Source organism: Panicum virgatum, chromosome 5K (genome assembly GCF_016808335.1).
Source record: "Panicum virgatum strain AP13 chromosome 5K, P.virgatum_v5, whole genome shotgun sequence".
Classification (NCBI taxonomy): Eukaryota; Viridiplantae; Streptophyta; class Magnoliopsida; order Poales; family Poaceae; genus Panicum; species Panicum virgatum.
This window is the reverse complement of record NC_053140.1, coordinates 58003318-58139769: the sequence shown is the minus strand read 5'-3', so window position 1 is coordinate 58139769 and position 136452 is coordinate 58003318. Positions and strand designations below refer to the sequence as shown.

At 47.0% G+C, this 136452-nt stretch overlaps 13 protein-coding genes, 1 non-coding gene and 2 pseudogenes across 73 annotated transcripts in view; 10 read left to right on the top strand and 6 right to left on the bottom strand.

The window, feature by feature from the left end:
* Positions 1–1245, top strand: part of LOC120708964 (probable histone acetyltransferase HAC-like 3) — an 11635-nt gene extending 10390 nt beyond the window's left edge. For 6 of the 11 annotated variants that reach the window (XM_039994428.1, XM_039994432.1, XM_039994431.1 and 3 more), the window contains 2 exons: positions 312–535; positions 653–1245. In XM_039994428.1, the coding sequence (XP_039850362.1) occupies positions 312–535; positions 653–707 (279 nt within the window). In that variant the 3' untranslated portion in view covers positions 708–1245. The remainder of the gene's footprint in view (positions 1–311; positions 536–652) is intronic. The other 5 variants (XM_039994435.1, XM_039994438.1, XM_039994436.1 and 2 more) reach the window with 1 other exon arrangement.
* A 4987-nt stretch (positions 1246–6232) lies between these two features.
* LOC120708962 lies at positions 6233–10167 on the top strand. 3 transcript variants are annotated; one of them, XR_005689530.1, is made up of 4 exons: positions 6233–6864; positions 6964–7282; positions 8504–8718; positions 9442–10167. XR_005689530.1 is itself a non-coding variant. In XM_039994426.1 (3 exons), the coding sequence occupies exons 2-3, from the start codon at positions 8518–8520 to the stop codon at positions 9838–9840; spliced, it is 600 nt and encodes a 199-aa protein (XP_039850360.1). In that variant the 5' UTR covers positions 6895–7282; positions 8504–8517; the 3' UTR covers positions 9841–10167. The 3 variants fall into 3 exon arrangements, 2 of the variants coding, with proteins under 2 accessions (XP_039850360.1, XP_039850361.1); XM_039994426.1 differs by lacking the exon at positions 6233–6864 and having other exon boundaries at positions 6895–7282; XM_039994427.1 differs by lacking the exons at positions 6233–6864; positions 6964–7282 and having other exon boundaries at positions 7289–8718.
* A 15800-nt stretch (positions 10168–25967) lies between these two features.
* Positions 25968–28609, top strand: LOC120708961 (protein CLMP1-like). The gene has a single exon (XM_039994425.1). It carries the CDS (start codon positions 26029–26031, stop codon positions 28372–28374), a length of 2346 nt encoding a protein of 781 aa, XP_039850359.1. The 5' UTR covers positions 25968–26028; the 3' UTR covers positions 28375–28609.
* Positions 28610–31580: 2971 nt separating this feature from the next.
* LOC120710803 lies at positions 31581–33269 on the top strand (annotated as a pseudogene).
* Positions 33270–34433: 1164 nt separating this feature from the next.
* On the top strand, positions 34434–37478 carry LOC120708959 (probable carboxylesterase 16). Its single transcript, XM_039994423.1, has 2 exons — positions 34434–35463; positions 36511–37478. Exons 1-2 carry the CDS (start codon positions 34763–34765, stop codon positions 37049–37051), a joined length of 1242 nt encoding a protein of 413 aa, XP_039850357.1. The 5' UTR covers positions 34434–34762; the 3' UTR covers positions 37052–37478.
* A 283-nt stretch (positions 37479–37761) lies between these two features.
* LOC120708956 (probable thimet oligopeptidase) lies at positions 37762–44435 on the bottom strand. Of its 2 annotated transcripts, XR_005689523.1 has the most exons (21): positions 44146–44417; positions 43708–43829; positions 43341–43504; positions 42868–42958; positions 42219–42398; positions 41984–42061; positions 41705–41785; positions 41450–41542; positions 41172–41252; positions 40913–41075; positions 40691–40811; positions 40285–40357; positions 39897–40004; positions 39520–39617; positions 39377–39422; positions 39180–39253; positions 38961–39057; positions 38476–38549; positions 38301–38405; positions 38137–38217; positions 37762–38021 (listed from the first exon to the last, which is right to left on the bottom strand). XR_005689523.1 is itself a non-coding variant. In XM_039994420.1 (20 exons), exons 1-20 carry the CDS (start codon positions 44264–44266, stop codon positions 37911–37913), a joined length of 2088 nt encoding a protein of 695 aa, XP_039850354.1. In that variant the 5' UTR covers positions 44267–44435; the 3' UTR covers positions 37762–37910. The 2 variants fall into 2 exon arrangements, 1 of the variants encoding a protein (XP_039850354.1); XM_039994420.1 differs by lacking the exon at positions 39180–39253 and having other exon boundaries at positions 44146–44435.
* Positions 44436–44599: 164 nt separating this feature from the next.
* Positions 44600–52227, top strand: LOC120708957 (protein PLASTID TRANSCRIPTIONALLY ACTIVE 10-like). Of its 2 annotated transcripts, XR_005689525.1 has the most exons (16): positions 44600–45375; positions 45512–45571; positions 45659–45688; positions 45782–45855; positions 46438–46519; positions 46762–46835; positions 46983–47049; positions 47142–47234; positions 47370–47546; positions 47662–47712; positions 47794–47945; positions 48015–48408; positions 50981–51137; positions 51367–51417; positions 51577–51669; positions 51927–52227. XR_005689525.1 is itself a non-coding variant. In XM_039994421.1 (12 exons), the coding sequence occupies exons 1-12, from the start codon at positions 44656–44658 to the stop codon at positions 48403–48405; spliced, it is 1971 nt and encodes a 656-aa protein (XP_039850355.1). In that variant the 5' UTR covers positions 44600–44655; the 3' UTR covers positions 48406–48670. The 2 variants fall into 2 exon arrangements, 1 of the variants encoding a protein (XP_039850355.1); XM_039994421.1 differs by lacking the exons at positions 50981–51137; positions 51367–51417; positions 51577–51669; positions 51927–52227 and having other exon boundaries at positions 48015–48670.
* Positions 49410–52254, top strand: LOC120708960 (uncharacterized membrane protein YuiD-like). The gene is made up of 5 exons (XM_039994424.1): positions 49410–49945; positions 50981–51137; positions 51367–51417; positions 51577–51669; positions 51927–52254. The coding sequence occupies exons 1-5, from the start codon at positions 49800–49802 to the stop codon at positions 51984–51986; spliced, it is 507 nt and encodes a 168-aa protein (XP_039850358.1). The 5' UTR covers positions 49410–49799; the 3' UTR covers positions 51987–52254.
* A 4071-nt stretch (positions 52255–56325) lies between these two features.
* On the bottom strand, positions 56326–66817 carry LOC120708958. 4 transcript variants are annotated; one of them, XR_005689527.1, is made up of 5 exons: positions 66409–66817; positions 66099–66326; positions 60970–61364; positions 57953–58793; positions 56326–57076 (listed from the first exon to the last, which is right to left on the bottom strand). XR_005689527.1 is itself a non-coding variant. In XM_039994422.1 (3 exons), the coding sequence occupies exons 2-3, from the start codon at positions 64612–64614 to the stop codon at positions 63154–63156; spliced, it is 1377 nt and encodes a 458-aa protein (XP_039850356.1). In that variant the 5' UTR covers positions 64615–66326; positions 66409–66817; the 3' UTR covers positions 62903–63153. The 4 variants fall into 4 exon arrangements, 1 of the variants encoding a protein (XP_039850356.1); XR_005689526.1 differs by having other exon boundaries at positions 57953–58800; positions 60970–61029; XR_005689528.1 differs by having other exon boundaries at positions 60970–61029.
* Positions 66818–81424: 14607 nt separating this feature from the next.
* Positions 81425–87649, top strand: LOC120708954 (2,4-dichlorophenol 6-monooxygenase-like). 12 transcript variants are annotated; one of them, XM_039994415.1, is made up of 14 exons: positions 82110–82196; positions 82312–82368; positions 83608–83645; positions 83760–84160; positions 84427–84509; positions 84603–84738; positions 84815–85308; positions 85405–85452; positions 85684–85858; positions 85969–86081; positions 86174–86270; positions 86415–86634; positions 86790–86952; positions 87055–87649. In XM_039994415.1, exons 4-14 carry the CDS (start codon positions 83959–83961, stop codon positions 87466–87468), a joined length of 2145 nt encoding a protein of 714 aa, XP_039850349.1. In that variant the 5' UTR covers positions 82110–82196; positions 82312–82368; positions 83608–83645; positions 83760–83958; the 3' UTR covers positions 87469–87649. The 12 variants fall into 12 exon arrangements, with proteins under 12 accessions (XP_039850343.1, XP_039850342.1, XP_039850352.1 ...); XM_039994413.1 differs by having other exon boundaries at positions 83608–83667; XM_039994414.1 differs by having other exon boundaries at positions 82113–82196; positions 83732–84160.
* A 1638-nt stretch (positions 87650–89287) lies between these two features.
* LOC120710393 (2,4-dichlorophenol 6-monooxygenase-like) lies at positions 89288–95498 on the top strand. 12 transcript variants are annotated; one of them, XM_039996058.1, is made up of 15 exons: positions 89334–89838; positions 89962–90045; positions 90161–90217; positions 91457–91494; positions 91609–92009; positions 92276–92358; positions 92452–92587; positions 92664–93157; positions 93254–93301; positions 93533–93707; positions 93818–93930; positions 94023–94119; positions 94264–94483; positions 94639–94801; positions 94904–95498. In XM_039996058.1, the coding sequence occupies exons 5-15, from the start codon at positions 91808–91810 to the stop codon at positions 95315–95317; spliced, it is 2145 nt and encodes a 714-aa protein (XP_039851992.1). In that variant the 5' UTR covers positions 89334–89838; positions 89962–90045; positions 90161–90217; positions 91457–91494; positions 91609–91807; the 3' UTR covers positions 95318–95498. The 12 variants fall into 12 exon arrangements, with proteins under 12 accessions (XP_039851990.1, XP_039851989.1, XP_039851992.1 ...); XM_039996057.1 differs by having other exon boundaries at positions 89337–89838; positions 91457–92009; XM_039996061.1 differs by lacking the exon at positions 89334–89838 and having other exon boundaries at positions 89959–90045; positions 91457–91516.
* Positions 95499–97099: 1601 nt separating this feature from the next.
* LOC120710394 (putative polyketide hydroxylase) lies at positions 97100–103167 on the top strand. Of its 21 annotated transcripts, none has more exons than XM_039996074.1 (15): positions 97121–97499; positions 97623–97706; positions 97822–97878; positions 99128–99165; positions 99280–99670; positions 99937–100019; positions 100113–100248; positions 100325–100818; positions 100915–100962; positions 101194–101368; positions 101479–101591; positions 101684–101780; positions 101923–102142; positions 102298–102460; positions 102563–103135. In XM_039996074.1, exons 5-15 carry the CDS (start codon positions 99469–99471, stop codon positions 102974–102976), a joined length of 2145 nt encoding a protein of 714 aa, XP_039852008.1. In that variant the 5' UTR covers positions 97121–97499; positions 97623–97706; positions 97822–97878; positions 99128–99165; positions 99280–99468; the 3' UTR covers positions 102977–103135. The 21 variants fall into 21 exon arrangements, with proteins under 21 accessions (XP_039852019.1, XP_039852008.1, XP_039852007.1 ...); XM_039996073.1 differs by having other exon boundaries at positions 99252–99670; XM_039996072.1 differs by having other exon boundaries at positions 99128–99184.
* A 659-nt stretch (positions 103168–103826) lies between these two features.
* Positions 103827–109277, bottom strand: LOC120710392 (2,4-dichlorophenol 6-monooxygenase-like). The gene is made up of 4 exons (XM_039996053.1): positions 108730–109277; positions 108381–108463; positions 107830–108287; positions 103827–104190 (listed from the first exon to the last, which is right to left on the bottom strand). Exons 1-3 carry the CDS (start codon positions 108926–108928, stop codon positions 108093–108095), a joined length of 477 nt encoding a protein of 158 aa, XP_039851987.1. The 5' UTR covers positions 108929–109277; the 3' UTR covers positions 103827–104190; positions 107830–108092.
* A 239-nt stretch (positions 109278–109516) lies between these two features.
* LOC120710391 (4-coumarate--CoA ligase-like 5) lies at positions 109517–113653 on the bottom strand. Its single transcript, XM_039996052.1, has 6 exons — positions 112480–113653; positions 112215–112404; positions 110828–110973; positions 110648–110715; positions 110424–110526; positions 109517–109986 (listed from the first exon to the last, which is right to left on the bottom strand). The coding sequence occupies exons 1-6, from the start codon at positions 113512–113514 to the stop codon at positions 109861–109863; spliced, it is 1668 nt and encodes a 555-aa protein (XP_039851986.1). The 5' UTR covers positions 113515–113653; the 3' UTR covers positions 109517–109860.
* Positions 113654–116570: 2917 nt separating this feature from the next.
* TRNAI-AAU lies at positions 116571–116644 on the bottom strand. The gene has a single exon. It is a non-coding gene; the product is annotated as a tRNA-Ile (tRNA).
* A 612-nt stretch (positions 116645–117256) lies between these two features.
* LOC120710390 lies at positions 117257–120116 on the bottom strand (annotated as a pseudogene).
* Positions 120117–136452: the final 16336 nt, after the last annotated feature.

Here is a 136452-nt window from a genome sequence, read left to right as displayed (position 1 = left end):
ATGTTGTGTTCCTGAGTCAACAAAGTTTAAACCTTTGCAAGCTTATCTGGTGTTCTTTTCTTTTGTCGTTGTTTTTACAAGATGATCTTGGGCATATGTGGCAAATCTCATGTGGATTAGTCCCTTATTTCGTAGACTATAACTTCAAAGTTTTCATGTGAAATTTGCTGCCGCATATTTTAGAATGTTAAGGTGTTAATCTGCATCCATTAATTTCGTTAATTGCTATCAGTTCCATAGTTGCTTGGCTTTCAGATTTGTACATGATAGTTGGTCTTGTGTTTTTAAGAACCTTGTGCACATTTCCAAAGCAGGACTACATCGAATGCCTTGTGCATGCATCCAGATGCTTCGATCCTTGTAACTGCACTCTTCAAGTTTGTTTAACCTTGAAGAAATTGTTCTTCCATGGTATACGATGTGATATCCGTGCCCGCAATCAGGGAGGTTGCAATAAGTGTGTCTTCATGTGGAAACTTCTGCTATACCACTCCAAACATTGCAACGGCGCAGACTGTAAGGTTCCCAGATGCAGGTAAAGCCATGGGTCGTCTGAATTATTCAGCTCGTCTCTCTTGAAATGCATCTGCGTTGCTTGATAGACCCTACCTCTTCCATTAGCTTACCCTCAAATGTTTTGTAATCCTTGTAGGGATATAAAAGCATATGTGGCTGAGAAGGTGAAGCTTGCTGGTCCTGTGTTGTAGCAGGCCAGTGGATCAGAAGCTGGCTTCTTGTATAAATTTTGTAAAATTTTGTTGATGAAAATGCAATAAACTGCGGTTGGCCGTCGCTGATGGATGGAACTGCAAGGTAAATAAAGCGGTGACCTGGTGCTGCTGGTGAGGCGTCTTCATCGGAATTATTTGTTCCGCTGGTTTTCCTGGCATTGGCAGAAGAAAGACAAGGCCAGTATGCTGAGCTTCTGCAATTTGTCGCGGCCTATGAGCATGGCATCAGTATGCCTAATTTACTGTCATTGAGGGAATTACCGACGGGAGCTTACATAGGCAACCTGACATTTGTTTTAGTGCCCGTACATACCATGTACATATAGTTACTAGTTAGTCTGCCCCCTTGCAACTTAACTCATAGGTGGGTCAACATGATAGATGGTTCCGTTTTCTTCATTGCCTTTCAGTTTTATTCCAGATTGTATTGAACAAGGCCACATTTTTGTTCGGTGTTGCTGTGCTGTGGCATCCAATCCAAATTCATTGAATGAATGTGTATATTTACATCTCACACTGGCTTGTGATTAGATTTCATATGTTCATTGGTAAGATATATATTTGTTTCATCGCAGATCTCCTTCGACTCTGATTGAATTTCTACCCTCCGTCGTCAATGGCGGCGAGTGATGGTGGACGACGGGGTCTGCTGTCGCCTGAATTTTATATATGGGAAATGCAGCTGCCTACGTGCTCATCAGTCGTCGGCTCATCTCCATGTGGTGCACTGGTCCATGTAGTAGAGGACTACCACCAGGACGGCACGACTTCTACTTGAGTGTTTAACATGTTCCACGAGCTCGGTGCCAGTCGCGTCGTCGGCTTCGGCTGCCACTACCGCCTCGTCGCCGGCCGGCCGGGTGGGCGGGTGGCGGACCTGTCACTGCCGCCGTACTCGCAGCCCATGGCATTCCCGTGGTGCTCCGTGCGCTCGGCTCACCGGCAGCTCTGCGGGGTTCAATAGACGGGTACGGGAGTCGTCTCATTACGAAGGCGGCGACTGCCGGCCAACGAGTGGTCGAGGGGTGGCCGTGCCCGTGCCCGTGCTGTAGACTGTAGTGCGTTGGGGTCACGGAATTTCAGGGGTCGCAGGAATCTAGTGTCGAGGGTGTCTAGTCAACTGTTGCTGCTAGCACGCATGGCTTATTTCGGAACCAACGACTGGACTGGATTTTTTGCAGCGCTCCCTTCTATATCAATTCGAAATGTTTGCGTTTTTCAAATATTTTTTTTGGATGTTTGCATCACACGATATGATTCAACAATGCTGAAAGGGAAAAAAATTATTAATTGCCCAAACCATATGCAAAGTTGAAAAGGTTTAAACCTTGATATTGTTTGCAACCGATGCATCCTATAAATTCCCATCTGCATTTCTTAAAGAATTTCTTAAAGAAACTTAAAAAACCAAAACCGAAATACACATTTTTTTTAAAAAAAAAGGAAAAAAAAACTCAACACACCGTCCTTGTTTTTTTGAGGGGTAGAAAACAACTCACTGATGAACAGAAATAGTCTGAATACAAACGCCCTCAGGCGGATTACAGAACCACACATGGCGGCCAACCGAATTGTAGATGGCACTCCTTGCCAGCTTTAGTGCTTCTTGATTGAATTCTCTCCGCTCGTGGACAAAATCAATCTTCAGGAAACTTGTCATTGACTCCTTGATTTCTCGGGTGATGTGGCCATACTAACCCATCCCATCTTCCTGAAGACTTCTTACTGCGTTCAAGCAGTCGCTAGCAACTCTGACCTTCTGGAAAAGGAGGCCGCTCGCCAAAGCCAAGCCTTCCCAAGATCTCCAAAGTTTCTGGATCAAATACGCCAGAAAACACTAGTGTTGATGCACCAAGAAAGGAGCCTGATCTATCACAGGCAACAGCCGCAACAGATGCTTGGTTGGCATTCTTTGATGTTGCAGCATCCACGTTAATCTTAACAAAGTCCAGTGGAGGGGGAATCCATCTGGCACCCTGGTACTGCACTTGCTTATTTTCCCTTGGCATGGGTTTCGTCAGCTCCAAGTCAGCAATATAATGGCTGATGAAGCTGTGCGTCGACAGCGGGGATTGGAAAATAGCTTCATGGATTGCCTTTCTCCTTCCATACCAGATAGCCCACATCGTGACTACTACCCGTACTAGATCATCGCTGGCCAGTTCGGAGAATACATGTGCCAGCCACGCCCTCGCGCCCTGCTCCTGCAATTCTCCAATGAGGTCGGTGATCTCATCCTTCTCTAGAGCCCACACGCATTTCGCCATGTTGCACTCCAGAAGTGAGTGCTTCCAAGAATCCTCCAGCCCACAGATCGCACAGGAGCTGCTTGCAGCCATATTTCGAAGATGAAGAACATCGCCAAAAGGAATAGACTATCGCGCCAAGCGCCACAGAAACAATCTGATGTTGGAAGGAACAGACTTATAGTTAGACTTTCCTGGCCGGCCATCTAACCATGCCGTCATCTTTTCTCTATTCATCACCAGCATACGATAGGCTGATCTCACCGAGAACACCCCTTTTCTTTCATAATGCCATGCCCAGAAATCATTCTGGCGTCTCATGCTGAGAGGAATTCCACTGATCACCTCGACATCCATTGGGTTGAAGTAGTGCTCCAACTTGTGCTGATCCCATCGTGCTTCAGATTGGTCAATCAGCTCGCTTACCATGATCGGAGGATCTGGCTTATCTGTCGGCACAGGCCGGAGAAGGCCATCCCTGGGTAGCCAATTCATGGACCAGATTTTGGTTGAGTCACCACTGCCTATCCTCCGTATGATTCCCTGCGACAAAACTTCTTTGCCCTCCATAATTGCCCTCCAGATTCGCGAAGGACGCACTCCCAGACCTGCTCCCAAGAAATCCCCATGAGGATAGTACACAACCCTCAGAACACGTGCACTTAGCGAGTCAGGACCCTGCAGAATTCTCCATGCTTGTCTAGCCAACAGGGCAAGATTAAATAACTCTATGTCACGAAAGCCTAATCCTCCACAGAATTTCGGCTTTGTCATATCATCCCAGGCAACCCAACAAGTCTTTCTTTTTCCTTCTTTGCTTCCCCACCAGAATTTGCGAAGAACACTGTTAATATGTTCACACAATCCCCGTGGTAATTTAAAGTAGGACATGGAATATGTAGGAATCGCTTGAGCCACAGCTTAGATCAAAATTTCCTTACCTCCTGCTGACAGCGACGGCTCCATCCACCCCTGAACCCGCTTCCAAACTCTGTCTTTCAAGTACTTGAAAGCGCCACTTACCGAGACCCCCACATCTGATGGATTGCCAAGGTATTTGTCGCTCAAGGACATATTGTGAACTTCCAGCAGATTCATTATTTCTCCCTTAGTGCTCTGAGGAACACCTTTGGCAAAATGAATAGATGATTTGTCCATATTCACCTGCTGGCCCGACGCCTTACAATATATTTGCAATATCTCCTTAATCTCCTGTGCACTCGCCACATTAGCTCTGAAAAACAGCAGGCTATCATCTGCGAAGAGTAGGTGACTGACCACCGGAGCCGGCGGGCGCCACCATGATACCACTTAAGTGCGATGACTGAATTCTTGATTTTATCAGGCACGAGAGGCCCTCTGCTGCTAACAGAAATAAATATGGAGAGATAGGATCCCCCTGGCGGATTCCTCTCGACAGTCTAAACTTGTTAAGGCATTCACCATTAAATAGAACCGAGAAAGAGACCGAGGAAACCAATCGCATTACCATCTGTACCCAAAGTTGATGGAAGCCGAGTCGAAGCATAATCGCCTGAAGATAGCACCATTCAACCCGGTCATATGCCTTCCGCATGTCAAGCTTCAGCGCACAACAGCGTAAGTCCCGAGCTTTTTTCTGTTTCATAGAATGCATACACTCGTAAGCAGTAATTATGTTATCAGTAATAAGACGGCCAGGAACAAAAGCAGATTGCTCTTCAGCAATGATCTGGGGAAGGATACGCTTGAGGCGATTAGCAACCACCTTCGACGCAATTTTATAGATTACATTGCATAGACTTATGGGTCTATATTGGCCCAGATCATCAGCCTTTTCCACCTTCGGAATCAGAACCAACAAGGTCTCGTTAATGCTTGCCACATCATCTTCACCTCGTAAAATTTGTAGCACCACCGAAGTAAGTTCTTCCCCACACAGTTCCCAGTGGCGCTAGAAGAAGTGCGCCGGGAATCCGTCGGGCCCAGGAGCTTTTGTTGGAAACATCTGAAAAAGGGCTTCTTTCACCTTCTTACTGTTAAAAGGTGTAAGGAGCATGTCGTTCATCTCTGGTGTGACTTTTATTGGGACATTTTGTAGCACTCTCTCCATGTCACTAACCCCCTCTGAACTGAACAAACTTTTGTAAAAGTTTGTCGCTAAACTGCCCATCTCCTGGGCATCCTCAGTTACTTGACCATCAGGCCGCTTCAGGCTCGTGATTTTGTTCTTTTTCCTACGTTCGCTGGCTCGTAGGTGGAAAAAGCGGGTATTTTTGTCCCTCGCTGTCAACCACCTTATTCTCGAACGCTGTTGCCACATGACCTCCTCTCTATGTTGCAGCTCCACGATCCTATCCGTGATCTTGATTTCGACATGGGATGGCCCCGAGTGGTGAGGATCTGCCTGCAGTTTCTCCAACTCCTTGAGCTTTTTCAACTCCAGGCGAACCTACCCAAAGGTATGTAGCCCCCAGCCTTGCATTCTCCCAGCCGCATCAGAGAGCTTGCGAGTTAAATCATCCAGGGTCAGTGCCTTGTCCCCTTGCCATACATTTGACAGCCAAGGTGAGAACTCCTCATGCGACTCCCACATGATCTCATAATGAAATCTTTTCTTCCCCTTTGATCGTCGGTCCTCCGGTTCCTGCCTCCATTGCAGCAGTATGGGTCCATGGTCTGATGCCGCCGCTGCCCTGTGTAGCACAGTCGCTAGGGGAAAGAGAGCATTCCAGTTTGGTGTAGCTAGAGCCCTATCCAGCCGAACTCGGCAATAAGAGCCGCCTGCAACCTTCTTCTCATATGTCTAGCTTCTGCCCTCATAGCTTAGATCACATAGACCACACATGTCCACCATCTCACGGAACCGGCTATTTGACTGTAGCTTCGCTCCTGCACACCATCATGTTCCGTTCGATGTAACACCTCATTAAAGTCACCAATGCACAACCATGCAGAGATGACGATGACTTGATATGCTTCAGCATGTCCCATGTTTTAAACCTTTCACCAGTCTGCGCTTCTCCATAAACACAGGTAAAGCCTCCAAGGTTCACACCCCGCCTCAGTAATAATAGTATCAATATGATGATGTGAGTAAGGTAAAATCTCAATCTTTATTCCATTGTTTCAAAAGATCCCTAAACCCCGCTACGGCCTGAACTGCTCACAGCAAAAGCATTGTCATAACCGAGCGTACTCTTAAGATCTTCTACACGTGACTTGTGAACTTGAGTTTCTAGTACACAAAGCACGGACGGAGCATACTTCTTCGCCATCTCACGAAGCTCTTTCACCGTTGCGGGGTTGCCAAGCCCCCGACAGTTCCAACGAAGACAACTCATTGCGCCGGGCAGTACTCCACCTGGGAGGCCGCCTTGTTCTTCGTAGGGGACGAGCTCGCGCTTCTCGATGCGGCGCATCTATATGTCGGCGTTGAGAACAGCTTCCTGAGCAGAACATCCAGCTCGGTCTCTCCCTCTTGCCCATCCTCGCGTTGGAAGATGCTGCCACCACCGCAGGTCAGTCTTCGCGTCTGCGAACCCTAAACACCCTCTGCTAGGGCCGGTAACTGAGCGCCTCAGTCCCTTGGTCAGCCCGACCAACGGTGTCAGGGGAAAAATCGCGGCCCTCGTCGGTGGAGCGCCGGCGAGGTCTCCAAACCCTAGGTCGCCGCCTAGTCCGTCGCCTCCGACTAGCTGTCTAACACACCGTCCTTGTGCAATGATGGGCCTCGCGCGTCAAGCATTTCCTTCTTCTATGGGCCGTGGCTATTTGAGGCCTAGTCCTGGGCGTGGGCGATTAGGCTGATCCGGTCCGGCCGCGTGTAGTAGTGGTAGCGCCCGACGCTCCCACCCTCGCCGTCGAACCCCTAAACCGTACGGGCGGCGGCGGCGGCTACAGGTGAGGTTAGTGCTTCTTTCTCCTCAATCACTCGTGGTCTGGCGGGTGATTCGTTTCACGTTTCCTTAGTACTCGTCTTCCCTTGCAATTGTTTCATGGTCCAGGGTTTGGAGCCCGCGACGGCTTTCGCGCTTTCGCCCTCCCATTCAGGACCCATGGAGGCTGAAGACTGCGATGGGCTGCCCATGTACATCGAGGATGACGAGGAGGAGGCAGCTGCGGAGAAGCAGAAGCGCCGGCAGCAGAGTCAGAAACCGCGCGCGAAGCTGCCGTGGGAGGACGAGACGCCGGAGGGGAAGGCGAGGCGAGAGCTGCGTTGGGCCATGATGAAAAAGCTTTACGAGTACGACCCCAAGACGAGATCGGGCTACTACACTTGAGTTTGGTTTGTCGACTTCACCACCTTTGACATTGATGAAGAGAGTAATCCCTCTATTCCTCAACTTCATTCATATACGAAAAGCCAAATCTCAAATACGATCGGATCGCTACGTTAGCACTTGGTTATTTTGTGGGTAAATTCAGATACTCTTGGTAAAAGTTGGACTAGGGGGCGTGAAAATTTGAGGTGGGAAACTGTCACTAGCTGTTCCTTTAGGGCTCTTATTGAGTCTCCAATCACTTACCTGCACATGCTGGGTTGGAGCTAGTGATATCATAATACTCGAAACTATCATACTCAAGTACGCACATACAGTTTAAAAACATGTTATTGTTACTTCGTACTACAGTATATGTAATCTGGTTCCTGATCTGTGGAAATTGGCGTATTCTTTGAGAAGAAGAAAAAAATGGAATCAAATTGTTTGGTTACCGGATAAAAAAATGTTCGAAACTCTGAAACAAACAAGTTACCACAAGAAGCAACTTTCACTAGACATATATTGCTCTGCATGTAAATAATCCTATTGTATGTGTGGTGTTCTTTCACTAAGAAGCATTATGTGATTGTATTTCTTGTGCCACCGTACCACTGAACACAAGATGGTGCTTAAAAATGACATGCATACCAAAACCTACTATACTTTTCTATCCATGCGTGTTTTGTGTTAATTAGAAGTAGGACTCTGCTGTAAAGAAGAAACTTAAATCCCAAAGACGCATGGGTGCTCGACTTCTTGGAGAGGTCATGATGTGGATTGTTAAATTATATCTTATTCGTGAGATGCGCATATTTGTTTTCATTCCTGTTATCGCGAACTTCCTCTTTAAATGCAGTATGTATGGTTTAGTAGGAAGACCTGAGACTGTCTAGCTCCTAGGTTGAATAATTGTGTGCCTAGAGTCTACATACTACTTCCGGTATCCAAAATAGTTGATTTCCTGCATATGCTCTAGTGTGTCATCCGTTTCTCATATCTCTGATTTGCCCTTTTCCAATAATTTTCTCATTTTAACTACCAGGGATATGAATGCTTTATGCTGCCATGTGTAGCATCTTGACTCTTATTCCTATTATTACTGCCTTTCCTTTATAATAGTTGACTTCCATCATTTCACTGACTGGTCCTACCTAGTGTAAATGCTAATCTTGCTGTTCGAACAGAATTCTGACATGAGGCTATGAAAACAGAAGACTATGCCTTTGAGACTTTCGATACTTACTTTGGGTACCATAAAATGACCTTATTTCCTTTTCCGCAGCTGAATATGGTCCGATGCGCTTTACGGATTCACATATCCAAGATGATCACAAGCTGACTGATTCATTAAACGTACTTGCTCTGAAGATAATGTCCTCAGATGTTGGCTACCCTATCAATGTGTATGGGACTGTGATAGTCAGAGATCGTTTGGATATGAAATGCATCTACATCTTCCGCCGCAACAGGGACAATTGCCAACTTGTCCAATCAGAGGTATTTGAAGAATGTAGGCTTGAAGTCATGTTTTCTTCCATTTTTTGCGGTTTATTTTGCAAGTAATTGCTGTATCAGTAGTTAATATAGAAACTCGCATTGTAGCATTTTAATGCAAACCAATGCTATGTTACTGGTGCACTTCCTATCCTATATATTATAATTGTACTTGATCCCTTTGGCATATAATGCTGAAGATTACATTGGCATGGTTGTCGCACTTGTGATCCCATTGCTTGCTACTACTGCACGTGCTCGACTGCACATTTTGACTTAGGTTGTGAATAACACTAATGTATTCTGTGAAATGTTGTCACTTAATAAATCCGTCATTAAAGTGAAACAGTATGATCTTGTTGCTGTTAAAATAAATCTGTCATTAAAGTGACGTAGTATGATCCTGTTGCTGTGGTTGAAGTGCCATTGTATGTAAGTGGGCATTGTAACTGTCATGAAAATCATTTTCAATGTATCTTGAAAGTAGATCATGATGAATAGTTGTCATGAAACATGTTATCAAAGCATCACACTGTTCCATCAGGATCTTGGCTGGCCAGGTGCAGTTCCATTTTCCTCAGTCCAAATATTAGTATGCTAATTTGTGGTGATGCTGTGTTATTTCTAAGTTCAAACACATGTGACCTATATAAGCCAAGTTAATAATGAATGACTTGCCACAACTAACAGATATGTTGATGGCATTTTCTTTGATCGTTTTTGTAGGGTGCACCTTTGATTCTGACTGGCCCAAGTAGAGGAATTGTTTTTAGCAATGATGCCTATTTTGAGATAAATCTGAAGATCAAGGAAGACAGAGAGAGCAATGACAGACAATTTAGCAAAGTATTGATTGATGTGGATATTGGACGAATGTACTCCACGATTAAGAGGACACGTTCTATTAGCAGGCTTAGCGAGGTGGATCTAATAATCGCGTCTGTTAAGAAAGCATTGGAGGGCACCATTGAGATAAGAGTTTTGTCAGGGCCTGATGCTTTTTATGGAAACATATCTGTTTGCACGACCAAGGTCAAAGTCATATACTGTTGTATAACAGTGATGTTCATGGCGCAAATACTTTGGGTAAGGACAGAGTTATCCAACTATTGCGTCGTGTGGTAGCAGTCTCAGTAGATCAGATGTTGATATTCCATATCTATGCCCGCAACAGTGACCAGGCAGCTAATATCAACCATTACATCTGTGACTTCACTCCATTAATGAAAGGCTCAGACAAGCTGGAGATCACTTGTGGTGTCTACAAGCTGCAAATCAAAGTTACTTGGTCGACCTTGTTATTGAAATGAGGATGATTGTACAAATTCACATATTTATATGCTTCATATCAGAATATCCATGGTCTTTCCTATGTATTTTCTGTGCTGCCGTTAGCACCAAACATTGTGATAGTATGTTTGTTCAGATATCTGCATTCTAAGTTGATAACTATGTTATCGTTCCAACCCCATTTTCAATTGAGATGCAAATTAAGTTGCATCTGTGAATATGCATAGGCCTAGAATTGGCTGATCATTTCTGTTCTTGTAAATTAGATCCAAACCTACTTAGGATCTATTAGACGCTTGCGCACAGGGATGGCAACTTAGGATCTATTAGACGCTTGCGCTTGCCCCTGATGTAATATAAGTTCGTGCAGGTTTGATTCTGTTCTAAGAGGGTGTTTGGATGGGCGCCTGTGTCTGCCCGGCCAAAATTTGGAGGTTGACTGGATGAACGTCGTATGGACGCTGGCCACGATTTGGCAAGGCCCCAACCCCATACTTCATTTTTTTTCGCACCTTGTATTTCCATTGTAGAAAACTTGCAATCCTCTATTCATAAAGTATGTTCATGTGGTCTAATTGTTATTCTTATACTAAGAACCCATTACAATACCATCACAGTTATCAAATGTATGCAAATCACACCGAGGTTGGTAGCAGAAAGTGATTTTTGTCACGTTGGATCATCATTGTCCAGGCACGTGACAATGTTTTGGCAATAGTTTGCCAGCATTAAAGCCTGTTCTTGATGAAGAGGTACAAATGCGAGCAACATATAGAGTACAGTAGTATGGCATGAGAGCAATGGTTTCTAGCTTAGTATTATCATCTTGATTTTGTCATGAAAGCTAGGGCTGTAAATTGGTGACTCTTAGGTGCACCTCCTCCTTTAGTTCAAATGTTTGTACTACTTCTTCAAAATGAGATCCTATTTTGAAGTAGTAGTACAAATATTTAAAAGGAGTTGGAGATATACCTAAGTGTCACCAATTTGCACATGTAGCTAAAGCTCTATTTCGCGTTAATGGGCAGCAACTTAGATTTGCTGCTTATGAAACTTTGATCAAATTCATCTTTCGCTAGTGGAATAAACGTTTTGTGAGCAACCTTGAGAGTTGAAGCATGGATTTTAACTGAATTTAAGCATGGGAAATTAAACTTCATGAAAAGTTAGACAATCATGGTAAAATTCCATTAGCCGCCGCCGCCACCCCCTAAAAATATGGCTAAGAGTGTAGGTTTTAATTCTATGCAACTTTTAGAATAAACTTATATCACTTTTAGAATGAACACTTATCTGCTAGGTGTTGTGTGCAACATTGTTCTTATGTAAAGGTGAAAACCAAACCAAAGAAAGCATATGACGGAAACAGAACAATGGAGACATAATAATGATGATGATGATGATATACAAACCCGAGGGTTTTAGTGGAAACCATCCAAGGAACACGACAAAACCCTCCCACTGGCCACGGCCATCCCTTTCTTTCTGGGTGTTCTCGCCAGACTGGAGCAAAAACACGCTGCGGGCACCTCCATCCCCGACGTCGGCGTCCAGATGATTCCGATCTGAGGACACCGCCGCTCTGGTGGTATGCCGTTACCGACGAGGTAGGTGCACTTCTGCTTTCCCTCTCTCATCAATCTGGCGATCACGATTTGGAACGAAACAATGCATGCTTGCTTCCCCATCCAAACCTCTTCGATCCGCATCTGCTCTCTCGAGGCGGCGGTGCCCATGCGCGCCGGCGTGCCGGTCGTGCTTTATTTGCCCTCTCGCCACCGCCGGCTTGTCGTCGCTATGCCTATGCATACAAGTAACCGGACCAGCTTCCCGTGTCGTCCACCATGTGCTCGAGGTCGATCGAGCCTGCCTGATGCAACGGGCAGAGACCATGAACGCCGCCAGGAAAACGGGGCTCGGGTTCTCGTGGAGCCAGGCGCCGCCTCTCGGCGGACACACGCGGGCAATGGCGCCGCAGCCAGGCCCTCGAGGGCACGCCACTGCGTTCGCGTCGTTTGCCATGCGCTGGCCGGCCGGGTAGCGGGTACCGGACTAGCCAGTAGCCACGAGGCACCTGCGCTTCCGTGGAGCAGGAGGACAAAGGAAACACAGGAGCAGGCGAGCAGCACAAGGGGTGCGCGCGGGGTGCCATCGAAAAAATGGAAGCGGAATCCGCCGTCCGCCGAGATCTTCGTTCTGCAATGTAGTCTTCTTCCTCCGTCGGGATCACAACATTACGGCAGCTCGTCGCCGACCCATGAGGCCAGCACACCGTGCTGTAGCTCCACCAGACCACCACCCACCAACGCACCGGCACAGAGCATGGCGCTTCAACTATTCGATCAAATGGCTCCAAGCGCCCTAGCCCCATATTCCGTAATCCGTAATGTCTGCCCCCTGTTGCACGGCCAACCCATTTTGAGGTTACCAATTTTGTTAAAGAAGTGTATGTGAAAGATTCTGACTGGTTTCCAAGATCTCTGGAGGCTAAGAGTAATTCCTATGCGATTTGTCTACAGTATGTTTTGTTTGCTGCTGCCACGGAAGCAAGGACAAGACGAATATACTATTTGTGGACCTGCTTTAATTGAAATATTCGAGGAAGAGACAAATGGACTACACCTGGACAGTCAGGAGGCCGTTAGTGCATACTGTCTTTCCAGTTCTGAGGCTGAAGATAGAAGTGACTGTCATTCCCATAAAAAAAAGTGATTGTCATTGGTATATGTGATAGATTAGAATAATTGGGAGAGAATTACTTGATTCATTTGATTGGTATGCGTGTGATATCCTATGTATCTAGATTGTAGACAGATACAAGTCCTAGTACATGATGACATACATATAGTATATATCATCCAACAGTATGATTATGTTGTTTAGTATCCATCCAACAGTATGGTTATGTTGTTCCAGATGATGTTCATATACTGCTGCGTAAACATATTGGATGAAGACAGAATGTGGATATTCTGGAAATAGACTTGATGCCAGTTCATTCAAACCTACAGTGGCTGATAAATGTGGCTAGGGCAATAATGGTTCTGAAATTTTCTTTTTCTTTTTGTATCTATGGAGGTAGCATCAACCTGTAATTGCATTTAATCCAAATTTGCAACGCTTTTTAACAGCTAAGCTCTTTTTTCTTAAAGCAAAGGTTGCCTGATCATTAAGCAGGAAAAAAGGTTTACAGCAAATCACAAATTAGGAAGGTGGACTGAGTTACAGAGAGCTAAAGCTCTTTAGAAGAAATTTTTTGTGCAATGTTATTGAGATGTGTGTTCAAGAAGATGCCCTATTTGCTATGCACCTTTTCGTTTAGCTATGTGTCTATTTTTTCTCGCTTATACTGTGTTCCATTTACGGACACTTGGATTACCATAAAAATACCTAAAATTATTTATTGATGCAGCTGTACTTTCTGGAAAATCACCCTCGGCCTGGATTACCTGAAGGCAGTGAGGATTGGATTGTGAGGGTTGCAACTTCATTCGTTCCTTGCGATTCATTTGAAGCGAACAACTAATCTGATCGGTAAGGATTACTATTTAAAAAAAATCATCGCTGTTTACCAATTGCACCTTTCAGTTTGTGCTGCCGACTAGCCTGTCTTTGCATCTGCTGTGACGCGGATCTTTATTTTCATTGGTAGTTTAATCTTCCTGATATCATTCCTTGGGCTGCTGCAGAACTCTCTAGCAGTTATTAACCTTGTACAATTGGTGCATTCCAGTTTTTGTGAATTCCCATTTCATTGAGTTGTGATATGATGCTCCAACAGTGAAGTTTTTAGATTAAGCTCTGCATCACTGTTGTGATGCTCCAACACTGAAATGATGGCATGGAGTATCTCAGTTTTGAGTTTCCCGTTCAAAGCTTCATATGGGAAAAATGATCTTCTAAGCCTCGCATTATGAACTTATTCTGAATGACAATCATGAATGAATTGACGAAACTAATGTCTAAAGGATTGTTATCTGGATGCCCTTGAGCTCAGTGTCTTTAATTTTTGTTTTCCTTGCAGAAGATGGACCGGTTTAACTTTCCAATCGCTATCTCAGATCGGGGAAGGATTACCCACACCTATGCTAGCTTCTGTTACCGGTAGCATCCTGAAGACTATCAGAGAAGATGGAACGGTGAGTTCTATGGCAAGCTGGTTTGCTCAAGCGTCTCCTCGTAAGAGAAGATTTAAAAGTGATACAATATCAGTCCCAGGAGACTGATAATACTTTTATTACATCAGATGGTACATCACCGTACAACTCTACGCGAAAGTGGGCAGTGAAGCGCCACTATCGCGAGGATAACAACTAACACCCACACAATGATATTAACTACGAAGAGGGGGTCATCAGAGTCTTGCGCCATGCGAAACTTTCTGCGGGTGACCCTATCCACAGGCAAAGTTGGGTGCAGGACGGGACCTCTACTCAACGTCTTCGGGAACGAAGTCTGGATCTTCCTCTGTAAAAATTAAGAATGGGGTGAGTACAAACGTACTCAACAAGTCCAACCACACCCACGGAGGGGTATAAACAGAATATAATGCACATGATAATTCAAGGATAAGGCTAGGTTTAATTTGTGGAAAGCAAATTTTTATGCAGGGGTTCATTTGAAAGAAAGGATTTTCAAAGCAAGTTTTACTTGTACCGGGTAACATGTAGTGTTGACCCACACAGGATCCAATTTTTAAGCTGCTACCGAACTCCTCATCCGCCGTAGCACACGACACAACTGCCGGACACTTTTCCAAAACAACTCACGCCAACCCATTCAATCCCAGAAGAAATACTAGTTATGTGACCACACTGTAACTCGCCCAGTATCGTGGGCACGACTATTCGAATAGATTCTTAACTCTGCAGAGGTGTGCAACTTTACCCACAAGCGGGGTACCACAGCGCGATCACCTTAGTGTCGGCGCAGATCCCAACAAAGCCATTATCCACCTTAGATAGACCTGACTAGCCATCACGGGATCCACCAAGGGGTCATTGACCTATCACAGAGGTTTTAACCGGGGCATAAGTCATACAGAGCAAATCCCTTCTCCTTGGTCACCCGTTGCTCTCAGCTCTCCTGATGGCTATCAAAACTAACTAGTGGGGTTTATGCTAAGCCGTTACCCATACAACGGTCGAGTGGTTTGCACGATAGTGGAGTTAGGTGAGATGTCACACCAACTCGGTCCTTAATTATGACAAGATGGATATCTCCCTTCCTTGCTCAACCACACAGGTACGAGCACACCATTTGGCAATTCACACAGAAGTGCCATCCATCCTGTCTAAACTCATCTTTCGAAATTCCATATTTTTCCTTCCCACACGCACTCACGCATTTTCTTTATAAAACAAGTTGTACTGTGTATAAGGTCCTAACCGTTCTAGCAGCTATTAATGTCCAAACAAATCACATTCAGACATTAATCTAGGTGGTTAAGGAATGGTTATAACAAATCAAGGGGTGGCTATCCAACCATGTTTTCAGCAGGCAAAACATATGCAGTTTTATAAAACAGGCCAATAGGTTGTGTTTATAAAAACTAGGACAAAATATGCATCAAAGGGCGGGATTGGACTTGCTGTCTTCAAAGCCTTCCGGGAAGTCCTGATCGAGGTGCTGTCCTTCGGGTTCGGGATCGTGGAACTGGTCCTCGTTCACTTGCTCGCAGTACTGCTCGTCGATGGGTTCTCCCTCATTCACACCGTGATCTACGACGTAAACAAACAAACACACAATCAAGAAAAAAAATAAAGGTTTTATCGTTGAGCTCGAATCGGAAACAATTAAGATATGGAGATAGGAGTAATATTTTTGGGTGGTTTCCTAATGGCATGGACAAAACTATGTTAGGAATGGCGTGGTAAAGTTTTAGATCGATCGGAGATTGTTTGGCGCATGAAATGATAAGTTAACGAGGCATTTAGGGTCTAAACAAGGGTCCAGGGACTTGTTTGTAATTAGTGAAAGGACCTGATTAGAGTTCTAGGGAATGTTTGGGTTATTTTGGAAAAAGGTAGGGGTTTATTTAGAATTAATCTTATATGGTGGGAGGGTTTATTTTGAAATATAATAAAAGAGAGGGTTTATTTTGCAAAAAGGTTAAAGAGTGGGAGGGCTCTTTAAGAAATAATGAGAAAGGGAGGGGCTTTTGGGCAAAATTGTCCTTTCTTCTCCCCTCTCTCCCCGCAGAACAGGGGAGGAGGCCGGCGCGCCGGCGACGGCCATCGCCGGCGGCCCAGGGCACGGCGGCGCCCGGGTTCAGGGGGAAAAGGGCCAGGGGAACGCGAGGGTTCGATCCCCTTCCTCAATTTCGGGAAAGAGGGCCTGCGGGGAGGGGTGCGACGGCCATGGCCGTGGCGGCGGGCGGCGGCCATGGGCAGCACGAGCAGGGGTGGCCAGGGGCGAGTGCTCGTGGGGAAAAGGGAGATGGAGGGCCCGGGCACCTACCTCGGCCCTTGGCTCGAGCAGGGAGGCGGCGGAGCGGGCCGGCCACGGGAAGCAGGCGCGGCGGCGGAGCAGGCTTGTGGCGGTGGCACTGCTGCGCAGAGAAGGAGGGCGCGCGGCGGTGGAGGTGGTTGTGGAGCTGTGGAAGCGGCGCGGGGGCCTCTTTATAGGCCGAGTAAGGCGGTGGGGAGAGCCGTGGGCGATGGGCGTGGTGTGGTCGGCCGGCGAGCTTCGCGGGCACCATTAATGGCGTTTGGCCGCTTGCGAGTGTCGTGGAGCGGCACGCGGCCGGCGAGGCCGGCTCAGGACGACAAGACGGCTTGGGCAGGCGCACGTGGGGAAGGGCCGGCCGCTGTGCGCGAGCAGTGCGGCTCGGCAGCGAGGTGGGGTGCCGTACTCAGCTCTGTCCTCGGCAGCGCGAGCGGCGAGGCGGCACAGGAAGGCGGTGGCGGTGCACCGGTCGACAGGAGGCACGGCGAGCAGCGCGGCCGCGTGGAACGCGTGCTGCGCTCGGGCTCGCGCGCGTGCGTTGCGTGATGCGACGGGAGGAGTCGGCAGCGAGCGGGCTACGCGGCGAGCGGCGGGCGCGTTCAGCGCATCGCGCGTGTGCAGGGGCGCGCACATGGGCAGCAGGTGCGTGCCGCGCGTGGAGGGGAAGGGCGGTGCTGGGCAAGCGCGAGCGCGCGTGGTCGGGAGGGCGGCAGCAAGCTGCTCGGCAGCGTGCGGCGCGCAGCAGAGAAGAGAGGGAGGAATGGGGGAGAAGGAGGGAAAAGAAAATGGAAAAGGAAAAAGAAAAGAAAAAGAAAAGGAGAGAAATAGAGAAAGAGAGAAAGAGCGAGAAAGAGCGAGCGCACGCCGGCGAGATTCGCGGTCGGCGGTCGCGCGTGGGCGACAGGTAGCCGAGCGGTGCGGGATGGGACGGTGGCGAGAAAAAAGAGGGAGGGGTATGGTCAGCGGAAAGAGGAGAAGAAAAGATGGAACGACAATTGACATTGGGTGTTGGGATGGCGGAAGTTTCTGGGAAGGAATTAGAGTTTATGGTTAATTGAGCTCAACGATGAAAAAGTTTTGAAAATTATTTTTAGCGCGTGTTTTATTTTGGTAGTTTTTTTCGGGATGTCACATTTGCCCACCAAATGGGCAGTTCCATATCGTCCTCTATCCTGGAAGTGACAGTGGCCTATGTGCAGAATACCAGTATGGCAAGGTCAGTTTGTTGTTTTCCTACCCCAACCTGTACCTGGAGGCCTTCTGGTCCAGGGGAGTTTGGCACAGGTTTAAAGACACGCCTGCCCACGTTGTTCCGGGTGGCGTAAGTCAGCGGCTGCCATTTGAGTGTGGATACCACAACGGTGGGATGCAAACCGATTTGGCGACCCTCCGGTTCGGCAAAAGCACCATCCCAGAAATCTACAAGGTGTTGGGCGCGTACCCAGATAACCCTGGCGGCGTTGGTGAACTCCAGGAGGCGCTATCCAAGGTATGCGTGGTGTTTCCAGAAGCCATCCGGTTCCCAGAGTTACGGTGCTTCTTGGTGTTCGTGATGAAATGGATAAATACAGAGATCGTGCCGCAGTTCTCAAAAAGGTTCCACAACTGGGAACCATAAGAGGTGGTCCAGAAGCCTTCGAGTTTGGCTATGTTTAGTTCCAAAATTTCTCTCTCCAAATTTCACTATTCATCTATCATATCAAATTTTTTGTCTCATGCATGGAGCATTAAATATAGGTAAATAAAAAAACTAATTGCATAGTTTTGATGTACACGACGAGACAAATCTTTTGAGCCTAGTTAGGTCATGGTAGGACAATAATTACCACAAATAAACGAAAAGTACTACAGTGTGTGATGTGACTTTTTTTACCACCATTTTACGAATCTAAACACAGCTCCTATCACAGGCACTGACGACGTGACTACCTTTGCCCGGCTGCTGTCTCTGGTTGCTGTTCTCCTGCACGTTGCTTGACCGAAAGGGTTCGGGTGCATGGTACATGACATGATGAGAAAGTTCACTTTGACGATGGATCACGCTTCTGGTATAGCAGTACATTCACTGAAAGGACTTGGGTACTTGTTGGCCTATGTTACTGTGCCTGTGCATATACTTACATTGCCAGGATGGTTGTTGATCTCGCATACAATGCTTGTACATACTTATCCCTAGATGCCTGCTGAGTGCTGACCTCTCATAATACGCTGTGGATACTTACATTGCTTGGGCCTTTGTTAACCCCCCATACTATGACCGCCAGAGATGTCCCGATGCACGGCTTGTGGACAGGTACTGTGTAATCTGGGAACGAAAGAAATGTTTCTGTGGCAGCATTGGAGTGTTTCGTCAGGCCAAGCTTGGCAGTTGTGTCTTGTGTCTGACAGTCGTAAAGTATATAATAATACTAAGAGTGTGTTTAGTTCGCGAAAAGTTTGCGAAAAAGTTGTTGTAGCACGTTTCGGTTTTATTTGACAACTATTGTCCAACTATGGAGTAATTAGTCTCAAAAAATTCGTCTCGTCATTTACAATCAAACTGTGCAATTAATTATATTTTTTTAATACTCCATACATGTATCGTAAGATTCGATGTGATGTGCGTTAGTGAAAAATTTTGAGAACTTTTCGCGAAACTAAACACAGCCTGAACCTCCTTTTCCATTGGCCTGGGTTTCATCTGGGTTTGCTCGTCCCGGTCTATAGACGTATTCGCGATCTCTGCACGCTGTTCAAATTTGTTTTCGAACAAGCTTTTCACGGTTCAACAAATTAATGAAAATTAATTTGTACAATGTGGTCGATCAGTATCACTGGTACTTTGTGCCACCAATGCCCTTTTCCGTGGATGGTCTTGCATGCATAGTTGATTCAATTGGAAAATGTCATTGGATTGAATGCCCCTTCCACTATGCCCCTTCCACTCTCTTATCTTATGATGTAAAGATGATGACGCATGGCGGATTGACACCATCGGGAGACCGCCCTTCTGCGGGAGCTTCTGTGACAGACCCGCCAAATTAAACGCTTTAATTAAGCATAACTGCCATCATTTGAACATATCAGACGCATTAGCTTAATTAAGTGTAATTTGATAGGATGTTTTCAACTCACAGGCCGATCGAAACACACCAGAAGTCTCGCACGAAGGCGAGCGCAGAAGGTACCAGCACGATATAAACTTACAAAAATAGTAAACTAAGTTAAGACTTTTTACAAAACAGCTTTAAATTTAAAATTTACAAACGAAAAGATAGCAGCGGAAAAGAATCTAACTTACATAGCATTTTTACTAGAGAATAAATAAAACAAACTAAATAAATCGAAAACTACCGAGACGTGAAGACAAGGCGCCACATCGAGCCCACCGATATGACACCTAGTTAGCTCCTAAACCTGAAATAGGGTAAACAACAAACCCTGAGCAACTAATACTCATCAAGACTTATCCGACCAGTGGGTATAACTTAGCCCACATATCTAGACATGCAAGGCCTTTGGCTGGTGGTTATTTTGCAGAAAACAACGACTAAAGTGAGTTCTTAATTTCTATATTTTAGCTCCAGATTCTATACAAATTAACCCTAATCCAATATTTGCATAAACAAACTATAGCAAACATGGTGGTGCAATCAAGAATAATTCAATATGTTCAACATTATATATATATAACTCACATTCTAACATTTTGCTACGATGCAGCAAAGAGATCAAGGCCCTCGTAACCGCGAGACACGGCGAATCGATTCGATTTAACCTTGCAAGGTGGACCTAACCAACACGGCACGCAAAAGCCCCGTCGGACGCCACGCACCGACCTTTCCCCTCCCTGCCTCGAACTACAGGACCGCCCCACCATCATATGGTCAGCCGAGCTCAACGTGAGACCACCAAAAGTAATATATGCATCCCTGTTTCTCCGCGACTACTCGACCACCCCAGGAGGTGAGATGGAGTCATGTAATTTCGAAGCAAGGCAGTACTCGGCTTACCGGTTTCAACTACCTCTTACTCCTGGCATGCGGTTAGTACAATTCAATCCCTGATCAGCACTGCCGACAACGACCGGTCCTTAATCGACACAGACGGAACTAAGACACCCAGGAACCCTGTCCTGCTGCCATTCCTATGTATCCTCATCATTTCCCGTCCGGTCTCAATTCTCCATTTATTCCATATCAAATTCGGCATCTCATGTACTGTAATATAATTATATCTCATATCTCGCGAGTAATCGGAAATTACTCGACTTCTAAACATCCTATATCTCGCGAGTGCAAGAGATCACTCGTCTTCTACCGGAAAACCATTAAGCATAGCACTTGTATCGTCCTATACATACTAGTATAACTCAGGGAATCCTAGAGATCATGCAACTAGGGTTCCAAATAATTCCTAAACCTAATGTACAATTAATAGTTACATATATAAGTGTCATAATTTAAAATAATAGGATGTGCACCGGGGCTTGCCTGGGGGTAACACTAAGTCAGTGTTAATGTTATCAAGGCCTTGAGTCCTTCCGACCTTGGGCCGGGTCTTCGGTTGCCGCTTAGGGTCCTTCCATCTTCTGGAGATGTCCACCGAACACCGTCTTGTGGTTCGGCTCCAACATCGCGTGCTTCACGTTCATGCATTGTACATCTAGCGTATCTACACGAGATGCATATGACATGAGAATGCAAATATGATATACAACAACAACTTAACAAGTACCGAGTATAAACACTACTAGTTTGCACAATTTACACTTAACAATCCTAATGTAACCCGGAATATCCGGATTCCTATCAGGAATCTCCGGATTACCCGGAGTATCCGGGTTTCACAACATTTTCGCCCCTAAAACTGAAATTCTTGTTACGACAAAACTAACCCACGAAAATCGAAACTCTTCTAAACCCTAGTAGAGTGACTCGTATGGAGATGATTGACCAAAAAGAAATCGCTTAAAACACACTAGAACAACCAATCCATTTAGCCCTAACTTTTGGTACCTTGAGTAAGCTTCCCTTGCAAGAAAACTCGAAAATGAAACCACCCCAAGGTGGAATACTTGGAGGAGAGGATCCCCCACGCCGATTGGAGCTCCCTTAGGCCTTGGAATGGATTTGGAAGGAAGGATTTAGGGTTTAGGGCCAAAGGAAAAAGGAGAGCTCGTGAGGGAGAGAGGAAAGGAGAGAAAACGGTGTAATAACGTTTGGGAATAGTCACAAGACCAAAAACACGTGATATATAATTTTAGGTCCGGACTATCCGGGTGAAAATCCGGAGTATCCGGATACATCCAGAGTTTCCGGGTTCAAACCCGGAGTATCCGGGTAAACCTAACAAAAGGGCAAACTACTGTGTATGCCACGGGGTGCAGCAGCGCGCGCGGCGCACGGAGCAGCGGAGAAAGGGTCGGGGAAAGGGGCGGGGAAGGTGGAGGAGCTCACTAGGAATCCATTCCCATGATCGATTTGGGTGGAGGAGAACCGGAGAAGCGGATCGACACGAAGGGGCGGAGCTCGGGCGGCACTCCCATGGCGGTCGGCGACAGGGCCGTCGATTCCTACCGGGGGAAGCTCGAGCGAGGCTATGGAGGTGAGGCGGAGGTGCGGGACGTGGTTGGGAAGGTCCACGTATAAGGGATCGACGAACGGCGACCGGAGATAGCCGGGGCGCCGTCGGAGGCGTGCACAGCTCGGCTCGGCACGTCCCGAGCTGGAGGAGGAAAAAGAAAATGAGAGAGAAAAGAGTACAGGGCCGGGTATTTATAGACGCCCAACCACCTGGTCCGGAGTATCCGGACGTAATTCCGGAGTGTCCGGGCAGGTCCGGACTATCTGGACATATTTCCGGACTATCCGGGCCCAACTAGTTCCAAGGCGATAAAATCTAGATTGAGTCGATTCTGATTTTTGAAAATTCAAACCCTTTATTACAAATCGTTTTAAACAAAATTTCCTCATCACCTTGGTTAAATTACTAGCAAAATTTTATTTAGTGGTTTTGTTCATACAGGTTTAATGCTAATGATCATGTTAACCCCTTGACTAACCTTAATTACAGGTGATTAACACCCGGGTTGTTACAGCTTCGCTGCGTGCAATTCCGAGCCGGCTCCGCTGCAGATCTACGTGTGCGCCCTGCCGGGAGAGCCTAGCGCTCGAGCGGCTTGCTGTCCTCCGATCAAGCCGGTTCCGTCCGACGTTCCGCAGCTCCGTCAAAAACAGATCGGGCTATCTAGCTCCTAGAAGGTTCGCTAGGAAGAACTAGGTAAATTGCGCGCTGCGCTACACTGCGCCTACTTGAAAATATAGAGTAAAATGGTTGATGCGTTGATGGTTAGTATGCGTATAGAACAGGAACAGAAGTACACTGGAGGGCGTGGGAATTGGTTGATTGTTGCGTATGGGCCAAATTCATATCCCGCGTTGGGCTTCCTCTCTCAGGACACGAATGAGCTTATTGCTGCGTATGAGCCAAATCCATGCTTCTCGTCGGGCTTCCTCTCTCTCTCTCTCCAGGACACGTGTCACGCCCACAACGTCCGGGCGCTCCTAGCCCTCCCTTTCCATGGTGTATTGGTTGATTGTTGCGTATGGGCCAAATTCATATCCCGCGTTGGGCTTCCTCCCTCAGGACACGAATGAGCTTATTGCTGTGTATGAGCCAAATCCATACTCCTCGTCGGGCTTCCTCTCTCTCTCCAGGACACGTGTCACGCCCACAACATCCGGGCGCTCCTAGCCCTCCCTTTTCCATGGTGTATAAGAGTAAGAGTATTCCGCCGGCGCCGGCCCTAATTTTGTTTTGGCTGTCATCGATAGAGAATTGTGTCGCTGGGCAGGTCCTGGGAACATGGTCCGTGCCCTGTTTGAGTCATTCTGAACTTTTTCAGACTTAACGCAGCTAGTGTTCTTGCATTTGTGATCCATGCTCTTCAATGATATAAACACAATCATTATCCACTGAAACTTGAGAGCACCGAATGACCGAATACAGTCTACATAGCTGTTTCTTTTGCCTGTCCAACTTACAAGATCGCTGGCTTCCTGAAGACTTGCAGATGAGCGATGTTCAATCTACAGACGTAGTATTAAATAGTTAGATTTGCAGATGAGCGATGAAGAACAGCCTAGCGGCGGGTGACGTCTCCAGCCTTGGGGCTTCCATTCAGTCCACGAGGACAAGGGAGCGGCTCGATCGCAAAGGCCTGATTGATCTGTAAACCGGCTCGATCGAAGGACAGCAAGCCGCTCGAGCGCTCGGCTCTCCTGGCTGTACGCGCGTACGTCTGCAGCGGAGCCGGCTCTGAATTGCACGCCACGAAGCTCCCGTGGAAGGGCAGTCTCCCGATGGTGTCTATCCGCCACACGTCATCATCATGGGCGGTGTCGCATGAGGAGCGCCCTGCGGCAGAATTTTCTCCCGAGGGGGAGGGGAGAGTGTCAACATTACTGCTCATCGCATGAGGCTAATCCCAGTGTAAGTTTCATATAAGTTCCATGCACATTAAATATAATGATACATCAACATTTTTGATGACATGGCAAAATAATTATGAAGAAATGATGAAACTGTATATACATTGTTTTCAAGACTATGAAACTCGTTGAAACTTGCATCGGGGGCTATAGAGTTTCATTTTGTAGAATTGCACCCAATCACATGCCTCACAATTAAATGTTATAACAGTCTATGAAATCGTGAAATGAAATTTTGCATTGGGAGATCATGTTTCATTGACAAACTCAAATGTGCTTAGGCCCTGTTTAGTTCCCACCCCGTAAACGCAAAAAAGCCGTAAACGCAAAAAAGTGAAAAAGAATCTTGCTAATTTGAAGTACTAAATGAAGTCTATTTACAAAACTTTTTGCATGGTTGAGCTGTAAATCGCGAGACGAATCTAATGAGCCTACTTAATCCATGATTTGCAACAGCGATGCTACAGTAACCATCCGCTAATTATTGATTAATCATGAATTAATTAGCATCATTAGATTCATCTCGCGATTTATAACCCGTCTGTGAAAAAAATTTGTAAATAAACTTCATTTAGTACTTCAAATTGGCAAGATTCCCACGCAAAAAAATTTTGGGTTTACATGTAAAACGAACTAAACAGGGCCTTAGATGACATGACACTCTCTGAAATCGTGCAATAAAATCCCGCACTGGGAATATAGCCTAATGGAGCTTTTGCATGACAAGGGAGGTCATGGCCCACTCTGGTCTACACTAGCTCTGCCAGTTCATTTTAATATGTTCATGAGCATTTATAGTCATGGCATGACATTGACAAGATATGCGATTTATTATAACTTACCCCTATCTGAAATGTGTCTATAGCTTCAGTATATTGTCCTGGTTATGTACCAAGTAAAACATCTTTTATATATGTCATCTTTTGAGAAAATATAAATAACAATACCCGAATACTCTATGATTGAAATGCAACTATGGTATAACCGTGCGCCTGCGAATCCTTGTGTAAACGTTAAGATATACCACACAATATTTCCTAGCGCATTGCCGGAGGAATAACAAACCCTGGTGATGACGATAACAAATGTCAACAGTGCACTCCTCGAGCACGGTGGTGGAGTTGAAGATCGCCATTGAGTTTACCAAGGGATCGTTGACGAACTTCCCTACCTGTCGTGCCAGCTGCTGATATTTTACCGGCTAGAGTAGAGATTGTAGGCAAGGAGTCATCGAGATCAGGAACATGTGATGCAAGCAATACAAGGTTTAGATGGTTCGGACCGCCGCGAGTTGTGTGACACTATAGTCCTGTTTGGTGGTTTGTATTGAATAAACCGAGGCAATTCCGCTCGCTATCTCCCCGAACCTCCTCCCGATGCATGGCCCGCTCGCGTCTGCAGCATGGCTGGCGCTCGGCGGCAGGGCCGCGCGCGCCCGTGCCCGCCTGCTAGCGGCGGCCAGCGATGGGGGTTGCGCGCGCCCACGGTGGCTGGGCCAAATCCGGCAGCGGCCGGCGGTGCCGTTCCCGCCCGCGAGAACACCGACGAGGTCCCCCATCTCCGCAGGCACGAGCTCGCCGACCCGCCATGGCCGCCGCCGCCAAGACCACCATCCCGGCCTCGATCCGCCCTAGTTGACCCCAAAAACCGGTTGCCCTCGTCTCTCTGGTGCTCCTCCCCACTTTCTCCCCCACTGCTGGCGGGCTCCCTCACTGGATTTTGGCCCCAACCATGGCAGCTCTGACCAAGGACCCAATTGCGAGTCCCTAATTCTTTCTAAGGTTATTAGTGCAAGAACTTAGGGACCCTGTTGTAAATAACAATTTTGACTTTCAAATCCAGATAGCTAGTCTGTTGGAAGAAGAAGAGAAATGGAGAAGTAATCTTAACTATTTGACTAGCTAAATAGAAATATAGATTTAACTAATCTGATCTGTTGGAGTTGCTGGTCTTCCGATCCCGATCCAGCGGCCATCCCCATCCGGGATCGAACGTTCTGGACGGCGGCGCTAAGTTCTTTAGGGTTTGCTGGAATTGCGGCTAGCCTGCACATCGTCCCTCGGCTCGGTCTCCCCAAACTTCCGCTCCTCCTTGATCTATCCCTATGGGCAAGTCCGGCGCCAAAAAGAAGAAGCCGGCCGCCGCCGCCGCCGCGAAGCCGGCGCCCGCATCGGCCGAGCCAAAGGCGACGGCGCCTCCGACCACGCCCCCCGCGGTGAACGGCGCGGGGCCACATCAGGTGGTGGACGCCGGCGTCCTCCTGCGGCGCGCGCACGTGCTCAAGGAGGAGGGCAACCGCCTGTTCCAGTCGCGCGACTACGCTGGGGCGCTGCGACAGTACGAGCTCGCGCTCCGCCTCGCCCCGCGCGGCCACCCCGACCGCGCCGTCTTCCATAGCAACCGCGCCGCCTGTCTCCTCCAGCTCCGCCCCGTCGACCACGAGGCTGTCGCCCAGGAGTGCTCCCTTGCGCTCCAGGCCGAGCCGCGCTTCCCGCGCGCGCTCCTCCGCCGCGCCCGCGCGCTCGAGGCGCTCGGCCGATACGAGCTCGCCCTCGCCGACGCGCTCGCGCTCCTCGCGCTCGACCCCGACCACCGCGACGCCATCGACCTCTCGCACCGACTCCGCGCCCGGGTCAACGCGTCGACAGCCGCCTCCGCTTCGTCCGCGCCCGAGCCCACCAGCCGCCCCTCCCCTGCTGCCCTTGGTGCCTCTGCCGTTGTCGCCGGACTTGGCCCTTCCCTCCCCGCCCGCCCATTCCCCAAGAAACAATCAGCCCTGGCCCCACTCACTCCTTCGCAGTCAAATCCCAATTTGACCTCGAAATCTAACCAAGCATCATCGCCTAAGCTGGTACCGTTCTCTAATTCTCCACCATCATCAGCCAAGGCTTCAGCTGCTAATAGCTCCCAGAAGGCCACACTGACACCACCAGTGAACTCTTCGCTACTGGCAACAGCGGCACCCCTTATAGACAGAAAGGTTGTGACGAGATGGAGGCCTCTCAAGCTGGTGTATGGCCACGACATTAGGCTCGGGCAGATCCCAGAGAAATGCAGCGCTGTGATGCTCCGGGAATTCGTGGCGAAGAGGTTCCCGTCATCTAAGGCAGTGTTGATTAAGTATAAGGATGCTGAAGGTGATCTAGTTACCATCACATCGACGGAGGAGCTCCGGTTAGCTGAATCGTTTGTTGATAAAGTTGGTCACATGGTTATAGAAAATGGGAAGGAGGATGGGAACAATAAGCTCCCAATGCTGAGGCTGCACCTTGTTGAAGTGAGCCCAGAGCAGGAGCCGCCTTTGTCATCAGAAGAGGAGAAGTTGGAGGAGGATGAGGAGCTGTTGATCAAGGGTGAAGATAGTACTTCACACACTCCTTTAGAGGTAGCCGACACTGAGGACACAGAGCAAAACGTGGAGAACAGAGTTGCTGAACAGAGGATGGAGACTGTCAAGGACTGTGGCCATGCTGAGTGCAAGGAAGCTGAGATTGATGATTGGTTGCTTCAGTTTGCAGAGTTGTTCCGGAACCAGGTTGGGATTGATGCAGATGCACATCTGGACTTGCATGAGCTGGGAATGGAGCTGTGTTCAGAGGCTCTTGAGGAAACGGTGACAAGTGAGGAGGCTCAGGTCCTTTTTGAGATGGCTGCTTCTAAATTTCAGGAGGTTGCAGCCTTGGCCTTATTCAATTGGGGAAATGTGCACATGTGTGCAGCAAGGAAGCGCATCCCTCTTGACGAATCTTCTCCAAAGGAAGTCATGGCTGCTCAGCTCCACATAGCTTATGATTGGGTGAGAGAGAGGTATGCTCTTGCAGGGCATAAGTATGAGGAGGCCCTAAAAATCAAGCCAGACTTCTATGAAGGGCTTCTTGCTTTAGGCCAGCAACACTTTGAGACTGCAAAGCTTCATTGGTCATTTGCTTTGACAGATAAGGTAGACCTATCTACCTGGGATTCTTCAGAGACATTCAAGCTTTTTGATAGTGCTGAGCAGAATATGAGGGCTGCAACAGAGATGTGGGAAAAGGTGGAAGAACAGAGAATGACAGAGTTAAGAGAGCCAGGTGCAGGCGAAAAGGATGAGGTATTGAGGAAAAAGAGGAAACAACACGGTGCAGATGGTCAACCGGAGTTGACACCAGAAGAGGCTGCTGAGCAAGCAGCAGTAATGAGGCAACAAATTCACCTCTTCTGGGGTAATATGCTTTTTGAGCGCTCTCAAGTGGAGTTTAAGCTCAGTGTCGGTGATTGGAAGAAAAATCTTGATGCGTCTGTTGAAAGGTTTAAATTGGCTGGAGCTTCAAAATCAGATATTTCGACGGTTTTGAAGAATCACTTTTCTAATGCAGTCTCTGAGTGTGAAGAGAAGAAAGTCATGACTTCAGGCACAGAGATTTCCCAAGCAAATGACAATATTGAGGATAAGTGTGTGGTTGAGACTTGAGAGCTAAGTGCTCATGTTTTGAAGCTGAATGGCGTCAATGTGTATTGTATTCAATTTCTTGATAGACATCATTTGTTCTTGGTAATATGGTCATCTGTTAGTGACATCTAGGTTAGCTTCAAGCACACTGAATTTTGTGAATGCTTCTGGTGCAAAATCTGCATGCTTCATAAAATCTTGATAATTTGCTAAACTGGTCTTACGTTGTTTAATAAATTATTCTTCAGATACTTTAGAGGTATGTGATGCGGATTAGTTGTTTGCCCTGATTGAAATCAGGTCTCCACATTGTTTCTTATTCTCTTGTTGCTTTCGTATTTCACAATACACATGCCCATGATTCATTTATTTTAGGAAGTCACTGATACAGAATATGACATGCTAGGTATATTTGTAATTTTGTATTTTAGTTTGCGGGGTGCATTTATTTTGCCGCTTTTGCATCCAGCAACCTAAGGTCATTCTCTCTCAGATGTGGCTTCCTGTACCGACTTCAGTGCATCATGATATTTCACAATACACATGCCCATGATTCATTTATTTTAGGAAGTCACTGATACAGAATATGACATGCTAGGTATATTTGTAATTTTGTATTTTAGTTTGCGGGGTGCATTTATTTTGCCGCTTTTGCATCCAGCAACCTAAGGTCATTCTCCCTCAGATGTGGCTTCCTGTACCGACTTCAGTGCATCATGATATTGAAAGTCAATACTTCCAGTATGAAAGCTATAACGTGGTGTTCTTTAGGCAGTATGCATGCACTGAACTCTGCTGTGCAGACAAATTCCAAACAAGTTCCTAGCTCTGTCCAGCCACCATTTAACTATTGTTTTACTTTGTTCAAGTTAATGGATATTGAAGGCAGCAGAAGAAACAACAGCTAGATTGTGCTGCAAGACAGTGGAAACTATGATGAATCTATCTATCCTTCCTGCAAAGAGAATCTTTTGATACATTTCTCACCAAGAGTTAACACCCCTTACCCCTCATAGATTGTAGTGCAGGCGAGGATGGGACTAATTGAAAACCTGCGATTGTAAAATGTTTCCACTAGAAACCTACGACTTCTTTCACCAGGTTTCCCCCATACCCGATGGGCCCACCCAGGGGTGGTAAAGGGCCTCAAAAATTAGCCGTGTGAATTCTCTCAGGTCTCAATGACTTCTGTTTCTTCTTCTGTTTGTTGATCTGCTTGTGCGTGTGGAGATCTTGTGAAGGCACACATTGATGAGTTTGACTGTTTGAGTACAATGAACCAGTGAGGACCAAGTGGGAAGGGTAAGACATGATGAACCAGTGTTGTTTTTAAATGTATTATCAGGTCGGCTGCCATTTTTTGTTCATTCATTTCATCTTGTGCTCTTCGTTTAGTTTTGGTGAAATTTTAATTAGAAGAACTGTACAGAACAGTGTTTCAACTGGTAATAATTATCTCATAGTCACTCTACATTGTTTCTTATGGAATTTAGTTACAAGAACTGTACAGAACGATGTTTCAACTGGTAATTATTATATCTCAGTCACTCTACATTGTTTCTTATGGCATATTATAGTCTTAGGTGCTCTGCAATTTTAGTCTTTCAGTTCCCTCCATTGGTTATGAGGGTATATTTATGCATCCGTATCTTAGGTGCAGTGCAACTGGTAATATTGTTTGGTGCTCCAATTGCTGTCCTCGTATGATTGTGGTGATTTCCTTGTGGGTTTTTGTTGATACGGGTGGGTTGTTTGGCTCCCAATTGAGCCAAGCAATTCAGGCTCTTGTTCTGAACCTGTACAAGTGCATTTAGGCAGTCAGCAAGAAATGGATGCCCAGTGAGGGATTGGCAATAGCATCAGAAATTGATCAGAGACATTACTGAAGCTCTCTCAATGCAAGCCATGTATGAACTTCTCCAGCTCTGGTGTGTACCTGCGTATCAAATGTTTTTCAATAGTATTCTGATTAGAGTAAAATGCATCGGAGGTACATAAACTTGTTAGGATGTGTCATATAGTTCCATCAACTCCGAAAGTGCATTTCTGGGTCCCTAAACTTTTTAAGTCGTTCACCGGAGGTCCATACGCGTCCATGTGGGCAGCTAGCGCTGATGTGGCACGCTGACTAGGCGTCACTCTTTCTTCTTCCTCCAGACATGGATGCCAAGCGGCTCCGCTCGTCCGGCGAGCTCCGCGGCCCCGCTCGGCAGGCGAGCTCCGCGGCGAGGGGGCACCTCCGCTCGAGGGAGGGAGGGCGGCCCCGCGGCTCCGCTCGGCCGACGAGCTCCGCGGCGAGGGGGCGCCTCTGCTCCGCGTCTCCTCCACCGCCGGGGTAGCCCCTGGCCCACGGAACTCGCTGGAGCCGCCATCCCGCCCGGCGCCGCCCACGTTGGTAGGAGGTGCGCGAGGAGGCTCGCCGCCGCACCGAGAGAACCGGATCTGGAGGGAGCACCGGCGCGGGGAGGCCGCCGCCGTGCCATGGACCCGCGCGGGCATACGCCATGGCCGCTGCCGCCATGGACCGGAGGGAGGAGTGCCGACGGGAGCTCGAGCCGCGCCATGGCCCCACGGCAGAGCTCGGCCGCGCGCGGAGCTCGATGGGGCCCGGCAGCCCGGTCTCCACACGCGGCGAAGGAGCTCGAGGGAGAGGGACGAGCACGGCGCGGGATTGGGAGGAGGGGCGAGCTCGGCCGGCGCCACCACATGCGTGCTCGCGGGTGCTCGCCGGTGGCCACCTCGTAGGGCTCCGGTGCGGCGCGGGCCTCCGGCCGCCACCGCCTTGGCCCCGCGTGGGTCCGGCCGGGACGGAGCTCCGGGGCCGCGTCCAGGCGCCCTCGAGGCCGACGGGGCACGCTCGCCGGCTGCCTCCGCCCCGCCGCGCTCTCGCTGGCGGTGGATGGAGGGAGGGAGGAGGCGGCGCCGCGGCTCGCCTCGCCACGCCTGGAGCATGGCGAGGGGCGGCACGCCTGGGGAGAGGGAGTGGGAGAGTGAGAGAGGGAGGAAGGGAGCGAGGGAGCGAGCCGTGGCCAGCCGTCCTCCTGCTGGTCGCCGTGCCACGGTGGCGGGGCGCGGCGGCGAGTCCGAAGGCGGAGCGCAGCGGCAGCGAGGGCGAAGGCGGAGCACAGCGGCGAGCTGGTGGCGGGGCGCGGGACGAGCGGCGCCAGCGCAGGGAGAGAGGGAGGGTGGGAGCCGTCGGCGCAAGGAGAGAGGATGGGTGGGAGAGGAAGGGGTGGAGAGAGGAAGGAGAGATGCATGAAAGATAAAGATGCCCAGTCAGCACGCCATGTCATCGATACTTGCTCACGTGGAGGGGTATGGACCTGCGGTGAACGACTTAAAAAATTTAGGGACCCAAAAATGCACTTTCGAAGTTGATGGACGACACATTCTTACAAGTTTATGGACCTCCCATGCATATAACTCTTCTGATTATGTGGGTATCATATACTATTCTTATCTGGTTGTAAAATGACCTTATTTTTCTTTTCCCCATCTGAATATGGTCCGATGCGCTTTACGGATTCACATATCCAAGATGATCACGTGCTGACTGATTCATTAAACGTACTTGCCCTGAAGATAATGCCCTCAGATGTTGGCTACCCTATCAATGTGTATGGGACTGTTATAGTCAGAGATTGTTTGGATATGAGATGCATCTACATCTTCCGCTGCAACAGGGACAATTGCCAGCTTGTCCAATCAGAGGTATTTGAAGAATGTAGGCTTGAAGTCATGTTTTCCTCTTTTTATATGTGGTTTATTTTGCAAGTAATTGCTTTATCAGTAGGTAATATAGAAACTCATACTATTTTTTTCGTTGTAGCATGTAGCATTTTAATGCAAATCCTTGCTATGTTACCGGCACAGTTCCAATATTTATAAGGGTCTAGTACTTGATCCCTTTGGCATATCATTTACTGTTATGAAAATAAAATCATTTTCAATATATCTTGAAAGTAAGTCATGATGAATAGGTGCCATGAAATATGTCATCAATGCATTACACTGTTCCATTAAGATCTTGGCCAGCCACGTGCGGTTCCATTTTCCTCAGTCCAAATTATTAGTATGCTAACTTGTGATGCTGTGTTATTTCTGAGGTACAACACATGTGTGACCTATATTCTTTAAGCCAAGTTAATAATGAATGATTTGCCATGCACTAACATATATATATATATATATATATATATATATATATATATATATATATATATATTGATGGCATTTTCTGTGATCATTTTTGTAGGGCGCATCTTTGATTCTGAGTGGCCCAAGTAGCGGAATTGTTTTTAGCAGTGATGCCTACTTTGAGATAAATCTGAAGATCAAGGAAGACAGAGAGCAATGACAGACAATTTAGCAAAGTATTGATTGATGTGGGGATTGGATTAATGTACTCTGCGATTAAGATGATATTCTGTTAGCTGCCTTAGTGAGGTGGATCTGATGTTTTCTTATATGTTAAGAAAGCTGGAGGGCACCATTAAGACCAGAGTTTTGTCGGGAGCCTGATGAAGCGTTTGATGGGAAAATAACTGTTCGCACCACCAATGTTCCACATCATATGCTGTTGTACGACAGTGACGTTGATGAGGCAATTACTGTTGGCGATGACAGAGCCTTGCAATTGCTGCGCCATGTGGTCGCGGTCTCTAAAGGCGAGTTGCTGATGATCGGTATCTGTTGTCGAAGTGATGATCAGAGTGATGGAACCGACCATTGCGTCTGCGAGTTCGCTCCACGGATGGAAGGAGCAGTCGAGCAGACCGCTGCCTGGGGTCCTTATGAGCGTCAAAGTTGTTTGGTCCACGTTGTTAATAAAGTAGCCATACTTCTACACATGGTGATTCACTAGTAGTACTTAGACGAGGATTCCATGTGAGACTTTTCATTGCGGTTGTACAAAGCTTTTTTCTAAGGTGTTGGGAAGGTAATTTTGTCAAAGGTAGACAGCATAGCAGCTCCTGTCTAGCTGCAGAGGAATGATGGATTGATGGTTTCTGTTCCTAGTCATATCCTGGAGGTAAAACAATGTTTGTGCGGAGTGTTTCGTCAGGCCTGCTGACTGCCAGCAGGTCCGCGTGGCATGCATGCCATTTCCGTGGGTAGCCTGCTTCTTGCGCCACTGGTTGAAACACATCACCGGATCGATGCTTTTCAGGTGCTCTCCGTGCAGCTACAGTCATGTCCTGATCCAGCAAATGTCCGGCGCCAAATACAAGTTCGAGAAAGAAATCGTCTCGGTCAAATTCGGCGCGTCCTGGGGCGGAACCGCGGTCGTTCAACGCGGCGCGCGCGTCTGCAGGCTAGGAAAGCGACGCTCCGGCAATCGGCAGCTGGATGCCTGGATCACACGGCCGTGCCGACGAAGCCCTGGCGGCCTCTTCCCGGCAGGAGTCGCTGCAGAGAAACGCTTGTTGAGCTGGAATGGAAACCGGCGACCGAGCCCAACAGCTCGCACATGAGGCGACCGTTCTGCCCACTCAGCCACGTTGTTGCTCCCGAGCTGCGAAGCTAGTTTTCTGTTTCTAGAGAAAGGATAACAGTCAGGAAATTCGGTCGCACCGCTGGAATCTTGTCTTCGCCATCGCTCTCGGCGGCGGAGCGTTCAACCTTTTCCGAATATCTAATATCCGGAAACTCTCCCCCGCAGCCTCCTTTTCTTCTCGGTTGAATTTACCGGTTATGATAGTTCATCCCCGTTTCATTTTTTTTCCCTTTCGTTTGGAAACTTTTGAAATAGAAAATACGTACTAGGGTATCCACGAGATTCCCACAGGGCCTCAAATACATCCATTTATTTTGAATCACGAGACCCGCAAAAAATGCCGTGTTTTTTTTTTGAAAATCAGTAAGCGGAGGCGGAGCGGGGGTTTGAATTGAATCGAGGGCGCACCCGGCGGCGGCGGCGGCAGCGGCAGCGGCAGCGGCAGCGGCACGTTGTGAGGGACGCGGCCGACGCTTCCATCCAGCCATCCAGGCTCTCCATCCAAAGCCAACATCAACCACCTTTCTTTCCCCGTGCTTTCCTTCCTTCCATCCTCCTCCCCTCCTCACCCACCCCCACCCCCACCCCCACCCCCGCCTCCTTCCTCTCGATTGTTCGTTAGTTCCTTGCTTGCCTCGCCAGCCTCTTTCCTCCTCCCGCTCCGCCCCCACGCTGCCGCCCGCCACCGTCATTCGGGGCGGCTACCCCGCCAATCCCCATTCCGCTTCGCCTGCTTTGCTTCTCCACCCCCAACCACTCCCCCGGCCCCGCGTCACCTGACCCAGCCAATCCGATCCTATCCCCCGCGAGCCGACGGAATCGGGCGCCGCCGCCGGGGGGCACGGAGGGCTCGCCCCGGATCCCACCCGAGGATCGCCCCGTGTGATGCGCGGATCCGGCTGACGGCGAGCCATGCCGAGCGTCGGCGTGAAGATCTACAGCGTCTTCTTCAAGCTCTGGCTCCGCCACCGCCTCCAGTCGCTCGCCGCCGCCGGGGGCGGCCCCGACCCCGCCGCGGCCGCCTTCGGGGTCTCCTGCCGCCCCGACGAGGCCACCGCGCCCGCCAACCCGGCCTTCTCCGCCGCCGACGGGGTCGCCTCCAAGGACCTCCACATCGACCCCAACACCTCGCTCTCCGTCCGCATCTTCCTCCCCACGCTGCCGCCGCCCCACGCGCACCTCCTCGCCCACTCGCGCTCGCGCCGCGCCAGCGACCCCACCCCGGCCCCCGCGTCCAACGGCGCCGCGCCGTACCGCGGGTACCTCCCGCACGCCGTCTCCTCACCGCGCGCGCCGGCGTCGGCGCGCCGGAGGCTGCCCATCGTCGTGCAGTTCCACGGCGGCGGGTTCGCCACCGGGAGCAGCAGCGCCACTGCCAACGACGCCTTCTGCAGGAGGGTGGCCAAGCTCTGCGACGCCATCGTCGTGGCGGTGGGATACAGGCTCGCGCCGGAGAGCCGGTACCCCGCCGCGTTTGAGGACGGGGTCAAGGTTCTCAAGTGGATCGCCAAGCAGGCCAATCTAGCAATGATGAGCAAGGTTGGGGGTGGCGTGGACACGTTCGGTGCGTCCACTGTTGAGCCGTGGATTGCTGCACATGGTGATCCAGCAAGGTAAAACTTACTAATCCCTATGTTTAAAGCTCTGCTACACTCTCATTCTACATAGTACATAGGTTAAGCGAAGTGAACATGAAATTGCAATGCCAAATTGACTTTAAGTGGGAGAGTCCTAGAATTTTTGAATTTGATTACTTGAACGTTCTGTAGTTTGTGTGTAATCTATGTTAATTTACCAGTTCAACATGCTACAAGGGAAGTGTCTTCCTTGAGAAAAAAAATTAATTTCTGTTAGTTGACAGTTAAGCTTGACCAAGTGTTGTATCCAGTTAGTTTTTTTTATATCATACCATCTGCGTGATCTTTAGCTGTTTGTGTGTGCTGATGGGGGTAGGTTGGGACAAGATCACGAGAATGGAGTTCCTCGCAATAAAAAAAGTAGGCACCTCCAGAATTTGCAAATATCAGATAACCATGCCATTTTTTAGCACAGCATTGACATAATATGTATGAGGTTAATGCCATTTTACGTTTTACTTGCATGTGAGAAGGCCTTTTCTTTATAAAGTTATCTTGTAAGCATCTGTTGGGCAAAGTTGCATTTGTTTTAAAGCTACATATTGAGTGCATGACTGCTAATGGTAGTAACATGATCTTGGAAACTTTGAACGCTAGTTAAGTAATCAGGATTGGAAAAGGAACATTCACATCATGTTTAGGATTCATCATGGAATAGGAGTCCACTGAATTACTGGAGTTAAGATGTATTTCTGACTCTAATATGATAACTCTGTTTCCATTACACGGTATCTATAGGGAGCTTTACTTGACTCTAGAGCATATCCCCGTTTGCTCCCTCTGTTCACTGAGTTGGAATTCAGTTTTTCAGTTTCGACTGTTTGACTGTCATCTCGTAAATGGTTGTTCATGTTAATACCTGAGAGTAGAGGCCCTGGACAAATTCATTGCCCAGGCCTGATTACTTTTATGTCATGCTATCTATTTTGTCTAGTCAGCTGTTGTAGTTCCTTTTGTGCTAATTGTATGTTTGTTGCTATTGCTGAAGTTTTTACCAGATAATGTATCTTATTCATGGTGCAGATGTGTTCTACTCGGTGCAAGTTGTGGTGCCAATATTGCGGATTATGTAACTCGGAAGGTGGTCGAAGATAGCAAGCCATTCGACCCGATTAAGGTTGTCGCCCAAGTTCTTATGTATCCCTTCTTCATAGGGAGTGTTCCGACGCACTCAGAAATAAGGCTTGCTAACTCGTACTTCTATGACAAGTCCACATGTATACTTGCTTGGAGATTATTTTTGTCAGAGAAAGAATTCAACCTAGACCACCCTGCAGCCAATCCTCTGGCTCCTGGCAGAGGAGGTCCCCCACTGAAGTGCATGCCTCCGACCTTGACAGTCATAGCTGAGCATGACTGGATGAGAGATCGAGCAATTGCTTACTCTGAGGAACTCCGCAAGGTTAATGTTGACTCACCTGTTCTCGACTACAAGGATACAGTTCACGAGTTTGCAACCCTGGATGTTTTCCTAAAGACTCCACAAGCCCAGGCCTGTGCCGAGGACATTGCCATATGGATGAAGAAATACATCTCTCTCCGAGGGCATGAATTCTCGTATTAGTTGTAGCAAAGATCACACATTGTGAAATAGACTTTTTTACGGGGAAGCATCAATATGTTCTTTTTCAACTGGTGGTGAGAGGGATGCTGGATTATAGTCAAGTAACCAGTTAGCTTATTATGAGTACTGAGCCCTTTGGTGATTTTTGTGAAAGAATGTAGTGTGCAAAGTTGTAGGCTGTACTCAGAACGATGCTCTTCCCCCTTGTAGAGCTCAATTCTTTCATTGCTTTTGTACCCTTTGTGTATTATGGAACTACTTCTGGTGCTTGAAGTTACCATTTCTTGAGAGAAGATATATCATTCTCAGCTGTCTAGTTGTGAAGCATTCAGCTCCACACAATGGCACGCGTACTCCAATCATCATATTGTTCCGTGTAGTATACATCAGACTGCAGCCTTTTGTTGAATGTAATATTTTGCATTTCTGTGAGGTTTCCGTATAATATATGTACCAGTGTGCACGCAATTCTGATATTATCTGAGGCTTTCTTTTGCAAGCTTCAGAAACGTCTAGGTGAGTTTTGTGTGCATGCCAAGTTATCCAGTTATCAGCTTTGATTTTGTAAAGCTTTAAAGCAAGACCTGTTAAAAAGGCATACTTAGTGCTTAAATCAACAGACTTGAGATGAATGCTTGAAAGCATGTTTAGGTTAGGAAATGACGATCTAAGCAGAATCTAGGCACATCATTTTTGTATTCCTGCATAACTAAAGGGTCAACGAATGATGTCAGGTATCAGAATTGCACACTGATCATATACTTAATAGTCTGTCACGCAAAAAAGAACTCAACAGTCATCAGATCTTCAATGGTCACAGTAATAAAAAAACTCTAATGGTTACATTATACACGATATCTCACAAACTGTTCCTTGTTCTGCTCTGAATAAAAGATTGGAGGGATGGTTCTCTTCCTAGGTAGTCAGTTATAATCTCCAGTGAATCTTTTGAGCCTCCTGGAGCCAACACCTGCAGTGATGTGAGCGGTTCATAACAACTTTTTTTTGAACTGACGGTTCATAACAACTCACATGTGCATGCAATGAATCCAGTACAGAACGAATAGGAGGGCATTTGTCATTACCTTATTTCTGAATCGCAATCCTGCATGCTGATTGAGCAAGTCGTCTTTAAATTTTGATACAAAAAGGTCAGCAGCAAAAACCTGCATAGTTCAGATAGATGTGTTCATCTAAGATTTCCAAATATGGCAGAAGGAATATGCCTTAGGATTTGTATTGCACGAACCTCACTCCATATGTAACTGTAGCACACAGCATCATCGCCAATAGCAATACGAGGAAAGCACGAAGCTGGACTGGTCCCTTCCAATAAAGGTATACCCAACATTACCTGGAAAGTAGCATTTAGCTTAATTGATCATAATTAGGACTATAAACAGTGAAACAATCATTTTACGTACCTTGGGATGAAGCTCCTTGATTAAGTTATCAATATCCACATTCTCACTTGAATGTATTATCTGATCAACAAGGCCTAGTAAAGTGAAAACAATATGTAAGCTACTTCATTGAATACAAATTTCTTATTAATTAATAAACATGAGCTAACAATAGGATACAAATCAAACTGTCCATAATTGACAAGAAGTATCAATTAAGTTGGTTTTGCCGGACAAGTTAATAACTTATCAGCTAGAACTTATTTCACAGCATATATGTGGGAACAAAAGGAAAGTCATCTGTGCAGCAGAATGGTGAGTGGGCAGATAATTAATAGTAGAGTCATACTGTTAACTGAAGTAAGAGAATGGACTGACGCTGACATGAAAAGCCAGCCAAATTCAGGTGGGAGGTGTCAGTCAGACTGTATTAGGACCTCAACCTCATTGCTTAGAGCTACAATACAATCACTCCATTTGATTTGGTAGATAGCTAAATGACTCACACAAAAGGATCTCCTGTTTCATTTTCAGGCCTGCAAATAAATCACGCCTCCTTTTCAGAGATTGGCAAGCTTCACTAGTTATGGATTTCGTAATGTCCTACAATGATAAAAACATAGAATAGTTTTTAGTGCTAATTTAAACAAGTCCTGACAGATTCGCAAGGACTTATCAAAGGATCAAATAACTATTGCAATGCAGCATTATCATACAATGCTTACTTAGTATAACTAAGAATTCTTCACGCATGCAAGGTCGGAAATATTGCTTTTACCCATGGAAATGCTTCAATCTTCTGAAATGACCAAATATTATTTACCAGTTTTCTTACATCTTTATTTTTTTGTTCTTGAAAATATGCAAGGCATGATAACAATTCCAACACATTAACAACATATGCTAAATTTATTTGCACAACCTGATGGAAGCCGGACATCATTTTCAGAGAAATGCTCTCGTAGCACCTGAGATGAAAAGGTTGCATTACGAATAAAAATATCAGCTTCCAATAGATTAAACACAAGTTTTGGCATGTAACCGAAGAAAAAGAGCAATGCATACCAGTTCTCGAGTAGCAGGCTTGGAATTTCAGCGAAGTCACCCTCCAGTCGGAGAGCTGAAAATTTTGAAAAGGTGACTCTGTTGGATATGTGATGGACCTGTAGGATAATGTGATCACAGTGTCTATTCATTTAGTGTCAACAGATGTCAAGATATTTATAACAGAATCCTATTTCTCTGCTGAGAAAACACACCAAAAGAAGTCGTTTCACTGTGAAAAAATATTACAAAAACTTTCCAGTGTGGCAATATTTTTGTTAAAAACTTCAGCTTTGAGGGAGAATATTTTGTTAAAAACCTTAAAACTCAATGGGCAACTAATGCGTCACTGTAAGATTTTTGAAACAAAATACATTTGAGAAAGCTGATATCAATACCACATGGCTAAATTCATGGAATAGCCTGACAACTTCAGGGAACCGCAGCAATGCTGAATTCCCATCAAACTCTTTTGGACATTGAGATAATAGCACAGCAGCCGGAACCTGTCACCAACAGCCCAGTAATTACAGTATGAAATAATTAACCAGTTAAGTAGCTACACAAGTGCTTTCCACAGATTATAGATATTTTGAGTTTGAGATAGAACAATTACTTTTGAGCTGTTAACAATTTAACTGTATTAGATCTTATGTTAAATTTTCTTTAATATGAAACCTTAAAGGTTACAAGAGAAGGTTTTAAAAAAGTCATTCTACAGTGATTCTAGCAAAAAAAAACAGTGATTATAGCAAGAAATTCAATACACGAGATTTTCCTAGTTACCTTACGTGTACCATTAGAACACAAGCATCCATTTTGAAGTGTCACAACACAAGTGTGGCAATACTTTCCTTCCCTGTGAAGCAAAAGAGGGTAGCTGATTAAAATTACCCTCTTTACGTATTGGTGTCTTATGTTGTGTTCTTTAATGGCTTTTGCATCTGCATTCAGTGAGGCTATTTTCTCCATTGAAAATGTTAGTGCAAGCCCTAGGAGTATTGGATTCCCTAATATATGTTTTGTCAGTTATGATGAACAGGGCAAAAGAGAAAGAAGCTACAGCAACTTGCACTGCATTTCTCGTATAAAAATGGATATACTTTCAGCATTTGTATCAAATCAAACATGCATCTCATGTCATGAAACCTTGAAAATCATTAAAGCTTTGCTAGCATGCATTTGAACAAACCTCGCAAAGATATCGAGAAAAAAATAACCCAAGAGATCACTTGAACTTGCATCCCAGACAGAAAACACACGAACTGTATCATGCCAAACTTCAGCATCCTTAGTTTCATCAAATCGTAGTGCTTCATGAAAGAAAAAAAAAAAATTAGAGAGAAATATATCCTTGCTCATTTTTATGAAAAATAGAGGTTGGTAGTGCATTAGTTAATGGATAGAATTTTACCGAATAGATCCTGAAACATCTTCAACATTCCAGATATGACCAGGCTAACAGGAAAGTATTGTTTAATTTCACCAATGTCAAGATCAACCTTGAATTCTTCAGCTCTTTTGATGTAGTACAACAAATCTTCCATGCCGACATGAGCATTTCCTTCCTCCTTCATCTGAAATCAGAAAATCAGCAGCCACCATTCAATTTATTAATGAAAGGAGTTTGATCGATAGAGAAACTAGAAGATAGAAAAGGAGCTTCTTAAAACCTTAAGGTCTTTGAGTATGCTGAGCTCTCTATTAGCTACATCACTTAACTGTTCTGATATCTCTTCCAAAAACTCTAAGACCTGCAAAAGCAAACACTTTGACATCTGTCGTTTTCCTAGGGTCATGTGAAACTGAGCATGAAACAATATTCATCAGCAAGCTGACTAGATCAGGATAAAAAATTATACCGAGTTTGATATTGGAGGATGCGTTTAACCAGTCAGATTTAGCTAAAAAGAAAGAATCAAGCAGATTTTCCTTGCAGAGAAGCACAAACCTTCCTTGATGTCCTTGGCATTCTGGGCTCAATAGCAAAATCAGCATAGTTGGCATACCCCAGCAATCTTGCAAACTTGTGTCTTAGCTGAACCTGAATATACACAGAAAATGAAACTGCAACATGTCAGTTCCAGTGCTCTGTCAACACTGAAACTAATGAAACTAACAAAATGTAATAGATGCTATAAGATAAGGAGAAATCAGCAATACAATGGCCATAAAGTTACAGATGCAGATGGGCACTTGTGGTTACCAAATTTTCTAGGATGGCTAGATTATCCTTCCCACCTTTCTGTCCATAAGCAACAGCAACCTGCTTCCTGGTAGAGCCAACCTTGACAAGGATGCACCTAGTTAGCACCCAGTCATATATAAATTGATTGCAAATATATAAATTGAACTGGTGAACAGTACAATTCCTAGCATTAAAAAAAACCCTCCAATGGTCATAGCTTATAAAACACCCAACTGATTATTAACCATAAGTAAGGAATGTGCAGTTGTGTAATAAAGCACAAGAGAGGGAACTGACCTTGCAGTGCTCGAGAATTGGAGTAACATGGTAACTAGTTAACGGAACCTTCAGCTTCCCTTCAGCCTTTTCCAGATCCTGAGTTGAAGAGTTTGAGTAAACCAGGATAAGAAAGTATAATACCATCATTCCAACTTCAGTTCAAGCATACAATAAGCAAAGATTTGAACCTTCCAAGGATAGCTTATTGTACTTTTTGAATGTATGCTTGATTCAAGCTTATTCTCTAGCTTACCTTTAGGAACTCAAAGGGCATTCCAGCTAGCTCATCCTCGCTTAAAAGGAGGAATTTGGTGAAATCATTCAGATTTTGGAGATACTTCAAGTTCAATTCATCTATATGGCATTTCAATTTCTCCATTTCTTTTCCCTTGCTCTGCGATAGTTTTACTCCATTGCGCTCAAACTCTTTCACCTGTCAGCAAATTGATACTAATTAGTCAAAGCAATTTGGAAAATCTCCTTTGTGTGAGTTGCAAATAGTATAATAGCAAGGCACATCACATATCCTTCAGTAAATTTATAATTCACTAATTCTATGGTTTGCTTACAGCTTTGATATACCTTTTTTTAATAAAAAGCATTAATCCTTTATGATAATAAATCATTTCAGAAATTCAAGTTCAAGAAGAAAGGGTACTGCAGATGCAAAGACACGTCAGGGCAAGAGAATATGCAGTAAATAAGCATGTTCTAACGAGAGCAGTCACTAGCCAGATTATACCTACATGGTCTATGTTCACAAGCAATATAAAAAAAAAGGATACGACAATTATAGCAAAATGATATTCAGGGATAAGGCATTGACACCAGTTCATGTACAAATAATCAGTTGTCAATCAGAACATGATATCAATTTTACATGTAGCAAAAGAATTCTGTACCAAGCACTGGAGAAATCTTGTTGCTTCAGGACCTATTCTTTCACCTTTCACTGCGAATGCTTTAATTACGCGATACACATCCTCACGCTGCCTGATCACCTTGCAGGAAATAGCAAGACTCTTATATTACCATTGCATTGGTTCAGGTAGAAGGGAACTTCACGCCATATTAGTATTGTTAGTCTTAATATATGCTGCATTACTTCATAAACACGCATTACTTCATAAACTTTACGAAACAAACCCGATCTGCTGGGTCACTGAAACTATGCCACAGATGCTCACTAGACCGAGCAAGGAGTATGAGTAACACAGCTGCCAAGTTACAAGCTATGCGCATGAATTTGTTTCACCACTTGATGTTATTTGACAATGGTACCTAATTTTACACTAATGTGAGTTAGGGAATATGCGTCCCTACGCCACAGTTACATCCAAGTGAATGAAAAAGATAGTGAGTAATAACATTGCACCTGCACAACACAAAGTGAGAATCCAATCGTTTCTCAGCTTCAGCACTGGCTTTCCGAACATCCTCAGATGTTGATACCATCCTTGGGAGAACACAAGCTTGAACCAGAGGAAATTGCAGCGCATCTAACTCTGCCAGTGGTGCAACAACATTTGCAAAACTGACCTGCAAATACAACGTCTAACTGTTAGATAATTCTCAAGATTTGAGGGCTGTATATGCTCATTGGACATTGAATTTTTTTCTAAGGACAGCAAGCTACAAACATATATAAGTCCAAAGCCACAAATAAGTTTCCATATAAAAGCTACATTCCACAAATCTGCGCCGTGAGTAAAATGCAGTGGCATAACGAGTTGCAAACATACTTTATCTAGGGGCACTGCAGCCACTGAATCATATGTTTCCTTCGCCTTAGCGATGATACGGTCAGCTAACTTTTTAATCTCAGCTGGTGACAAGTTGACTTGAGCAGTAAACCCTGGAAGCTCTGCAGCCAATCAGAACATTAGCCACTCAATTGAAAAAACAGGTCAATAATTTTTTAAGGTTCGCCTAAGAGTTAAAGTTTCGTTTAAATTGTAACACTAATAACGCATACTTCTACATTTCAAGAGGCAATTCTAATAATCAAAGGGCAAAGCAATCGTGTCGTGTAACCGTGTTAAGGAAAAACCCATCAACATATGCTACATTGGTACGAGATTGAAGCAAAGCAGTACAGGCCGTTGCTCAATTTCAGAGCATCAAATGGGCTTTGAGTTCAAAAGCAAAGGGTGGGAGCCGAGGGTTTTGCGGGTGCTCACCTTGTCGCTTCCTCCGGCGGTGGGCGGCTACGGCGGAGAAGGCGATGTTGAGGCCGACGGCAACGAGCGCCGCCGCGCCTGCGACGGCGATGACCTGGCGCTCCCGCCTCCTGGGCTCCATGGCGGACCCCTGGGGGTTCTAGAAAGTTCCAGAGAAGGGGCGGGCGGCGAAGAGAAGAGGGGGGAAGAATTTTTCCTGCGGCGGAGTGGGCTGGGCGGCGAGGGAGACGAGCAAACGGGAGCAGCGACTGAGCCAGCGAGCGGAGGTCACGAAGATGTGCGAGATCTGGCCGCTGGTTTCCGCGTGGACGGCTGGATTTGGAGGGGACTTTTGACAGCTTTCATATGCAGCGCATTCACCTCGTGAATATTATTATCTGCCTTCAAAACTCAAAAAGACTACGCAAGAAACCGACATGTGGGCCACCATCCGCACCTTATCCTCCCTTGTCTCCCTTAAACCCCGTGACGACACCGCGGCCGTTCCGTGCTCCCAAAACCAAACCAAAAATGGCGACCACCCGGCCGGCCGCCGCTACCTTCCTCCACCACCAGCTTCCCCTTCCCAGCCTCCGCCCCAAGACCCTGCTCAGAACCCGCCTCCGCCGCCTCTCCGCGTCCATCAACCCCTCGCCTCCTGATGAGACCCCCGCCGCCGACCCGCCGGTCATCCCCTCGATCAGCATTGAAAACACCGAGCCCGAAGAGGTTGCCCGCCGCCGCAGCTGGGTTGAGCACGGCTGGGCGCCCTGGGAGGAGGTCATGACCCCGGAGGTCGCCTTCGCGCGCCACAGCCTCAACGAGGGCGAGGAGGTGCCCCTCCAGTCGCCGGAGTCCCTCGAGGCCTTCCGCATGCTCACGCCGGCCTACCGGAAGAAGGTGGAGGCCGAGCCGGGGTACATGGAGCGCCTCCTCGCGACGCGCGACACTCCCGAGCCCCTTGAGACCACGTGGGCCGGCAGGCTCCCGCTGCGGCTCGTGCCGCCGCGGGACTGGCCGCCGCCCGGCTGGGAGGTGGACCCGGACGAGCTGGAGTTTATAAGGGAGGCGCACAGGGAGGCGTCGGAGAGGCTGGACATGGAGGCGGCGGCCGCGGCCGGGGTGACGAACGTGGAGAAGCTGGAGGACGCGCCGAAGGATCTGGCGCTAGATAGATACAAAATGTTCCTGAAGCAGTATAAGGAATGGGTGGAGGCAAACCGGGATAGGTTGGAGCAGGAATCCTACCAGGTATAATCGTGCTTGCTGAAATTGCAGCATACTGTGCTAGTTTTGGTTGTTATTTGTGCACGCAATTGTATTAGAATTAAGTTGAACATGTTATGTCACCTCATAACATTATAACTTGTCTATTTCCATTGTGCAGTACGACCAGGATTACTACCCTGGAAGAAGAAAACGAGGTAAGGACTACAGAGAAGATATGGTATGTTTCATTAGCTCTTGAATGTTTAGTGCATACATTTCTCAATTCGTTTAGTATGTTGTTGATTTATTGTTTGCTCTCATGCAGCATGAACTTCCATTCTACTATCCTGGACAGGTTATGTTTGAACTTTTCTACTGCAGTTTTTATTTTCAGAATGTTTAGACTCATTCTGACCATTTTATGAATGGCTGGATGCACCTCCTGCAGATTTGTTATGGGCAAGTGACGACCGTTCACCTCCATCAGGGAGCCTTTGTTGACATCGGCTGTGTCCATGATGGGTATGTGTAGGAGGAAAAATGAGATCTATTCCTCCAAACCCTAGAAGGGTGGGATATATAGTTCCTATACATGGGCCTCTAGATGGGCCTCTATACATGGGCTCAATATACACCAACAGTATGTACTTTCAGTCCTGTATAACTATGAACTTGGTGTACCTGATTTAATAAAAAACAGAATGTGAGGGGTTATCCTTTCTTCTATGCTAATGCAAGACCACTATACTTTTAGTGTAGCACAAGATGGTTACCTGCCCATTCATGTGTTAAAAAAAAATTGTTGTCATGTTTTTTTGCTATCATGTCTTTAGTTGTGAACTGTGAACTGCATTGGAATGGCAGCACTTTGCACTGTTTGGCTCACCTGAAAGCTGGCACAAAACATCAATACATGATATCAGCACTCTCCAGTCTCCACTGATCATTGATGAGTGACCCCCCACACAGCCACATGCTTCTCTTTACTTCTGTGGAACAGTCTTCTGTTTCTAAGCCTGGTTTTCTTATTTTTAAACCCACTGGTAAACTGTATTCTCTGATTTTTTTATCATCTGTGACATTTATGACTCATAATGTGTTCAGATGGGTGCCGATAAAAGGAAATGACTGGTATTGGATCCGACATCACATCAAGCCTGGCATGAAAGTATATGTGGAGATTCTGGTAAATAATCTTCATTCTTCAAGTAATGTTTCAAAGACGCCTTCTTGCACAATATAGGGTAAAGGAATAGTCGATACTCTAGTCTTGTTGCCAAAAAGAGAGAGGATATATCAGTTGCACCTTTTCATCTACCAAAGCGCAATTTTGGCATTGTCCTATTCTCTTTCCTGCTTAGAGCAATCTGTGTCACTTATGTTCTGAAAGTTTATTTCTCTTGGTAACACCTACCTATTACTGTGCAGGCCAAACGAGATCCCTACCGTTTCCGCTTTCCGCTTGAAATGCGATTTGTATATCCCAACATTGATCACCTAATGTGAGTACCATTACAATCCCAATTGTTTTGGGCATCCCTTATTTGGTCCTGGCAGTATGAATTTTTTTATGCCATTCGCCTTTACTCACGCTTCAGTTTATTTCCACTTGACTGATTCATATTGTCCTATTTTCTTTCTGGCTACAGATTCAATAGATTTGACTTTCCACCAATATTTCACCGTAAGGAGGATACTAACCCAGAGCAGTTGTGGGTGAGAATTAACTTCTACTTTTGTGGTTCAGTTTTCTGCTATTTTGTTAGGTTTGGAATGTGTGTGCATCTAACTTTTTTATGAATTGGCAGCGTGAAGGTGGACGTCCACCCATTCCTAGGAAAAAACCTTTAAAGGATATGGAAAAGGAACCTTTGGTATCAGATCATCCTTTTGTTGATACGGTATTTTACAAGAATCCCAACCATATGCCTCTTACTGCACGTCTAGGGTTTTATACTGTTTTATATCTTTCTTGGCTTGCTTTCTTTTATTGCCATCAAATAGTTTTATCACGAAAATTTCTCCCTTTTTTTCAGCTTTGGGAATGGCATAATGCAGAGCAGATGATTTTAGACTACGAGGAGCAAAATCCAGATAAATTCAAGGATACGACATATGAGTCCACAGTTGATGCATCCTCATTCGATGAAGAAAACAGAGTTGAATACACTGAAGGATATTTTAAAGAAACACGGCTAAAAAAGAAAGTTGTGGTATGTAATCTTGTCTAGCTCTCGACTACCATATTTGGATCATTGCAATTGCATGATTATTAGCTGTAGGTAAAATGATCCCCTAGTGACATCTTGTTCTGACCTGTTATGTTAGAATGTAAACATCAAAGAACTTGATCTTGATGCTGCTCGTGCTGAACGCCAGGTACCTATCTTTCCATAACCCAACCATATTCTTTAATGATTCACCACTAGTTAATTTTAGCACTGAACTTAATCAATGCAGCTGATAAAAAAACTGAAAAAGGAAGCAGAGGAAAGAGGAGAGCAGTACAAAGTTGGGAAGCTGCGACGTAACAGAGAAATGGATGAGTATGATCTGATGCAATGGCTGCGTTCATTTGAAGAAAGGGAAGCCCTTATCAGAGATATTTGCTGGTAAGTTGACTACTACCTGTACAAGTTTGATCACACCTAGTGCATTGGTGCTAACTTCTAAATTGGCAGTCGGAAAGCTCTTGGTCTTCCTATTGAGGAACCTGGGCGATACGACGTAGACGAGACAGAGGTCTATGGGAAGGATTACTATGACCCAGAGAAGCCAATGTACCGCTATGACTACTGGGGAGAGCCCAAGAACACCGAGAAAACTAGGCTGGAGCGGGATGTGGAGCGTCACAACCAACAGATTGTTGGAGACGCAAAGAAATGGTGCGAGATGTCGTATGATGACTACATCCGCAAGAAGCTGAGGTTGGAAGCAGCTGAAGCGAGGGAAAGGCAGAGAAAGGCATCAGAGCCGCAAGAGGAGGAGGAGTATGACGACGGGATGGACCTGGACTTGAAGAACATGACCGATCCTCGCGCCCCGCATAACCGGTTTTACATCACGAAATGAAAGGTTAGACATGCTACAGCTTAGATTTAGTGCAAGAGATGTGAATATTTGATATAGCTTTGTGCCTTGAAATAGTGGGAGCATTAGGCTGGAGGCTTTGCTTGGCTCAGCCATGGCTGCAGCTATAGCACTGTAATAGTAGAAGCTGGAGATCATGCTTGTTTGCCTGGTCAACTATTGAAGTTGTGGATTGATAATTTTGACCATGTTCTTCTGATTAATGACAATCTCCACTGGTCGAAATTTAAAGCAAGATTTCAGTCAACTTGTCTAAGTGAAAAGAAACCTTAGCTGAATGATTTCGGGATGGTTTCCAACTTGAGCTCATGTTTAGGACTAAATAACCTGCTGATGGTTGGTTGGACTGAATCTATGGGCGCGTGTAGAATAAATAGATCGTAAACCAGGTCTCGCATTCTCTTTGTTGACCTGACCTTGCGCTCGAGCTGATGATCCCCACTCTGGTTGCGGTTGGGCGACTTGATCAGCACCGGACGAGCAGCTATCTGCGCTCCCACGTCGCGATTAGGGTAATCAAACCGTCTGGTTTATGCGTGAAGCTTCGTGCAAGTGTTACGAACGTTGCGTGGCTGCAAATGTTTGCAGCAAAGAAGATTGGCCGCAAGCACCACGTCCCTTCCCCCCCCCCCCCCCCCCCCAACAGTTGCAGCGACTGTACCCATCATCAGCATGTTAGATTGACAGTTGTGGTCTTGTGGAGTACATGCTACATCGGCGTCTCTGACGAGTGGTCCAGGCGTCCAGCAGAGCATCTTGGGCTTGTTCTTGCAGCCGTGCCATCATCGCTGCAACGTCCAGACTGGGACGGTGAAACCTATATTTTTGAGTCCTGGCACCGTAACCTGCCGTTGTTTCTTGATGCTTTCGCAATCACGCAGGGAGTGACAACTGACAGCAAACACGCCCGGCCGGATCTACCGGGTCGCCAAATAAAATTCTGGACCAGCAGCCGGAGCTTGCTAGCTACAGCACCTTGGTCATTGGCATATTCGCCCGGAGCCGGAGGCTTCCCGTTTGATGCCTCCTCCCCTCCCCAATCAGAGAGAAAATTTCAGAGCCCACGTCCACTAAATAAAGAGAGGAGTTGGTCCGTTTCCCCATCCGAGGACGAGGAGTGTTCGCTCCCTCCAGTCTTCCCCAGCAGAGCAGAGCAGAGCAGCAAGCAAGCAAATCCAGCAATAGGAGCGGAGCGGCGGCGGATCGCCGTCGCCATTGGTGCGGTGCACGACGCAAGGAGGAATTTTTAGCGAGCGCGGAGCGCGGGGACGGGGTGTATATATAGCGAAAGGGGCGCGCGCTCCGGTCCGGTAACGCGCCGCAGGGCAGGATTAGGCAGGGCCGCGCCGTCCATCCAGGAGCCAGGGACTTGGGCCATGGGGGACGGGGGTGCTGCCGACGACGGCTCCTCCCCGCCGGCGGCCGCGGGATTCTCCTACCTCGCCGTCTTCCACAACTACCCCCTCGTCGCCGCCCTGCTCGGATTCGCCATTGCGCAGTCCATCAAGTTCTTCGTCACGTGGTACGCCCCTTCTCCCCCTTGCCTTGACCTTGGAACGCCCGCGGGATCGGGCGCGAGCGTGTCATCGGATCCGCGTGCAGTTCCGCTGGTCAAAGCTGCCGCCTCTTGGCATTGTTCGCATGTTCCGTTCCCTGGAGAGCCGAGCGTGACCGTTCCAATCCTCCAATTTTTTTTCCTCTGCCTAGAGCTAGAGGAATGGTAGATTGGGAATGTAATGGCCTCCTATATTATGGATTTCCTTTGAATTTTGGATGGTTTTGGTGAAGTAAGCTGGAAGCAAGAGGAATTCGCCCTGATCTGGTCAACATTAGGGAGAATTGCATTTTTTTAAAAAAAAAAAAGCCAAGGAGAATTGCTGGGTCTCTTTTTTTTTGTAGAAAGTGACTCTGTTTTTTCGGGGTGTTCTTTGGATTGTTCATTTGGAATGCATCGATAGAGTGCAGTTTGCTGGCTATGTGCACCCTTGTACATTTGAGTCTGTACTGGTACTCTGTTAGAAGTAGGACCTGCCGTTGTGGAATTCACATATGGCACTGTCGCATATTGAATAGCATGTTTAGTCAGAGATCCTTGATCATTTCACCAGAAATATATACAGGACGAAGCAGGATGACGATTTTTTTTAAGAAAAAGAAATCTAAATACTCCACATTGGCTCTGGAGCTTGATTTTGATCTCTAATTTCCAATTACATGGTCAAGGAGCTCCCGAGCGATGCTCTTTCAACGGCATGGCCACAGCAGGGACAGTCACACAGAGTTCTTTTTATGCTTACAAACAAGAATGTCCTATTTGGTTTGTCGTAGATGTGTGGCTTGACCTATCTTAATGCTTAGTTTAGCAAAAGAATGCTTCTGTATAAGGACCATTTCTTTTCTTCTCATATTTGTCCCATAGTTTTTTTTATATCGATAGATATATTAGCATTTGCCTCGTGTAAGATCAGCAATGAATCTTGCTGTTCAAGTCTGAACATGTGTTTTATACACCCTCCCATGCTCCAGTAAGTTTTATTTGTCCTTATTTTGAACAAAGGTACAAGGAGAACAGATGGGATCCTAAGCAGCTTATTGGCTCCGGCGGTATGCCATCATCACATTCTGCCACGGTTACAGCACTAGCAGTAGCGATTGGATTCCAAGATGGTTTTAGTTGCTCCCTCTTTGCAACAGCAGCTATATTTGCAAGTGTGGTAGGTTATCAGTTATCCATCCCAACCCCTTTCCTTCTGTAGACATTTTGCTTCCTTCATGATAGAAGAAACATGAGCATTTATATTGTTGTTGCTTGGAAGCAATTTCCATTTTTGTGTCAGATATTATGGTGTTGAGTGTGGGCATTGCACATAAATTTATGCTGACTTCCTTTCAGTTCATTCCAAATATTGGGGTCTCAGAAATTTCCATTCTGTGACTTGGCAGGTGATGTACGATGCTTCTGGTATCAGATTGCATGCTGGAAAGCAAGCAGAGGTATGCAATAATTCTTTGCAAGTCATCTCTACTATTGGTTCAGTAGCTCATATTATTAACATACATCGTTACAACCCTGTGTTAGATCTGTATGTATTATGATGAGATTATTGTTAAGCTCTGTGCTTATGTTGGACTTCTGTTTTCTCAAATTGTCAGGTATTGAATCAAATAGTTTGTGAACTTCCTTCTGAACATCCTTTGTCTGAAACAAGACCACTGCGAGAACTTTTAGGCCATACACCGACCCAGGTTTGTTCAGATGTCCTTTTCTTGTGCATTTTATTGTTACTTGGCAAAATGAAAGCGATGGCTTATGGATACCAAGTGAACCTCAAAGTGACCGTCCCCTCGTCACCATACCCCCATTTTACATGGCAAGACATGCTTATCTGCTATCAACATCATGCAGCTTCGTCAGCACCACCATGTTCTTGCGGCATACATTCATGAACTAACCTTTTTTTATGTATATGTTGCTGACTTCTTGAGTGTTTGATTGCTCCCAGGTGGTTGCTGGCGCGTTGCTTGGGTGTGCAATAGCCACAGCAGGACAGTTATTCGTTTGAACTTTGAAGGTGCAGCAGAACTGTTGTAGCATTTGCAGGGACTTGAGAAGAAGTTTTCTCTAGTGTTCTGCTACTTTAGGTATTGGTAAGATTTGCAAATCTGTGCTGTAGTGTTGTTGAAGGTTGAAGCTTTGGTGGCACATGATTGTATGCCAAGGTGATGTTCACAGGGTTGTTGTACAGAACATTTGTTCGATAACTTCATGGTTATTGTGAAATCTAAATGTGATTATTTTGGCAATGACTTGTGACCGTTGCCAGTAGCATAGCCGCAATATAAGAGGGGATCTTTCTCTGTTTTCCCTTGAAATCATGATGTATTCCCTCTGTTTTTATTTACATGTCGTATTAGGTTTGTCATAAATCAAACTTGACTAATTTTGACCAAGTCTATAGAAAAATAAAATGGCCCAGAGGGAGCCTTTACTGAAGTTTTGTCTTAGCTAAAGTTTAGCCTATCTGGATAGGCTAGTACTAAAGTTTAGCACTTTTCGACATTAGTACTTGTATCTAAACACCCTCTGAGTAATGGCGTGGCCCTGGCATAGCACATAACCACGTACTCAATCATCAAGTACCAAGCAGATTCCATGATCCTAGCATTTCAGTCACATAACACAAATGAAAAACAAAGAAATAAAAAGGGCCTCGGTCATTAACAAGATGCGGGCGGCGTTGCTGAAACACTAAAGCGTTCTTTATGGACTAGCTAGCTAGTAGAAGGAAGCAGCCAGAACGCTTTGTTGCATGGCGGCGCTTCTTCAAGGCTGTGCAGCTCGTTTGTATCTTCCTTGACATTGAAAACCTGCATCTCCTTCCTTCGTGGATTCGCCAAGAAGTAGACGCAGTCCTGCTGCAACCCACCGCCGGCGGAGCAGGACGAAGCGCCAACGCCAAAGTAAGACCGCGAGAGAAGAAACGTGCGACACCCAAGGTCGCCGACGTGGCGCCACCGCCGCGCTGAGTAATCCATCCTCTGAACGAAGCCTTGGTCGATCTGATCGCATGAGAACGTGGCGTACAGCAGGTTAACCTTGTAGAGCTCGCCGCCTGATTCCACGAGGAACACCGACTCTGGGGGATCCGGTCCACCCGCACCCGCCTCCTCCTCCTCATACCCTTGGTCATCACCCTCCTCCTCATCAGAGTCGAAGCTGTCGTCGATCGAGATGGAGCTGAACACCGGGCCGGGGCAGAAGTCGAGGACGCCGAGCTCCTCGGGCGTGCCGTTGAAGTAGAACTTGCCCCGGCATGCGGCGATGGAGCAAATCGTAATCTTCATGTACTGGCTTCCTTCATACTCGTGTGGTAGGGTCATGGTTCCGATGTCGTACTCGTACTTCACCCACCGATCGTCATCGTCTCCGGGATGGCAGTACCACATGGAGTTTTCGGCGACACCCTCCACCAGCAGCAGGACGCAGCCGGGGGCGGAGGGCTCGTCGGAGAGGAGGCAATGGCTGTGCATCAGCTCGCCGTCGTCGATTCCTACGAGCGGCGGAAGGTGGATCCGGTCTCCGTCTTGAGGGCGCAGCAGAAAAGTGTCCATGGTGTCAGGATCACGAACCAGGAGCAAGCCTCTGCCAGTTGGGCATACGGTCTTGTTCCGCAGGACCTCGTCGGTGTCGCCGTCGTTGAGGGCCACGATGAGATTCTCGGCGGACACGGTGTATAGCGCCGTCGAGTGGTTGCGGCGGTGAAAAGCGAGGCACGGCAGCTGCAGTCTCGACGACGACATGATCGAGTCTAGGTTCTGCCATTGGTTCGTCGGAGCGAGGACTAAAGATTTGATCGCTGTTGTTTGGGTTGGATATCTCTCTCCGTTTGATTGTTTAAATAGGCGCGGGATGAGACCGATCAAGAATAGGATAGGAGAAGAACATGACCACGTTTAGGATTCGGCCAAGGAAAAGAGTCGTGTTGTCTTGGAAAACCCGTTCAATATGGAATTTACCATTACGAAATGCCTCGGCATTAATCTGTATAAGTATCAAATAAGTATCAGATTACTCCTGGGTATTGGTGGGAAGCAGCCAGAATGCTTTATCTGATGCTGGAACCTCATCGTCAAGGTTCCGCATTTCAATAGTCCCCTCCTTCGCATCGAAAACCAGCATCGCCTTCTTCACAGGATACACCATGTAGACGCAGTCCTTCCGCAAGCCATGGCCGCCGCCGCCGTCGGAGCACGACGCACCAAAGTAGAAGAGGGATAGAAGGAACACGCGACCACCGAGATCCTTCACCTTTCGCCACCTCCCTTCCGCAAAGTCCATCCTGTGCACGCTGGCCCCGTAGATCCGATCTCTCCTGGTGTTGGTGCACAGGAGTGTGACCATGTAGAGCTCGCCGTCGGACTCCACCAAGTGCACATCACCTTGCTTATCATCCTCTTCGTACCCGTAGCTCCCATCGGCAGCGATCGTGTCGTCGATCTCGATGGAGCTGAACACTGGCCCGGGGCAGAACTCGAGCACGCCGAGCTCGGTCCCGAGGGAGTTGAAGTAGAACTTGCCCCGGCACGCCGCCATCGGGCAGATCACCTCCTTCTCCTGCAGGCCCTCATCGTAGTCCAAGACCATGGTTCCGATGTCGTAGTCGTGCTTCACCCACCGGTCGTCCCCCGGGCGGACGTACCAGATGGAGGTGTCGCCGGGCTCGACGAGGAGCACGATGCAGCCGGGAGACGCCGGCTCGCCGGAGAGCAGGCAGTGGGAGTCCACCAGCACGCTGTGCTCCACTCCACGGAGCGGCGGGAGGTGGGTCTTGGTCCCGTTCCGCGGGTCGCACAGGAAGGTCGCCGCTGTCGCGGGGTCGCGGACCAGCAGGTGCCCCTGTGCAGTCGGGCAGACAACCTTGTTCATCAGGATCTCCTCCGTGTCACCAGCAGCCGTGCCCGTGACGCGCTTTTGCTCGGATGCGCTGAACAACGCCGTGGAGCGGCCGCAGCGGTGGAAGGCGAGGCAGGGCAGCTCCATCGCCGACGCCGGCAGCAGCTGTTGAGTTGCTTGTTGGATCTCCCTGATCGACACCACTATCTATCTGATTACCCGACGACCTGATCTCGCCGATCGATGCCGCGAGTTCCTTGTTGGATCTCCCTGATGCGTAGGATGTAGTGGAAACTCCTTCCACTTAAATACAGACAGGAGAGGAGAGGGGCTTAATTAGATCCGAGTCGAACGGGCTAACAGCGAGTCGGCATCGGATAGACCATGGGAAGGAGTCGGACACGGAGGCAGTTGAGAGGCGGTTCACCTGAGCGTGCTATATGCCTCCACGCACGCAAAGAGGACTTCGATTTTCTTTCCGCCGAGCGCCGACTGCCTCGCTCTATCTGTCGTGCAATACCCTGCCAATGAACTGCGTGCTCGAGTTCTAACCCCGGGCCAATTAGTTGCAATTTAGTTTTGAAGGATAGGCAATTAGTTGCAATTTAGTACATAGGCAATTAGGCATCAAGACCACCTGAATTTACAAGTTTAGTAAGTCATTGTTGCGATTTCATGGCTAGCACTTGGTGCTAGTATTGGTGCAGATCATCTAGCATAGACAAGCCATGGGTGAAATGAAGCTTGCTTGCGTGGCATTAGTAAACAAACCTCAATATTTTGAACATGCTATTGCCACATCACTACCCACTTGTCACGTGGGCTGAACACCCTTTAAACTATTGTCGAAAGTTGTTCGGACGTTTTTTTTTCGGGTGATGTTTGGACGGTTTTGGATAGGGAGGTACAAGTACAATGGCTACTTTCAGAGGTTTGCTAGACAAACCGTACCTCAATAGGACAGGGATGAAGCAGACTTATTTCTAGGAAGAATGCATTGGAATGATAAAAAGGCTCTACCGTAATCTGCTGATTCCAACTTATATGCGAAAGTTGGACGGCCGAGTTGGCTAGCCCAGCCCGGTAGTGTCGCGCCCCAACATGTCCAACATGTCCTGAGTTCGATTATCATCAGAACTGAATTTCATACTATCGGGATAAAAAATCTCTCACTATGCTCGCCGCAAGGCTTTAACCCTCTTGGACATGAGTCAAAATTCGAGTGGTTTCTCTACCCGAGTAAGTCGGTTGGACTTCCTCTCGATGAAAAACGGTGAGCCGTTTTCTCCCCGGGTAGAATTTTTTTAACTTATCTGCCATACACACATTTTACATATGTGAACCAAAATCACTTGTGAGTTGTGACATTAAATTAGACGTGTGTTTTTTTTTTCAAATTTGCAAACGCATCAGCAGGTCGCAGAGAGTTCAGTTTAAGTATTATTGTAGTATGCATCTACGCCCTGATGTCACAAAAACTAAGAAATGCATTTTCCTCTGTTCCACAATTCCATGGGATTCAGTTATAAAGGCTATCATTTCAGTTCAGTAGCGCGTAGCTTAATTCACATCCCAGAATCTGTAGCGCGTACATTAGTTCACATCCCAGAATCCAAACAATCCGGAAGCACCGCGCGACGAGCTTCATGATCCGCCCAAAAATCCCCAGCTTCGCGATCTCCAGGCTGTCCTCTCCCCTGCCAGGCCACCTCCACTCCAGATCCAGCCATCCAGCCCGTGGCATGGGAGTGGTCCTGAACCCCAGGGTTGGAGGCGTCGCCGGAAGAGCGCTGCTGCGTGCGCGGGCGCAGCGCCGGAGAGCTCGCCGAGCCGCGCCTCAAGCACCGCCGTCCGAGAGCAGGGCGTTGTGCAAGCGGAAGGCTCTGCGTGCGCGGGCGCAGCGCCGGAGAGCTCGGCGAGCCGCGCCTCAAGCACCGCCGTCCGAGAGCAGGGCGTTGTGCAAGCCGAAGGCACGGTCGATGGGAACCATGGCGGAACAGGCTCCTTCGCGGCCGTCCTGAGCAGAGCGTTGTGCGAGCCAAAGGCACGGTCGATGGGAACCATGGCGGCTGGCGACGGAAGCTTCCCGACGGCCAGGGGGCACAGCGTGGGCCCAACGATGGAAGAAGGCTGCGTGAGCCCACTTAGCGAAGCCCAATCTCAAAACCCACAGGCCCGAGGTGGGCCGCATGCCCCCAACCCCATCGTTTCGGCGGTATAAAATGGAGGCTGTTGGCCGTTTTTTCCCCCACCAAGAACCTCGAAAGTCGACAATTCCACCAAGGAGTAACTCCTCGACCTTTCCAGAGAAAGGCGACTGCAGGCGGAACCGAGGCGACCTCGCGTCTCCACCGGCGAGACCGGTGGTCCCCTTGGATTCCGGTGGGCGTTTGGCCTGCCGGAAGAGTGGGGGACCCGGATCTGCTGCGCGGTGGTGTAAATAGTCCTAGTAGTTCTAGGTCCAGTTTCCTGTGCTCCATCGTTGTCACGGGGAAGACGATGGTGTGGGGAATAAGGTGGTTCCTTCTCCGTCCGGTCTGCGTCGTTCCTGTTGCTGGCGGGGAGCTGGTGAACCTTTTGTCTCGTGGATCTGGGCAACTGGATCCTGCGTGTTTGTTCCTCGTCTCCAGCTCGGGTACTGTGGTCTTTCTTCGACCTTGGTACTGTGTCGGAGGTGAGTTCTTTTGTTTCCTCCTCAGAGGGCAAGCTGTGGGTTTTGTGGAGGTTGGGTGGCCGGATCGGGCTCGGCTTCACCTCGGCGGCGGCAGCCGTCGATGGCGAGCGCGGATCCGAGGGTTGCAGAGGTCGGGGCGTGTCCCCGGTCGATGGGCTACAGCCGACGGCGATTTCTGCTGCAACTCCTTTAAAAGCCAGGGTGCGATGGGGCCTCGGCAGCTCACGGTGAAGATCGACTTCTTCCTCGACGGCGATAGCTGGCGACGACGAGGTCGGCGGCAGGGGTTTCACGAAGGTTCCAAGGGCTTTTTTGCGATTTCTCTTTTGGTTAGGGTCATTTGTGAAGTTTGGCTGTATCAGCTTCCTCTGTATCCTGTACGTACGCCTCTGTATGCGTACGAGTACTTGTACGTTTTCCTTATCTAAGAATACAAATACGTATTATCAAAAAAAAAGAACCTCGAAAGTCGAACCCCCAACCCCACCAAGAACCTCGCACCGCCGAGCTCTCAGAAATCTCTCGGAGAAATCTTCGTCGCCAACACACGGTAAGGTAGGGGAAATGCAGGATTTGAAGACCAAATGTGACAAATCTTTGTCGCTAACACACGTTAAGGTAGGGGAAATGCAGGATTTGAAGGGCAAATGTCTCTGTGAAACCTTTCTTGAATCGCGTTCCTTCTCTTCGGCAATCTAATTCTTTCTTTGTTTCTTTCTTGTTCCTTCTCTTCGGCAATCTAATTATTTCTTTGTTTCTTTCTTTGTCCTTGCAGTTGCCGATGGATCACGCGAGAGCTCGTGAGGTTGACAAGTATGGCTGGATGAAGTGGCACCCACCTGCAAGATCAAGAAGCGCTGGTTCACGACCGACTTCGTCGACAGGCATAATCTCAAGTTCGGGGTTGACGAAGATGGCGCCCCCCACGAACCGGAGGCGGCCCACGGAGGCGGTCCCCACCAAGCGCAGCGCCGGGATGGGAGGAACCGGCGGGGAAGACGGGCGGGCGCTTGAGTAACACGGAAACGAGGTACTTCCATGCCACCTGTCAGTTGTTCGGCTTCATGCCTCATGGTCAACGGGGATTCTTTTGTTTTTCTTGAAAGAACTCAACGAGGATTCTTGATTTAAGAGATGGAGTACAGTCCAATATATATTGACGAAGTAGTTGCAAAGAGAGTTCGGAAACTGAATCAAAGAAGAGGCTAAACAGTAAGGTTTTGCAACGAGGTATATTGTATGCAATAATAGTTCCTGAATAGCCAACTGTTTTGCAGTCTCAACAGCTTTTCCATTTGATATCTGCAACCTAAACAGTAAGGTATAAACAATGAGAAATAAAGAGGAACAAACAGAGCCCTAAGACTATGACACATCTCTTCTTTGAAAAGCAGAGAAAAAGGATAAGTTGATTGCAGAGAAAATAATGATCAAATAAAAAATTATGTAGTTTATGCCACTGACTTCTGTAAGTACTGTTCTATATATGGCATACACAGATAAGTCTAATAACAGAAATAGATAAGTTGATTTGGTCATGCTTTTGTAATAAATGTTGGATAATACTGAAAAAATATATGGTTGGTTTACGCTCATACCTTAATTTTCACCAAGTTCCATGGTGTCGGTGTCCTGACCCGGTGGTCCAGACCCAACTAGTGATGATGCTGCGTGTTCCTCGTCCCAGATGATTGATGCAGGAGGCAACACAGTCACACACGGGTTTATCCTGTTTCCGGCCGCGGGGCCGTACGTCTAGCAAAGGGGTGTGCGAGAGTAATGTACTGTCTTGCACCGGGGGTGCCTGTAGTAGGGGTACAAACGAGGCGAGAGAGAGGGAAGCTCCCAGGTCTCTGCTAGAGGAGTTGATTGAGGCGAGTGCCAATATCGGGGCTCAGAAGAACGTATGTGCTATGTGAGTGGTGCTGAGTGCGTAGAATAGTCCAGATCTGATGGAGAGGACAGTAACCGCCTCCCCCTTTTATAGACACAGGGAGGGGCGGTGTACATGTACAGGGGGGAGGAGAAGTCGTCGTCTTTTCCCCAAATCGCGGGGGTGCAGTGGTCGAGCACTGTAGAAAGTACATTGTGGGGTATGGCGACTGGCATGGCGGTCGTCCTGGGTGTCGTCGTTGGCCTTGCAGAGATCGCGCCGGCGTCCTGGCAGCTCCAGCGGGCGGCGTGGTGGTTCCTGTGGAGAGTACCATTCCCCGCGTTCGACGTGGCGACGCTCCGAGGGTCCTGCAGGCGGGGGTCTTGATCTGGTCAAGGTCCGAACCGCGCCCGAGGGTCGCGCCCACGCCGTTCGACGGTTCTTGCGGAGGAAAAGCACGAGGGAAGTACGAGGAGTTGGCAGCACAGTGGTTGGAGCAGTGCCGAGCATGTCTTGCACAACATCGCAGGTTCCCACAGTGGCGCCGCAGCGTCCGGAATGACGGAGCAGTGACCGGAGCTGGCGGACGGGACTCCGATCACAGCCACTACGGGGAATGGCGGCCTGACGTCGTCTGACCCGGGCACTGCGGAGGGGTGGTTGGCATTTAGTGCCTCCGTACGGCGGGCGAGCGGAAGGGCCGTTTGTCCCTTCCGTCGAGGGGTGGCCACGAGCGAGGCGGAGACGATCCGCTCCCCCGAGGGTAGGCTCCCTACCCTCGAACGAGAGGGAGTCAGTACGCTCTTTCGAGGGTAGGCTCACTACCCTCGAGCGAAGCGGAAACGTGAGGCACTTGTCGAGGGTCCCGGCGGGAGGCCCTCGAGCGAGGCGAAAATTGCCCCGCAGGTTCCAGGGGGCTCGGAGGGGCCGCGCTGTGTACATGGACCGTGGATTGGGCTTTCTTTGAGTTTTTCCTTTCCTCCGGATTTGGAAAGAGGCTGTAGGCCTTCGTGGGCCGTGTTTTGCGTTTTTAGGGCGATTTAGTCCCCTAATTAGGGTGCCCCTAATCATGGTACCCGACACATGGAACAAATTGTGCCCCAATTTCTTAATCTTAAGAGGTGCTATAGTAGGATAGCAGTTGTAAGGAAAGACCTGATCAGGAGTGCAAGATAAAAGTTGTCCATTACCAAACTAGGCAAATCTACAAACGAAATATGTAAAGCCTATCTGCAAGTTGTATTACCATCAAGGAGAGCAAATGAACTGTCGTATTTCTACTCCTAGATCATATCTGATAGCCCTCAACACGAATGTAAGTACTCCAATATTTGTACAAAGAATGGAGTAACAAATCAAATGAGTCTCTAAGCCTGATTATCTCAGAAGTTGTGGTCTGATAGAGTAACAATTGAAGGAACCAGCAACATCTGGTCAATCCTCCCAAGGAATTTAAACCACTGAATATAAAGTTAAGTGTTCTGGAAGACCTGTTGCATCTCTGTACTCAGTATTCCACACATGGTTTCAACAATGAATATGATTCTTCATTTGACCGATCATATTAATTTGGGGAATATGGTTACATCTGGTCAGGATGCATACCTCATTTGATATTGCTCTCCTTCGTTTGTCTTTGAAACTACCTATAGCTGCTTGGCATACCTGTTTACCATACAACCATCTAAACAATTAAATATCTGGATGACACATGTCCATAACTTATAGGTTGGCCTAGGTTAAAAGAATTGATGGCTAGAAACAAATTCTGTTCCTTTAATTCAAAAGATGATCACTTGTGGATATAAATTTTTCGAACTGCATTACACATAAAGGCTACTGTATGCATTCTTGTGCTCACCAGATAAAGAAACCAACAAAATGCAGCAAGAAGATAGAGAGCATGACAACACTGATATCCCCAGAGAAGAATCTTCCATTCTCAGAAGATGAATAAGTAATTGTCTTACCTTAAGCGTACAAAGTTCCCAGAGAACAAACTGAAATGTTAAAAGATGGGTAAAAAAAGGATGAGCTTTCTGCTGTTCCTAATAAAGGGCTGACCAGCTCAATGTACTTAAAACTAACAGTTTCCATTTCCTAATAAATTTATTTGATTCTCTAAGAGCTTATTCATGTTCCATTTTCTAATAAATTTATTTTACAAGCAGTTTCCATTTACTGGCTTCTTTTTACTACTTTTGCAGATTCCCAACTAAGATTTTGAAGGCTTTGGAAGCTTGTGAGATTAAAATCTGCTAGGCAATGAAGCTCCAGTCAAAGACTTAAAAATGACCAAAAATATGTTCTTATTTCCCTAATGGAAAGTTTTGCTTGGAGTTTGGACCAATAGTGTTTGCACCAAACCTTTGATACTACAGATTATACTTTGGAAAAAGTCTATGTAACCCCCCCAAGTATGGATAGTGGTGCACATAACCCCCCATCTCCAAAACCGGATGTTGTGCACCCTAAGCTAATTGAAACTGGACAGGGAACCCCCTAGGGTGGTTTTGGATCCCGGTTTTGGCTACCTGGCACGCCACGCTGGACATCTAGACACGGTGGCGCTCAGACCCACTTGCCAGGTCACGCTAGGTCGCCGTCCCCATCTATTTTAGCGGGAATGGGAGGGCACGCGCGGGAGGGGAGGCACTTTGGGCGGGAGAAGGCAGGGGAGGGTAGGGAGCGACGGGGTGAGAGAGGGACAGGAGCGCCGGTGGTGAGGGGAGGGAAAGGAGCGTCGTTGCCGAGGGAGGGAAGGGAGCACCAGCGCCGGCGCCATGGCAGCTTCAAGCTCCCGAGCAACCGGCTCGTCTGCTTCGAGTGGGCGAGGAGGGGGCCCCCACGGGTACAATGGCCTCGGCGCGTCGGTGCCGTACCGGGTGGCACCTCTTGCTTACGAGCCAGCTGTGATGTGCCGCTGTGGGTTGAAGGCACCGAGATGGATCTCGTGGAGCGACGAGAATCCCGGCCGCCGGTACTACCAATGCAGGAGGGGCAGGGTAAGGATTGGATGTTTTCCATGCTAATCTTTTCGATTTCCATTGTTCTACCTTGTGATATGAGCGATTTGATTTTGGATTTTGCATTTTGCAGTCGGATATGGATTGCGGTTTCCTCATGTGGATTGATCCAGAGCCGACACCATTTATGAAGACCTTGCTTTTGGACCTGCGTGATGCTGTCTGGAGGTTGAAGAAGGACAATGCAGAGCTGCAGCTACGGCTTGGTGATGGTCTGGAGGTTCCGCGCCTGAAGGAAATAATCCAAGCCTTGGAAAAAGAGAACATAGAAAACACTGAAGAATTGAGTTCAAGAAGCATTTGCAGTTCATTCAGTACTATTGTGTGTGCGTTTGCTGTAGCTCTTGGAGTTGTGACATGCGGGGTTTTGTTTAGGTGGTGTCATGTAGTTGTGTTGGCTTGTATGCATGACCCAATTGTATCTGGATTATGATGGTTCTGTTCAATAGAATTGTGTGGTGTTACCAACGAAAACGTGCAATCTGATGAACCAGTTATATGAGACATGAATGTTTGAGAGCAAGCAAAAGTGTTCATCCAATTCCATTCAGATTCACTTGAAGCAACATAATAGCAACAAAAGCATGATCACATAACCAATCATGTTCACTTCATAGTTAACATAACCATGGCCTACTTAAACCTAATCTGTCTTCCTAATATCCATGCCTACACCAAAAGACTGACCATCCATGCTGTACACCAAAAGACTGACCATCCAGGCCTACTTCAGAAGCTAAAGTTTCAGTTTGCACATCCAGTTTCAGTAGTTGTCCCCAAACAACAAATGTGCCAATCTGCTCCTCTTTGTAGTACTTTGGCCTCCCTGCCGATGTGTGGTGCCTACTCTTCCTGCAGCTTGTGGAGCTTGACTCTGCTGGGTGCCTACTCTTCCTGCAGCGTGTGGAGCTTGACTCTGCTGGGTGCCCACATCACCCTGCATATGAAATGATGATATTGGTTAGTCACTTTACATATAAAATGTAGATATAACATTACTTTGCAGAATGACAGAACTTACCAATGACTGTGTTTTCTTCCTCTTGTTGGCACTAGATGTTGATCCCCCACTTGGGTTCATTGTTGCAGCAGCCGAGCTAGATGCTTCTCTTTCCTTCTGCTTCTGCCTAGCAGCATCTCTCTTGATGTAAGCATTTTTCTTTTTCCCAGCTTCTGGATTTAGTGGACACTTCCTAGCATTGTGAGTACTTTTTCTACATAAACTGCATTTCATCTTGATTCCCTTCCTGCTTAGTTTGGTTCCTTTTGGAGCTTCTCCTGGTTCTCTTCTTTCTGTCTTCGGCCTTCCTGGCATCTTGACATATGCAGGGGGAAGGGGTTTGGGCATGTCTGAAATTGGCCAATTGTCTGGTCCTTGAACAGGCTGCAAGCAATACTGATATGTCATCATGTACTCTGAAATCTTGAAACAAGGTGCAATGAAGTCATCCAGTTGTTTAGATGCCATGTAAATTGAGCTTATTGCATGGCAACAGGGTAGGCCTGATATTTGCCAGTACCTACAAGTACATGTTCTCTCTTGCAAGTTAACTGTATACCTCCTGTGCTCTTTCTCTTGCACCTCAAATCCATCTTGCCCGTTCCAGAGCACATAGTAGTTACCAGACCTGACAATATTCATCTTAAGCTTCTTAAATATATTAGGACAGATTGTCCCTTTCCATTTTTCTGCCTTTGCCCTATTTTCTTGAATCCCGACCATTACCTTGCGTCTTATGGCCTCATTCATTGATATCACTGGCAAGAACCTTGCATCAATGATACAGTGGTTGAAACTCTCACATAGATTGTTATCAACTGAGTCACAGTTTGATCCAAGCTTGAAAAAGGCCCTGCTCCAATGTTCTGGTGCAGTATTCATCATGTCCCTGGCCCCAGCTGGTGTCTCCTTAGCCAGCAATGCCCTATTGTAGTTGAACTGTGTGCTACATGATGACTTTGCACATCTCCACCATTTTTTCTGTAGATCCTTATCTGTATATTTTTTCCTCCAGTTTGCATATATATGTCTTGCACACATCCTGTGCTCTGCATTTGGAACCAAAGCTTCCACTGCATTTAACAGCCCCTTTTGTTGGTCAGAGATGATTACCCAACCTTCACCCCCATCATTGATGTTTAGGTCCTTCTGCAGCAATCCAAGGAACCAGTACCAAGTATCATTTGTTTCCTTCTCCACTGCTGCCCAAGCAATAGGATACATCTGATTATTGCCATCCCTTCCAATGGCACATAACAACTCGCCATTTGTTGCTCCCTTGAACCAACATCCATCCAACCCAATTACTCTTTGCAACCAGCAAGAAAACTTTTTTTGCAAGCATCAAAGCAAACATAGAACCTCTGGTACACTAATTTGTCCATAATATCTAGATTCATGCATACCACCACAGTACTGCCAGGGTTACTCCTTAACAACTCCTGCTGGTAATCAAACACTCTAGAATATTCTCCCTTCATTGAATCCAGTGCAGCCTTAAAGACACCTTTGCTCTCTTGCACTTTGCAAGTGAAACATCTGTAAGCATGTCCTTCAAAACTGCTTTCTTTACATAATTCACACTACACAATCCATGAATAAATGGACGATTCACAGGCGGACCGAAAAACCCAAAAAAACCCCAACATCGTCCGAAACCTAGGACAAATCGCGACCAGAATGCGAACAACTGCTAGTCAATCCAGCTTTGCGGACTCACCTCGTTCTCCTGTAGCAGTCCACTCAACCACTGTTGCTTCCGATCATGGATTCGTCGCTGGTTTGCCGGAGTGCCGCGTCGCGGAGAGGGCGAGGAAGAAGAGGCGTCGCGACGACGCTTCTGGCAGTTGGGGAGACTCCGCTGGTGAGATCCGATGTATATGGGCCGAAATTGACTGCCGGCCCACCTGGCAAGTGGGTCTGAGCGCCACCGTGTCTAGATGTCCAGCGTGGCGTGCCAGGTAGCCAAAACCGGGATCCAAAACCACCCTAGGGGGTTCCTGTCCGGTTTCAATTAGCTTAGGGTGCACAACATCCGGTTTTGGAGATGGGGGGTTATGTGCCCCACTATCCATACTTGGGGGGGTTACATAGACTTTTTCCTTATACTTTTGTAGATATTTTAAGTATTACTATTACATACATGCCACGTTTAGAATCTTCACATACAAACTGTGCTATTTGTCCAAAAAATTTTGTGATGCGATGTTTCAAATGTGTTCCACGTGAACTCCTGCACCTGCAGCTGTTGTCCTACATTTGCTCTACAGTGTGATAGATTCATATCATATAATTTAACTACATTTAGAATCTTTACATATGTCCAGAAAATTTTGATGTACGAGTTCTTTTTCGAAATCCAAATATTTGTGATGTGATGTTTCAAATGTGTTCGCCATAAACTCTTGCAACTGCAACTGTTGTCCTACATTTGGTCTACAGTGTGATAGATTCATATCATATAATTTAACTGAACGACACTATTTTAGATCCACAGCTATGCCTCACACATTATTCTGTGAAATTTTACCGTAGATCCAAACAAATGGAAGATTCATCTAATCGGAAAGGTCTCCTTTGAAAAAACCCAATAGAACCCTAAATTCCATAAAAAACAGTAATTTAGCTAGGCTAACTTTCCCTGCCTCACGCTGAAGATTATGCAGTGGGTATCGCAATCGCGGGGGGACAGGCTTACAGGCACATACCTCATCATCGCCTCCACCTCCCTGTCTGTTGCCGCTCGCCGGCTCTTCATTTCTTCGAAGCACAGGCCTTTTTCAGCACCTCAGCCACTAGCCCCGAAACCTTCTGCTAACCCGCAAAGGCCTCTTCAGCATCTCTGGATTGTCGGAGAGGTTGCAATCGAAGAGTGATGGCGGAGCGCCAAGCTGAGGCGCAAAAGTTTCAGCATTTGGAACCAAAATCAACACGATCTGCAGGAAAAAAAAAGACTAGATTAACGTTGAAACGAAAATCGCTGAGATCCAGCAACCAAGCATCAAGTTGTATCCCCACCTTTGATGCACTGACAACAATCAGAACCGGGCAGATCTCCCCTCTCCCCACGAAAAAAGAGAATTTTTTCGCGGTAGAATAAGAATCACGGCAATGATTGTCGAACTTTTCAGCGGACGAAGGCCCCGCTTTGAGGCCGGTGCTGCCAGTGCATAAGCGCCGGAAACGTCAGAGCGCCGGCAACATCAGGGCACAGACGAGGATCCGAAGCCTACTGTTTTTTTTTTGGAGATGAAGAAGGATGCGTGGATCCATCGCATATGGGGGAGGGGGGTGAATCATGGCCTCGTATCCAGATCTACATCCAGTCTACGGCATGGGGTCTAGGGCTAGTACCATCTGCGTTTCTGTGGTTGAGGAACGAGAAGGAGGAAAACGACCCGAGGAGGAAGGCAAAGTAGAGACCGTGATCATGAACCGATGAAGTTCTGGGCCAGGCTAAGTTATATGCTTTCCCGTTTATGAAAATTTTTTCATTTTTATATTTTTTAAAAATTAAAATTTTAAAAATATATGTCCGTTTTGAAATATTTCAAAAATACCCCCGGTCGCCCCCATAGGGCGACAGGCCTTAAACGAATTTTTTTTTCAAATTCGCAATAAAGTCCCTGGAAATTAAAAAAAAACTGTCGCCCGGGGGGGCGACAGGGGCCTGTCGCCCAGCCCACGGGCGACCGCCGCTGGGCCCAGCCCACGGGCGACCGCCGCTGGGCCCAGCCCACGGGCGCGGCAGGGGGCCTGTCGCCCCCCCCCCCCCCCGCGGGCGACCGGGGGTACCCCCTATATAAGCTCAAGCCCTCCCCTTCCCTCCTCATTTGAGCCCGAAAATTCCACCAAAAATTCAGAAAAAAAGAGAGGAGTGAGGAGAAGGAAAGCGGCGAAGCCCTGCCGGATTCAGCACTTGTGATCTGCAGGTTAGTACATTTAGTTTAAATATTGTTATATTTAAGTACTACGTATTTTAATATGAGTAATTTGATTTAATTAGTGCTATAGTAGAACCATTTAAGTAGGAGTTCAATGATACTTTAGTTTGCAGTTACGTAGTAGTAAATTAGTTTAGAAAATTAGTAGAACCATTTATGCAGTATAGAATTTGAGTGTCATCACGTAGTTATGAATACTTATACGTTGTAATTGAATTTCATACTTAGTTTTTACGGATTATTGAATAAGGTAGTGAAGTAAAGAGTATAACTCGATAAGTATTATGTGATATACAGATATGTCGAGCAAGATGCAGTTTCAAGTATTTTATGGTGAATACAATGTTATGTATGGGCCAAATGGAGTAGATCTTTCTGCCTTTAAGCGCACATCTAGCGGCATAGATAAACCTCTGGAAAGGAGTTTTGGTTCCATATGTAAGTGGCTGCAGCGTGGGTTCCATGTTGATCCGTTGACACATGTGATCACTGTCCAGTCTCTTGTTAATTGGGAGGTAGAAAGTGAATTATGGGAATTAATGATGATACACAGCACTGATGACTGGCAGAAGTACATGCAACCAGCTCTAGAGCGTGGGTGGCCTCTGGCCATTCTTGTTCAAATCCGGGAGAAGACACAAAATGAAATCCAACATTGTGCAGATCAAGGAACTCCGAGTATTTGAAGATAGACCAATTATGTTGAGCAAGATGAGTCAGAAGAGACAGAGAACCAAAACATGGGACCACAGGGCCTTGCTGATGAGGGAGAGATGATACATAGCATTATGGACGAGATGGAGGCAGAAAACCAAACCGCAATAGAGATGGAAGAATATGAGGACTCATCTGATGACGAGCAGTACTCATTGCCAAAAGAGTGGAAAGAGCATGGTTTTGGCAGTCATGTCGCAGAAGATGTACGAAATCAGGAGTGGGAGTACAGAGGGAATGAGGTAGTGCAAGGTGCAACATATCCAAACATTGAAGCCGTAAAAGATGCTGTGAGACTATGGGCAATCTCATTGAAACGAGAATTCAGAGTCGTAAAGTCTGGCAGTAAAGAATATGAGGTGAAGTATGTGAATGCTGGATGTCCATGGCGAGTACATGCATTCAAGGGAAAATGGAAGTCAAACTGGAAATGTTCCATTGTCACAAAGCACACTTGTTTGCTGTCAGAAGTTCTTTCCTCGCATCGCAATATATCATGCGACTTTGTTGCAAAGCAAATGTATGGGTTTATTATGGACAACCTAAATTATGAGCCAAAAATGATTGTTCGACACATTGAGCAGACTTACCAGTACACCATCAGTTATTTGAAGGCATGGCGGGCTAAACAAAGGGTGTTCGAGATGCGGTTCGGCACATACGAGGCATCATATGATAACCTACCTCGTATATTATCCCAGGTTGCTGCTAGAAATCCTGAAAACTTTTATGACACATACCTTTTACCAGCCGTGACTAGGGGACAAAGAATTATGCAACGAGCCTTCTTTTGCATAGGTGCTTCTGTTAGAGCATTTCAGTTTTGTCTTCCGGTGATCTGCATTGATGGCATATTTTTGACTGGAAGGTATAAAGGTCAGATACTCACCGCAATCGGTGTAGATTGCAACAACTAAATTGTTCCGCTCGTATTTGCATTTGTTGAGAATGAGAACATAGACAGTTGGTATTGGTTCCTTGAACGAGTGAAGAATCATGTTGTTGCTGCACGTCCAGATGTGTGCCTTATTAGTGATAGGCATGCAGGTATCCTGCAATCAATACTGAAATTGCAACGTGGAATTGCGACAACGCCTCCATTATGGCCTGATGTCCAAAACAGGTGGTGCATTAGGCATATGGGTGCAAACTTCTATGAACACTTCAAGAACAAGGATCTTAAGAACCTGTTTAAGAGATTGTGCACCCAAAATCAACAGAGAAAATTCAATGCATTATGGCAGATGCTTGATCAGTTGACTGCAGAGCTAGTGAAGGTAAGGGCATCAGGAGCAGGCACGAGTCAGGCTGCAGAGGCTAGGGATTCAATTGAGAAGCCATTTTCACACTGGATTCGAGGTGCACCTAAGGAGAAATGGTCATTCCTTTATGATACCAATGGAATACGGTATGGTATTCAAACAACGAATCATGCAGAGTGTTTCAATATGGTTATGCGTTCTTGTCGTGCCTTTCCACTTGTGGGAATTGTTGAGTTCATCATGTATGGGTGCATGAAGTATTTCAGAGAGCGTTACACAGCTGCAAGCATAAACATCAGCAACCCCCAAATTCAGTTTTGCAAAAGAGTGACACAATATATGCAAGAGAAGATTGAAAAGGCCAAACTGCACCGCGTCATATCCACAGGTACAATGGAGCATAGATTTGAGGTTCTATGTAAGGATAGAAGTGGTCGTGGTATCCGTAGAGATAGAGTGGTACAGGAGAGTTTGATTACAATTGATGGCAAAGCATTCTGCTCCTGCATGAAGCCTAAGTTATTGCATATGCCATGCTCCCATCTCATTGCGGCATGTGCAGAGTCTGCGTTACAGCCAGGACTATTTGTTTCACCGTACTTCAGCAAGGAAGCAGCTGTATCCACATGGGGACATGAGGTATACGGGATTGGAATTGTGGGGCCTTTCACTCAGGATAATGAGAATAAGATGTTTATTCCTGATCCAGCCACTAAGAAAGGCAAAGGCCGCCATCAGACACGTCGTATTCGGAATGGTATGGACGAGTCGGAAGCAAGCAAGGCACAAAAGCATTGCAGCCAATGTGGATCATTGAGTCACAACTACAAGAAGTGTCCTCAGAATGCACTTCACGATGCTGCTGACGTCGGTCCTTCCGAAAATCCCAGAGATGGAGCACCTCCTACATTCAGACGAGCATCGGCGAGAATTGCTCGTGGAAGGCATTCGGTGTCATGATCCACAATTGTATTTCATTATTTGTAATATGTAGTAATGAAATATGGCAGGTATGTAATGAAGTATTATTGTATTTATGTGTCCAGTTTGTATGAAATATATATTTACCTATGTGTTCTCATATATTTTTGAATGTAGGTATGGAGATGGACTCCTTGCTAGACCCAGTGATCGACTCGAGCCACAGGTCTTACTTTGCAGCTGTTGAGCACCGAGCCCTAGAGGTGCTACGTCCTCGTCCACCCGGCGAGGCGATCTCTATACACCACGATTGGTGTGACCGGTATGTAATGAAATATTATTGTTTATCACTTTTGTATTCGCCGGTATTCTTTTGTTTCGATATTTTTTGTTTTTTTGCAGGTTATGTGAGGCCGGCCTACTGACTCTGAGCCGTCTTGTCGAGGTTGGGCCTATTCAGCTCGACCGATCCCTCCTGACGGCGCTCGTTGACAGATGGAGGCCGGAGACACACACGTTCCACCTCCCGTGTGGGGAGATGACTCCTACGCTGCAGGACGTGGCCTACCTCCTCGGCCTCCCTATCGTCTGGGAGGCTGTAGGTCCGCGTGTGGTGGCGGCCTCGTGGAAGGATGAGCTGGAGGCCCGTTTTGCCCTGGTTGGCCGCGTGGACGAAGCAGGTCCGATCAACTCGCACCCGCGAGCATCAGGTCCTTCGAAGACCTGGTTCCTACAGTTTACAGTACGTATTCATTGCATATATAAATTTAATTGTTACAATTCACATGTTCCATTGATAGTTGAAACCATTAATCTTAATTGTTTATGCAACCTGCCCTTTTGGCTGCGGATGCCGACGAGTACAGTGTGACCAGATCGCTGGAGGCATACCTACTTTGGTTGTTTGGTTACATCATGTTCAACAACACTCATGGCAACTCGGTCGATAGGATTCTCCTTCCGTATGCACGGGAGATTGCGGATGGGGACGAGGACGTACCGCCCTACAGCTGGGGTGAGGCGGTACTTGCAGCCACTTACCGTGGACTCTGTGGCGGCTGCATGAAGACACATGGGAACGCTATCCTGTCAGGGTGCCCACTACTGCTACAGCTTTGGTCGTACGAGAGGCTAGCCGTTGGTCGGCCCTTTGTCAGCCACGAGCCTTACCACGGAGGCATGTACGGCGACGAGGAGGACGAGAGGCCCACTATGGGAACTATCTGGATCTGGCGTCAGGTACGTTCGTATCAAATCTAATTTTGTTATTCATTGTTACATGATGTATTAGCGAAATTTTAATTTTACTTATTCGGAATGCAGAGGTCCTGGGCACATGCGCGGGTTAGACGCGCATATCCTGAGTTTGTTTCGGAGCTCGACATGCTGACGCCCGAGGACGTTATCTGGGAGCCTTACAGCCCAGAGGCTGTGGCTAGATGTGCACCAGCAGGCCTGTCTTCGCACTGCTCCGCGAATGCGAGCCTGTGGCTTACTTCCGCTGTCCTGGTTTATGACATCGCGGTTGAGGCATATTGCCCCTGGAGAGTCAGGAGACAGTTTGGGCAGCGCCAGGAGTTTCCGGTGCCCACCGCGTTGGAGCGTGTCAGTCGCCAGGACCACAGGTAATTATGAATGAACTTGGCTCATACATTCGTGTCGAATCGAACGATTCTTCGTAATCCACTTTGTAGGTTGTCAAGGAGTGGCTTGCCGTGCTCTGATGATTGGCTCACCAAGATCCAGCCGTGGGTGGACCAATGGGAACAGGCAGACGAGCTCTTGGTCCATCCAACAGGACCACACATAGACAGCTCCTTTAGGGCTTACCTCACCTGGTACTTACCCTGGACTCGGGCTCGTCTAGTTTTTGTTGACACTCACCCGCAGCCACACCAGGCGAGGCCTCAGGATGGCTATGGCCGGCACCACGTGGAGGCACTAACTGGCGCGGTGAGTCTCTTGATCATATTTGCATATATATATAATCATATTCATAAGATAATTCATGTGTTTGTAACTTTACTGAATTGATGCAGCTTCGCCTTTGCAACATGATGGAGACGGACTGCTCGACTTACCTGACGAGGGTACGTGCCGGATCCCCAATGACCCAGTTTGAGCAGACAGAGGCATGGTCGAGGCAGCGTGATCAGTTGCGTCAGGTAGTGCACAACTTCGGAAGCCGTGTGCAGTACGAAGACAGCCACGGGTCGTCTCAGGCCTCGTCGTCGTTCCCGTGTCCGTCGACCATGCACGGGCCGACGTCGCAGTTCTTCCCAAGTGCAGGTAACGTACATATCTCTTTAAAATTACATCAAGTGATACTACATATTTACTAATATCACATACAGGATACGATCCAGCTACTGCGTTCGGCCATACTGGAATGTTTAGAGGGATAGCACCAGTTGGCGGACCGTATCCAGGGATGGTACCGGGGCCACAGATACCGGCGTACACAGGTTAATTTACGTTTCGTATTTCGGTTTCTACATGTCATTACGAAATATACGAGCGTACGCTAACATCCACATTTTTTGCGTAGGATTCTACCCCGATGCGGGCGCCGGATAACGAGACATTCACCTTAGACGACTTCGACAGCTTGAGTCCAGAAGAGCCTGCCGCGCAAGGTGACCCCGATGTCTTGGGGTATTCACAGCTAGGAGGAGCACCACTTGGGATCTCTCAGCAGCAGACACCGCAGCCCCTTGCGCGTCCTGAGCGACAGGTGAGGTCTCCGGATGTTCTCACCTACTCCGAGGGACATGTCCGTGCCCAGCAGAGGGCTAAGAGGGTCCGACGCCCTAGGGGTGGTTAGATGTATATGATGTTTATTTGTAATGAGATAGCTGTGGACCGCTTATTTGTATCCGATGTTTATGATTGTGGTAGGTTACTTGTCATTTGTTTCTATAGATATTATTGATGTGAACTTATTATGTTTGTGGGTTCCATAATGCTCGTGAAATAAGGGAAGTTCTTGCGATTTTTTTCCGTGATTTAATGAAGAACAAGTTACGTGCGGTAGGAGTTAGCGGCCGAGATCTTGCCGACGATGATGACGAATACACGCTCGAATAGCTCAAAATAGGTCCCTGGAAAAATAAAAGTCCCTGGAAAAAAAAGGGGGGCCTGTCGCCCCCCCAACGGGCGACAGGGGCCTGTCGCCCGAGGGGTGGGCGACAGGCCCCTGTCGCCCGTTGGGGGGGCGACAGGTCCCCTTTTTTTTCTCCAGGGACTTCGTTGCAAATTGGAAGAAAAAAAATTACACTTTAGGCCTGTCGCCCTATGGGAGGGCGACCGGGGTATATTTTTGAAATATTTGAAAACGGACATATATTTTTGAAATTTTAATTTTTAAAAAATATAAAAATGAAAAAACTTCCCGTTTATGGGCCAGCCTGGACGGCGCACCTGGGAAAAATTGGTCCACCTCTACGGCCCAGGTTCCTCAGCCGTCGACGTGGCGCTCTGGGTATGTACTTATTACCACAATAATATACTGCGGAAGAGTCGTGATCTGATTGGACATAACAATCCGCTTATAAGGGGGGAAAATACGATCTCGTGTTTTCTTTAAAGATAAGAGCAACTCTAACAGATTGATCTTTCTCTTTCCTCTTTCCATTTTTTTTAATATAGCGGATTGATGTTGAAAAAATCTACTCTAGCAGATTGATTTTTCATCTCTCTTTCTCCTTTATTTTTTCTCAATCCCCAATAATTTCTCTCCAATCTCCAATCTCCAATAGTAAAGAGAGACATCACACATATAGAAAAGGAGAAAATCAATCTGTTGGAGTACTTCTTCCATATATGTTGAAATTGAGAAAAAAATTTCTCTATATGGTGAGAAAAAAGAAAGAGAAAAATCAATCTGTTTGCTCTAAAGATCCCGCCCGCCCGCCCAACTCTGCAAGCGGCCAAGCCCAAACAAAAATCTTGGCCGGCCGGGAACGGAGAGAGAGCAGCACTGCACGGAAGACCATGTCGTCGCAGCAGATGATCACGACGACGAGGCTGGATCTGCCCTGCATCGCCTTCCACGACTACGCCCGCCGCTCCACCGTGATGCTCAGCCTGTCCGAGCACAAGCGCATCGCCGGCGGCGGCGACACGGATGAGGTTCTGCGGAACAAGATCGTCACCCCGACCGCACAAGGCTTCCTGCTAGTTCGCGACCCCGACACCCTGTCCACCTTCCTCTATAACCCCGCGAGCAGCGACGACCAGGTCATCCAGCTCCCACCGCTACGAGGCGCCGGCGACGACGTGCTGATGGACAGCCACTGCCTCCTCTCCGGCGAGCCGGCAGCCCCCGCCGGCTGCGTCGTGCTGCTGGTCGAGGGCTGGGACGACACCTTCATCTGGTACTGCCGTCCCGGCGATGATCACTGGAACAAGTACGAATACGACATTGGGTCTCACGTTCTACTCTACCCGGATAATAAAGAAGAGGACCAGATCAAGAAGAACGTGATTTGTTCCATCGCAGCTTGTCAAGGCAAGTTCTACTTCGACTGCAGCGCGAAGGAGATGCGTGCGATCGACTTGAGCAGCCCCGAGCCGGCGTTCACCGTCATCGCCATTGACGACACGATCCCGGCGGATGGCAGTCATGGATACGACGAACAGCCTCCGTGCCGGATATTCCTCGTGGAATCCAATGGCGAGCACTACATGGTCCGCCTACTCTTCGTCTCGCCATACGAGGGCGGGGACGAGATCGACAGAGCTAGCGCTCACAAGATGGATTTCTCGAGACGGCGATGGTGCAGCGTGCGTGATCTTGGCGGCCGCGCTTTCCTTCTGTCCCAGTTCTACTTCGGTGCATCATGTTCCGCTGCCAGCGAGCATGGGCTGCTGCCGGACCGGGTGTGTGAGAATCGCCCAATTTGATACTATTTTAAACAAACCGCCGGTCATTATCATCCAGATGAGAGTTAACACGTGCTTGCCTGTGAGCGTGCCACGTGTTATCCCACATCTAGAGACACGAATAACCGACACGTCATTCATCCAAAATAATATCAAATCCGGTAGTCCCGGTGTGCTCCAGCATACGCCCAGGATCAGCATATACACATACCGTTTACAATCGAATACATCGTCAATAATCCACAAAGAGCAGTTTTACACACTTAACATTACAAGTTCAATATAGGTGGGTTTCAAACTCCACTTATAAGCCTTGAGCTCACGAAAGTCATATTAAACAGAAACATAAAATTTATTGCATTTACATACTCTCACGGAACTCAATTACGATAAAAACTTACTGAAGTAATGATGCCTTGCTCAAGGACATCATTACAGCCACCACGACCTACTCTTCCCCCGCGTTTGGATCAGCGGGGTAGAAGTGGCCGAACACCACTTCTGGCTCACCTGCAACTAGGTTTAGAAAGCACCCTGAGTACAAAAGGTACTCCGCAAGACTTACGCGATTAAATAAACAAGGATCATGCAAGGCTCAAGTAAAAGCTTTAAGGTTAAGTATTTATTGCAGAAGCAGTAGCTCTCTACTCTATCACCTATCAGAATTAATTAACATTGCCCAAACCCCTAAACAATTTTAGTACATTAAGAGTATACAAAATAATGAGGCACAGAGGTGCCATGAACCATTTCCAACATAACCGAAACTTTCTACGAAGAGTTCAACGGACAAAGAGCTTGCTCATAACCGAGAGCTTGTCCTTGAGGAGGTTGAGGGTGGCGCACAATCCACATAGGGCGGGGAGGTTGAGCACCCGGTGCCCGTGGTGGAAAAGGAGAAGGCCCCAGACGTGGACGTGAGGAGCTACCGCCTGCTGAGGTAGGAGCAGGACGCTTGTTCTTTGCCTCAAGATTCTTCATCTTGTGCTCAGCTCTGATAGCGATATTCACCAAGTCATTGAAGTCTTCAAACTTGGTAGTGGAGAGCTTGTCTTGCAATTCTGCGGAGAGCCCATCGTACAGGCATTCTTGCTTCTTGACATCGGTGGCCACTTCTTTAGGTGCATATTGGGAAAGGGTGTTGAAGGCGTTGACATAGGCCATCACATCCCGACTTCCTTGGGTGAGATTCAGAAATTCCTTTTTCTTGATGTCCATGATACCCTTGGGAATATGGAAGGAGCGAAAAGCTGTGCGGAACTCCTCCTATGTGAAGCGGTAGTTAGCAGGGTGAGATGCCTTGAAGTTCCGCCACCAAGCCCCGGGGGCGTCATGCAGTTGATGAGCAGCAAAGAGTACCTTCTCATGTGGCTCACATTCAATAAGACCAAGTTTCTCTTCAATGGCATTGAGCCAGAAATCCGCATCCAGAGGATCCTTGGAACCACGAAAGATGGGTGGGTTGGTACGGAAGAATTCTCCGAACCTGTTCACTTGAGGCTCAGCTCTTGGACCATTATTGCCGGCATTGCCCAGCTGATTGACTAAATGCGCCATGAGTTCAGTTTGCCGGGCCAAGACGTCCGCGAGGTTTGGGTGAACTGGAGGATTAGGGAGGGGATCCTCGTTGTTGCGGTTGTTATTGCCACCCGAACCATTGGCACCATCCCTTTTGGTTCCCGAACGCAACACCATCCTGTAAATAAACAAAACGGTTAGCGGTCAGGAATGAAAGATAGAGAATGATACTCAAAGGCAGGGTGGAAAGATAATGTGTAGATAAAAATCTAACACACGATCAACACCGGAGTAGCAACTCTAAGAGATAGAGTAGATTAGGTCCACTAAGATTAGCAAGAACGAGATCAGCGAAAACTAGACCACGACACACTAGATTAGTTAGATGCAGATTGGAAAACCAAAAGAAAGTATGCATGCATGCGAGGTATGAATGCAACATGACGTCTCCTCACATCGTGAGCACGCCTTAACGTTCTAGCACTCACTTACGGCAACAACCGCATTGTCCAGCAGCGCTACAACCCTCCTACTAGCGCTCAGGACAATGGGTGATTCCCACCCTCTCAACTCCGGTAAAAGGCTCAAAAGGTTTCCAAAAGATGAAAGGGTGTTCCTACGCTCCCGCTACTCATGCAGTCAAGAGGGGTTAAGCATGTCTTAATTAAACAAGTGAAGCCGTAAGAAAGAATTAGCTCTAAGACAAAGGAAGAAAGTTAGCATTTTACCAGAAGTTCAAATTTTTAACCAAAGTAAATCTTAGTGCAAGTAGTCAAATTTTATTTGACTCTCAACCCACTAAGCCAATTTTAGGTTCACTTCATGAAACCTCAGCTCCGATACCCGTTGTGAGAACCGCCCAATTTGATACTATTTTAAACGAACCGCCGGTCATTATCATCCAGACGAGAGTTAACACGTGCTTGCCTGTGAGCGTGCCACGTGTTATCCCACATCTAGAGACACGAATAACCGACACGTCATTCATCCAAAATAATATCAAATCCGGTAGTCCCGGTATGTGCTCCAGCATACGCCCAGGATCAGCATATGCACATACCGTTTACAATCGAATACATCGCCAATAATTCACAAAGAGCAGTTTTACACACTTAACATTACAAGTTCAATATAGGTGGGTTTCAAACTCCACTTACAAGCCTTGGGCTCACGAAAGTCATATTAAACAGAAACATAAAGTTTATTGCATTTACATACTCTCACGGAACTCAATTACGATAAAAACTTACTGAAGTAATGATGCCTTGCTCAAGGACATCATTAAAGCCACCACGACCTACTCTTCCCCCGCGTTTGGATCAGCGGGGTAGAAGTGGCCGAACACCACTTCTGGCTCACCTGCAACTAGGTTTAGAAAGCACCCTGAGTACAAAAGGTACTCCGCAAGACTTACGCGATTAAATAAACAAGGATCATGCAAGGCTCAAGTAAAAGCTTTAAGGTTAAGTATTTATTGCAGAAGCAGTAGCTCTCTACTCTATCACCTATCAGAATTAATTAACATTGCCCAAACCCCTAAACAATTTTAGTACATTAAGAGTATACAAAATAATGAGGCACAGAGGTGCCATGAACCATTTCCAACATAACCGAAACTTTCTACGAAGAGTTCAACGGACAAAGAGCTTGCTCATAATCGAGAGCGCGGCAATTCGAATTGATTATAACCTTGCAAGGGTGTACTACTTTACCCACACGACGCAAGGACCATGCAACTCACCCAACCGGCCATTGTTGGATAAGGGGGTACTCGCGTCAACCGTTCCCAACATGGCTCGATCATTGAAATCTTCACACCTAGCTTACGCGTAGAGACTTAGTTTCCACCGGGGACATCTCTAAACTTTCCTACTCGTAGGTCCACCCGGGGACACCTCTAAGCCTCTCTGCATAGCCCTTGGCCACGTATCTAGGACTGTACATCAATGATCAAGTCAAGGAAGGTAATTGGCTTATCCGTTCCATTATATTGGATATGTGGTAGCACGAAAAGGTGCTCAAAGCCGACGTCATCCACGGACGGTCCTTAACCGATCCAAGCGGACCTACCTAAGTGACTCCATTCACTAGGCCCTACCATTCCGCTCGAATCTCGATACTACCAAACTCTTAACAATCCAACCGAACCAGTGCGATCAAGGATAACCGGTAAAAGTGATCCTCCAAACCATTCCTGTTTAGCGAGCGAAAGAAGTACTCTAAGCAGGGCTAAGCATCTAGTCAGATTAAGTAATTAACTAACTAACTAGTGCCAAGAACAAGGATAACAAATCAAGGAAAGGTAATGCATGGAAGTAGGTACAAGAGTGCAATACATACATACTATATATAACCCAACATTACCCGGTGAGATAACTAACTAACTCAGATTAAATAGGAGCAAGGAATCATGCTTAGCTACTTGCCTGGGTTAACTTTGGGCTCGACCACGAACGGGATTCCGGGTCCAGGCTCAACGGACTCGGCGGGTTCCACGGGTTCGTTCTCCGACGGTTCGGTCACTAAAATGCATAAATGCGATGCAAGAATTAAGAAATGAACTTAACAACAAGCATAAATCAAGAAATAATTTGAGAATGCAGAAGACATTGCAAAGAACTTATGAAAATTAGTTTTGCAGCAAAAGCATTTTCCTATAATTAATCATAAATATATGAGTTTTCAGCCACTCCAAACAAGGTAGAACAGAAAAGGAATACAAACTGAACTAAACAAATCCAAGAAAATAATCATGGAAACTAGGCAAGAACACAAGGCTAACAAAACTAGTTTTACTAATTTCTCACTTTCCAGCCAAAAGTTCTATATTAAACCACATTTTGGACAGCAAGCACGAAATCGAAATGAAACCCTAACCAACAGCAAGGAAACACATGAGTACGTTGCACTACTAGAAACTAAACCTTACAAGGAGTCTAACAAAATTTAGTTTGTAATTTTTGGAGCCATACACAAATAAATAAGCATTAAACTCATTTTTGTAAGATAAAACTATAGATAAATCTACAACACAGTAACATGCAAAACAATATTTTTCCTAAGTAGATCTCAGCTAGAGGAATCCAACAAAACAGGTTTCATAATTTTTGGAGCTATACATAAATTTCTACAAATTTTGCAAGATTGCAGATATATGAAACCTAAGAAACCCTAGCGAAATTGCTAGGTCTACCAGCGGGTAGCCACCCCGGCCACCGACAGGTGGGCCCAGGGGGCCGAGCGGCACCCCTAGGCCGGGTCAAGGCCAAGGCCAGCCTTGACCCAGCGCCTGGGCGCGCCCACGCGCGCGGCGCGCACACGCGGCGGCGCCGGCGGCGCGGCGGAGCGAGGCCGGAGCGGGCCAGGGGCGGCGCGCACGGGGATGAGGAGGAGGCGGCGAGCCTCACCGGCGGTGGCGCAGGCGAGGAGCGGCGGCGAGGGGGCGGCGCGACGGGCAGGGGCGGCGGCGGGCGGAGGAGAGCGGCGGCGGCCCTGCAGGGAGGCGGATGGGGCCGGGTTAGGGGCGAAATCGAGCGAGGGAAGGGAGGAGATGCTCCCCGCGCAAGAAATTGAACCGCGGCTCACCGGAGCGGCGGAATCGCGGCGACGTGAGCTCGGGCCGGCGGCGTTAATGGAGAAGGGGAAGGCTAGGGTTAGGGTTTGAGGGGAACGGGGGTCGGGGCGGGGTTTTGAGGCGATGAGAGGAGGGACGGTTGGGCACGGCGCACGAGGATGGCTGGCACGTGGCCCGAGGATGGCCGGCGGCGACAACGCGTGCGTGCCGCGGCGCAAAACAGAGAGGAGGAGAGTGAGAGGCTGACGGGTGGGGCCCGGCGGAGAATTTTCTTTTTCTTTTTCTTTTTTTTCTTTTTTTCCAGGGCTGTGACCGGGTGTACTTCATGTTCGATCGCAACAACTCCCTGCAAGTTTAGATGGAGCGCAAAATTTTTTTGTCATAAAATTTTGCTAATTTGAAATATTAAATGAAGTTTATTTTACAAAAATTTTTGTACAGATGGATTGTAAATCACGAGACGAATCTAATGATGCTAATTAATCCATGATTAGTCCATAATTAGTGAATAGTTACTGTAGCATTACTGTTGCAAATCATGGATTAAGTAGACTCATTAGATTCGTCTCGCAATTTACAGCCCATCCATGCAAAAAAAATATTGTAAATAGACTTCATTTAGTACTTCATGTATGTGTCTAAATATTCGATGTGATTTTTTTTTGTGTTTACCCGTTGTGATCTAAACAGAGCCTTGATGTGAAAGATGAGACCTACCAACTGCGTAAACTCGATGATGCTCCAAAGGCGGACAAAGCATTCTGGCTGCTCCCAACTCATCCATAGGGACCTACACCACTAGTCCACTACCAGTGTTGCTTCAGATTTATGGACATGTGCTACTCCGTACAGTGTGGTGAAATTTAGAGTAAGATCAGCGCTTCAGGGTCTTGTTATATACAGTATTACTTTCGTCTAAATAAAGCAGACCCCCCTGCCTATATTTATAAGGTGTGTTTAATCCAAAAAAGTTCTGACCACTGATCTCCTGTTTCATCAGTTAACTGACACCTATTGCGAGCTGGTTTCAGCTATTTTAATTTGAAACGATACTTCGCGTTCCATCAAACAATTATGATTATTTTGACTCTAAATTCCACAATTTGAATACTGTGTGGAGTAGTAGTGTGGCACAGTTCAGATCCATAGCTCTGAAGCAAGCCCCGGCCAGCAAAGGACTGCACAACTTGATGAAAGCCTCTGTGTGATTGTGTCCGCCCCTCCTGCTCCGCGCCCGTCCCAATCACATGCGTCCGCCTCGCCTGCCTTCTCTCCGCGCAACTGCTCGGTACTCCACCTCCCAATCGCGACTCCGCCCGGCCGCCGCACGCTCGCCCGCCTCCACCTGCGTCGCATCCACGCGCTTGGCCTCCGACTGCCCTCCGTCCGGAAGCCGCACGCTCGCCTCCTCTCTCGCCGAGCGCACCGGCCGCCGCCCCGCCGCGCTGCAGATCCGAGCTCTCCGGCCGCCGCCCCGTCGCGGTCCAGCGCCAATCTCCTCCGCGCCTCTCCATCGGGGCGTGCCCCTCGGCTCTGCGACGGATTCCACCGCGTCCGTCGTGCCCCTCGGATTCCACCGCGGCCGCCGTGCGCCTCGGACCCGCGCGGCGTGCCTCTCCGCCGCGCCTCGCTCGCCGGAGACCCGTCTCACCCGCTTGCCGTGCCTTCTCTGCGCTGGAGCGGTTCCTAACCTACGAACTGCTCAGGCCGCGCCCCTCCTGCGGCTCACCGCGCGGCAGGATCTGCTCCGGCTCGAGACCTTCGCCGTCGGCTCCACATCAGGTGAGCATTACGTGATTCCTCATGAAGTTCATCCCTGTGTTTGCAAAATAGTTTCCCCATGAGGTTGAATCAATTGAGATCATCCACACAAAGAATTATGTGATTGCTTTCTGGCTATTGCAGTGTTGTTCTCCTCTCGAAAAGGACCACAGAAGCTCAGGTCCTTGCAGCCGGTGCTCCCAAACAGAGGCAGTCAGCTGAATCGAGGTCACAATAACATATCAATGCTTCTCTCGTTTTTTGCATGGATCTGATGTATAGAGAAAAACACAATTCTTCAGTAGTTCTTTGCTTCCTCAATGCAAATGTAAATGATTTGTAGATACAAAAGATTTGCGAGGATTTCAGTGGCCTTCTCGACCACCGTCAACGCCTGCAGGTATACCTTGTACTCTTGGTTCAGTTCTGGTGGATACACTGAACTGTCCATAGCAATGTTTTAATCTAGTGATAGTTATATCTCATACCCACTCTACATTGTTTCTTGTGGCAAATTACATGTATAGTATTAGGTGCTTTGCAATTTCAGTATTTCAGTTACCTCCACCGTGATATGATTGTTTTGTGAACACAAATTGAGCCTATAATGGATGCATACACTATTTTAAGAATCCAAGCAAACTGTGTTGAGCAGTGACCACCAGCCTGTCTTTGCTCTGTGATCGACGACATATAGAATTTGCCAAATTAAAATCGACTGCGTATAGTTCATGACCAAGAATACAATTGTCCTACTTCAGTAGCCCCGCCTATACAGGAGATATTTCTTGGCTAATCTTGAATTGTTCACTGGTGTGTTAGTAGCACTAAAAAAAATATAGAACACTAGGCCACATATGCTTTGCACATATTCTTATCCTGCACTGGTTGTTTCTGTTTTGTTCGTAGTGATTCTTAGCTACCTGTTTTGTTCGTAGTGATTCTTAGCTACAATTAGTTTTTTCCCCAGTTAGAGGATTAGGAATTAGGGGACACCTCTGCATGAAGGTACATCAACCATGCATCAATGTGTATGCACACCATCTAAAAAATATATTTCAGATCAATTGATGTTTCTGGCTAAAATTAGATTTTATTTGGCCTCCTGGTTCTATCAAATTCATAGTACATTTATCATATGTGGGTTACCTGCATTGTTTTTCAGCATGTAAACAACTACAAGTCTTTCTGATACATGACCATGTTTTTAGCACAATGATGCATACACAATAGCTGCTATAGTTGTTGCTAATTCAGTGCTATGCACTTCGCTCTTCCTGTTTGATTGTGAGTTTTTAGACAATTCTGAAGTAATGCTTTGCTTCGTCAATGCAAATGTGTATGATTTTGGATTACTCATTAGCTATGACTGAAATGGGGAGACATCAACATCATTGTGCAGTTTTTATGCTGTTATTGGTTAGGAAAAACTACTAGCAATATACTGACCTTAGTTTACTCTTGGCCAAGCTAATAACATCTTAATCTGCATGAGGGGTACTGCATGACATTCTTCAAATTTATACTTTGCAGAATTCTTTGAGACACTTATGCTTAGGTTTTGAGCTTTTATAGAATGTGGTAATGACCTAATGTATTCTACACTATCAATGATGTATGGTTAGTTCTTTGATTGTAGTCCTATTGGCGTTTGGAGAATCTGCTTCTGGACATATGGTACCAGCATATTAGAGAAGTTGTATACTATCTTGATTCTTCAATTCATCTTGCATTTAAATGATGGTTTTATTATCCCTCGAAAGGTACTGATTTGTCATATGCATGCTTCAGAGGAGAAAGTTTGTCACGGGTGCCTGACGAGCCACACTACTGTGCCGTCGTGTCACCTTCTAAACCCATATAATTCCCTACCCAATTCCCTTCCATAAACCCCTCTTGCAATTGCAAGGGGTTGCAAGTAGCCAAGTAGCCTATTCCCCCAGAGAAATTTCATCCCACGCCGACGCCGAAGGCCCAACCGACCGCATCGATGCCGTCAATCGCCGGCGGCGGGCCCGGGCGCCTCTTTGCAGCGCACCGGGGCGTGATCTGGTGGCTCCGCCGCCGCCAGCACCCGCCTTTCTCCTCCCTCGCCGGCGGGGGATGCCGAGGCGACGCGCCGCATCTGCCGGTGCTCATCGTCGGAGCTGGGCCCGTCGGGCTCGTCCTCTCCTTCCTCCTCACCAAATTCGGTAAGAGCCTTGTGTCCCTCGCGCATCACCTGTTCGGAATCGTGCTTCTAAAGTAGTAGGCGGGAGTGTTGAGCTGAGCGGATGTTCAATGAGGGGACCGGACGAGTGTGATGAAACAAGTTACCTCTCAAGTGCGCTGTGCTAGTTTGGATGACTGCTTAGTGATTCAATGAGTTTAGGTGCTTAAATTGCTGAAGGATCCTTGGAAATTCTTTTGAAAACCGGCAGCCTTTGATGCAGTTACTTGTTTTATTCAAATTCTGCAGGGATCAAATGCGCGGTGATAGAGAAGAATGTGGAGTTCACTCGGCACCCCCGAGCGCACTTCATCAACAACCGCACAATGGAGGTGTGTATGCTTACCAATGCACTCCAACGTTGCGACTTAATCTTTATGTGTGTTGTTTTGGGTGGTGGCTTCACGGGTGGCTGGCATTTTCAGATCTTCCGCAAGTTGGATGGCTTGGCTGGGGACATCGAGAGGTCCCAGCCCCCAGTGGATTTGTGGAGGAAGTTCGTCTACTGTACTTCACTCTCCGGTTCCGTTCTCGGATCGGTTGATCACATGAAGCCCGAAGGCCAGTTCAGTTCTTCTGATGTCGAGCAATGTCTTGCACCTCCCTGCATATGTTGTCTGACGACTACTTTTGGCAGATTTTGACAAGGTCATTAGTCCTATATCAGTTGCACACTTCTCACAGTACAAGTTAGTTGATTTGTTACTCAAGAAGCTAGAAGCTATTGGTTTCCAGACATGCTTTCCCAGTGAGATTGGTATCTCAACACAGGATGTGGAGCTGGAAAGCAAGATATTGATGGGACATGAGTGCACATCCCTTCAGCAGACTGATGAGGGCATTTTGGTTGGAACATCAGTTAACAATGGGGAGAGGATACTAGAGAGAAAACTACACTGTGGTATTCTACTAGGGACAGATGGTGCGAGAAGCACAGTGCGTGAATTGGCAGGCATATCTATGGAGGGTGAAAGGGACTTGCAGAAACTGGTCAGTGTACATTTTCTTAGCAGAGATCTAGGCAGATATTTATCTAGTCAGAGGCCTGGGATGCTATTCTTTGTTTTCAATCCAGGCGCAATTGGTGTGCTCGTTGCACATGACCTGGAGCATGGGGAATTCGTATTGCAGGTATGTGAACCTTTATGGTGTTGGAATTAAGAAGATCCATGTGCAATTTATATAATCCTCATATGTACACTAATACAACCCATATTTTATTCTCAGATTCCATTTTATCCTCCTCAGCAGATGTTTGAAGAATTCGGCTCTAAGGTGATTTCATTCTATTATGTTTCTTGGTTCTAGTTTGTAGCTACTGAAATGCTATTTTCTGCACTAAATGGTGTTTCACATTTATTTCTCAGGTGTTTGTGCTGTAGTTTTCTTGAAACAACTTATTCCTGCACTTGAACACTTGAATATGCTATGCATGATGAATTTGCAGAGTAAATTTGTCGGTATACATGTATCCCTGCTTCATTTTATGTTTCCTTGCCCTTCTAGGTATGTGAGCAAATTATTGTCAAATTAGTTGGATGGGAGCCAGCAGATGTTCAGGTTTTAGACATAAAGCCATGGGCGATGCATGCTGAAGTTGCAGAAAAGTACATCAGCTGCAACAATCGTGTAGTCCTTGCTGGTGATGCTGCTCACCGTTTTCCTCCTGCCGGTGGTTTTGGTTAGCAGTTTACTTTGAATTTTGATTCTGAAATATTCCCATGTTAATTTTCCTTACTATGCATATGAAATCCAACATTCAGAAATATGCATATGCTGATTTCTTTATAGGAATGAACACTGGTGTTCAGGATGCACATAATTTGGCTTGGAAATTGGGCTTAATGCTGAATGGTGTTGCTTCACCATCAATACTGCAAACTTATGAATCAGAGCGCCGACCTGTTCGACCCTTCTCACAGGCTTTCTATTCATTCAATGTCAATGTCTCCAATATAGAATTAATTTAGTGTCATACAATTCCTTGCTATTGCAGGTTGCAATTTTCAATACTGAACTAAGCGTGGAGAACTTCAAAGCAGCAATGTCTATTCCCGCAAGCCTTGGTCTTGATCCAACTGTTGCAAACTCAGGTAAAGTGTCCTGTGCCTGAATGATGGCAGTAGACTTTTTTAAAAAAATCAAAAGGAAGTACTGACAGTAGATGCAACTGTTTACGTACATTTCTATCTGCCCCTTCTCATCTCATATATGTATTCTCTGCACATGTTTGTCAGTGCATCAAGTTATCAACAGAAGCCTAGGATCAATCATTCCAAGAAATGTACAGAAGGCAGTGTTGGAAGGGTTGTTTTCCATTGGTCGGGCACAAGTCTCAGATTATATTCTGAACGAGAAAAATCCCATTGGGTCCTTGAGATTAGCAAGGCTGAGAAGTATTCTTGATGAAGGAAAAAGTCTGCAGCTGCAGTTCCCTGCAGAGGATCTTGGCTTCTGGTTAGTCCCGTTACAACTGATCAGTGATCACTTCAAAAGAATCTATTGTTTTGTTTCTCATTTTAGTTGCCGGGACAACAAAGCAGGGCAGGAATATTCTCAGATCATGGAGATATTCAAATTTTCTTATGATGATCTTATTTGTGTGCCTTCAGCTATGAAGAAGGAGCACTAGTTACTGAAGATTGCAGTCAGAAGACTCAGAAAGGAGTAAAACTAGAGCATTCTGAGAGGACATCAAGAGAGTACATCCCATCCGCTAAGGTTGGTTTGCGGCTACCTCACATGCTTGTAAGAGCACTGCCTGCTTCAAGTGAGGTCTGTGAGTATGTCCCTCGCACCTAACAGATACACCCATACACTTTCTTTTGCTGTTCCTCTACTGTTTTCTACATTCTCGACTGTGATCGGTTCTTGCAGGGTGTGTTCTCAACATTGGACCTGGTAAGTATGGATAAACTTGAGTTTGTACTCATCATCGCACCACTGAAAGAGTCATATGAGATCGCCCGTGCTACCCTCAAGGTAGCAGATGAGTTCAAGCTGTCAGTCAAAGTATGTGTCATGTGGCCTCATGGCTCTGATGACGTGGAAGTGGAGGAGAGCAGATATGTGCTAGCGCCCTGGACGAACTATGTCAATGTCGAGGAATTGCCTAGGGTATCTGGTAATTCATGGTGGGAGATGTGTCGGATTAGCAGGAAAAATGTAATTCTAGTTAGGCCTGATGAGCACATAGCATGGAGAACGGAATGGGACATGGTGAGAGACGCTGATTCTGAAGTTAGGGGAGTCTTTTCTCGAATCCTGTGCCTCAATGGTCACCACGTGTAGGGATTTCCATTCACTGCCTGAGTGAGTTTTACGGTGTCACTAAATTAGTATAGCAAAGAACCTGTTGTTGTGATTATAACCAATAGGGAATTGCATTCAAGTAAATGTTGCCATGCACCTGGGACTGGGATGATGGTGAACACATTTGATCCCTATTCAGCTTCTTTCTGGTGGAGTAGCACACCTTTGTTTTGCTTTGCGCTTTCGAGAACTTCAAGTTCACAAAAGCTCTCTTTTGCTACGGTTTCGTGTGCATGTTCACTACGGTTGCATCCGGGGGCAATGCACGCGCGTGGCCGGCTGGGCCCGGCCTCCTTGCTGCCCTACGGTTTCACGCGGCCGGCCATGGCTGCGCGGCGGCCGGAGGGGGACGGGGCGACGGGCACTCGGCCCTGCAGCCGCGCCGTCCCTCTTCCGGTCTCCCCTCAAGTTCCATGGGGCCGCGGCGCTGCTTGACGCGCTCGAATTGGCAGCTGGCCGCTCTGTGATCCCGGCCCGCGCGTTAGCGGCCAGGCGGGTGGCTTGGATCGAGACCGCGAGCGGAGCGGCGTGCCGTGGAAATCGGATTTGTGGTTTCCGATTAAATCGATCACGAGTCTTTAGCGGATCGTGTCTACTTCGTGTGTCCTCGGACCAACACATTTTTAATCTATCTAGTTGAGTGCCCGTGCGTTGCTACGGGTAATAGAATATTTTTCTTGAATAAACACGTGAATATCCAAGATAAATAGAAGTGATCAAACACAATTTTCACGTAATAAACAGATCATTGACCAAAGATAAATAGGAGTGCTTGAATACAGTGTTATGAGGACTGACGTCAAAATATCTGTCACGACTGTTGGTCAAATTTAGACTCGTAAAAGCAAAATAATAATATATTGATGTTCAATGCCAACTAAATATGCAAACAAGTACAACAGAATATGAAAAACATTATGTGAACCTTTTTTTTAAAGAATTGTGTGGACGTTATCATCATATAGTTTTGTGACACATTGAGATTCCCGCACAAACAATCAGAGGATCATTTAAGTAGAAAAGATGCCGAACTTGCCATTGCAGTTTTGCAACTTGTAATGGAGCACACATTTTCTTTTGCTTGAAAGAATTTTCTGGTTCCGGCAATCCACTTCCCCTGGTTCCTGCAAGTGCATGGTAATGGGCAAAGTGCCTACCTCTCTTGCGCCACTGGCAGCAGCCGGGCGAGCCATCTGCATGATGCAGTGGTAGAAAACATTGTTACCATGCATCATAGGATGCAAGCAACAGCTGCAAGTGTTTGATGTGAAAGATGGGACCTACCAACTGTGTAAACTCGATGATGCTCCGAAGGCGGACAAAGCATTCTGGCTGCTCCCAACTCATCCATAGGGACCTACACCACTAGTCCACTACCAGTGTTGCTTCAGATTTATGGACATGTGCTACTCCGTACAGTGTGGTGAAATTTAGAGTAAGATCAGCGCTTCAGGGTCTTGTTATATACAGTATTACTTTCGTCTAAATAAAGCAGACTCCCCTGCCTATATTTATAAGGTGTGTTTAATCCAAAAAAGTTCTGACCACTAATCTCCTGTTTCATCAGTTAACTGACACCTATTGCGAGCTGGTTTCAGCTATTTTAATTTGAAACGATACTTCGCGTTCCATCAAACAATTATGATTATTTTGACTCTAAATTCCACAATTTGAATACTGTGTGGAGTAGTAGTGTGGCACAGTTCAGATCCATAGCTCTGAAGCAAGCCCCGGCCAGCAAAGGACTGCACAACTTGATGAAAGCCTCTGTGTGATTGTGTCCGCCCCTCCTGCTCCGCGCCCGTCCCAATCACATGCGTCCGCCTCGCCTGCCTTCTCTCCGCGCAACTGCTCGGTACTCCACCTCCCAATCGCGACTCCGCCCGGCCGCCGCACGCTCGCCCGCCTCCATCTGCGTCGCATCCACGCGCTTGGCCTCCGACTGCCCTCCGTCCGGAAGCCGCACGCTCGCCTCCTCTCTCGCCGAGCGCACCGGCCGCCGCCCCGCCGCGCTGCAGATCCGAGCTCTCCGGCCGCCGCCCCGTCGCGGTCCAGCGCCAATCTCCTCCGCGCCTCTCCATCGGGGCGTGCCCCTCGGCTCTGCGACGGATTCCACCGCGTCCGTCGTGCCCCTCGGATTCCACCGCGGCCGCCGTGCGCCTCGGACCCGCGCGGCGTGCCTCTCCGCCGCGCCTCGCTCGCCGGAGACCCGTCTCACCCGCTTGCCGTGCCTTCTCTGCGCTGGAGCGGTTCCTAACCTACGAACTGCTCAGGCCGCGCCCCTCCTGCGGCTCACCGCGCGGCAGGATCTGCTCCGGCTCGAGACCTTCGCCGTCGGCTCCACATCAGGTGAGCATTACGTGATTCCTCATGAAGTTCATCCCTGTGTTTGCAAAATAGTTTCCCCATGAGGTTGAATCAATTGAGATCATCCACACAAAGAATTATGTGATTGCTTTCTGGCTATTGCAGTGTTGTTCTCCTCTCGAAAAGGACCACAGAAGCTCAGGTCCTTGCAGCCGGTGCTCCCAAACAGAGGCAGTCAGCTGAATCGAGGTCACAATAACATATCAATGCTTCTCTCGTTTTTTGCATGGATCTGATGTATAGAGAAAAACACAATTCTTCAGTAGTTCTTTGCTTCCTCAATGCAAATGTAAATGATTTGTAGATACAAAAGATTTGCGAGGATTTCAGTGGCCTTCTCGACCACCGTCAACGCCTGCAGGTATACCTTGTACTCTTGGTTCAGTTCTGGTGGATACACTGAACTGTCCATAGCAATGTTTTAATCTAGTGATAGTTATATCTCATACCCACTCTACATTGTTTCTTGTGGCAAATTACATGTATAGTATTAGGTGCTTTGCAATTTCAGTATTTCAGTTACCTCCACCGTGATATGATTGTTTTGTGAACACAAATTGAGCCTATAATGGATGCATACACTATTTTAAGAATCCAAGCAAACTGTGTTGAGCAGTGACCACCAGCCTGTCTTTGCTCTGTGATCGACGACATATAGAATTTGCCAAATTAAAATCGACTGCGTATAGTTCATGACCAAGAATACAATTGTCCTACTTCAGTAGCCCCGCCTATACAGGAGATATTTCTTGGCTAATCTTGAATTGTTCACTGGTGTGTTAGTAGCACTAAAAAAAATATAGAACACTAGGCCACATATGCTTTGCACATATTCTTATCCTGCACTGGTTGTTTCTGTTTTGTTCGTAGTGATTCTTAGCTACCTGTTTTGTTCGTAGTGATTCTTAGCTACAATTAGTTTTTTCCCCAGTTAGAGGATTAGGAATTAGGGGACACCTCTGCATGAAGGTACATCAACCATGCATCAATGTGTATGCACACCATCTAAAAAATATATTTCAGATCAATTGATGTTTCTGGCTAAAATTAGATTTTATTTGGCCTCCTGGTTCTATCAAATTCATAGTACATTTATCATATGTGGGTTACCTGCATTGTTTTTCAGCATGTAAACAACTACAAGTCTTTCTGATACATGACCATGTTTTTAGCACAATGATGCATACACAATAGCTGCTATAGTTGTTGCTAATTCAGTGCTATGCACTTCGCTCTTCCTGTTTGATTGTGAGTTTTTAGACAATTCTGAAGTAATGCTTTGCTTCGTCAATGCAAATGTGTATGATTTTGGATTACTCATTAGCTATGACTGAAATGGGGAGACATCAACATCATTGTGCAGTTTTTATGCTGTTATTGGTTAGGAAAAACTACTAGCAATATACTGACCTTAGTTTACTCTTGGCCAAGCTAATAACATCTTAATCTGCATGAGGGGTACTGCATGACATTCTTCAAATTTATACTTTGCAGAATTCTTTGAGACACTTATGCTTAGGTTTTGAGCTTTTATAGAATGTGGTAATGACCTAATGTATTCTACACTATCAATGATGTATGGTTAGTTCTTTGATTGTAGTCCTATTGGCGTTTGGAGAATCTGCTTCTGGACATATGGTACCAGCATATTAGAGAAGTTGTATACTATCTTGATTCTTCAATTCATCTTGCATTTAAATGATGGTTTTATTATCCCTCGAAAGGTACTGATTTGTCATATGCATGCTTCAGAGGAGAAAGTTTGTCACGGGTGCCTGACGAGCCACACTACTGTGCCGTCGTGTCACCTTCTAAACCCATATAATTCCCTACCCAATTCCCTTCCATAAACCCCTCTTGCAATTGCAAGGGGTTGCAAGTAGCCAAGTAGCCTATTCCCCCAGAGAAATTTCATCCCACGCCGACGCCGAAGGCCCAACCGACCGCATCGATGCCGTCAATCGCCGGCGGCGGGCCCGGGCGCCTCTTTGCAGCGCACCGGGGCGTGATCTGGTGGCTCCGCCGCCGCCAGCACCCGCCTTTCTCCTCCCTCGCCGGCGGGGGATGCCGAGGCGACGCGCCGCATCTGCCGGTGCTCATCGTCGGAGCTGGGCCCGTCGGGCTCGTCCTCTCCTTCCTCCTCACCAAATTCGGTAAGAGCCTTGTGTCCCTCGCGCATCACCTGTTCGGAATCGTGCTTCTAAAGTAGTAGGCGGGAGTGTTGAGCTGAGCGGATGTTCAATGAGGGGACCGGACGAGTGTGATGAAACAAGTTACCTCTCAAGTGCGCTGTGCTAGTTTGGATGACTGCTTAGTGATTCAATGAGTTTAGGTGCTTAAATTGCTGAAGGATCCTTGGAAATTCTTTTGAAAACCGGCAGCCTTTGATGCAGTTACTTGTTTTATTCAAATTCTGCAGGGATCAAATGCGCGGTGATAGAGAAGAATGTGGAGTTCACTCGGCACCCCCGAGCGCACTTCATCAACAACCGCACAATGGAGGTGTGTATGCTTACCAATGCACTCCAACGTTGCGACTTAATCTTTATGTGTGTTGTTTTGGGTGGTGGCTTCACGGGTGGCTGGCATTTTCAGATCTTCCGCAAGTTGGATGGCTTGGCTGGGGACATCGAGAGGTCCCAGCCCCCAGTGGATTTGTGGAGGAAGTTCGTCTACTGTACTTCACTCTCCGGTTCCGTTCTCGGATCGGTTGATCACATGAAGCCCGAAGGCCAGTTCAGTTCTTCTGATGTCGAGCAATGTCTTGCACCTCCCTGCATATGTTGTCTGACGACTACTTTTGGCAGATTTTGACAAGGTCATTAGTCCTATATCAGTTGCACACTTCTCACAGTACAAGTTAGTTGATTTGTTACTCAAGAAGCTAGAAGCTATTGGTTTCCAGACATGCTTTCCCAGTGAGATTGGTATCTCAACACAGGATGTGGAGCTGGAAAGCAAGATATTGATGGGACATGAGTGCACATCCCTTCAGCAGACTGATGAGGGCATTTTGGTTGGAACATCAGTTAACAATGGGGAGAGGATACTAGAGAGAAAACTACACTGTGGTATTCTACTAGGGACAGATGGTGCGAGAAGCACAGTGCGTGAATTGGCAGGCATATCTATGGAGGGTGAAAGGGACTTGCAGAAACTGGTCAGTGTACATTTTCTTAGCAGAGATCTAGGCAGATATTTATCTAGTCAGAGGCCTGGGATGCTATTCTTTGTTTTCAATCCAGGCGCAATTGGTGTGCTCGTTGCACATGACCTGGAGCATGGGGAATTCGTATTGCAGGTATGTGAACCTTTATGGTGTTGGAATTAAGAAGATCCATGTGCAATTTATATAATCCTCATATGTACACTAATACAACCCATATTTTATTCTCAGATTCCATTTTATCCTCCTCAGCAGATGTTTGAAGAATTCGGCTCTAAGGTGATTTCATTCTATTATGTTTCTTGGTTCTAGTTTGTAGCTACTGAAATGCTATTTTCTGCACTAAATGGTGTTTCACATTTATTTCTCAGGTGTTTGTGCTGTAGTTTTCTTGAAACAACTTATTCCTGCACTTGAACACTTGAATATGCTATGCATGATGAATTTGCAGAGTAAATTTGTCGGTATACATGTATCCCTGCTTCATTTTATGTTTCCTTGCCCTTCTAGGTATGTGAGCAAATTATTGTCAAATTAGTTGGATGGGAGCCAGCAGATGTTCAGGTTTTAGACATAAAGCCATGGGCGATGCATGCTGAAGTTGCAGAAAAGTACATCAGCTGCAACAATCGTGTAGTCCTTGCTGGTGATGCTGCTCACCGTTTTCCTCCTGCCGGTGGTTTTGGTTAGCAGTTTACTTTGAATTTTGATTCTGAAATATTCCCATGTTAATTTTCCTTACTATGCATATGAAATCCAACATTCAGAAATATGCATATGCTGATTTCTTTATAGGAATGAACACTGGTGTTCAGGATGCACATAATTTGGCTTGGAAATTGGGCTTAATGCTGAATGGTGTTGCTTCACCATCAATACTGCAAACTTATGAATCAGAGCGCCGACCTGTTCGACCCTTCTCACAGGCTTTCTATTCATTCAATGTCAATGTCTCCAATATAGAATTAATTTAGTGTCATACAATTCCTTGCTATTGCAGGTTGCAATTTTCAATACTGAACTAAGCGTGGAGAACTTCAAAGCAGCAATGTCTATTCCCGCAAGCCTTGGTCTTGATCCAACTGTTGCAAACTCAGGTAAAGTGTCCTGTGCCTGAATGATGGCAGTAGACTTTTTTAAAAAAATCAAAAGGAAGTACTGACAGTAGATGCAACTGTTTACGTACATTTCTATCTGCCCCTTCTCATCTCATATATGTATTCTCTGCACATGTTTGTCAGTGCATCAAGTTATCAACAGAAGCCTAGGATCAATCATTCCAAGAAATGTACAGAAGGCAGTGTTGGAAGGGTTGTTTTCCATTGGTCGGGCACAAGTCTCAGATTATATTCTGAACGAGAAAAATCCCATTGGGTCCTTGAGATTAGCAAGGCTGAGAAGTATTCTTGATGAAGGAAAAAGTCTGCAGCTGCAGTTCCCTGCAGAGGATCTTGGCTTCTGGTTAGTCCCGTTACAACTGATCAGTGATCACTTCAAAAGAATCTATTGTTTTGTTTCTCATTTTAGTTGCCGGGACAACAAAGCAGGGCAGGAATATTCTCAGATCATGGAGATATTCAAATTTTCTTATGATGATCTTATTTGTGTGCCTTCAGCTATGAAGAAGGAGCACTAGTTACTGAAGATTGCAGTCAGAAGACTCAGAAAGGAGTAAAACTAGAGCATTCTGAGAGGACATCAAGAGAGTACATCCCATCCGCTAAGGTTGGTTTGCGGCTACCTCACATGCTTGTAAGAGCACTGCCTGCTTCAAGTGAGGTCTGTGAGTATGTCCCTCGCACCTAACAGATACACCCATACACTTTCTTTTGCTGTTCCTCTACTGTTTTCTACATTCTCGACTGTGATCGGTTCTTGCAGGGTGTGTTCTCAACATTGGACCTGGTAAGTATGGATAAACTTGAGTTTGTACTCATCATCGCACCACTGAAAGAGTCATATGAGATCGCCCGTGCTACCCTCAAGGTAGCAGATGAGTTCAAGCTGTCAGTCAAAGTATGTGTCATGTGGCCTCATGGCTCTGATGACGTGGAAGTGGAGGAGAGCAGATATGTGCTAGCGCCCTGGACGAACTATGTCAATGTCGAGGAATTGCCTAGGGTATCTGGTAATTCATGGTGGGAGATGTGTCGGATTAGCAGGAAAAATGTAATTCTAGTTAGGCCTGATGAGCACATAGCATGGAGAACGGAATGGGACATGGTGAGAGACGCTGATTCTGAAGTTAGGGGAGTCTTTTCTCGAATCCTGTGCCTCAATGGTCACCACGTGTAGGGATTTCCATTCACTGCCTGAGTGAGTTTTACGGTGTCACTAAATTAGTATAGCAAAGAACCTGTTGTTGTGATTATAACCAATAGGGAATTGCATTCAAGTAAATGTTGCCATGCACCTGGGACTGGGATGATGGTGAACACATTTGATCCCTATTCAGCTTCTTTCTGGTGGAGTAGCACACCTTTGTTTTGCTTTGCGCTTTCGAGAACTTCAAGTTCACAAAAGCTCTCTTTTGCTACGGTTTCGTGTGCATGTTCACTACGGTTGCATCCGGGGGCAATGCACGCGCGTGGCCGGCTGGGCCCGGCCTCCTTGCTGCCCTACGGTTTCACGCGGCCGGCCATGGCTGCGCGGCGGCCGGAGGGGGACGGGGCGACGGGCACTCGGCCCTGCAGCCGCGCCGTCCCTCTTCCGGTCTCCCCTCAAGTTCCATGGGGCCGCGGCGCTGCTTGACGCGCTCGAATTGGCAGCTGGCCGCTCTGTGATCCCGGCCCGCGCGTTAGCGGCCAGGCGGGTGGCTTGGATCGAGACCGCGAGCGGAGCGGCGTGCCGTGGAAATCGGATTTGTGGTTTCCGATTAAATCGATCACGAGTCTTTAGCGGATCGTGTCTACTTCGTGTGTCCTCGGACCAACACATTTTTAATCTATCTAGTTGAGTGCCCGTGCGTTGCTACGGGTAATAGAATATTTTTCTTGAATAAACACGTGAATATCCAAGATAAATAGAAGTGATCAAACACAATTTTCACGTAATAAACAGATCATTGACCAAAGATAAATAGGAGTGCTTGAATACAGTGTTATGAGGACTGACGTCAAAATATCTGTCACGACTGTTGGTCAAATTTAGACTCGTAAAAGCAAAATAATAATATATTGATGTTCAATGCCAACTAAATATGCAAACAAGTACAACAGAATATGAAAAACATTATGTGAACCTTTTTTTTAAAGAATTGTGTGGACGTTATCATCATATAGTTTTGTGACACATTGAGATTCCCGCACAAACAATCAGAGGATCATTTAAGTAGAAAAGATGCCGAACTTGCCATTGCAGTTTTGCAACTTGTAATGGAGCACACATTTTCTTTTGCTTGAAAGAATTTTCTGGTTCCGGCAATCCACTTCCCCTGGTTCCTGCAAGTGCATGGTAATGGGCAAAGTGCCTACCTCTCTTGCGCCACTGGCAGCAGCCGGGCGAGCCATCTGCATGATGCAGTGGTAGAAAACATTGTTACCATGCATCATAGGATGCAAGCAACAGCTGCAAGTGTTTGATGTGAAAGATGGGACCTACCAACTGTGTAAACTCGATGATGCTCCGAAGGCGGACAAAGCATTCTGGCTGCTCCCAACTCATCCATAGGGACCTACACCACTAGTCCACTACCAGTGTTGCTTCAGATTTATGGACATGTGCTACTCCGTACAGTGTGGTGAAATTTAGAGTAAGATCAGCGCTTCAGGGTCTTGTTATATACAGTATTACTTTCGTCTAAATAAAGCAGACTCCCCTGCCTATATTTATAAGGTGTGTTTAATCCAAAAAAGTTCTGACCACTAATCTCCTGTTTCATCAGTTAACTGACACCTATTGCGAGCTGGTTTCAGCTATTTTAATTTGAAACGATACTTCGCGTTCCATCAAACAATTATGATTATTTTGACTCTAAATTCCACAATTTGAATACTGTGTGGAGTAGTAGTGTGGCACAGTTCAGATCCATAGCTCTGAAGCAAGCCCCGGCCAGCAAAGGACTGCACAACTTGATGAAAGCCTCTGTGTGATTGTGTCCGCCCCTCCTGCTCCGCGCCCGTCCCAATCACATGCGTCCGCCTCGCCTGCCTTCTCTCCGCGCAACTGCTCGGTACTCCACCTCCCAATCGCGACTCCGCCCGGCCGCCGCACGCTCGCCCGCCTCCACCTGCGTCGCATCCACGCGCTTGGCCTCCGACTGCCCTCCGTCCGGGCGCCGCACGCTCGCCTCCTCTCTCGCCGAGCGCACCGGCCGCCGCCCCGCCGCGCTGCAGATCCGAGCTCACCCGCTTGCCGTGCCTTCTCTGCGCTGGAGCGGTTCCTAACCTACGAACTGCTCAGGCCGCGCCCCTCCTGCGGCTCACCGCGCGGCAGGATCTGCTCCGGCTCGAGACCTTCGCCGTCGGCTCCACATCAGGTGAGCATTACGTGATTCCTCATGAAGTTCATCCCTGTGTTTGCAAAATAGTTTCCCCATGAGGTTGAATCAATTGAGATCATCCACACAAAGAATTATGTGATTGCTTTCTGGCTATTGCAGTGTTGTTCTCCTCTCGAAAAGGACCACAGAAGCTCAGGTCCTTGCAGCCGGTGCTCCCAAACAGAGGCAGTCAGCTGAATCGAGGTCACAATAACATATCAATGCTTCTCTCGTTTTTTGCATGGATCTGATGTATAAAGAAAAACACAATTCTTCAGTAGTTCTTTGCTTCCTCAATGCAAATGTAAATGATTTGTAGATACAAAAGATTTGCGAGGATTTCAGTGGCCTTCTCGACCACCGTCAACGCCTGCAGGTATACCTTGTACTCTTGGTTCAGTTCTGGTGGAATTTAATTACACTGAACTGTCCATAGCAATGTTTTAATCTAGTGATAGTTATATCTCATACCCACTCTACATTGTTTCTTGTGGCAAATTACATGTATAGTATTAGGTGCTTTGCAATTTCAGTATTTCAGTTACCTCCACCGTGATATGATTGTTTTGTGAACACAAATTGAGCCTATAATGGATGCATACACTATTTTAAGAATCCAAGCAAACTGTGTTGAGCAGTGACCACCAGCCTGTCTTTGCTCTGTGATCGACGACATATAGAATTTGCCAAATTAAAATCGACTGCGTATAGTTCATGACCAAGAATACAATTGTCCTACTTCAGTAGCCCCGCCTATGCAGGAGATATTTCTTGGCTAATCTTGAATTGTTCACTGGTGTGTTAGTAGCACTAAAAAAAATATAGAACACTAGGCCACATATGCTTTGCACATATTCTTATCCTGCACTGGTTGTTTCTGTTTTGTTCGTAGTGATTCTTAGCTACCTGTTTTGTTCGTAGTGATTCTTAGCTACAATTAGTTTTTTCCCCAGTTAGAGGATTAGGAATTAGGGGACACCTCTGCATGAAGGTACATCAACCATGCATCAATGTGTATGCACACCATCTAAAAATTATATTTCAGATCAATTGATGTTTCTGGCTAAAATTAGATTTTATTTGGCCTCCTGGTTCTATCAAATTCATAGTACATTTATCATATGTGGGTTACCTGCATTCTTTTTCAGCATGTAAACAACTACACCAAGTCTTTCTGATACATGACCATGTTTTTAGCACAATGATGCATACACAATAGCTGCTATAGTTTTTGCTAATTCAGTGCTATGCACTTCGCTCTTCCTGTTTGATTGTGAGTTTTTAGACAATTCTGAAGTAATGCTTTGTTTCGTCAATGCAAATGTGTATGATTTTGGATTACTCATTAGCTATGACTGAAATGGGGAGACATCAACATCATTGTGCAGTTTTTATGCTGTTATTGGTTAGGAAAAACTACTAGCAATATACTGACCTTAGTTTACTCTTGGCCAAGCTAATAACATCTTAATCTGCATGAGGGGTACTGCATGACATTCTTCAAATTTATACTTTGCAGAATTCTTTGAGACACTTATGCTTAGGTTTCGAGCTTTTATAGAATGTGGTAATGACCTAATGTATTCTACACTATCAATGATGTATGGTTAGTTCTTTGATTGCAGTCCTATTGGCGTTTGGAGAATCTGCTTCTGGACATATGGTACCAGCATATTAGAGAAGTTGTATACTATCTTGATTCCTCAATTCATCTTGCATTTAAATGATGGTTTTATTATCCATCGAAAGGTACTGATTTGTCATATGCATGCTTCAGAGGAGAAAGTTTGTCACGGGTGCCTGACGAGCCACACTACTGTGCAGTCGTGTCACCTTCTAAACCCATATAATTCCCTACCCAATTCCCTTCCATAAACCCCTCTTGCAATTGCAAGGGGCCAAGTAGCCTATTCCCCCAGAGAAATTTCATCCCACGCCGGCGCCGAAGGCCCAACCGACCGCATCGATGCCGTCAATTGCCGGCGGCGGGCCCGGGCGCCTCTTTGCAGCGCACCGGGGCGCGATCTGGTGGCTCCGCCGCCGCCAGCACCCGCCTTTCTCCTCCCTCGCCGGCGGGGGACGCCGAGGCGACGCGCCGCATCTGCCGGTGCTCATCGTCGGAGCTGGGCCCGTCGGGCTCGTCCTCTCCTTCCTCCTCACCAAATTCGGTAAGAGCCTCGTGTCCCTCGTGCATCACCTGTTCCGAATCGTGCTTCTAAAGTAGTAGGCGGGAGTGTTGAGCTGAGCGGAAGTTCAATGAGGGGACCGGACGAGTGTGATGAAACAAGTTACCTCTCAAGTGCGCTGTGCTAGTTTGGATGACTGCTTAGTGATTCAATGAGTTTAGGTGCTTAAATTGCTGAAGGATCCTTGGAAATTCTTTTGAAAACCGGCAGCCTTTGATGCAGTTACTTGTTTTATTCAAATTCTGCAGGGATCAAATGCGCGGTGATAGAGAAGAATGTGGAGTTCACTCGGCACCCCCGAGCGCACTTCATCAACAACCGCACAATGGAGGTGTGTATGCTTACCAATGCACTCCAATGTTGCTACTTAATCTTTATGTGTGTTGTTTTGGGTGGTGGCTTCACGGGTGACTGGCATTTTCAGATCTTCCGCAAGTTGGATGGCTTGGCTGGGGACATCGAGAGGTCCCAGCCCCCAGTGGATTTGTGGAGGAAGTTCGTCTACTGTACTTCACTCTCCGGTTCCGTTCTCGGATCGGTTGATCACATGAAGCCCGAAGGCCAGTTCAGTTCTTCTGATGTCGAGCAATGTCTTGCACCTCCCTGCATATGTTGTCTGACGACTACTTTTGGCAGATTTTGACAAGGTCATTAGTCCTATATCAGTTGCACACTTCTCACAGTACAAGTTAGTTGATTTGTTACTCAAGAAGCTAGAAGCTATTGGTTTCCAGACATGCTTTCCCAGTGAGATTGGTATCTCGACACAGGATGTGGAGCTGGAAAGCAAGATATTGATGGGACATGAGTGCACATCCCTTCAGCAGACTGATGATGGCATTTTGGTTGGAACATCAGTTAACAATGGGGAGAGAATACTAGAGAGAAAACTACACTGTGGTATTCTACTAGGGACAGATGGTGCGAGAAGCACAGTGCGTGAATTGGCAGGCATATCTATGGAGGGTGAAAGGGACTTGCAGAAACTGGTCAGTGTACATTTTCTTAGCAGAGATCTAGGCAGATATTTATCTAGTCAGAGGCCTGGGATGCTATTCTTTGTTTTCAATCCAGGCGCAATTGGTGTGCTCGTTGCACATGACCTGGAGCATGGGGAATTCGTATTGCAGGTATGTGAACCTTTATGGTGTTGGAATTAAGAAGATCCATGTGCAATTTATATAATCCTCATATGTACACTAATACAACCCATATTTTATTCTCAGATTCCATTTTATCCTCCTCAGCAGATGTTTGAAGAATTCGGCTCTAAGGTGATTTCATTCTATTATGTTTCTTGGTTCTAGTTTGTAGCTACTGAAATGCTATTTTCTGCACTAAATGGTGTTTCACATTTATTTCTCAGGTGTTTGTGCTGTAGTTTTCTTGAAACAACTTATTCCTGCACTTGAACACTTGAATATGCTATGCATGATGAATTTGCAGAGTAAATTTGTCGGTATACATGTATCCCTGCTTCATTTTATGTTTCCTTGCCCTTCTAGGTATGTGAGCAAATTATTGTCAAATTAGTTGGATGGGAGCCAGCAGATGTTCAGGTTTTAGACATAAAGCCATGGGCGATGCATGCTGAAGTTGCAGAAAAGTACATCAGCTGCAACAATCGTGTAGTCCTTGCTGGTGATGCTGCTCACCGTTTTCCTCCTGCCGGTGGTTTTGGTTAGCAGTTTACTTTGAATTTTGATTCTGAAATATTCCCATGTTAATTTTCCTTACTATGCATATGAAATCCAACATTCAGAAATATGCATATGCTGATTTCTTTATAGGAATGAACACTGGTGTTCAGGATGCACATAATTTGGCTTGGAAATTGGGCTTAATGCTGAATGGTGTTGCTTCACCATCAATACTGCAAACTTATGAATCAGAGCGCCGACCTGTTCGACCCTTCTCACAGGCTTTCTATTCATTCAATGTCAATGTCTCCAATATAGAATTAATTTAGTGTCATACAATTCCTTGCTATTGCAGGTTGCAATTTTCAATACTGAACTAAGCGTGGAGAACTTCAAAGCAGCAATGTCTATTCCCACAAGCCTTGGTCTTGATCCAACTATTGCAAACTCAGGTAAAGTGTCCTGTGCCTGAATGATGGCAGTAGACTTTTTAAAAAAAATCAAAAGGAAGTACTGACAGTAGATGCATGTTTACGTACATTTCTATCTGCCCCTTCTCATCTCATATATGTATTCTCTGCACATGTTTGTCAGTGCATCAAGTTATCAACAGAAGCCTAGGATCAATCATTCCAAGAAATGTACAGAAGGCAGTGTTGGAAGGGTTGTTTTCCATTGGTCGGGCACAAGTCTCAGATTATATTCTGAACGAGAAAAATCCCATTGGGTCCTTGAGATTAGCAAGGCTGAGAAGTATTCTTGATGAAGGAAAAAGTCTGCAGCTGCAGTTCCCTGCAGAGGATCTTGGCTTCTGGTTAGTCCCGTTACAACTGATCAGTGATCACTTCAAAAGAATCTATTGTTTCGTTTCTCATTTTAGTTGCCGGGACAACAAAGCAGGGCAGGAATATTCTTAGATCATGGAGATATTCAAATTTTCTTATGATGATCTTATTTGTGTGCCTTCAGCTATGAAGAAGGAGCACTAGTTACTGAAGATTGCAGTCAGAAGACTCAGAAAGGAGTAAAACTAGAGCATTCTGAGAGGACATCAAGAGAGTACATCCCATCCGCTAAGGTTGGTTCGCGGCTACCCCACATGCTTGTAAGAGCACTGCCTGCTTCAAGTGAGGTCTGTGAGTATGTCCCTCGCACCTAACAGATACACCCATACACTTTCTTTTGCTGTTCCTCTACTGTTTTCTACATTCTCGACTGTGATCGGTTCTTGCAGGGTGTGTTCTCAACATTGGACCTGGTAAGTATGGATAAACTTGAGTTTGTACTCATCATCGCACCACTGAAAGAGTCATATGAGATCGCCCGTGCTACCCTCAAGGTAGCAGATGAGTTCAAGCTGTCAGTCAAAGTATGTGTCATGTGGCCTCATGGCTCTGATGACGTGGAAGTGGAGGAGAGCAGATATGTGCTAGCGCCCTGGACGAACTATGTCAATGTCGAGGGATTGCCTAGGGTATCTGGTAATTCATGGTGGGAGATGTGTCGGATAAGCAGGAAAAATGTAATTCTAGTTAGGCCTGATGAGCACATAGCATGGAGAACGGAATGGGACATGGTGAGAGACGCTGATTCAGAAGCTAGGGGAGTCTTTTCTCGAATCCTGTGCCCCAGTGGTCACCACGTGTAGGGATTTCCATTCACTGCCTGACTGAGTTTTACGGTGTCACTAAATTAGTATAGCAAAGAACCTGTTGTTGTGATTATAACCAATAGGGAATTGCATTCAAGTAAATGTTGCCATGCACCTGGGACTGGGATGATGGTGAACACATTTGATCCCTATTCAGCTTCTTTCTGGTGGAGTAGCACACCTTTGTTTTGCTTTGCGCTTTGGAGAACTTCAAGTTCACAAAAGCTCTCTTTTGCTACGGTTTCGTGTGCATGCTCACTACGGTTGCATCAGGGGGCAATGCACGCGCGTGGCCGGCTGGGCCCGGCCTCCTTGCTGCCCTACGGTTTCACGCGGCCGGCCATGGCTGCGCGGCGGCCGGAGGGGGACGGGGCGACGGGCACTCGGCCCTGCAGCCGCGCCGTCCCTCTTCCGGTCTCCCCTCAAGTTCCATGGGGCCGCGGCGCTGCTTGACGCGCTCGAATTGGCAGCTGGCCGCTCTGTGATCCCGGCCCGCGCGTTAGCGGCCAGGCGGGTGGCTTGGATCGAGACCGCGAGCGGAGCGGCGTGCCGTGGAAATCGGATTTGTGGTTTCCGATTAAATCGATCACGAGTCTTTAGCGGATCGTGTCTACTTCGTGTGTCCTCGGACCAACACATTTTTAATCTATCTAGTTGAGTGCCCGTGCGTTGCTACGGGTAATAGAATATTTTTCTTGAATAAACACGTGAATATCCAAGATAAATAGAAGTGATCAAACACAATTTTCACGTAATAAACAGATCATTGACCAAAGATAAATAGGAGTGCTTGAATACAGTGTTATGAGGACTGACGTCAAAATATCTGTCACGACTGTTGGTCAAATTTAGACTCGTAAAAGCAAAATAATAATATATTGATGTTCAATGCCAACTAAATATGCAAACAAGTACAACAGAATATGAAAAACATTATGTGAACCTTTTTTTTAAAGAATTGTGTGGACGTTATCATCATATAGTTTTGTGACACATTGAGATTCCCGCACAAACAATCAGAGGATCATTTAAGTAGAAAAGATGCCGAACTTGCCATTGCAGTTTTGCAACTTGTAATGGAGCACACATTTTCCTTTGCTTGAAAGAATTTTCTGGTTCCGGCAATCCACTTCCCCTGGTTCCTGCAAGTGCATGGTAATGGGCAAAGTGCCTACCTCTCTTGCGCCACTGGCAGCAGCCGGCCGAGCCATCTGCATGATGCAGTGGTAGAAAACATTGTTACCATGCATCATAGGATGCAAGCAACACTCACCCTGTTCATGGTCCGGTTTTGCTTGTCACAGCCCTGGAAAAGAAAAAAAGGAAAAGAAAAAAAAACTCCTGCGGGCCCCACCTGTCAGCCTCCTCTCTCCCTCTCTGTTTTCTCCCGCGCGTCGCGGCACGCGTCGCCGCCGCCGGCCATCCTCGTGAGCCGCGCCACGTGCCGTTCATCGTCGCGTGCCGTGCCGCCCTTCGCTCCTTCACTCGCCCTCTCCTTATCCGCGTCGAAGCCGGCCTCGTTCCCCGCCGCAAACCCTAGCCCCGCCCCCCATGGCAGCCGCCCCGAGCTTCGCCGCCGCCGCGATTCGTCGCCGCCGGTGAAGACCCTTCCCGATCTAGCGCGCGCGCCACCTACTCCGCCCCATCCTCGACCGATTCCGCCCCCAACCCGACCTCCTCCCTCGCCGCATCGGGCCGCCGCCGCTCGCCTTGGTCCGCCGCCGCCCAACGCCGCCGCGCCGCCCGCTCGTTGCCGCTCCTCGCCCGCGTCACCGCCGGTGAGGCTCGCCGCCGTCCCCTCCACGCCGTGCGCACCTTCCCCGGCCCGCTTTGGCCTTGCTTCGCCGCGCTGCCTCGCGCCGCCGCCGCCGTCGTCGCGCGTGCGCACGCGCGCCGCGCGACGCGCGCGACGCCGTGGCCACGCCCACGCCGTGGTCAAGGCCGGCCTCGCCTTGACCCGGCTGGGTGGCCCGCTGGCCCGTGGGCCCCGCTTGTCGGCGCCTGGGCTGGCCGGCTGGGGGTGCACCTAGCGTTTTAGCTAGGGTTTTATTAGGTTTAGTTTTTCTGCAAACTTGCAAAATCCATAGAAAATCATGTGTAGCTCCAAAAATTATGAAACTTGTTTTGTTAGATTCCTCTAGCTGAGATCTACTTAGGAAAAATATTGTTTTGCATGTTAATTTGTTGTAGATTTATCTATAGATTTATCTTGCAAAAGTGAGTTTATTGCTTGGTTATTTGTGTACTGCTGGAAAAATGCCAAACCAAATTTTGTTAGACTCCTTGTGAGGTGTAGTTTTCAGTGGTGCAGCTTGTTCACATGATTCCTTGCTGTTTGTTAGGGTTTTATTTTGTTTTCGTGCTTGCTGTCCAAAATATGGTTTATTATAGAACTTTTTTCTGGAAAGTGAGAAAATGGCAAAACCAGTTTTGTTAGCCTTGTGTTGCTGCCTGGTTTCAAAGATATTTTTTTCTTGGATTTGTTTAGTTTAGGTTGCATGTCTTTCCTGATTTATCTTGTTTTGATTAGCTGAAAATTGTTCTATTTATGGTTATTTATAGGAAAATGCTTTTACTGCATAATAAATTTTCATGGGTTCTTTGCATAGTCCTCTGCATGCTCAAATTGTTTCATGATTTATGCTTGTTGTTTAGTTCATTTCTTAATTCTTGCATCGCATTCATGCATTTTAGTGACCGGACCGTCGGAGAACGAACCCGTGGAACCCGCCGAGCCCGTCGAGCCTGAACTTGGAGTTCCGTACGCGGTCGAGTCCGAAGCTATCCAAGGCAAGCAGCTAAGCATATCCCTTGTACCTATTTAATCTGATTTAGTTTAGCTATCTCACTGGGTAATGTTGGGTTATATATATTATCTATGTATTGCATTCTTGTACCTACTTTGATGCACTAGCCTTCCTTGAATTGTTTAACCATGTCCTTGCCACATGTTAGTCAGTTATTAACTTAACTTGACTAGATGCTTAGCTCTGCTTAGAATACTTATATTGCTTGCTAGAAAGGAACGGTTTGGAGTATCACACTTACCTGTTCATCCTTGATCGCACTGGTTTGGTTCGGTGGCTAGTAAAGTTTTAGTACCGAGATTCGAGCGGAATGGTAGGGCCTAGAGAATGAAGTCACATGGGCATAGTCCGCTTGGATCGATTAAGGACCGAGTTGATGCCATCGGCCTTGAGCACCTTTCCGTGCTACCACATATCCAATATAATGGAACGGATGAGCCAAATACCTTCTTTGACTTGATCATTGGGGCCCGGTCCCAGATGCGTGGCCAACGGGCTATGCAGGGAGGCTTAGCAGGTCCCCGAGTGGAACTATGTGTAGGAAAATTTAGAGATGTCCTCGGTGGAACTAAGTCTCCACGCGCAAGCTGGGCGTACCCTCAACGGTTGAGCCTGGTTGGGAACGGTTGACATGAGTACCCCCTTGCCCGGCGTGATCGGTTGGGTGAGTCGCATGGTCCTCGCGTCGTGTGGGTAAAGTAGTACACCCTTGCAAGGATTTAATCAATTCGAATTGCCGCGCTCTCGGATATGAGCAAACTCTTGGTTCGTCGAATTCTTCATAGAGAGTTTCGGTTTTGTTGGCTTTGGTTTCATGTCATGTTGAGGATCTGTTATATATATTATGTTACTCCCTTAATCAACTAAAATTCTGGGGGTTCGGCAAGATTAATTAAGTTTGCTAGGTGATAGTTTAGAGAGCTCATGCTTATGCAATAATTACTTAACTTTAAAGCTTTTACTTAAGCCTTGCATGATCCTTGTCTATATAATCGCATAAGTCTTGCGGAGTACCTTTGTACTCAGGGTGCTTTCTAAACCTAGTTGCAGGTGAGCCAGAAGTGGTGTTCGGCCATTTCTACCCCGCTGATCCTAATGCGGGGGAAGAGTAGGCTGTTGCTGCTGTGGTGATGTCCTTGAGCAAGGCATCATCATCTTAAGTAAGTTTTATCGTAGCTGAGCTTCGGGAGAGCATGTTTTTTTCAATAAGCTCTAAATCTCTGTTTAATACGACTTTCGTGAGCCCAAAGCTTGTAAGAGAAGCTTGAAACCCACCTATATTGAACTTGTAATATTAAGCTGTGAACTCTGATAATATAAAACTGCTCTTTGTGGATTGTTGGCTATGTATTCGATTGTATACGGTATGTGCATATGCTGATTCTGGGCGTAAGTTGGAGCACATACCGGGACTACCGGATTTGGTATTATTTTGAATGAATGACGTGTCGGTTATTCGTGTCTCTAGATGTGGGATAACATGTGGCACGCTCTACGGCAAGCACGTGTTAACTCTCATCTGGGTGATAATAACCGGCGGTTCGTTTAAAATGGTATCAAATTGGGCGGTTCTCACATTGCTGGCTTTTGGTTAAAACCCAATCCAAACCGTGAGGGAGTCACCTGGACGGTTTAAAAACCAGCGGGTTGACAGTTTTCACGGGTTGCTGTTGAGCGTGGCGCTCTCCTCGTGGGGCAGACTGGAGTCGGACGACGGCGTGCATGAGGAAGTAGCACACGGGGACGTCATGGGGCTTGCTTGCTGTGAGCAAGGTGCCACCGCCGTCTGTAAGCATTACGCAACTCCATCATTGCCGATTATTGCTTCCTCTCTCATCCCTCATCATTGTTGATTAGATCGACTGTCAAATTAGATATTTAGCTGCTTGGGAACGGGTTTGTCGGTAGGGGCCGGAGCCAGACCAACCCGTGCATGCCCTGCTAACACGGTTTCATCCGGGCCGGTTAACCGGGTTAGGTGGGTTGTAACCAGACCACGTACAGGGTGACCTGCAAGTGTTTGATGTGAAAGATGGGACCTACCAACTGCGTAAACTCGATGATGCTCCGAAGGCGGACAAAAGCATTCTGGCTGCTCCCAACTCATCCATAGGGAGTTAGGGACCTACACTACTAGTCCACTACCAGTGTTGCTTCAGATTTATGGACATGTGCTACTCCGTACAGTGTAGTGAAATTTAGAGTAAGATCAGCGCTTCAGGGTCTTGTTATATACAGTATTACTGTGAGAAGTGTGCAACCGATATAGGACTAATGACCTTGTCAAAATCTGCCAAAAGTAGTCGTCAGACAACTATGCAGGGAGGTGCAAGACATTGCTCGACATCAGAAGAACTGAACTGGCCTTCGGGCTTCATGTGATCAACCGATCCGAGAACAGAACCGGAGAGTGAAGTACAGTAGACGAACTTCCTCCACAAATCCACTGGGGGCTGGGACCGCTCGATGTCCCCAGCCAAGCCATCCAACTTGCGGAAGATCTGAAAATGCCAGCCACCCGTGAAACCACCACCCAAAACAGCACACATAAAGATTAAGTAGCACCGTTGGAGTGCATTGGTAAGCATACACACCTCCATTGTGCGGTTGTTGATGAAATGCGCTCGGGGGTGCCGAGTGAACTCCACATTCTTCTCTATCACCGCGCATTTGATCCCTGCAGAATTTGAATAAAACAAGTAACTGCATCAAAGGCTGCCGGTTTTCAAAAGAATTTCCAAGGATCCTTCAACAATTTAAGCACCTAAGCTCATTGAATCACTAAGCAGTCATCCAAACTAGCACAGCGCACTTGAGAGGTAACTTGTTTCATCACACTCGTCCGATCCCCTCATTGAACTTCCGCTCAGCTCAACACTCCCGCCTACTACTTTAGAAGCACGATTCGGAATAGGTGATGCGCGAGGGGCACGAGGCTCTTACCGAATTTGGTGAGGAAGGAGAGGACGAGCCCGACGGGCCCAGCTCCGACGATGAGCACCGGCAGATGCGGCGCGTCGCCTCGGCGTCCCCCGCCGGCGAGGGAGGAGAAAGGTGGGTGCTGGCGGCGGCGGAGCCACCAGATCGCGCCCCGGTGCGCTGCAAAGAGGCGCCCGGGCCCGCCGCCGGCGATTGACGGCATCGATGCGGTCGGTTAGGGCCTTCGGCGTCGGCGTGGGATGAAATTTCTCTAGGGGAATAGGCTACTTGGCTACTTGCAACCCCTTGCAATTGCAAGAGGGGTTTATGGAAGGGAATTGGGTAGGGAATTATATGGGTTTAGAAGGTGACACGACTGCACAGTAGTGTGGCTCGTCAGGCACCCGTGACAAACTTCAAAAGATGTCCTTTGCTCTGATCGCAAATGACACTTGTACTTAACAAGGAGCTAACATCAACAGTTTTTTTCTTTTTTTGGATGGGATTTTTCCTGATACAGCTTGACTTTTCTGATAGCTTCAATTTCACTCGGCACAACATTTTCCTGACTCAAAATTCTTCTATCCATAGTTTTTTAGTAAAAGGTGTAAACATATTTGCTGTCGAAAAAATGTGTAAACATATTCGCTCGTGTAGTTTCGAATATGAGAATACCTCTTTTTGGATATGTAAATATATAACTTTTATCCATTTTAGAAAAGCTTCACTTGGATTATGCTCGGTCATTTTTCTAAAACAAAGAGATGGACTGAAGACAAGTTCCGACTATTCCATGAATCCATACACGGACTAAGCTGTCTGAGCAAGATTTATATGAAACTCCGACACGATGAACGCCCAGACATCTATGGGTCTGGGCCTTTGGGGACAACAAGGCAGTTTCAGACGAGAATAACCAACAAACAAGGTTTTGCAGAGAACCAGGTAACGAACAGAAGAAAGTGGGCAGCCGACCGCCCACAAATTTGTTCCGTGACATTCCGTTTGAAGCATGAGCAAAATTCAGAGGTACAACCGTTCGGCTAAGAATACCCGAGTCAGCCTGAAAACCGTAGCAGCATGTACAAATCCTGAGTCTGTAGTCTGGTACTACACAAAGAACTTTCCTCCTATATTTCCAAGTCAGCATAAACCTCAAAGCTTGGAGGCACCCATGGACTCGGCCTGTTGTATAAGCTCCCGCCGCAAGATCTTCCCAGCAGGTGATTTTGGTATTGTAGAGACAAAGGCCACTCGGCGGACTTTCTTGTACGGTGCCACCTGCCACAAAGGGGGGGAAAATTAGGCCGGAGTGGAGTCAGTCTACTGCCTGAAGCGTTAAGAGACTACTCCTATCACATTATCACAGCAAAGGTTCTTAGAATATCTTGCATAAAGAGAGGATCAGTAGCGGCGTGATCCCTTGCTGGAGTGGCTACTGGAAAGTTTAGGTTACTATCCACCGCTATATGCAACGGTATGCTAGCACATGGCATTTTAGAGTTGCCTTTTGCATCAGGGCAAAGAATGTTATCCTTAACAGCAGAAAAAAGTGTCAACTAACAATACTAAAATTGCAGGAATTTCTACTCAACTTGGCGACTTGCCCAATTTGTTTAGGAAAAGGAAAAGGTAGAACGGAGTTTGATTATGACCGGACACCTATAATTCAATATGAAACTATATGGAGCATAATGTAACCCAAAGGAGATGCGTACCTGTTTAGCCACGTGATCCATGACTTGTTGCTCGGTGAGCTTCGAACCTGGTTTCCTCACTATGAACGCCATTGGTAGTTGCCCAACATCTTCATCTGGATATCTGCATAGTTCATAGAGAAGGGACATCTCACATATTGCCACATGATGAAGAAATCTTACAGCAGCATTAGTTTGATCTATGGTCCTGCAGAATTTTCCCAAGTTCATCGCAGGGTACTTACGGGATAACAGCAGCATCCAATATATCAGGATGAGAATTCAGGATATGCTCCAGTTCAGCTGGAGGTACCTGATGCAAGATTTATATCAGTACCACACAAACACAAACAAAATTTGTGAGATAAAACTCTCAAATGGCAATGTTATTGCAGTTTTGAACTAGCTGTGATAATCTGCAGCACCTGATATCCCTTGTATTTTATCAGCTCCTTTAATCGGTCAACAATGTAGAGGAAACCATCTTCATTGAAGTAGCATAGATCACCAGTTTTCAACCAGCCTTCTGAATCCATCGTTGCTGCAGTTGCCTCGTCATCACCCACATAGCCTGGAAAAAATCATCATATGACTCATGTAGTAGCCCACAAAAGAAGATTTTCCAAGATTCAAGGGAAATATATAAAACACCAAACTTCCCTGGGAATGTATTGCCTTAAAAAAAATAAAACATGACAACTCATTATAATCTGTGAAGTGTGAACAAGAGAGATTACCCAGGGAGTAACCGGATGTTTTAGAACTGCATCCTGCTACAGTACTATAGTAAACCTTGAAATAATCTGGTAAAGTCTGTTCTCTGATGTTCCAGACCAGCGAGCCTTGTTTAGTTGCAAGTGTAAACTTTTTGAAATGAAATATTTTCACATTTATTGAATATAGATTAATCACAAAACTAATTATAGAACTTGTCTGTAAACTACGAGATGAATTTATTAAGACTAATTAATCCATCATTAGAACATGGTTACTGTAGCAATTTTGTATTTAATCATGGTCTAATTAGAATCATTAGATTCGTCTCGTAATTTACAAGCAAACTATGTAATTAATTTTTTATTTCATCTAAATTTAATACTCCATGCATGTAAGATTCTCATTCGATGTGATAGTTTTGGAATTTTGAATTTTGCAACTAAACAAGGCCAACAGTTGCTGGTCAAACATGAAAACTAAAGTGCAATATTCTGGTTTTCATCAGATATAAAACACCATGTGGTCCACATGGCTCTCTGGCAATATACAATTTCGATGGACTCAAAATTGCATCACTCTGTTCGCTGCATCCAGCCAACAGTATTTTTCTTTCACACCAAACCAGCATCAGCCAACAGCCAGCCAACAATACTTTTCTCTCACAATAAATAAGCACCAGCCACCAGCCACAGCACAGCGAACAGAGTCCATATCAGTGCCAGGTTGGCATTAGTACTATTCATTAGAAATAAAGTAGCAGAACAGGCAGCCATGCATTGCCAGTGATTCAGATTTGTAGTTATAATTGATCCCTAAAGGTACAGCACTGACCATGTGTATTTGGATGGACAGATGTTTAAAAAACATGACAAATAAAAGCCCCCATGAAACACATGCAGGCAAACCATGCTAGTCTGATGACAGGAGTGCATAGCTTCCACACAACAGCCCATGGCTTGGACAAAAACCAAACTGTACAATTCAACCGTGTGATTATATTACTGAAAGTCTTGGATCGTTCTGCCAATAAAGAAAGCTTGACAATGATAGTCAAACCACTGCATAGTCCAAAGTACTAGTAGTTATTCTACTTGCCTTTCATGATGACTGGTCCACGGATCCAGAGCTCCCCGCGCTGCCCCGGCCCGAGCGCCTCGCCGGTGGCGGGGTCGACGATCTTCGCCTCCATGTGCGATGCCAACTTCCCGACCGAACCGTACACCTTGGTCTCCTCCGGCCCCACCGTCGAAGAAACCGAGCCAGACGACTCCGTCAGACCGTAGCCCTGGATTCAGAAGCGTAGATTCAGAATGGAACCTGCAGTGCGTACAAGAGCCTTGTACTCCAGGGTGCACGGAACCTGAACGAGTTCTATGTCGGGGAAGACGGCGGCGAAGCGCTCGGCGACTTCGCGACCGAGTGGCGCGCCGCCGATGCCGATGACGAGGAGGGAGGAGAGGTCACGGCGGCGCGCCTCCTCGGACTTGATCATGGCCACCAGCACCGGGGGCGCCGCGGGCAGCAGCGTGACACGGTACCGCTCGATGGCGCGCAGCGCGGCGCCGAAGTCGAAGCGCTCCATGAGGACCGCGGTCTCCCCCATGGCCACGGAGCGGAGCAGCATCATGAAACCGAACACGTGGAAGAGCGGAAGGGGGAACAGCGTCACCGTGGGTGGGAGCGGCTGCTCGCCGGCCTCGGCAGCCTCCTTCTCCATCTTCTCCCGGTTGTCCCTGTGCGCGCAGATCAGCGCGATGAGGTTGCGGTGCGCGACCGCGACGGCCTTCACCCGCCCCGTGGTGCCCGACGAGTACAGCACGGCCGCCGTGTCGGACTGCTTCACCGCCACCGGCGGCGGCGGCGACGCACCGCCCGCGGACGACAGCCTCGCATACTCGTCCGACCCGATGACAACGCACCTGAGGCTCCTCGGCAGCTTGGCAGCCACCTCGGGGACCGCAAACGCGACGGCCGGCCTGGAGAGCGCGACCATGTGCGCGAACTCCTCGGCGGTGGACGCCGGGTTCACGGGCGAGACGGCGGCGCCGATGGACATGAGCGCGAAGTCCAGCACGGGGATCTCGAGGCGGGACGGGGAGACGACGAGCGCAACGTCGCCCGGGCGGACGCCGAGGGCGGACCAGAGCCCCCCCGCGAGGGAGCGGACGGCGGCGAGGAAGGAGGGGTAGGAGACGGCAATGCCGTTGGCGGCGTCGACGAGGGCGGGGCGGTCGGGGAGCGGCGAGGTGAGGAGGGAGAAGGCGTAGGCGGCGGCGGTGGCCGGGAGCGAGTCCGGCGGGAGCGTGGCGAACTGGCGCAGGCTGTGGAAGGTCCGCGTCGCGGCGCAGAAGCCGCTGCGCGGGTCGATCCCGGCGGGCGGGCGCTGCTCGGCCATCGCGGAGCGGGGCGCGGCGGACGCGAGAGAGAAGCTGAGGATTGGCTACGCTGGATTTGGGGGGGAATTGCGCTTGCGCAGCCGCAGCGCCGGGCAGTTGGTAGCGACCGGGAAGAAGGGGAGTGCCCGGACGGAGGTGGGAGACCGGAGACGTGGCCAAGTACAGTATACAGTGTCCTGGCCCGAGGGGGGTCGCTCGCCACCGGCGCAGGTCGCAGTAAATGTGGTGGGGCCGGCATGGCAGCCTGGTCTGTGTCCGGGTTGCGGGCTGGGCAGTTTCGGGCCGTGTTTGGTTTCAGTAGTATAGTACTATAAAAATAATTTTATATGTATGAAATATTAAATAAAATTTATTTGTAAAAATTTTTTATGGATGAACATAATTTTTCGCGACGAATCTAACGACAGTAATTAATCGATGATTGGCTACAGTAATACTACAGTAACCAACATCTAATCGTGTGGTTAAAGACCTCATTAAATTCGTCTCGCGAAGTAATGCAGGGTTGTGAAATTAGTTTTATAAACTGATTTTGTTTAATACCCATAATTATTGGTTAAAGTTTGTGCTACATCCTAGCACAAACTAACCAAACACGGCCTCGGAGCATCTCCGAGCGATTCTTTTAACTGTTCTGGTTTATTACATAGGAAAATGGAGATTTTAACGAAAAAAATACCCACCAGCGTGCTCCTCAATTAGGTATGTAAATATAAACATACTTTATTTTGAATTTTTCGCTTGTCAAAGATAAAAAACGAGAGTGACTCTCTAAACTATGCACAAAATATAAAAAACTCTCGAAAAATACAAAAATATATAAAAAAAAATTTTACTTAAATAACTCTCTAAATGATGATTTAGATGGTAAATTTTAGAATGCCTCTCGGAAATGCTCTTAGCCTAGCCTAGATGCGCCTTACATATTTTATTAATTTTTCTATTCTACGCCTTCCCGGTCCTCGTCGTAATAATGGAGTAGTAAAATCCTCATGCTGTAATAATTAACTAATAATGGAGTAGTAAAATATCTCGGTCGCTACAGACTTGTAACCAATAGCCTTCCGCGCACCGAAGGGAGGATTTTTGTGGTTTCTAGAACACGTAGTTTTTTTTAACAGGTCTACAACACGTAGTTGAACGTGAGGATACGGCACCCGTAGTCTTTAACTCTTACGTAGCACGGTTGGCTGGAGCTGATGGCGCCCCTTTTTAATGAGTAATGATCTGTCCCAAATCTCCCGTCATAAACAAAAACCACATTCATTTGTTTGCTACTAAAAGTCTAAAGTAAATTCAGATGATTCAAAACGACTTGACACATAGGATGGCCTTTTTTGGCGGGTATAAGATGGTCTTGTTAACGGGCAATTCCCGTCTTATAAGATGGCCTTTTATTTTGCTCGAAGAAAATTCCGTTATGCCTTGCTCCCCAGCAGTTGTTGAGCCGCGGAAGCGGATGGTTCACCTAACCGTTGGGAACCGATTCGGTTTGGGCCGGTTCCAAACCGGCCCAAATTTAAATTTTAAATTTAAATTCAAAAAATGAAAAATTCCCAACCAAATTTAAAATTTAAATTTAAATTCAAAAAAATGAAAAATTCCCAAAAAATACTTCAAGGTGCGACAAATCTAATGATGTCAAATTTTCTCAAAAAATCGTTCATTTAGTATAGTTTGCAGGGACTCGAAGTTAAACAAAAAAAACGTGCATATAAAAGTATACAAATACAATGTAAAAGTAGTACAAAAGAGGGTTGGAGGGTTCATTTAGACTAAAATATATTATACAAATATTTATTTAGTATATTTTGCGGGCATTTGAATTTAAACAAAAAAAATTTGAATTTGACCGGTTAGCAGTCAAACCGACCGGTATTTTGGCCGGTACGAACCGGTTGAACGGCGAAGTTTGAATTCAAATTTGAATTTGACCAGTTCCGACCGGTAACCGGCCAAACCGGACCTGTATACCGGAACCGGACGCCTCCGATTTGGCCGGACCGGTCGGGAAGGAAAACCCTTATGCCTATTAGTTAATCGTCACGGTAGGCACTTCTCTGCTACTTGAAGAGCATGCAGTCGGCACCCCGTACTTAGAGCAAGTATTATGATCGCGAGCATGCAGTCGGCACCCCGTACTTAGAGCAAGTATTATGATCGCTCCCAGCCGGCTGAGATCCTCCGTGGCAGAGAGAGAAACGAGGAGAGAGAGCGCCGCGGGCGTCTCGCGGAGCGCCCGCTCCCGGTCGGCGGAGAGGCAAATCGCGCTTCCCATTGGCTGAAAGTGTTGCAGTGCATTGAATTCTAGCGGGACCCACCACAGTCGCACGCCACCTCACCGCAGCTCCCAGCCGGCTGCCGGCGAAATCATAGAACCTGCTCTTAGTGCGTTTGCGTCGATCTTGATCATCAGCTCGATCGTGTGAGCGCGTGCCTGCATGGTGCCTGCAGTCCATCCTTTCTGATTAGACTAGTCTCAGTAGGAGTGTCATCGACACAGTTACATAGACTGAAATTTTAAGAACTGTGCCAGTAGAGGTTCATCACTATCACACTCCTCTCATATTCCATGACACTTTCCTTTTCTCTCTCCTCATATTATTGGTACATGTTAGCAAATTTAATGTCATGATACTCTTATGACTCTAGCACTGAGACTGGCTTTAGTTAAGCTAAGTGCCGGTCCTAGCAAGGTGTATTAAGAGGTGCCTGCAGTCCATCCCTCCTGATTAGTTAAGCTATCGGCTATCGCTGCCGCCTGCCGGTGTCAGTGTCAGTATCAACTAAATGCGTTCACGTCGGCAGTAGGTAAGTCAAAATGGTTGCACGGTGCCACGGTTTCTTACGATGACCATCAATAATCAACATGCGGATGCAGCGACCGACTCGTAGAAAGATAACTTTGGATTGGATCTGATAATATCTACGCTCGTGGAGCACGCCGTCTGCAACCATGCCACCGTCCTCGTGATTCGTGAATACACTAAAAATAAATACTAGTATAAATATAAATTTTAAAAAATGAGCTGAATTGCGGACCCAAAAAATATAATGGCCCATGCAGGTCTCGAACCTGCGACCTTCGCGTTATTAGCACGACGCTCTAACCAACTGAGCTAATAGGCCACTTTGTGCACACCTGCCAAACAAATTATTTATAGATACAAACAAAGCGTATAAAACTCCTACAATGCACATTCTCATTAGCATTATCAATGACTAAAACACATTATAAAATATCTCATATGAACATTTGGGCCAACTTACTCCACCTACAGCGATATAATTATTTAACCGGTAGTAATACAAAATCGTTTAGTTTAGTCAGTATTATCAACAGACTTATGCCACCGCTGCATCCAGCAGCCTCGGTCAGGATTCTGGTGGACACTAAACTCGTTGGTCGCTGGATTTGTGTTGAGCAACACTTGGCTCGCCAGACCAAGGTGTTCCTCCATCTCATAGGCATAGCGCTGATCGACTGAGGGAAGCAAATGATATTAACCCCACATCTAGAATTTGAAGAGAGACCAAGTTCAAATTTCAGAACTTTTACAGCTGAGATTGCATGGCAATAAGTAATGCTGTAGGAGGAAAACTCTCTTGCCAGAATCAGAACAAGGAAGCTGAATCCCCAAGCCTCGCTCTACTTTCAAATATGAAGCCACTTACTGGGCACCACTATCTGGTGGTTTCGTTGTGAATTTGTGGTTGGAGAAGACAGGTGATTCTCATTGCTGACATAAACAATAAAATCACAAACGCATGATATAACATCATAACAGTTATGAATGCAGTACTCAAAACAGTCAACACTCTTTAGGAATCTATATCCGAATTACAAGCATAAGAGACGGTCAGGAAGTCCAGCACACATCGCTTCAGCTCTTGGAATTCTGTTTCCGAAAGAGCTGCTTCAAGCAAAAATCTGCATATGTTTGGCTCAGAGGCTTCGTTGTAGTCCTTCTTCCTCTTCAGTACCAAATGGCCACTGAGCTCCCAGATTGCCAGATTGGTTCTCATGTCTAGGAACTCTTGGCCCGCCTTTCCGAGGAGCTGCTTCTCCGCGTAGCACTGGTCAATCGATTTGGAGGGAGATTATTGTCAACATGAAGCTAAAGTATGAATTAAGAATATATTGTTTCAAAATCCAGAACTTTAACAACTGAGGTTGCATGCCAATACCTGTGGTAGGAGGAAAACTCTGTTGCCAGATTCAGAGATAAGGACATTGAAAGGTCTGTTGTTCTCTTGCAAGAAGATGCAGACTTTCGCAACCACATCTGACAAATACACAAGACTTGCCCCACCTTCGAACACAAAACCACTTACTGGATAATCCACCAGCTGAGCAATGCTCACACCATTGACAAGGGTTGTGAGCTTCTCTGTGGTTGCCTTTTCAACTGGATACTGTACTTTTAAGTAGTATGCCTAATGAACAAAATATCAGTACAAGACTTGCTGAGAGGTACTGTAAAATAAGGGCAATTGCCGTAGTGTAATTTACAAATATATGGTGCCGAGATATTCTAAAGACTAACCTGGAAGTGAAGGTGGTTGATGGTTGCAAATCCACCCAGACTGTTATAACCAACTCTGAAGAAGGGATTGCTTGCCTCCCTTGCAACATACATGGCTATTAAGAAGCTCTCTTCATCAATCCTTTGCGGCAAACAATCTAGGATTTTGGGGGTCAAAAGCACATGGTAGTAACCAATTGGGCTCACCTGTGACATGGAAACGACAAACAGTCAATCACATCTTAATACTATCTCTAAAGTGTAAGTAAGTTTTTGAGAGCGGAACACACTGACATTAATCAAAATGACGCTAGAAGAAGCTGAAATAGTATCAGGAGCACCACCAAAATACTGGGCAGAGTCTTTATCAGTTTCACAGAATCTGAAGATCACTTCCTCTGGCCTAACTTTTGTGAAATTGAACTTCCCACTATCAAATGGCTGGACTTGTTCATTCCAAACTCAGTTGGCCGTTTCTTTTGATCACGCCCTTCTATTAATGTTGCCACAAAGTTGTGTTCTCCAGGTAATACCTATCATCACATGATTGTAAAAGATTAGGATAGAAAAATAAAATCTCCAGAACAAACTTGGGCAGTTATTCAGAGAGAATGGAAATGAAATGAAAACCTTAGTCTCACAGCAACTGATGTCATGGTGAAACAATCCCCTTGCCTTGCGATCCTCCCACTGCAACTCAAATCATCATCAAAATGCAAAAATGATGTGCCTCAGGGTTGGGGTGTCAAAACTACAGACCTCTCTGAAAAGTTTGTCCAGAAACCGTGACGAGTTTAGACTGTCATCCTCCATACCAAAGGAACAACTCAGGCTGACACTCTTGCCATCCATCACTAGTTTTGTTTTAACTGAAAGCAGTAGCAAAACATACAGGCACCAGTCATTCCTGCAGTATATGCGATTATATTTAAAATTTTCATATTTGTTTTATTAATGACACTGTATCCAACATGAGGCTTGCACTGTGAACTAACTTCACTTAAGCCAATGCCCGATTTTTCACATGGATCAAACTTGCAAAGACAAATAGAGATGTGATGAAGATTCCCTATTTTGCACCACCAGTTTCTATCTACAAAATGCTCAATTGTTAATCCATGAGAATTCTCAGACCACAGCCATGAGCCGCAAAGGCCAATCTGGCCCATAAGCACAGAAAGATCACATAACCAACGAGAAAAAAAGCCGGCGTACCGACGAAACGCCGCCGCGAGGTTCCGTTTAGGCGAACACGTGATGCCGCGGGAGCAGCAGCAGCCAGTGACGGAGCGAGAAGAGTAAAGACGGGCATGGGAAGAACCCTGACTTTTCTTGTGGGGAACGCAGGAAGAAAATGGCGCCCAAGGATTGGATCTCACTCAAAGGAAGCCCTCCCCCCAAACCAGAAGCTGGATTTGATGATTTTGTTGCGAGATCGAGGCTGGAGAAGACGATGAATTCACGCGAATATCACGTGGAGGTGGAGAAGCGGCGGGAAGACGAGGAGGGAGGCCGGGAGGAGAAGCACCAGGATGACCACGAGGAGCGGGAGGTCTGAACGAACGCTCCACATGCGCCATGGGCCGCGGCTTGCCGGTAAATCCATGCCGCCGCCGCAGCGCACATGTCATGAGTGACGATTTACCAAAGTAGGGGGCTCAATCCAAACGAAGGGTTGGATTGCAAAAGTGTTGGCAGGTTACTGTTGCGGACGGCGACCTCGCCGGCTCCAGGTCGCCCCGCCGTTGGTCGGCACCCGCGGGAGCGGAGGATGCTTCGGCCGAGGCCGGAGTGCGGCAACCGGAGGCAGGGGCCATTACGCAGTATGGGCTTCCCGCCTTCCCCCAAGGTCGCCAACAGCGCCACCACACTACCACAACCGAAGCAGATGGATATGAAGTGGCCAGCCCCCGAAGCAGCAACGCCGCGGGATCAGGAGAAACCAGAGCGCCGGAGTGAGAGGGACGAGAAGAGCAGAAATGGCTAGGCTATGGAAAATAACGCCCCTCTCCTAGCAGAGAAAGCAGCGGCAATGACGCCCCCCACCCCAACGGATTAATCTCGCTCAAGGGAAGCCCCCCGAGCAGTAGCTTTTGTCTGGGTTTTGGGCGGAGATTCCAGTAGTCGGAGGAAGACGACGAGCTCACGCGAGCGGTTTTTTTTATTTTTTATTTTCATTTTTTATAAAAATATATTTTTAATTTGTAAATTTACAGGAATATATCCGGCAGCGGGAGCCGGGCGGCCAGGTCGCCCGGCAGCGGGGCGACATGGGCATTTCTGAAAAAAAATTCACAGAGAAAATTGCGCCCAGGTCCCTGGGCCGGTCGCCCGGTAGTCGGGCGGCCGGCCAGGGGCCGGCCCCACAGGCCGCCCGACAGCGGGGCGGCCGGCCCTGGCCGCTCGGCTGCAGGGCGACCGGCTCTCCCACCCTTATATAAGGGTTGACTGGTCCCCCCACCCCTCATTTACATCACTAAAATTTCATAAAATAAGAAAAAAGATGGAGGGAGGGAGAGAGGCGAAGCCCTGCCGGATTTTCGAGCCGGCGACTGCAGGTAACCAAAATTCTTCTACGCTTTACAAATAAATTATGTTGTAATTATTTTTGTTGAAACAGTAGATTAACAATCAATTTAATATCATGATTGTGTGTCCAGATATGTCGAGCAAGCTTCGTTTTCAAGTTCATTATGGTGACTACTATATTTCTCATGATGCGTATGGAGTAGACCTATCAGCTTTTGAATGAAGAGAGTGCGGAATAGATAAACTCTTAAAGAGGAGTTTTGGTTCCATACGCAAATGGCTTCACGAGATATTCAATGTGAATCCAAAGACTCATTTCCTAACCGTTCAGACTGTGATGAATTGGGGAACTGAAGGGGATTTATGAGAGTTGACGATTATAGCAAACACCGAAAAATGGCGGATTTACATGTAAGCAGCTCTTGACCGCGGGTGGCCTCTTGCAATGCTAATTCAGATTCATCAGAAGGCAGCCCATTTCGTTGAAAGATCAACAAGTACATCATCTCATATGAACCAAGCAGTGGAACAAGAAAATGAAGATCAGAACATGCATGTCACAGAACCTTGTAAGCATCTAGGCCCTCATGGTATGTTTCGGTGATTAATGACAACCATTATTGTGACTAATGAGTTTGTGCAGCTTAAAAGATCTTTATCGCTCATTTGGTCATATGTCAAAAGAGGCCCCTCAATTTCGGTTATTCTAAAAGGCGATCTCGGTTTTCAACTTATATATGTCAAGGCTAAGGATCTTTCTAGTCCTAAGTGTCACAAGGTTGAGAAGGACACTTAGGTTAGTATAGGTTTTATAGTTTTGTAGTGATCGCACTATTAAGAGGGGTTAAGGCTTAGTAACTTGAGCATGGACATGGTCATTTGAAAATGGATGCATACTATGGTCACTCAGGTTTCTAGAAGTTCAAATAAGTGGTTCTCAAACTATATCTCAAGAATATTTGGATTTCATTCAAGACTCAAATCAGAAAAGACAAAATCAGAAAAAGTCTATACACCGGTTTAACCGACGCTCTCAATTTTCTATACGTCGGTTAAACGAAGTCAGCAGAGTCTGGACAAATTCAATACACCGGTTAAACCGACGTGTTTGAATTTAACGTCGGTGCATTAGTCCAGAGTTGGTTTTTCCAGGGCAATTCAAGTTCTATTCACCGGATTAACCGACGCTGTTTGAATCAAGACGTCGGTGCAATTGACCAGTGAGATGGTTTTTTCAGAGGAATTCAAAAGTTGTACTCACCGGTTAAACCGACGATAGGTTTGAGTTAACGTCGGTGCAGTTGTCCAGAGACTTGGTTTTTCAGTGGTTCAGTGGACAACTACACTCACCGGTTAAACCGATGCTACGTCGGTTAATCTGCCCCAGTTGTAACGGCTAGTTTTCAGAAGAGGCAGTTTACATTCACCGGTTAAACCGACGATGACAATGGGGGGTACGTCGGATTAACCGGCGCTACGCAGTTTTCTGGCAGCTTTTCTCCAACGGCTCTATTTGTGTGAGCTGCCTATATATACCCCTCCAATGGGTCATTTCGCCCACTCTTGACACCAGGCAACATCCAAACACTCATACCATAGTCAAGAGCCACCTTGAGCTTCATCATTCACATACTTGTGCTTTCAATCAATCAAGAAGCAAGATTAAGGACTTGAGTAGAGAGAAGCTAGTGTGCATCCGTTCTTGGTGATCGGTTCTTGCTCAAGTGAAGGCCTTAGCTTGTTACTCTTGGTGATTGGCATCACCTAGGCGATCTTGGTGATCGAGGTGTTTCTCGCGGAGCTTGCCAAGGATTGTGGGAGCCCGGAGAAGAAGATTGTACGTGGCTTGATCTCCACCACGCCGGGATGGTGAACGGAGACTCTTAGTGAGCGCCCTCGTCTCGGTGACTTGGGAGGTGACAAGACTCATTGTGAGTGTCACAACGTGGATTAGGGGTGTGTGCCAACACATCGATACCACGGGAAAAAATCCGGTTGTCTCTTGTCCATTCCTTTTATTCAAGCATTTTCTTTCATGCAATTTACTCATGTGCTTGACTTAGAGATCATAACTTAGCTCTACCTTGCTAGGCTTTACTTTGTTTTTATCTCTCTTAGCTTGTGTAGGTAGTTTAGTTATCCGGTTGGTGAATTGGTGCCCTACTAGTATTGCATAGGTTAAGGTTGTTTTACCTTGCTTTAGAAATTGAAAAAGGCCCAATTCACCCCCCCTCTTGGTCCATCGATCCTTACAATTGGTATCAGAGCCTCGTTGCTCATTTGGATCATTAGGCTTCACCGCCTAGAGCTATGGCCAAGATGGGTGGTTCGCCGCCTCACTTCGAGGGCAAGAACTTTGCTTATTGGAAAGTTCGCATGGCCGCATATCTTGATGCGATTGCCCCCGAAGTGTGGTTGGCCACTAAGACCGGATTCACCGGAACTCCCACCGCCGAACAATTAAAATGGAATGCCAAGGCTAGAAATGCAATTTTCGAAGCCATTAGTGAGGAAGTCTTTGCTAGAGTTAATGGCATGGACTTAGCAAGTGATATTTGGAAGGAGCTCATTGAAATTCATGAAGACTCCACTAAAGTTCGTGAGCAAAAATATCACTTGTTTAGAGCTAAGTATGATTCTTTTAAAATGCTAGCTCATGAAAATTGCAATGATATGTACTCTCGCTTGAATGTCATTGTCAAGGACATTAATGCACTTGAAATATCCAAAATTGACAGTGCCTCCATAAATCGCAAGATTCTCATGCTCCTCCCGAAGCCCAAGTACAACATTATCAATGCTATGCTTCAAAAGGAGAATCTTGATACAATGGAAGTGGGAGAACTTGTGGGCGAAATTCGCGCTCATGAAATGAGTATCCTTGGTATGACCGAAGAGCCAACTTCAAGCAAATCAATTGCTCTAAAGACCAAGGCAAACAAAGCCCGCAAGCTCAAGATGATCAAGCAAGATTCTAGCTCAAGCAATGAAGAAGATGATCATCATGAAAGCTCATCCGATGTTGAAGATGATGGAGAGCTTGCTCTTATGATGAGAAAGTTCACCCGCTTGAATGACAAGATCAACAAGAAGGGGTTCAACTTTGACTCTAAGAAGGGAATGTTCCGGCCAATGGATGTCAAGAACAAAATTTGCTACAATTGTGGAGAAAAAGGTCACATCCGTCCAAATTGCCCCAAGCCGGACAAAAGAAACAAGGATCACAAGAGCAAGCATCGCCATGATTCAAGCGATGATGAAGAAGAAGAAAGGAAGAACAAAAACAAGAGACTTGGGAAGAAAAAGAGCCATGACAAGAAGACCAAGCTCTTCCCAAAGAAGAAAGGGCACACCAAGAGAAGCTTCTTGGTGGAAAAATAAGAGTGGGTGACCGATGTCTCATCAAGCGAAGATTCAAGTGATGAAGAAGACATAGTCACCATCGCCCTCACAAATGAAGAACCATCACTACCTCCACCTCCAATGTGCCTCATGGCCAAAGGTAACTCTAAGGTATGTGAGAGTGAAGATGATAGTGATGATGAGCTTGACCCTAATGAGTTTGCTAACCTCATTAATGAGTATACATCCGTCATCAAGAGGGAAAAGGGCAAAGTCAAGATTCTTGAGAGCACTCGTGCAAAGTTAGAGCTTGCCCACTCCGATTTGCTTGGCAAGTACAATGACTTGCTCAAAAAGCACAATGAGTCACTTGTACTTGCTAAGCAAGTTGAAGAGAGCCACAAAAAGCTTAAACAAGAGCATAGGGAGTTGGCTCACAAGTATCAAGAACTTGAATTTGCCTATGAAGCAATTGACCCAAGTCTTGAGAACTTTGCTCATGAAACTATTGAGAAGGTCAATGCTTCTACTTCATGTGATGACCTACTCATTAATGCAAATGCTACTAATGCTTTGTCCGAGCTTGCACCTTCTAGGGAAAAGGAATTGATGGATCAAGTTGCAAGCCTCAAGAGTAGTGTGGAGAAGCTCTCAAGAGGAGAATACATCCACAAAGAGATTCTCTTCAACAATGCCCGTGACTATGGCAAGAGAGGTCTTGGTTCATTTCCGGAGCCAAACATAGCCACTACTCCTTCTCCGGAGATCAAGATAAGCTTCATCAAGGAAGTTGGTTCATATTGCCAACATTGCCAAGTCACCGGGCACCACACTAGGGAGTGCACCCTACCATCACGTCCTCTTCCCACTTTACCTAAGAATTACTCATCAATATTTGAAAATAACCATTTTCTCTTGAGTAAAGTGAAGGGCAAGGTGAAGGCCAAATTCATTGGCAAACTCACTAAGGAGTCAAAGAAGAAGCTCCCCAAGCAACTTTGGGTCCCAAAAGCTCTTGTCACACATGTGCAAGGCCCAAAGCTTGTTTGGGTTCCTAAAACTCAAAAGTGAATTCTCATGTGTGTAGGTGAACTACAAAGCCGGTGGAAAACATTGGGTACTTGATAGCGGTTGCTCTCAACACATGACCGGCAATGATAGCATGTTCACCTCCCTTGAAGACCCCGGCGATCATGAACACGTCACCTACGGTGATAACTCAAGGGGGAAAGTTTTAGGTTTGGGTAGAATAGCAATTTCTAAAGATTTATCTATTTCTAATGTTTTGTTTGTAGAAGCACTTAGTTTTAATCTTATTTCAATTGCTCAATTGTGTGATCTTGGACTAACGTGTGCCTTTGACAAGAATGGTGTTGTAGTAACTCATGAAAAAGACAAGTCATTGGTATTCACGGGGTTTAGGCATGGCAACATTTACTTGGTGGATTTCTCTTCAAAGCAAACAAGTACCATGACATGTCTCTTCACCAAGTCTTCTCTTGGGTGGCTTTGGCATAGAAGAATTGCTCATATTGGCATGAGCAACCTCAAGAAAGCCCACAAGAGAGGGATGATCACCGGCTTGAAGGACGTCACCTTTGACAAGAACAAGCTATGTAAAGCATGTCAAGCCGGGAAGCAAGTTGCAACACATCATCCCATCAAGACAATGTTGTCTACCTCCAAGCCGCTCGAGCTACTTCACATGGATCTTTTTGGTCCAACTACATACAAGAGCATTGGTGGTAACCTCTATTGCCTAGTAATTGTTGATGATTTTTCACGTTACACTTGGGTTATGTTTCTAGGCGATAAGAGTGAAACTCCGGAACTCTTCAAGACATTTGCAAGAAGAGCTCAAAGGGAGTACAACTCCCCAATTGTGAAGATCCGGAGTGACAACGGCACCGAGTTCAAGAACATGAAGATTGAAGAATGGTGCGATGAAGAGGGCATCAAGCATGAGTTCTCCGCCACCTACACGCCTCAACAAAATGGAGTGGTGGAAAGAAAGAACAAGACACTCATCACCCTAGCTAGAGCAATGTTGGATGATTATGGCACGTCCGAGAAGTTTTGGGCGGAAGCAATCAACACGGCGTGTCATGCATCCAACCGAGTATATCCTCACCGACTCCTCAAGAAAACTCCATATGAGCTCATCGCCGGGAAGAAACCAAATATATCATACTTTCGGGTCTTTGGCTGCAAATGCTTCATCTATAAGAAGAAAAGGCTCGGTAAGTTTGAAAGTAGATGTGATGAAGGTTTCTTTCTTGGTTATGCATCAAACTCCAAAGCATATAGAGTATTCAATCAAACCTCCGGGTTAGTTGAAGAAACATGTGATGTGGAGTTTGATGAATCTAATGGCTCCCAAGAGGAGGTTGTTGGCTATGAGAATGTAGGTGATGAGGAGATTGATTAAGCTTTGAAGAATATGTCCATTGGGGATATCAAGCCGGAAGAGGTGCATGAAGACAATGATCAAGGGGGAGGACCTTCCTCATCTACACCAAGCACCTCCACGGCGCCCCAAGTGGATGAAGATCAAGAAAAAGATGATACACAACCTCAAGAAGATATGCCAACACCAACACCCCAAGTTCAAGAACAAGAAGAGCAAAGTGTTCCACCACAAGCACAAGTCACTCATGATCCACCCCAACAAGCATCAACGCAAGTACCGCTAGTGAAGCATGGTCGCATCTCCAAGGATCATCCAATTGGTCAAATCATTGGTAGTCCTTCCAAGGGAGTAAGAACTCGCTCTAAACATGCTTCATTTTGCGAACATCACTCGTTTGTTTCTTGTATTGAACCCACTAGCATAGAGGAAGCGCTTGAGGACTCGGATTGGGTGATGGCCATGTAAGATGAGTTGAACAACTTCACCCGCAATGAAGTTTGGGTCCTCGAAGCTCCTCCGAAAGACAAGAACATCATCGGCACCAAGTGGGTCTTTCGAAACAAGCAAGATGAACATGGGGTGGTGATACGCAACAAAGCAAGACTTGTGGCAAAAGGGTTCTCTCAAGTCGAAGGTTTGGATTTTGGTGAAACTTTTGCTCCGGTCGCAAGACTTGAAGCTATCCGTATCCTTCTTGCTTACTCTTCACATCATAACATTAAGTTGTATCAAATGGATGTGAAAAGTGCATTCTTAAATGGCGTTATTAACGAACTTGTTTATGTTGAGCAACCTCCCGGGTTTGAAGATCCGAGGAATCCTAACCATGTTTATAGGTTGCACAAGGCACTCTATGGGCTCAAACAAGCTCCAAGGGCTTGGTATGAGAGGCTTCGTGACTTCCTAATCATGCAAGGCTTCAAGATCGGGAGGGTGGACACCACTTTGTTCACTAAAGACGTCAACGGGGATCTTTTTATTTGTCAAATTTATGTTGACGATATTATCTTTGGCTTAACTAATGATTTACTAAGCCATGAGTTTGCTACCATGATGTCTAGGGAATTCGAGATGTCCATGATTGGCGAATTGACCTTCTTCCTTGGTTTTCAAGTCAAACAAATGAAGGAAGGGACATTCATCCATCAAGAAAAGTATACCAAAGATATCTTGAAGAAGTTCAAGATGGATGAGTGCAAGCCAATCAAGACACCCATGGCAACAAATGGGCATCTCGACTTGGATGTGGACGGTAAACCGATTGATCAATCCCTCTATCGTTCTATGATAGGGTCTTTGCTTTACCTTACCGCATCTAGGCCCGATATAATGTTTAGTGTGTGCTTGTGTGCCCGCTTTCAAGCTAACCCAAAGGAGTCACACCTTTCGGCTGTGAATAGGATCCTTCGGTATCTCAAGCACACTCCTAGCATAGGCTTGTGGTACCCCAAAGGCGCTAGTTTAGATCTCTTGGGATACTCGGATTCGGATTTTGCCGGAAGCCGTGTGGATCGCAAGAGTACCTCCGGGGGTTGCCACTTGCTTGGGCGTTCTCTAGTTTCTTGGTCGAGTAAGAAGCAAAATTCCGTGGCTTTGTCCACCGCGGAAGCGGAATATATAGCGGCCGGTGCATGTTGTGCCCAAATCCTATATATGAAGCAAACCCTTTTGGACTTTGGTGTGAAACTAGATAGGATCCCACTCCTTTGTGACAATGAAAGTGCCGTAAAAATTGCCAAGAATCCAGTTCAACACTCTCGCACAAAGCACATTGATATTCGCCATCACTTCTTGCGTGATCACGAAGCCAAGGGGGACATTTCCCTTCAAGGTGTGAGATCCGAGGAGCAATTGGCGGATATATTCACAAAACCTCTAGACGAGAGTACCTTTGTTAGGCTAAGAAATGAGCTCAATGTGTTAGATGCGGCAAACGTCATGTAAGTTGCCATGTCATATAGAAAAATACATACATATAGGACACTTGTCTAACCATGGTAAGATAGTGATGAGCAAGGGTTTAGCTAGAGGTGGTGGTCCACTTGTTTTCCTCTAGGCTTGTAGAAAGGCTCATCATGAAGAAGCTTCCCGTGGGTTCAAACTTGACAAGTAGATCTTAATTTCTTGTTATGCATTTCTTGTCATATAGATGTGCACTTCATGTTTATTATACTTTCGCATGTGGTTGTAGTTTGCATCATCATTGCATGCGTAAGGGTCACAAAGGAGATCACTTGATGAAAATGAGACTTGTTTTCATATACAAGATCTTAATTCATGAAAAGTGAAAAGAGCAAAGTGTTAGGTACGTTATTGCCTAGTGAGCAATGTCATGATGAGTTTGAAGCTTTCTATCTTCAATATTCCTATGACATGGCTCATACATTTTATTTGGCGCTTTGTCTCTCTTGCGGCTTTTCCTTGTGTTTAAAAAGAAATTTATTTAAGCAAGTGTGCTATCCTATTTATTTTGAGGGGTAAAGTCGCCTATGCAAGTCCATTAACTTGAGTTTATTTGAATTTTATAAGTTTATTGGACTTAGCATAGAAGAGTGAGCTGAGTGTGGGGTTTTTGGCTTCACCGGTTAAACCGACGTTCAATGGAGCATCATCATCGGTTTAACCGGCGTTACTAAGTTTGTCTCAGCTCAGTCAAGTTTTCAGGCGTTCAACCGGCGTATTCAAAAGTCAGTGCATCGGATCAACCGGTGATCATAAATGCAAATCAGACCTAGCAATCAACCGGTGTTTTGATCAATCAACCGACGAGTTCATTTTTGACAGCATCGGTTCAACCGGCGTTCAAAAACAGATCTGGTAGAATCTCGGGTGAACTACACCGACGCAATCAACCGGCGTTCAAACCCTACGCGTCGGATCAACCGGTGTAAAGGAAAATCGCGGGTCCCACCTGTCATATATGAGTCACTCCTAGCCGCCGCCTCTCTTTCCTCTGTTTCGCCCGCATCCATCTTCGAGCCGCCGCCGCCTTCCCTTCGCGCCGCCGCCGTCTCTCCACCGCCGCCGTGCGCCCGCGCTGCCACCACCGTTCCACCTTGCCGCCGCCGTGCGCCGTCACTCCTAGCCGCCGCCGCGCACCCTCGCGCTCACCCAGCGCCGCCCGCGCGCACCTGCACAACCCACGCCGCTGCTCGCCGCCACGGTCGCCAACCGCCGTGAACTCAAGCCGCCACCACCACTTTCGCAGCCACGCCGCCGCTCCCACACGCCTTGCCGCCCACGCAGCCGCACCTCCACGCCGCAGCCGCAGCCGATCTGCGCTCACCAGGTGCTCGACGATTTGCCTGGGCTGCTTCTTTCGCGCCGCGTTCGTGTTTCGCTCACCGTCAGTCGAGATGGGTCGCGAGAAGAGGAAAGGGAAGGAAGTTATGGTCGAGAAGCCCGCTCGCAAGCGGACACGTGCAGAGAAGGAGGCCGAGAGGGCCGAGATGGTGGCCAAGGCCGCCGAGGAGCAGGCATCAGGCCGCGCTCGCCCGTTCCAGATCAGGGAGGACCCCAGAGGCAGAGGCAGAGGCAGAGGCAGGGGCATGGGTAGAGTCAGAGGTGCCAGGGCCACCAGAGCCGCAGCAGCAGCAGCAGCAGAGTCAGATCAGTCAGATACAGCTGCAGATTCAGATTCAGAGGCAGAGCAGTCCGAGCAGTCTCAGGGGCAGAGCACACAGGAGTCACCGACTCTACGACGGTCTGGCCGCACTCGGCAGACATCCCCAGCAGCAGAGACTTCACCAGCGACCGAGCGTCGCACTGGACCGAGGACGCGAGGAGGTCACCAGCCACAGGAGCCTCGCAGGTCCACAGCTGCAGCAGCAGCAGCTCGTAGAGCCGAGGCCCTAGAGGCCGAGCGCGCAGTGTTCCGTATGGACACTGTTGTGCGTTTGGAGCCAGGTGTGCTGCTCCAGAACTTGACCAAGGCCAATGCGGCGAAGGTCAAGAGGCTCAGATGGAGTGTTCAGGAGGAGGACTGGTTCCCCGTGACCCGTGACAGCCGAGTTGACCGTAGGTTCTGGACGCTTCATCAGGCCAGTTTCTACGAGACCTACCAGAGGCGGGGTCACAGGATCTTCCCGCACAGAGTGCTTGACTGGGTGTCTCTGAGGACAGCCGCAGGGGGAGCAGATGTCAGAGAGCACTTCGCTCACTTCAGGGGCCTGCCCAGGTTACTCCAGATTGAGCAGAACAGATATATTGAGGACTGGGTCAGAGTCTTCTATGCCACGGCCTGGATTGCTCCCGAGCGTCGAGCAGTACACTTTGTTTATGGAGGTCAGGTCTTTGGTTTGTCGAGAGCGACGATAGCAGGGATTCTCGGAGTTGACTTAGTTGACGTCTCGCTGCACGAGATGGTTTACGGAGATGCAGATCCACCACGCAGAGCGATGATTGGCGGGATTGCACCCTCTCATGAGGCGATCTCTCAGTGTTTCCGCCAGCCGTTCCCTGCCTCCTACGCCAGAGTTCCCAGCCTGCTGACCCCAGAGGCATACGCAGTACACATGGCACTCCGGAGGACTTTGCTACCGAGGAGTGGCTACCCAGAGGGGTTTACAGGACTGCAGCAGCTCCTGCTTCTACACATCCTCACTCACGAGCCGTTTGACATAGTTGACTTTATTCTGGCTGAGATAGAGGATGTGATTACAGACGGGATGGGTGTGGTGCGACAGTTTCCCTTTGCACACTGGATCAGTTATATATGTTCTATGATTGTGCCAGCAGAGTCACCCATCAGCGCTCCCTACCGTCACGACGAGGCTCCCCGGTTCCCAGTTTACCGACCGACAGCTCCACAGGACCGGAGGAGGGGCAGACAGGCAGAGAGAGCTGCCATGGCACAGTTGTCACCAGAGGCACAGGCCCGTGTAGCACAGGAGGACGAGGCACTGCTTGCCGCCGAGGCACAGCTTCCCGGAGGAGAGGATGAGATACACTGGTCTGAGCTTGAGTCAGACTCCTCCGAGGACGTAGAGTACTTCCCTGCAGCAGCCCCAGCTAGTCACGACCACGAGGCAGGGGGGTCTAGAGAGCTAGCTCCAGAGTCACCAGCACCTGCTACAGTCTCTGAGTCCCAGGTGTCTCAGCCGTCCGAGCTCACCGCACTTCTACAGCAGCTCGTGACTCAGCAGAGAGAGGACAGGCTTGCACAGGAGGAGGCCAGGAGAGCCCATGAGGCTCAGATTGCTGCTATTCAGAGAGAGGCAGCCCGAGAGCGTGCAGCGACAGAGGAGCGTTTTGTCGGCCTCATTGACAGAGTTTCACAGAGGACAGATGCTCAGTTCCAGCAGATGCAGCAGGGCATGATGGCGATGTTCGGGATGATCTCCCAGCTTTACTCTCACACCGGACTCGCCCCACAGCAGCAGCAGCCCGGACTTCAGGGTGTAGGAGCACCTCAGCTTGCCGTCACACCAGCTCCTCCTCCTCCAGCTCCTACTGCAGCTCCAGCTACCTCAGCGACACCGGAGACCACGTTCTCGATGTCAGCACTCTTTGGGTCTGCTGGTCGTCCGCTCTTTTCACCACTGCCGGCGACCACACTCTTTCAGGACTCACCGCCAGCGGTTCAGTCGGTCGCCCTCCCCTCCTCACTTCAGGCAGCACCTTCAGGGGGAGGAGCAGTAGAGGAGTCCCTGCTTCCACAGTCGACGCAGCCGGCAGCCTCAGCAGTCACCTCTTCAGAGATTGATACTTCTTCTGCTGACCCGGTTACGACTTCTACGGATCCTCTACCAGGCAGTGCCAGCACGAGAGCCTCCACGACAGTTACTCCCCCAGTGAGCTCAGACCCAGACCAGCAGCTTCCGTCTGTCACCGAGGGTGAGAGTTCTCCGTCCGACGACGACGACCCGGACCGCTTCGTCGCCGTACCACGACAGCACGACCCGTAGCTCGCCTTTTGGTGCTTTGATGCCAAAGGGGGAGAGGTGTTAGGGGGAGCACCAGAGTTAGGGGGAGGGTAGAGCTAGAGAGAGCTCGTAGTTATCAGGACTTTGATTCTTTGTATCACATTTGGTGTTAATTCATGGATATGTACTTTTGTCGCTTGAGTATGCCGTTCTTTGAGACATATCTATGGATTTCGTTTGAGCCTTTGAGCTCTTTGGTCCTGCTTTCGAGTTTGCTTGTGTTTATCCTGTTTTATCTTTCTCGCTCTCTCGTTATTTATGTTTGTGTTGTCATCAATCACCAAAAAGGGGGAGATTGTAAGCATCTAGGCCCTCATGGTATGTTTCGGTGATTAATGACAACCATTATTGTGACTAATGAGTTTGTGCAGCTTAAAAGATCTTTATCGCTCATTTGGTCATATGTCAAAAGAGGCCCCTCAATTTCGGTTATTCTAAAAGGCGATCTCGGTTTTCAACTTATATATGTCAAGGCTAAGGATCTTTCTAGTCCTAAGTGTCACAAGGTTGAGAAGGACACTTAGGTTAGTATAGGTTTTATAGTTTTGTAGTGATCGCACTATTAAGAGGGGTTAAGGCTTAGTAACTTGAGCATGGACATGGTCATTTGAAAATGGATGCACACTATGGTCACTCAGGTTTCTAGAAGTTCAAATAAGTGGTTCTCAAACTATATCTCAAGAATATTTGGATTTCATTCAAGACTCAAATCAGAAAAGACAAAATCAGAAAAAGTCTATACACCGGTTTAACCGACGCTCTCAATTTTCTATACGTCGGTTAAACGAAGTCAGCAGAGTCTGGACAAATTCAATACACCGGTTAAACTGACGTGTTTGAATTTAACGTCGGTGCATTAGTCCAGAGTTGGTTTTTCCAGGGCAATTCAAGTTCTATTCACCGGATTAACCGACGCTGTTTGAATCAAGACGTCGGTGCAATTGACCAGTGAGATGGTTTTTTCAGAGGAATTCAAAAGTTGTACTCACCGGTTAAACCGACGATAGGTTTGAGTTAACGTCGGTGCAGTTGTCCAGAGACTTGGTTTTTCAGTGGTTCAGTGGACAACTACACTCACCGGTTAAACCGATGCTACGTCGGTTAATCTGCCCCAGTTGTAACGGCTAGTTTTCAGAAGAGGCAGTTTACATTCACCGGTTAAACCGACGATGACAATGGGGGGTACGTCGGATTAACCGGCGCTACGCAGTTTTCTGGCAGCTTTTCTCCAACGGCTCTATTTGTGTGAGCTGCCTATATATACCCCTCCAATGGGTCATTTCGCCCACTCTTGACACCAGGCAACATCCAAACACTCATACCATAGTCAAGAGCCACCTTGAGCTTCATCATTCACATACTTGTGCTTTCAATCAATCAAGAAGCAAGATTAAGGACTTGAGTAGAGAGAAGCTAGTGTGCATCCGTTCTTGGTGATCGGTTCTTGCTCAAGTGAAGGCCTTAGCTTGTTACTCTTGGTGATTGGCATCACCTAGGCGATCTTGGTGATCGAGGTGTTTCTCGCGGAGCTTGCCAAGGATTGTGGGAGCCCGGAGAAGAAGATTGTACGTGGCTTGATCTCCACCACGCCGGGATGGTGAACGGAGACTCTTAGTGAGCGCCCTCGTCTCGGTGACTTGGGAGGTGACAAGACTCATTGTGAGTGTCACAACGTGGATTAGGGGTGTGTGCCAACACATCGATACCACGGGAAAAAATCCGGTTGTCTCTTGTCCATTCCTTTTATTCAAGCATTTTCTTTCATGCAATTTACTCATGTGCTTGACTTAGAGATCATAACTTAGCTCTACCTTGCTAGGCTTTACTTTGTTTTTATCTCTCTTAGCTTGTGTAGGTAGTTTAGTTATCCGGTTGGTGAATTGGTGCCCTACTAGTATTGCATAGGTTAAGGTTGTTTTACCTTGCTTTAGAAATTGAAAAAGGCCCAATTCACCCCCCCTCTTGGTCCATCGATCCTTACAAACCTGAACCGCAAGGTATAGCTGATCAGGTAGGAGAAAAAGAAGATCAGAACGTGCATGTCATTCAACCTGAACCGTAAGGTTTAGCTGATGAGGGGGAGCGGATACCTGGAATAGTGGAAGCTATACAGAATGAAGACCAGGAGGCTCGAATGATGGAAGAATGTGGGGACTCATCAGACGATGAGGACTACCCGTTGCTAGGTGAATGGCGAGACAAGGGTTTTTGGAAATCCGGTGATACAGGATATTAGGAGTAATGAGTACGAATACAAAAAGAGAATGAGGTTGTACAGGGAGCAAAGTATCATAGCATTGAAGCTGTGAAGGATGTTGTGAAGCTTTGGGCTATATCGTTGAGGAAGGAATTCAGAGTTGTGAAGTCTAGCAGCAAAGAATATGAGGTGAAGTGTGTCAATGACGATTGTACATGGCGAGTACATGCCTACAAGGGTAAGTACAAGACACACTGGGAGTGTTCAATTGTTACACTACATACATGTAAATTAACTGTTGTTGCGCAAACTCACCGTAACATCACATCCATTTTCGTGGCCAAGAAGATGTATGGGGTGATTCTGGACAAAATTGACCATGAGCCAAAATTGATAATTAGGGACATCGACGACCGTTTTCAATACAAAATTATCTATGCAAAGGCTTGGCGGGCAAAACAAAAGGTGTTTGAGATGAGATTCGGCACATATGAGGCATAATATGATAACCTGCCTCACATGTTGTCAGCAATTGTGCAAAGAAATCCTGGAAGCGCGACTGATACCTATATTGTACCGAGTTTAGATGGGGGACCTGAGTTTCTGCTTCGTGCTTTCTTCTGCCTTGGTGCATATGTGAGAGCATTTATGTATTGTCTTCCTGTTCTATGTATTGACGGTACATTCTTGACAGGAAAATATAAGGGGACAATACTGACAGCGATTGGAGTTGATTGCAACAAGCAGGTGGTTCCCATCGCCTTTGCTTGTGTTGAGAATGAGAACACAGATAGCTGGTACTGGTTCCTTGAACGTGTGAAGATTCACGTTGTTGCTGGAAGGCCTCATGTTTGCCTCATCAGTGACAGACATGCAGGTCTTCTAGCAGCAATAAGACAACTACATGAAGGAAGTCGAGGACAACCTCCTCTATGGCCAGATATTGTGAGTAGGTGGTGCATAAGGTATATGGGTGCAAAATTTTATGAGCGCTTCAAGAATAAGAAACTTATGAATTTGTTCAAGAGGTTGTGCACTCAGAATCAGCAGCAGAAGTTTGATGCATTGTGTCAGGTGCTAGATAACATATGCGCCGAGCTGCTAAAGGAACAGGCCTCAACCTCTAGCCGGAGAAGTTCCGGCGGCGGACTTTTCACACGGTGGATTAAGGATGCACCTAAGGAGAATTGGTCAATTCTATACGACACTGGTGTTCGTCGATATGGGATCGAGACAACCAACCACGCAGAGTGTTACAATATGATAATGCGTTATGTTCGTGGATTTCCTCTTGTTGTCATAGTTGAGTTCATCATGTACGGATGCACAAAGTACTTCAGAGAGCGGTACCAGACAGCTGCTGTCTTACTTAATGATCTAGGAGTGATTTTTTGTAATAGGATCACTAACTACATGAAAAAAAAGATTGAAAAGGCTCAATATCACAGAGTGGTCTCCATGGTCACAAATGATTAAAGGTTTGAGGTTTCATGCAAGGACAGGACAGGGCATGGTGTCCGCAGACAAAGGGTCGTTCAGGATTGCTTGATAACGCCGGAAGGCAAGGTTTTTTACAGATGTAAGAAGCCACATCTTCTTCACTTACCATGCTCCCATGTCATTGCGGCATGTTCAGAATCTGGGTTAGATCCTGGGGTTTTTGTTTCACAATATTATAGAAAAGAAACCGCTGTGCACACTTGGGGCCGTGAGATATATGGCTTAGATAGTCTGGGATCACTCACTACACCAAATATCTCTCCACTGTACATTCCCAATCCAGATGCTAGGAGAGGGGTAGGTCGACGGCAAACACTTCGTATCCGTAACGGAATGGATGAGTCTGAGCCAGGAAAGAAGAAAAAACGATGCAACCTGTGTGGAGCAGATGGTCACACTTACAAGAATTGCCCTAAAATGCAAGAAGATAATGCTGGTGCTGAGGTTGGACCTTCTGGAAATCCCACCGATGGATTGCCTCCGGATTTTGGAGCCCGTCGCGTCTAGAT

Excerpts from the sequence above, each read along its gene's own strand:
- LOC120708962 (XM_039994426.1), top strand. The coding sequence starts at position 8,518 with ATGCGCTTTACGGATTCACATATCCAAGATGATCACAAGCTGACTGAT. Across the intron at positions 8,719-9,441 it reads GCCAACTTGTCCAATCAGAG|GGTGCACCTTTGATTCTGAC; the intron begins GTATTTGAAGAA and ends TCGTTTTTGTAG.
- LOC120708961 (XM_039994425.1), top strand. The coding sequence starts at position 26,029 with ATGGGCAAGTCCGGCGCCAAAAAGAAGAAGCCGGCCGCCGCCGCCGCC.
- LOC120708959 (XM_039994423.1), top strand. The coding sequence starts at position 34,763 with ATGCCGAGCGTCGGCGTGAAGATCTACAGCGTCTTCTTCAAGCTCTGG. Across the intron at positions 35,464-36,510 it reads GCACATGGTGATCCAGCAAG|ATGTGTTCTACTCGGTGCAA; the intron begins GTAAAACTTACT and ends TTCATGGTGCAG.
- LOC120708956 (XM_039994420.1), bottom strand. The coding sequence starts at position 44,266 with ATGGAGCCCAGGAGGCGGGAGCGCCAGGTCATCGCCGTCGCAGGCGCG. Across the intron at positions 43,830-44,145 it reads CCGCCGGAGGAAGCGACAAG|AGCTTCCAGGGTTTACTGCT; the intron begins GTGAGCACCCGC and ends GATTGGCTGCAG. Across the intron at positions 40,812-40,912 it reads GATGTTTCAGGATCTATTCG|CACTACGATTTGATGAAACT; the intron begins GTAAAATTCTAT and ends TCTTTCATGAAG.
- LOC120708957 (XM_039994421.1), top strand. The coding sequence starts at position 44,656 with ATGGCGACCACCCGGCCGGCCGCCGCTACCTTCCTCCACCACCAGCTT. Across the intron at positions 45,689-45,781 it reads CATTCTACTATCCTGGACAG|ATTTGTTATGGGCAAGTGAC; the intron begins GTTATGTTTGAA and ends CACCTCCTGCAG. Across the intron at positions 45,856-46,437 it reads ATCGGCTGTGTCCATGATGG|ATGGGTGCCGATAAAAGGAA; the intron begins GTATGTGTAGGA and ends TAATGTGTTCAG.
- LOC120708960 (XM_039994424.1), top strand. The coding sequence starts at position 49,800 with ATGGGGGACGGGGGTGCTGCCGACGACGGCTCCTCCCCGCCGGCGGCC. Across the intron at positions 51,418-51,576 it reads ATGCTGGAAAGCAAGCAGAG|GTATTGAATCAAATAGTTTG; the intron begins GTATGCAATAAT and ends TCAAATTGTCAG. Across the intron at positions 51,670-51,926 it reads TAGGCCATACACCGACCCAG|GTGGTTGCTGGCGCGTTGCT; the intron begins GTTTGTTCAGAT and ends GATTGCTCCCAG.
- LOC120708958 (XM_039994422.1), bottom strand. The coding sequence starts at position 64,614 with ATGTATCCTATTGCTTGGGCAGCAGTGGAGAAGGAAACAAATGATACT. Across the intron at positions 63,328-63,411 it reads GGAAGAAAACACAGTCATTG|GGTGATGTGGGCACCCAGCA; the intron begins GTAAGTTCTGTC and ends TTTCATATGCAG.
- LOC120708954 (XM_039994408.1), top strand. The coding sequence starts at position 81,455 with ATGCGTCCGCCTCGCCTGCCTTCTCTCCGCGCAACTGCTCGGTACTCC. Across the intron at positions 84,510-84,602 it reads TCAACAACCGCACAATGGAG|ATCTTCCGCAAGTTGGATGG; the intron begins GTGTGTATGCTT and ends TGGCATTTTCAG. Across the intron at positions 85,453-85,683 it reads TTGAAGAATTCGGCTCTAAG|GTATGTGAGCAAATTATTGT; the intron begins GTGATTTCATTC and ends TTGCCCTTCTAG.
- LOC120710393 (XM_039996055.1), top strand. The coding sequence starts at position 89,304 with ATGCGTCCGCCTCGCCTGCCTTCTCTCCGCGCAACTGCTCGGTACTCC. Across the intron at positions 92,359-92,451 it reads TCAACAACCGCACAATGGAG|ATCTTCCGCAAGTTGGATGG; the intron begins GTGTGTATGCTT and ends TGGCATTTTCAG. Across the intron at positions 93,708-93,817 it reads TCCTCCTGCCGGTGGTTTTG|GAATGAACACTGGTGTTCAG; the intron begins GTTAGCAGTTTA and ends ATTTCTTTATAG.
- LOC120710394 (XM_039996070.1), top strand. The coding sequence starts at position 99,469 with ATGCCGTCAATTGCCGGCGGCGGGCCCGGGCGCCTCTTTGCAGCGCAC. Across the intron at positions 101,592-101,683 it reads ATGAATCAGAGCGCCGACCT|GTTGCAATTTTCAATACTGA; the intron begins GTTCGACCCTTC and ends TTGCTATTGCAG. Across the intron at positions 102,461-102,562 it reads CACTGCCTGCTTCAAGTGAG|GGTGTGTTCTCAACATTGGA; the intron begins GTCTGTGAGTAT and ends CGGTTCTTGCAG.
- LOC120710392 (XM_039996053.1), bottom strand. The coding sequence starts at position 108,928 with ATGCCGTCAATCGCCGGCGGCGGGCCCGGGCGCCTCTTTGCAGCGCAC. Across the intron at positions 108,464-108,729 it reads CTCCTTCCTCACCAAATTCG|GGATCAAATGCGCGGTGATA; the intron begins GTAAGAGCCTCG and ends CAAATTCTGCAG. Across the intron at positions 108,288-108,380 it reads TCAACAACCGCACAATGGAG|ATCTTCCGCAAGTTGGATGG; the intron begins GTGTGTATGCTT and ends TGGCATTTTCAG.
- LOC120710391 (XM_039996052.1), bottom strand. The coding sequence starts at position 113,514 with ATGGCCGAGCAGCGCCCGCCCGCCGGGATCGACCCGCGCAGCGGCTTC. Across the intron at positions 110,974-112,214 it reads TGGACCAGTCATCATGAAAG|GCTATGTGGGTGATGACGAG; the intron begins GCAAGTAGAATA and ends GATTTTTTCCAG. Across the intron at positions 110,527-110,647 it reads TTGGATGCTGCTGTTATCCC|ATATCCAGATGAAGATGTTG; the intron begins GTAAGTACCCTG and ends TGAACTATGCAG.